Here is a 144,179-nt window from a genome sequence, read left to right as displayed (position 1 = left end):
TGTGGAGGGGATATATGATCTAAATATAACATCATTACAAGAATTCCACGCTTAGATTTGTTAAACTGGTAATCGAACTTAGCGGAAAGCAAGTTGGGAAGGTGCATTTGAGCAGAATCGAGTGGAAGAAGTAATAATAGAGTTAGTGTATAATTTGTATCTCCATAGCCTCCATTCATCAAGACCACACATGAAAAAAGAGTCAAGTGGAATTCGACCTGCGTATATAGGCTATAGAAACAAACATTCTTAACCTGTTACTTCCTTACGTGCGATGTAATGAGATAGCTGCAGGTCCGCTCCGGGGGCGGGTTGTGCTGGGCAGAAACGCACTCGCTCAGCGGACTGTTAAAATAGAGATAACCGTCAGAAAATGGTCAAGTCGCCAGCGACGAGTGTTTTTCTAACAAACAGAGTGCGCCGACTTACAGGGTGACGTTTGTGCGTTTGACACATTTTACGTGAGCATTAGGCTACTGTCGATGACGCCAAACGACTAGGAGAAACAAAGAGAGTTCCGGCTTCTTCAGTATTTAGATCTGGGGTCAATAAACTGAAATAAACTTTCTAAGAGAAATCTTCCTGAGTATAAATGACGTAATCCACAGTAATGAACAGTGGGTTTAACCTGGGTATGAATACAACCTGCAGTCTTCTCGCAAAGCACGACCTGTTCTACTCACTTCGGGACCGCCTACAGCAGCGCGTGCTGGAGTTCCATTCACACGGGGAGAAACAGCATTTCGCCGTGTTTATAAACGTTAATGCCTAATTTAAGTGTGGAGTATGTATTCTTTCGTTAGGAGAGAGTTTAACTGCGTGAGTACATTTAATATGCTGAAATTGTTTCTCGTGCAAAGTTTCGTAAAACTGGAATGAATTGTTAAATTCTTGAAAGACTGTACATATGATATCCATGGCAAATAAAGACTACATATGATATCTGAGATAAGTCCATATGATACCTGTGACAAATAAGGACTACATATGATATGTGAGATAAGTCCATATGATACCTGTGACAAATAAGGACTACATATGATATCTGAGAAAAGTTCATATGATACCTGTGACAAATAAGGACTACATATGATATGTGAGATAAGTCCATATGATACCTGTGACAAATAAGGGCTACATATGATATCTGAGATAAGTCCATATGATATCTGTGACAAATAAAGACTACATATGATATCTGAGATAAGTCCATATGATATCCATGGCAAATAAAGACTACATATGATATCTGAGATAAGTCCATATGATACCTGTGACAAATAAGGGCTACATATGATATGCGAGATAAGTCCATATGATACCTGTGACAAATAAAGACTACATATGATATCTGAGAAAAGTTTATATGATACCTGTGACAAATAAGGACTACATATGATATCTGAGATAAGTCCATATGATACCTGTGACAAATAAAGACTACATATGATATCTGAGATAAGTCCATATGATACCTGTGACAAATAAGGACTACATATGCTATGTGAGATAAGTTCATATGATACCTGTGACAAATAAGGGCTACATATGATATGTGAGATAAGTCCATATGATACCTATGACAAATAAAGACTACATATGATATCTGAGATAAGTCCATATGATACCTGTGACAAATAAAGACTACATATGATATCTGAGAAAAGTTCATATGATACCTGTGACAAATAAGGGCTACATATGATATGTGAGATAAGTCCATATGATACCTGTGACAAATAAGGGCTACATATGATATCTGAGATAAGTCCATATGATATCTGTGACAAATAAAGACTACATATGATATCTGAGATAAGTCCATATGATATCCGTGACAAATAAGGACTACATATGATATCTGAGATAAGTCCATATGATATCCGTGACAAATAAAGACTACATATGATATGTGAGAAAAGTTCATATGATACCTGTGACAAATAAGGGCTACATATGATATGTGAGATAAGTCCATATGATACCTGTGACAAATAAAGGCTACATATGATATGTGAGATAAGTCCATATGATACCTGTGACAAATAAGGACTACATATGACAGCCGAGATAAGTACACATGATATCCATGACAAATAAAGACTATAGACTACGCGTGATATTCATGACAACCACATATGATATCCGTGAAAACAATATGTATGATTACATATGATATCTGTGACAAATAAAGAAGACGTATGATATCCGTGACAACCACATATGATATCCGTGACCAATAACGACAACGTATGATTACATATGATATCTGTGACAAATAAAGACTGCGTATGATATCCGTGACTACCACATATGATATTCATGACAAATAAAGCTTACGTCTGACTACATCATATATTCGGATTCAGACTATTTATGATATCCGTGATCAAACTTTGACGTTAACTTTCAGTTAATTGTGGAACTGAAGGAAATCAAAGGAGAAATTAATAATATCGGATTCAACAGTTTGAACAGGCTTTTCTTTTGCAACAGGTTTTCTGATAATGTGTTTCTTGATTTTACATAAAAGATAAGAATCTTAATCGTCACACGACGATTAATTCAGTTCGATTTGTCGTCCCCGTGGTGAAAACATTCTCATGAAATTCGACGCGATCAGTAAATACTCTCACCGTCTAAAACCGGGAGATTCGGGAAACCGGCCCCAGTAGTTATATCTGTCAGTGTCCGGTATTTATATCTGTCAGTGTCCGGTATTTATATCTGTCAGTGTCCGGTATTTATATTTGTCAGTGTCCGGTATTTATATCTGTCAGTGTCCGGTATTTATATATGTCAGTGTCCGGTATTTATATCTGTCAGTGCCCGGCATTTATATCTGTCACTACTTTCTTTGGGCCCCACACGTGTAGGTCGTAGTGGCTGATTCGTTTAGGTGCATTTAGTGGGTTCTATACATATTTACACTAGATCCTATAAACATCAAATGCACCTTCTGCTGTAGCACTTCCTACAGATATGTAAATAAATACAATAATAACAATTGGCTGATATTATCGTAAGTAGATGAATCAGCGACCCATGTATAGTATTCAATACAACGGTTGTTGTTCGTCCAGATCTACCCATGGCTATAAAACCAAGCAGCCAAAAGTTAATAGTTCTTGAAGGGATCTGAAATTTTACTTAAGGACATAGAATCCCAAGAAATCGTTCAAATGTATAGACAATGTTAGAATTATTAAGTGTTGAGTATTTGGCTGATACGAGGGGCGCCATTGAGACGTGGACTGTGTCAGGCAAGAGAGACCGATCACCCGCATGCACAAATCACAGCGCCCTTAGCTTTTTGACGAAGTGCCTTAATAGCTTGTGACTGTATGCGGCGGTTTTATTTGATGCTGTGATTATATGCGCCTTAACTACAATTCACCAGGTAATTAGCCTCCACAGACAGAAAGTAAGGTAATTTAACAGGTAGGACTGTCACTGCCAGCCGTAGGATGCATTACCACTGGCTCCAGGCAACACCGACGCACTTTTTGCCTCGATTTCCACTTGAAATAAGCCCAATTTGTCGAGATAATTTCATGAGCATGTGAATCGGAGAGTCTGTGTAGCTTGTGCGGAGCGTCTCTGGCGCCAGTGGTGGGATGTAGGGGGCGCGCGCTCCCGCACCGATCGTCAAGTAACGGTCCGTGAATAACGGCTCCAGTTTAAGGCTAAAGCGATCACCTCATAGACTGTACGAAAGCAGCCCTCAACAACTTACCCATGGTGTTGAGAGATGGCACTGTGAAGTGATCCCTCAGCCGACACCTCATAAACACACCTCTACAAACACATACCACGCCTACTGACATTTATACGTCTGATTACTGTGTTTGCCGACTTAACCATACAACAGTCTGTAGGTATCACTACTTTCTTTGACCGAATAGGCTTTGGACGCCCTGAACAGATGTATTTCTTGTCGTAATGTACTCAATGTACCGTGTTCAAAATTGACGTGTTTTTAATATCGACGATAAAGATTCCAAAGCTAATATTTCACTGAGAATTTCTTATCATTGTGTCCATCCGAGTCAGCCTCTTGTATGCTACGGCAAATGACCCTCAGTAATACGATGACCCGTGCGTATCCTTAAACTGACTCTCTTATTTGTCTTACACCAACCTTCAGTAGTTTCGCAAACCTACACTAGCTCCACAAAGTCACATTCAGCAAACCAACCTACACTAGCTCCGCAAACTCACCTTGAGTAAAATAATCTAAACTAGCTCTACAAACTCACCTTGAACAAACCAACCTACACTAACTCCGCAAACTCATCTTGAGTAAACCAATCTACACTAGCTACACCAACTCACCGAGTAAACCAACCTACACCTGCTCCACAAACTCACCTTCAGCAAACCAACCTACACTAGCTACTTAAACTCACCTTGAGTAAAACAACCTAAACTAGCTCCACAAACTCACCTTCAGCAAACCAACCTACACTAACTCCGCAATCTCACCTTGAGTAAACCAACCCACATTAGCTCTACAAACTCACCTTGAGTAAATCAACTTACACTAGCTCCACAAAATCACCTTGAGCAAACCAACCTACACTTGCTCCACAAACTCACCTTGAGTAAACTCACCTACACTGGCTGCACAATCTCACCTTGAGCAAACCTACACTAGCTTCACAGACTTACCTTGAACAAACCAACGTACACTAGTTCCACAAACTCACCTTGAGCAAACCAACCTACACTAGCTCTGGAACTCACCTCGAGTAAACCAACCTACACTAGCTCCACAAACTCACTCTGAGTAAACCAACCTACACTAGCTCCACAAACTCACCTTAAGCAAACCAACCTACACTAGCTCTGGAACTCACCTCGAGTAAACCAACCTACACTAGCTCCACAAACTCACTCTGAGTAAACCAACCTACACTAGCTCCACAAACTCACTTTAAGCAAACCAACCTACACTAGCTACACCAACTCACCGAGTAAACCAACCTACACCTGCTCCACAAACTCACCTTCAGCAAACCAACCTACACTAGCTACTTAAACTCACCTTGAGTAAAACAACCTAAACTAGCTCCACAAACTCACCTTGAGCAAACCAACCTACACTAACCCCGCAATCTCACCTTGAGTAAATCAACTTACACTAGCTCCACAAAATCACCTTGAGGAAACCAACCTACACTTGCTCCACAAACTCACCTTGAGTAAACTCACCTACACTAGCTCCACAATCTCACCTTGAGCAAACCTACACTAGCTTCACAGACTTACCTTGAACAAACGAATCTACACTAGTTCCACAAACTCACCCTGAGTAAACCAACCTACACTAGCTCTGGAACCTCACCTTGAGTAAAACCAACCTACAATAGCTTCACAGACCTACCTTTAACAAACTAACCTACACTAGCTCTGGAAACTCACCTCGAGTAAACCAACTAGCTGCAAAAACTCACCCTGAGTAAACCAACCTACATTAACTCCACAAACTCACCTTGAACAAACCAATTAAGACTAGCTCCACAAACTCACCTTGAGCAAACCAACCTACACTAGCTCCACAAACTCACCCTGAGTAAACCAACCTACACTAGCTCCACAAACTCACCCTGAGTAAACCAACCTACACTAGCTCCACAAACTCACTTTGAGCAAACCAACCTACACATGCTCTACAAACTCACCTTGAACAAACCAACTTACACTTGTTCTACAAAGTAACCTTGAGTAATCCACAGCAGCTCCACAAATTGACCTCGAGTAAACCAACTTACACTAGCTCCACAAACTCACCTTGACTAAACCAACCTACACTAGCTCCACAAACTCACCTTGACTAAACCAACCTATACTAACTCCACAAACTCACCCTGAGTAAACCAACCTACACTAGCTCCACAAACTCACCTTGACTAAACCAACCTACACTAGCTCCACAAACTCACCTTGAATAAACCAACCTATACTAGCTCCACAAACTCACCTTGAATAAACCAACCTACAATAGCTTCCCAAACTCACCCTGACTAAACCAACCTACAATAGCTCCACAAACTGACCTTAAGCAAACCAACTTACACTAGTTCCACAAACTCACCCTGAGCAAACCAGCCTACACTAGCTCCACAATCTCACCTTGAACATACCAACCTACACTAGCTCCACAAATTGACTTCGAGTAAACCAACCTACACTATCTCTACAATCTTACCTTGAGTAATCTAAACAACACTAGCTCCACAAACTCATCTTGAACAAACCAACCTACACTAGTTCCACAAACTGACCTTGCGCAAACCAGCCTACACTAGCTCCACAAACTCACCTTGAGTAAAACAACCTACACTAGCTCCACAAACTCACCTTCAGCAAACCAACCTACACTAGCTCCACAAACTCACCTTGAACAAACCAAACTATAGCAGCTCCACAAACTCACTTTGAGTAAACCAACCTACACTTGCTCGACAAACTAACCCTGAGTAAACCAAACTATAGCAGCTCCACAAACTCACTTTGAGTAAACCAACTTATACTAGATCCACAAACTTCATCACCTTGTGTTATAAAGTGACTTCGGTGGCTCCTCAAGATGAGTTTAGTGTGTCCACAAATTTAATTCAATGTTTCCACAACACGAGTAAGATGTGATGTGTAACAGGATAGGTTGTCGTGTTAACAAATGTTTATTAACAAAGATGTACTCAAAAGACGCAAACCGGATCGTATCGTTACAGAACATTTATTTTATTTATTTATATGATTGGTGTTTAACGCCGTACTCAAGAATATTTCACTTATACGACGGCGGCCATCATTATGGTGGGAGAAAGCCGAGCATAGCCGGGGGGTAAACCCACGACCATCCGCAGGTTGCTGCAAACCTTCCCATTTACGGTCAGAGAGGAAGCCGGTCTTCAGCAACCTGCGGATGGTAGTGGGGTTCCCCCGGGCTCTGCCCGGTTTCCTCCCACCATAATGCTGGCCGCCGTCGTAAAAGTGAAATATATAAGTGAGTACGGTGTAAAACATCAATCAAAAAAATAAAATAATTAATAACAGAGAGGAAGCCAGCATGAACTGGACTTGAACTCACTGCGACCGCACAGGCTCCTGGGTCATTGCGCCGTGCCAGCGTGCTAACCCCTTCGGTCACGGAGGCCCCCAAAACATTATAGTCGTGCCTCAAATGAAGGTTCTTTTTAAATGATTATAAAGACTGACAGCAAAGACAGTAAACTAGAGCATCGCCGACAGTGTGACAACTAGTAAATGGTCGCACGTAACCGGTGAAATACGGCCGTCCAGAAAGCAATACAAGCCAGTGCAAACGACATCATCTTTACAGATATACTGTCGACGTTAATGTCTTTGGGCATGTACAAATTCCAGGGCTGTTTATTATAAACAGAGACGTTTGTTATAAACATATACTAATCACATAGCATACAAGCAGCTATATTATATCGTTTTATAAGTACTGTACGTTCAGAATCAAGTATATTTCTGTAGGGCCACATATTTCTTGGTTATGGGGACAGACAAATGTACGTTGCAAACACACATGAACCGAGTCCGAAAAGCGACAGGCGCATAATTTATTTCTCAAGATAAAAAGAATATTTGGTAATGTGCAGACAGAGATGGCGGGACAAGGGGTAAGAACATCAGCGTGGAATGCCTGTGTAAATCACCGATGACAACACTGGTGTCTACACAAGAGCCTATATACAGGGCTTTGAGCATTGGTTGGCTATTTGAGTTTATATTTAAAGGTGTATACGAAGTCGCCAGAGGGGCATCCTCGTCAGGCTGCATGACTGGGTCCGCTCTAATGCGAGTCGGCATTCCTGCTCTGTGGCTTCTCCATCTGTTCTCCCGCTGCCGTCTTACCTACATGTACCGCGCACTGGTCCCGTACTCGGCAGGGCCTTGTCAAACGGTGTCCACCTGAAGGTAATGGCTGCCTACCCTGCCGCCTCGACAGACCCAAAGCTCCATGGCTGCACCCATAGCCTCAGTCAACACAGCCAATGTTTTCCTTTTAATTTTCTTGTTTGTCTTATATATCTTCTCATCTTCTTCTCAAACACTGTGTCAAAGAGGGCAAATCCATGGGATTTTCGGAATTGACAAGGGCACGACGCTTGGCTTTCGAAACAGACAGAGGACTAAGGGACGGGTAAGACTTTAGCTCGTCAGCAGACAGCATCTCTGACGGGCAGGTCCAGCCAGTTAAACCGCCTGTGTTATACAGCCAGTTTATAGACACATGGTAAACGCATGTTCTCTAGCCAGTTTATAACCATACATTAAACGAGTGACATACAGCAAGTTCATACAGTAGTCACGTGTCGTACAGCCGGTTACATACAGTAAACGCGTGTCGTACAACCTATGTATAACAATACGGTAAGCGCGTGCAGCCAGTTTATAGACATACGGTAAACGCGTTTGGTATTGCCAGTTTATAGCTATACAGTAAATATAATAAAGGACTTACAGTATAGAGAGTAAGACCAGAGTTGCGACGACAATGTGATAGCTGGTAAATTGTCACAAGTAAGTGGTGAAATATGGCCTCTTGTCAGTTTAAGTCAGCCACGACTTTATTCTAATTGTTCATCTAAATGCTTAAATAGTAACAAAATACATACAGTCATTTTTTATTCACGCGGTAAACGGGCTAATAATAAAGGTCCTTATATCTATAGTCAAATGATGGCCAAGAACTTGAATCAACTCGATATGGCCTGGCTAGGTGATGAAATCTGTATGATGTTAGATAATGTTATGATACCTCTCCAATTAACAGAATAGGGCATTTGCTTGAACAATAGTCAAGGCATATGTTTCTGACTAATCAGCTCTCAGTTAAGTTCGGTTAATTGTCCAGGTCATGATATTTTTTCAACTAACTTTCATTTTCATTACATCTGCCCAAATAGCTGTCAAGATCGTGACATCTGAACTATCAATCGTGAAAGTCACTACCTACGCTCGGTAAATCAATTATCAAGGACAAAACATTTGTCCGATCGTCTAGCTGCCAAGGTTATGATACCTGGTCAATCAGTAATCCAGGTCATGATATCTTTTCTATCAGATGTCAAGGTCGTGACATCGGTAGCCAGGAGTCATGTTGAAGACAGCTGTCCTACTTGTAGTCAAGGTCGTGACATTTTTCTGATCAGTAATCAAGCTTACGGCATTTCACCAGTTTATAGCCAAGGCCATAACTTTTGACCAACCATTATGGCGTATATCCGGCGAACAAACAGATTACATCGGTTGACAGACTGTAATATTGGTTTCAGCAAAAACAACGCAGTACATTCTTTCCTTGAACAAATTCCTAACATTCGTTTAGAGGCTGTATGAACGTAGAGTGCTGATATTCCCTCGGACTGGAAAACAGCTAGGTATTTAATAAACGTGTAACATTAGTACATTTTACAAATTAGGATTCAGGGGTAGCTATGGTAGTAGGCCTACATTCTTCCCACATTCTGGGACTACGGTCCGCACTATGGAGTTCTTGAAAAGACATCTACTTAGATTGCACATTTGCATAATAAGGAAGACATGGTGGTCTGTATCATTAGTAATCCCATCCCCATGTGTCACGCGGTTGTAACTGTTGGGTGTGCCAAGACGTGCATGGGGAGTGTCTTAACATGTGGGTACAAATATTTAAAAATACTTTTTACGTTCTATTTAGCAAAGTATGATCTGCATGTCTTGCTGAAGTAACTCGACTGTATGCTCGGACAAATTAGCACGCTTTTTCAATATAAATACAGCTTTGGGTATTTATATATGACCTCTACAGATATTTAGTTGGTTATCAAGACAATTCTTTTTTAAACGTTGAAACTTGGGTTTATGCTGCTCCTTTCTTTTTACAGCGATACGGAAAGATGTGACTCGCGAAAGGCAATAAACATGATTTACCAAAATATGCTCATATGTATCTTTATTATGTTCACCTTTTCAATGACTATTAATTTTCCCGTAAATATTTGAACCGTGCGGTGGATATATTCGACTGTCCCAACTGAACTGATATCACACAAGGTGGATAAATTCGACTATCCCAACTGAACTGATGTCACACAAGATGGATATATTCGACTATCCCAACTGAACTGATGTCACACAAGGTGGATAAATTCGACTATCCCAAATGAACTGATGTCACACAAGATGGATATATTCGACTATCCCAACTGAACTGATGTCACACAAAATGGATATATTCGACTATCCCAACTGAACTGATTTCACACAAGATGGATAAATTCGACTATCCCAACTGAACTGATGTCACACAAGATGGATATATTCGACCATCCCAACTGAACTGATGTCACACAAGGTGGATAAATGCGACTATCCCAACTGAACTGATGTCACACAAGATGGATATATTCGACTATCCCAACTGAACTGATGTCACACAAGATGGATATATTCGACTATTCCAAGTGAACTGATGTCACACAAGATGGATATATTCGACTATTCCAAGTGAACTGATGTCACACAAGATGGATATATTCGACTATCCCAACTGAACTGATGTCACACAAGATGGATATATTTGACTATTCCAACTGAACTGATGTCACACAAGATGGATATATTCGACTATCCCAACTGAACTGATATCACACAAGATGGATATATTCGACTATTCCAACTGAACTGATGTCACACAAGATGGATATATTTGACTATCCCAACTGAGCTGATGTCACCCAAGATGGATATATTCGACTATCCCAACTGAACTGATGTCACACAAGATGGATATATTCGACCATCCCAACTGAACTGATGTCACACAAGATGGATAAATTCGACTATTCCAAGTGAACTGATATCACACAAGATGGATATATTCGACTATTCCAAGTGAACTGATGTCACACAAGATGGATATATTCGACTATCCCAACTGAACTGATGTCACACAAGATGGATATATTTGACTATTCCAACTGAACTGATGTCACACAAGATGGATATATTCGACTATCCCAACTGAACTGATATCACACAAGATGGATATATTCGACTATTCCAACTGAACTGATGTCACACAAGATGGATATATTCGACTATCCCAACTGAGCTGATGTCACACAAGATGGATATATTCGACTATCCCAACTGAACTGATGTCACACAAGATGGATATATTCGACCATCCCAACTGAACTGATGTCACACAAGATGGATATATTCGACTATCCCAACTGAACTGATGTCACACAAGATGGATATATTTGACTATTCCTACTGAACTGATGTCACACAAGATGGATATATTCGACTATCCCAACTGAACTGATGTCACACAAGATGGATATATTCGACTATCCCAACTGAACTGATATCACACAAGATGGATATATTCGACTATCCCAACTGAACTGATGTCACACAAGATGGATATATTCGACTATCCCAACTGAACTGATGTCACACAAGATGGATATATTCGACTATCCCAACTGAACTGATGTCACACAAGATGGATATATTCGACTATCCCAACTGAACTGATGTCACACAAGATGGATATATTCGACTATCCCAACTGAACTGATGTCACACAAGAGTTTTCCTCCTTTGACCAAGGAAAGTACACAATCTGAAATGGAAATTGTTATTTTGCTCTGTCCGATAACCATGACATGGCCAGCAAGCCCCGTTCCGATCTCCCTAGAGGAACCGATTCAAGAACAGAAAATGCAATAAAGAGTCTGTTGTATTAATTTTAACAAAATATAGGGGTGTTTTAACCAAGTAGTTCAATCATTTTTTTATGTTTGTTTTCTTTTGTTTATTTATTTGATTGTAGTTTAATGTTGTACTCAAGAATTTGTCACGTATACGATCGTGGTCAGCATTATGAGTGACAGAAAACCGGGATTACCTGAGCATACCACCTACTGGCGAACTTTATCTCTCAAGTTTGACATACAAATATGCACGCCATATCAGAAGTTAACCTTATCCACTCGAACAGGGTCCAGTGCAATTGATTTGATTGGTGCTTTACGCCCTACTCAAGAATATTTCACTTACACGACAGCGGCAGTGCAATTGAAACCCAATTAATAACAATACTATATGATATAAATGTTTTTGTTACCTATTTACGAGATGACATGGTCAAACACTAAAGTAGATTTTTCTGCTTATGTTCAAAGCCAATGCAGAAACAGGATAATTTGGACATGTGGGGTCAAAACAAGGTTTACATAAACATTTATGCAGATTATTGTTTTTTGAGACTAGTTAGTCGGATTGAATACTGTAGAGGTGTGCAAAATAAAGATGTACTTTAATCCAGGACATGTGCCGACACACGTGTCTGTGGCCCAGGGTGGAGTACATGCAGGTTGTCGGCGTTACAACACTGCCAGAAAAAAATAGTTCAGGTTTTATAACATCGTAAATAAAGTCATCATCTGTGTCTCACGGGTTGGCTGAAACGTAGTCTGACAGCAAAAAGTGGCAAAATAAACAAGAGCCCAGGACAGATCCCTTCCGAGCTCATTAAAGCATGTCTAACGACTTACTGTCGGCAGGCTAATCTGTATAACAGGTGGAGAAACTGGCCTCTTCGTCACGTCACTAATACCGGAGAGTACCAGCGGGGTAGGAACGGCTAGGGTAGGGCTGAGAGTTGAACGAGGGCACGGGGGCAGGGGGGCCACGCCTAACTACAAATAGGTCTTTGATGAATGGATTAAAAATGATAAATGAAATCCATAAATAAGTGGTTAAATGAGTACTTTTATCGGTAGCTGCTAAGAGAAATGTTAGGAAATGCCACCCAGACCGAAACGTGATGAATTACTGTAAAATTATAATCAGGTAAATTAGCCTTTTTATATCTGATAACACTCTGACACCAACTGGATTTGACTCACTAAGAAAACGGATAATAATGTTATCAGTGTCTTCACATCGATCAAAATCGGTCATATTTGTTTTTTATTTTCTTTTTTTGTAGTAATCACATAAAAACTGAGTGTAATATAAGATATACTGTAAAAGGAAAGAAAAAAGTGAAAAGCATTCTACCAATGTAGTTTCAGCTCTACAACTACATATTCCCACTCCTTGACGTATGAGTGGTACAACTGTACTACAACAGTGGACATAGAACTGAATGGCCTCACTGCTTGGTGTATGGATGGTGCAAATGTACTATCACCTTAGACATAGAACTGAATGACCCCACTGCTTATGGTACGGTGTATGGGTGGGGCAAATGTACTACAACAGCGGACATAAAACTGAATGGCCCCACTGCTTATAGTACGGTGCATGAGTGGGGCAAATGTACTACCACTGTGGACATAAAACTGAATGGCCCCACTGCTTATGGCACGGTGTATGGGTGGGGCAAATGTACTACAACAGTGGACATAAAACTGAATGGCCCCACTGCTTATGGTACGGTGTATGGGTGGGGCAAATGTACTACAACAGTGGACATAAAACTGAATGGCCCCACTGCTTATGGTACGGTGTATGGGTGGGGCAAATGTACTACCACTGTGGACATAAAACTGAATGGCCCCACTGCTTATGGTACGGTGTATGGGTGGGGCAAATGTACTACAACAGTGGACATAAAACTGAATGGCCCCACTGCTTATGGTACGGTGTATGGGTGGGGCAAATGTACTACAACAGTGGACATAAAACTGAATGGCCCCACTGCTTATGGTACGGTGTATGGGTGGGGCAAATGTACTACCACTGTGGACATAAAACTGAATTGCCCTACTGCTTATGGTACGGTGTATGGGTGGGGCAAATGTACTACCACTGTGGACATAAAACTGAATGGCCCCACTGCTTATGGTACGGTGTATGGGTGGGGCAAATGTACTACCACTGTGGACATAAAACTGAATAGCCCTACTGCTTATGGTACGGTGTATGGGTGGGGCAAATGTACTACCACTGTGGGCATAAAACTGAATGGCCCCACTGCTTATGGCACGGTGTATGGGTGGGGCAAATGTATTACCACTGTGGACATAAAACTGAATGGCCTCACTGCTTATGGTACGGTGTATGGATGGGGCAAATGTACTACCATTGTGAACATAAAACTGAATGGCCCCACTGTTTATGGTATGGTATATGAGTGGTACAAATTTACTACCACCACGAATGTAGACCTAATTGGCCTCACTTCTTATGGTACTGTGTATGCGTGGTACAAATGTACTACCACCGTGAATGTACAACTGTATGACCCAATTGTTGATGGTAAGACATACGTTTGTACCGTGAATGACACATTCTTTCTTAGTACCGTGGCTGGCACAGGTAAAGTACTACAGTGAATGTAGAACTTTATGACCCCCACCGCTCATAGTACCGTGAATGGTACAGGTAGAGTGTTACAGTGAATGTCATCTGTTACCGGTACGGTGTATACAGACAGAATACTGGTGTTAGAGTTGAGCAGTGTTAAGCGTAGTAACGGAGCCTGAGGGATGGTGTCGTCACGAGAAGCGACACGCTGTGACACATGTACAGCAATGAGGTACGGCAATGTCACGAACACGAACAGGGCGCCTGCCGCATAAAGCGTAATGTGAGTGAATCAGCTCTTAGGGTTTAAAGTCGTCCTTAACAATATTTTCAGCCATATGACGACGAAAGAGTTTCAGAGTGCACGTACGTGTAATGTGCCTCCTTGTGGTAGGACGGATTTCCACCGCTCTTTTATCTAGTGCTGCTTCACTGAGATGACTTACCGAAGGCAAGTATACTGATACGGGTCGACCAGTCGTTGCACTATGCCCCTAATGCTGAGCGCCAAGAAACTGCAACTTCCTCTTTTAAGGTCTTAAGTGTGATCCGACCCAGAATTGATCCTGGTTCTATCGCAGCGGAAGGGGACGCTCTAGCAACTGAGCCATCAGGGCGGGTGAAAGTGTATTGTAGTACGCACTGTCGGGTTATGAGATTGTCACGGGAGTAAGAGTGATGCTGTTTTCCGAAGAGAACATAGCAATGCTCACGCAATAGTCACGTGAGTAAAGTAATAGGCCCTACTGACAATATCAAGAGTAGAGAACATTGAGAAAGATATTGCACAGTAGAACAATGTGGCGTCACGAAGTCAGCAATGTAATGCTACGGCTGGAGTAAAGTAGGATCAGGGGCCCATGTGGTAATAACCAATGAGCGCACCGATGTTTCAGTTGTATGGAGTATAATGTGGTACTTGTGCGACTCGCGAGCAGATGCTAAGTTGCCTGGCAAAACATCTACCCGACCTAGAGGCTAGATGTGTACTGAATGAGTGTGAATAAAGAGGACCGAGAGGTCGAGGGCTGCAGATGCGTTTGTTTCAGTTATATCTTCATCTATCATTCACTTCATTCGCTAGGGAGAAAATAAATTGTCCATGTCGAAACGGAGGTAATACAGTCCCATCTGTCAAATGCCGTGTACTTCTGACACTAATTATTCCTCTGCTACACAATTTGTAAATTTGTCAGCAAACAATGAAGGCGAATGTGGGACAGAGGCGCCAGAACACATGCTTCAGTCACAAGCAGTTGCACTTGGTTCTTACTGGCCCTCGGACGCTGGGAACCTAAGTCCTCATCCCCCACTACCGCCGCTGTTAACGGTGAATTCCTGGAATCCAAGGGGGATCGAAGGGTTTAACAGTCAAGGCGGTGTTTGACCCCAAAAAGCGGATACACTGTCCGAAGACGGCCGGTTACATAAGCAAAGCATAACGCACGAGAGTTGGACACAGCGCCCATTGATTTATAGGCCCAGAAGTAAACAAGCTGAATAAAACGATATTTGTGTCATTAACTAAAAAGTAATTAAAAGCTTGAACTACCTACAGTTCCACGACTTCCAAGCAGGCAGCTTCTGCTTCAGCACAAAGCAATTTGCGACATGGAGACGTGTGTAAGAGTCATTCAGTAGTACATCCATGCTTGTGTAATAAGATACACAATCCGTTTTGGGAAACCATAGACTTATAACTAAGCAGTTTAAGAACACATAATTGCCCAGATACTCTCTATGTCTAGGTTAAATGAATTGGCTCAAATTTCTATTTCTGCAATAGGGTGAGGTCATTTAAACACTTTTAGCGAGAAAACTACATGTATTTATCGTATCGTTGAAATATGTTCAGATGGCACAGAAAGTATATGCATGCACTGTGCTCTAATTTGATACAGGTTACAAAATTTCGCTCTCATAGTTTTCTATTTACAGTCATTTTAAATAACATAACTTCAAAACCTCAAATTAGTTTTTTGATTTTATGTTAAAAGGTTACAGACAAGTGATTCACAATCATGGGTCCGTAACACGCCGGGGCATGTCAAAGTTATATCAAAATTCAAAACATTTACGATGTCATTTAATCCATCAATGGCGAGTTTATAAAGTTTTTAACGGTTTTTAATAGATTTATCAAACTTTATGTAACTAGAGCATTGATTTACATGCATATCAAATTTCTGATGGATTCATCCATTAACTGTTGAGAAGATGATGTTCAAAGAATTGGCTCGAGTCCAGTATGGCCGCCAAATTAAGTTACATATTGATGAACAGCTTTCAAAACACTTAAAGATATAATATCCGCGAGAACTTTGCTGTCAAATTTCAAGCAGCTGTGGTTTACAGTTTTCTAGGGAAAAAACGATAAAAGCACTATCTGAAAAGAATAATTTTAATATTTCGAGCCGCTTTACAACAAAAGACTTCCAGCTTTTAGCTCGGAAGCCTGACAACACCAAAATAAGGTATATGTCACATGCAAGACCATTAAACACTATCCAAGAAAATACTTCGACTTTTCAGCGGCGAATAATTTAAGCATGCATTTTAAAGATCGGATTCTCTCTCTTCTTCTTACCAAAATGTGACGTAATATCAGCATTTTCTTCACTTAACATATGTTAAATGCATCACAAAATTCAAAATGAATATGCACATAGAGCTATAAAGATGTTCGTTTGAACGAAAAATACAGAGGTGAGATAATAAGTAGCCACTGGATCCTCACCCAATAAAACACCGTATAGAATACCAGGTTTTAAAATCATTCACTCGGTTGTGAAATAAAAATTTATTTAAATATCGACATGTGTTCCATGACAGTATATTTAATGATATATATATATATATGCTTTGTTTTAGTCCGCTTTCTTCTGTGTCCTTAAGTACTCATATACGCACATGGCATGGGAAGTACAGCGAACATCTGTTGAGAGACCCAAACATGTGGCTATAGAAGTACTCGTAGTACTAATATACGCACGTGGCGTGAAAAGTACAGCGAACATCTGTGGTGAGACCCAAATATGTAGCTATACAACTACTCGTAGTACTCATATACGCGCATGGAGTGGAAAGTACAGCGAACATCTCTTGTGAGATCCAAGTATATAGCTATACAACTACTTGTAGTACTAATATACGCACATGGCGTGAAAAGTACAGCGAACATCTGTTGACTGTTGAGAGACCCAAGTATGTAGCTACAGAACTACACGTACTCGTAGTACTCATATACGCACATGGAGTGGGAAGTACAGCGAACATCTCTTGTGAGATCCAAGTATGTAGCTATAGAACTACACGTACTCGTAGTACTCATATACGCACATGGAGTGGAAAGTACAGCGAACATCTTTTGAGGGAACCAAGTATGTAGCTATAGAACTACACGTACTCGTAGAGGTCATATACGCACATGGCGTGGGAAGTACAGCGAACATCTGTTGAGAGACCCAAGTATGTAGCTATAGAACTACACGTACTCGTAGTTCTCATATACGCACATGGCGTGGGAAGTACAGCGAACATTTGTTGAGAGACCCAAATATGTATCTATAGAACTGCACGTACTCGTAGTTCTCATGTACGCACATGGCTTGGGAAGTACAGCGAACATCTGTTGAGAGACCCAAGTATGTAGCTATACAGCTACACGTACCCGTAGTACTCATATACGCACATGGCGTGGAAAGTACAGCGAACATCTGTTGAGAGACCCAAGTATGTAGCTATAGAACTACACGTACTCGTAGTTCTCATATACGCACATGGCGTGGGAAATACAGCGAACATCTGCTGAGAGACCCAAGTATGTAGCTACTCAATAAAGTTTTCTTGAAACTTTATTGATTCTGACAATAACATGAAAGTGTAGATTCACCTCTCCCCCCCCCCCACCTCCTCCCCCCACCCCCACCCCCCACCCCTAAAAAAAGCCGCACGACTTCCCGTTAATACATATGTCCATCATTCAATGGGTCTACCTATAGGACAATGACGATAAGAAGTAATAACACCTTTTTAGTTTAAACACTATCATAATAGTAAGTCATAATATAATTGTATAAGCCAGAAGAGCTGAAGAACAGTGTCATTAGTTTAATATAAATCCTGCCAAATATTTTTTTCTGGATAATTCCATCTGTCTGTTTGTTTAAGTTTGCACTGGACCTGTGGGGCTTTATGTGCTGGTTCATTTTTATGGCGATTATTTGAACGTGTGGTTGACAGGAAATAGCCTGCCCTTGGAGGGAATATCAGAGTAGCTGGGATATTATGATCTGCCCCGACCCCACGAGGCGCTAACCCCGTCATTGGGGCGAGAGAGAACTGACGCCAGCCTCTATACGAATCACATCAGTTCTGGACTAATACTTGTCAAAAAGCCATCTATTTATGACCTTAAGGGCATTTGGCCAGAAATTGCACGAGGTAGACAGCTTATGGACTATGCACAAATCACCTTATTTCAAATACCTAAGCTGTTTTTTTTTTCTTCAAGCGATAAAACCAGTGATGTCCCAGTTTTCAGAGATATATAAATTCTTCACACCTGGCCTAAAGCCAGGGTGCTAAACCTTGGCAATTACAGCAGAAATAAACCTTTGTCTGATGTAGTAAAAACATACAAAATACCAGAGCTGTCCATTTGAAAAAAATACAACGTGGCATTTATATAGTTTTATCTGAGACTGACATATCTCCTAACGCAACTTGTCATCCATTTGTAACAGATTGTCGTTTACTTGTAACAATATGTCATCCACATATTACACAGCGTCATTCACTTGTAACAATATAGCATCCATATATTACCGGATGTCATCCACATCTAAAGGAGTAGTCCACTTGTAGCAGAATGCCATCCACATAACATAGTGTTGTCCACATCCAACTGGTTGTCTGTAAGATATAATAGAAGGTTTATATATAAACTATATGCCATCCGTATGTGACATGCATTGTGTCAGCTGTATGCAAAAGGACGTCATGTACTTAACTATAAAAATGCAATGATTCACCCCATCGTCACCGGAAATTTAGCGTCAAAATTTGAAATACTCGACGACGATTACGGCACAATCGGACGACAACGGACTAGGGGACGTAAATGTTTTCAGAGTAAAACATCTCGGCCGTGCGACACGTTGTCTGTTCTGTTATTTCTGAATGATGGTAAGCCTACATTCTTACTCAACAATTTCTTGATTAATTGCCTAGTCATTAACGACCAATTAGCATTTTCCTCAATGAACTGTCTGAGGACCGTGTGAAACTGATCGTCATTTTAATTGACATTAATGGGAACTGTGGTGTGGTTGTATTAGTACAACAGCCGAGTAGCTGCAGGCAGATTTAAGGACAACACCTACTAACTGATATTCGTTCTAGGATCATTAACTATAATGAGTCTGACCGTGGGAGACAAGGTGGGGAAGCCCTGTGTCATCCACATGAGTACAGTCTTACCGTGTCACGGTTCTACCGACAGGGGAGAGGAGGAGAGGAAGCATTATTTAGCGGGTGTCACATGTCGAGCTTTTTTTCAAAGGAAACAAACTGTGAAATTTGTAATTTTCTTAAAATCGAAGCTTTGCCAGCACCTATAGAGATTATCTATGTTGTCCTAATAAAATGAAATGAACCATAACCTGATCGTTAATAATTAGGCCAACAGAAGATAAAATCTTGTCTCCTTTATCAGCCGACTGGACTTTGATGCCTATCTCTTAAGCCGTCTGTCAGTGTCTCCCCTGAAGCACCTTGACTTTGGCGAGGGACAAGATGTCTTTATCAATTTTTTTCATTTAGTGTATATAATGTCCAACAGACAAAACTCATTACCAGTTCTTTTAATAGCCAGACACGATGGTTATATAATATGAATGTGTGTTATTTAGTTGATTAGTTTTTTTAACGCCGGTAGGTCCGTTTCATGAGCCGAGGGAAGATCTTGTCTTGATTTGCTTATTCTTCAATAATTTACTGATGAAATATTAAATCCCAACTTTCTGAATCGTTGTACAATCTAAATTGTCTTTATAAGGAAAGCACTACATACGTGAAGTACCGTTATTCTGAAAAAGAAAATGGCGCAGTGCTGGTACATAAAATTCACACTATATGTGTACATGGACTTTTATATAAACTCATATGTTTACATTACATTGACACTACATTTACATTTACACTAATACATTGACTTCACTGAAATAATTTCATCATCAATTGTTTCGCGGGTGTTCGCTAAAACAGATCCCCGCTATATTATCGTCAAAGACAAATATAATCCTTCTTTAGTTCCACTACAATACAAAGAGTAGCCTATCATTCACGGGATGTCTTGTTGTTCAACGAGTTGTATGAATTTCTCATCATTTACATCTGAGAGAAATATGGGGAAATGATACATCAACACATTTGTTAAACTCTATCCTTATTACCCGACGGCATACTGACGATTTAGTTGCCTTAAAATAACGTGGAAAAAAGCAAAGGCTGTCAAATAAAATATCCACTTTCACTGGACTTAAAGGAGCATGTGTGTACATGTACATCTCGTCTTGTAATATATATTAGACCCTCTGTATTGTGGGATCTTCAGCGTCCCTTATGGTTGATAATTGGTATGTGAATGTCTGATACAAGACTAAGATTTATACAAACTCCATCAATGGAACACTTGGTCGTTAGATATGAAAGGAGTTTTGGTTGCTTGAAGTCTCTATCTTTGTTTAACACGGATCTGGAGGTTGGCAGCCAGGCTGATGTATATCAGTTGGGCATTTTGAATTTAATTTGTGTAGCAATTACAAGTAAGCGATAATAACTTCCAAAAAGAAATTTGATTCCATGTCTAAAATATGAACTTAATCTTCATGATATAATTCACAACTACTTCCTCCTTTGTATGCAACTAGCCTTCAATTCGCAGTTTATAGTGAACTGACGTATAGTTCTGTTCTTTTAGTTCTGAAGTAATTTTGTCTTGATGGGTGACGACGTGGCGCTAGGGGGCGCTAGGTTAAGTTGCTACCAAAATCACTCCCGAGATCTTCCTTTGCACTCTCTTAATGTATTTGTGTATAAAATGTGATGACAACACCCATCGTTTTGAGTAATTCTGGGCAACTGACGTCTACTATATTCTCCTACGATACCATATTCTGCTTCCATGTCATGCTGGCTACCTCTCCGGTCGTAGATGTGTAGGTCTTGCAGCAACCTGCTAATGGTCGAGGGTTTCTCCAGACAGAGGTTTCCTCTCACCATAATGCTGACTGCTGTCGAATCAGTGAAATATCTTTCGCTACGGCGTAGAATACCAACCAAATAAATAAATAAATACATAAATTCTGCTTGAGTAATGGTGCTATGAACGTCTAAGCTGCTATACTATTTAAGCATTTACATGGAGTGTTAAAATAAAATCTGAACTGAGATAATTTACAAGAAACCGGAATTCACCGACAATATGTGTGCACATTTGCCAGCTATCGCAGTCTTGTCACTTTTTTGGCTTCTCCCTCTTTGTTGTAGTCTTTTATATGATTGCGATGATGGAGTATTACATGGTTGACAAATGACGCATTAATATCATTTAAGGTCAAATGGTAATTGTCTCCCCATTTACCATACGCCTCTGCCCAAGTCGCATTTAACATTTTCCGAAAGACAGTTAGGTGAAAACTTGTATTTAAGAACTTTAAGTATTCGACTGTATTTCAGAATTAGCATGCTACACAGTTCCTTTTTCATATCAGTGTGTTATTCTTCTGGTGTAGTCATTTTTACACAGGATTTTACCTCGTAGAGTTCCCTCCCTTGAAAACTGAAGCCTATGGCATAAGTGCAACAAGCTGCTCTTAAAATCTATGCGTCGAAAAGGACATTCGTAATCCAGCCGTCAACCAGTAAGGACGTCCCGGGTTAACAATCACAAGGTCAATTCCCAAAATTACGTTTAACACAAACTACAAGGAACTAAGAAAGTACAAAAATGGGACGGGACGATACAAAGAGAAGCGGTCAACAGTTTTCAATGATGTAGGAAAGACGCAAGGTATGTTATAGGTGACCGAGTAAAATCAGTATTCAAATCGTGTTCCATACTAGAATGTAAGCTGCTGATAATAAAACATGTATCTCAGTTGCGCTTTGATTGCAACTGCTCATATATCGAACCTGGCAATCGTATCCAACATGATGAATATACATCCCCTAGCAACGGGGTACCTTTCCCTTGAAACTGCAAAAACTGGAGTTTGGAGGTTATTTCATCAAATATAATTGAACAGGTACAGTATAGAGAGTAAAACCAGAGCAGCCACGAGAGTGTGATTGACGTACCGTATAGAGAGTAAAACCAGAGCAGTCACGAGAGTGACATAGACGTACAGTATAGAGAGTAAAACCAGATCAGACACGAAAGTGTGATAGCTGGCAAATGGTCATAAGTAACCGGTGAAATACGGCTACAGCATAGAGTAAAACCGGAGCAGCCACGAGAGTGTGAAAGCTGGCAAATGGTCACATGTAACCGGTGAAATACGGCTACAGTATAGAGAGTAAAGCCAGGGCAGTCACGAGAGTGTGATTGACGTACCGTATAGAGGGTAAAACCAGAGTAGCCACGAGAGTGACATAGACGTACAATATAGAGAGTAAAACCAGATCAGACACGAGAGTGTGATAGCTGGCAAATGGTCATAAGTAACCGGCGAAATACGGCTACAGCATAGAGTAAAACCGGAGCAGCCACGAGAGTGTGAAAGCTGGCAAATGGTCACACGTAACCGGTGAAATACGGTTACACGACAGAGAGTAAAACCAGAGCAGCCACGAGAATGTGATAGCTTGCAAATGGTCACACGTAATCGGTGAAATACGGCTACAGTATAGAGAGTAAAACCAGAGCAGCCAAGAGAGCGTGATAGCTCGCAAATGGTCATAATTAACCGGTGAAATACGGCTACAGTATAGAGAGTAAAACCAGAGCCGCCACGAGAGTGTGATAGCTCGCAAATGGTCACACGTAACGGGTAAAATATGGCTTCTAGTCAGTATATACCTCAGTCATGGGTTTATTCTAACTGTTCATGTAATTACATAAATAGCAGCAAATTAAACGCCCTCTAGCACCATGGCTTGCCGAATAAGGTAAAAAAAAAAAAAGATGCAGTGATGTTAATTGCAATTTATTAGATGTCAGTGGCCTAGAGTTACTCAAAATGCTGTGTTGTCATCACATTTAACACATTAAAATCAATTCAAAGGGGCCAGGCCTCCATGATGCTTAGTCCACCACCAGAATCTTGATATATATAAATACAATATAATTAATACGTATACAGCATAGGGAGAAAAACCAGAGCAGCGACGACAGTGTGGTAGCTGGCAAGTGGTCACACGTAACCGGTGAAATACGGTCACTTGTCAATTTACCTCAGTTAGGGTTTTATTCTAACTGTTCATGTAAATGCATAAATATGAGCAAATTACGTGCCCACTAGCACCATGGCTTAAGGATAATTAGGTTTAATGTCAATGTTTACTGATTTTAATTGCAGTTAATTAGGCGTCACTGGTCTAGAATTACTCCCAAATGCTGTGCTGCAGATTTGCAGTGAAATATAATTCTGTAGTAAGTAAACATGGAGAGAGCGTCCAGAATCTCTGGCAATCTACTTCATAGTTGCTAATTCCGCTTAACCCGAGGGTATGAGCTGTATGTTCATCGTGTTATCGACAAGTTAGCATGGCACACAATTTGGATACTGATGTAACACAATCACCTAGAGCATTCCTTCAGTCTTTCTATCAACATTAAAAACTGTTGACTGCTTCTCTTTGCATGAATCCGTCCTAATTTCTGACTTTATCTATTTTATATTTCTTAGTTCTTTGGTGGTTTGTGTTGAACGTTGTTTTGGAAAATGATCTTGATACGACTGTTTTTTGGAAGCCTAAATTCAGAAATAATATCAGAAGAATTAAAAGGTTTTCTTTCATCATTTTCGGAAATGTTAATTGTTCTTGATGTAAGCTTTAAATCCTTTACTTCCGGTCGTAAGTGGGAGGTCTTCCAGCAACCAGCAGATGGTGGTGGGTTTTCCCCGGTCTCTGTCCAGTTTCCTCCAGCCATGATGCTCATCGCCGTCGTATGAGTGAAATGTTCTTGGGTACGGCGTAAAGATACAGTCAATGAAATAAATAAATCCATCAGTTAAGCTCTGTTTAGATCAGGAAGTCTTGATCAGGCAGAGATTCATACAAGAAGGCCTGGCGGAAAGCCACATGGTAGTGGAATCCGTCCTAATTTCTGACTTTTTTGTCTATCCGTTCCATTGTTATTTGATTGTTTTTGTGCCCACTTTGTGGTTGCGTAACTTAAATGTCTTACGCACCTCTTTTGGCAGACCGATACCTGTTTTCACATAAATTTGACAGAAATGACTAAAAAGTGATCTTTTCAGAGGTGTCGTTTATATTTGCCAGCTGGCAAATGGATTAACGTTCATGAGAGTTATATTGCCGAGGCGGTGAAAGAAATCCATGAACTTTCGTTAGATTTGGAGAAGACAGTAGTTCATCCTGATGGTACATCTTGTTTGGGCGTTTATCTGTAAAAGGATGACTAAGCCTTGATGACTTCAGGGATAATTTCAATAAAGTATGCTCATTAAGACGGTATTAGGACACTGTTTCTATAATTATTTTTTACATATTTCTTTTGGAACTGGCATTTCAGTTTATTTTGGAAATATGTCTCCCTTGCTCTATGCATCAATGCAGACTAAAGCCCCGTCCAGACTACCCATCACTCAACTTTTGTTGACTCAACAAGTTCAGCCGTGTTGAGTGGTCTGGACGGGTTCTTCATCTCCCATCAACAACACTCAACACCATCCAACTTTGTTGAATCGGAAATGTGAATTTTTGTCAACGATTTGAGTCAAGTTAAGTGAATACAGGCAATCAGCGGGCGTGTAGAAATCACGTGCCCGTCTTAAGGCGCGTGACCTGGGCAAAATGGCGGCGAGAAAGGCGAAAGAGAGAAACTGGTCTCACAATGAGACAGTTTCGTTGATACAGGAGCATGGCCATGGCAATAAGCGCAGCCGATAAACCCACTACACGATTCTTCTGGTTGCTCATCAATGTGTGTCATGCATTGGAGAGAAAGATGGAAATTTCCCTCCAATTTATCGAAAGTTTGGTAAAAAAAAAACATAGCTCAACACGGTTCAAGACGGTCCCTTTCTGACAATGTTTATTGTTTATTATTAGCAGTAGTACTTGTAGTAGTGATAGTATTATTAGTTATATTATTGTTGGTTAACGACATACACAAGAATTTGTCACCTATATGATGACGTTAAGTTTCTTACATTTTTGTCAAAACATATGAGTCATTGATTACTATTTAGATTTGGCCATGTGCTTTGCATATATGTATTTATTTCCGCTTAACCCAGGTATACAGGCATTATAAACATGCCGCAGATTTGATGATCAAAACCGACATTTTCTGTCAATCAACAACTGCAATATTTCTGCCGCTGTGTTATATCTGAGGGATGTCGGTTGATTCGTTAGAAGGGAGACTACTCTATTGCACGTCCACGAAGTTACCCGAGATGATCTAGACTATAACATACTTAATATGTGAATTTTCAACGATTATGCATTATTTAAGGTAGACCAATAACATATAAATTTCTTCCTTCCTTTATGTTTTTAAATTATTATCAGTTCCCAAAGTCGGGAGACGTAGTATCAAACCCAGGCCAGGTCATACCAAAGGCATTAAAGATTGCACTTGTTTATTGTCTCGCTTGGCGCTCAGCACTGAGAAGTTAGAGCAAGGAAGCAGGATGGATTGACCCGGTGTTAGTATAATGTGGCCACAGACCCCCCATTAGTTTTCCATAAGCGACAATGCTAACCTTTAGCCCTGTAGCTCAGTCCCAAACATTCCGTGGCGAATAAGCTTTGGTGCATTACCTGGCCCAGCCTGTGGAGAAAGAAGCCATAAAAATATTGACATAGACTGACCGTCAAAATCTGGACCTTTCTATGCTGGCAGCTGGGAGGGTTGCCGAGCAACGCCAAGGGGACGTCACTCGCAGCCTCATCACCACCTGTCTCCCTTGTGTTCTCCCGCCCAGAATTTCAAACTTTCATCATTAAAACTCATACCTGCCCAAAGCTTAGACAATTTCCATCATTTTGCTACCAAGCATACACCTGTACACCGAAAACAGCAGGCTGGCAGCAAAAAAAGCCTCGAAAATACACAGAATTACATTCGTCCCTACCGAAAAACGGAAGCTGAAATGGGGGTCTGTGTCCATATGACAAAGTGGAGTGTCATGTCGGCTCGCTTCTGCATAAAACTCTGAGGTGGCAGTACTTTGGCACTGACTGAAACATTGTTAAGTACGGCGTAAAAACCCAAGCATACATTATATACACACACCCATACTGTACACTTTATTTTAACTATAAAGAGTTATGCTACAGTTAATTTAAACATGAACGCCCATAATTGCTCACATTCAAAGCATGTACAGTCTGATGGCATGTTTCCGAGCTTATTTGCAATTATTGTCACGAATCGTCTTATTTTAATTCAGGATCTGGCGTATTTTTTATCCCACTGAGAGAAAGAATGTTTCAGATTTCAGATTCAATCTAAAGATTAATCAGACAATCTTTCAGCAAATCGTCAACCACTAAACACAAAAGTCTACAGCTTGGAGAGTAAAACCAGACCAGCAAACACAATGCGATAGTTAGTAAATGAGTCAATGCAAAGACAAGCAGTCCATGGTTTCCATTGATGATGGAATGACGCGAGGAATGTTTAAGCAAATGTCTGTTTTCAAGGTATAGATTAAATCAGTATTCAGATCGTCTAACATGCCAATTCATAAGTTGTCAATAATTAAAGTATGAATGCCAGCTTCACTTTGATTGCACCTGTTCATACATCTAACCCGGCGATCAAATTCAACACGATGTATATATTGCCCGGGATAAGTTTAATAAATACTAATATACAAAGTACTAAATAAAAAGTTCAGTTATTTTTATTACAAAATGACCATGGCACAACCTTCCCTTGACAAAGCCACTATGGCATGAACCTTACCGGACAACCGCCATGAACAAACCTTCCCAAGACAAACCCACCATGCCGCAAAACTTTCCGGGACAAATCACCATGCCACAAATCCTCCCGGGACAAACCACCATGGCACAAACCTTTCCGGGACAAACCACCTTACCACAAACCTTCCCGGACAAACCACCATGCACAACCGTCCCTGGACAAACCATAATTGCGCAGACCTTTCCGGGACAAATCACCAAGCCACAAAGCGTCCCTGGACAAAACCACCTTGCCACAAACCCTCCCAGGACAAAACGCCATGCACAACCTTCTCGGACGAATCACCACGCCACAAACCCTCCCAGGACAAAACAACCATGCCACAAAACTTCCGGGACAAACCACCATGCCACAAACCTTCCCGGACAAACCACCATGCCACAAACTTTCCCGGGACAAACAACCATGCACAAACCTTTCCAGGACATGCCACCATGCCACAAAACTTCCCGGGACAAACAATCATGGCACAAACCTTTCCGAGATTATCCCAATTTAGATATAAATTGGGAACGACAGCTAATTCGGCAAACGGCAGTGAATGCACACACTGGCTAATGTGAATTCCCCAGGCTTGCAGACGCGGGCAATCCAATGAGAACCATCAGTACATCGTTCGTCTTGCAAGTGTAAACCCTGAACAGAAGGGGTGACGGCTGCGTACACGAGTTAATGGATTCCCATTGAGACTGGAAGGATATGATTCTCCGCACGAGCTAACTGACCCTTACCGGCGTCTTCCTGTGCCTGGAACACGAGAAGATGATGTGTAAGAGACCTCGGGTCGTTTGAAGGTGCTCCCCACCTGCAGCTTGCGAGGCACAGCCAGCTAACGAGGTTTAGCAGCACATCAGGGCTAATGAACATTACACGAGTAACTCTCGTCCCATCTCTACCTTTACTCCATCCCCAGACTGGCTACGGGCCTACTCGTATAACTCGAGCTACAGTGCTACAGATACGGTTTGTGCTACAGATACGGTTTGTGATATAACACACCCCACACCTGGCACCCTTAGAAAACACTACAGCCTCTCTCGTTACCTACAGCGAGGAGACCTCACCCCAGGGTTAAGAACACTGAAATAACGAATGATACGAAACGTGATTCTAGTAACGCACACTGGCACGTGTTGCATTGCGTCGTACATTTCGGAAAGAAATCAGAAGTGCAGTGAACGAAAAATTAGCTGTGAGGGCAGCGCGGCGCGGGGTGGTTCAGTGCGATGGTTCATAGGGCATTATATGATCGATGCTATGGGCTCAATTCAAAACGCATCTGCCATGCAGGGGGTGGGGGGGGTCCGTTCTACGAAGCAGTCGCAAAATGCATCTTGATATGTCACCGTGGTAAATGCGCTTGACGCAGCGTTCTTAAAATGGGTCCCAGATGGCGTTTTACCGCCGGTAGAGACAATGAGATAAAAGCTCAAACCGCCGAGTTAGAGACTTAGGGGAGGGTTGGAATATTTTCTGGGATCACAACTGATTTAATTTAACACGTATAAACCCCGTGTCCTCACACGGAATTAGACACAGTTATGAAACAGCGCTTCCGGCATTCTGGGCACTCCATCCAGAACTGCTCAAAAACAAATATTCTACTCGTAGCAAAACTGAAGGATTGACTTAAAGAGAAGGCCCTTGATGAGTATTTTTAAGATAAATGTTTTTTTAGTAATAACTGTGATATTAACTACTTATTTATTTATTTATTTATTTATTTATCTGATTGGTGTTTCACGCCGTACTCAAGAACATTTCACTTATACAACGGCGGCCAGCATTATGGTGGGTGGAAACCGGCAGAGCCCGGGGGAAACCCTGACCATCCGCAGGTTGCTGACAGACCTTCCCACATACGGCCGGAGGGGAAGCCAGCATGAACTGGACTTGAACTCACAGCGACCGCATTGGTGAGAGACTCCTGGGTCATAACGTGCTATCCAACTGAGCCACGGAGGCCCCTGTGACATTAAACTAGAGGATGGCCTTGTTACCTTTGACGTTAATGTAGCCATGATCTGTACTGGTAAACGCTGAAACAATCAGGATGAAATTTCATTCACTTGATCTGTGTGAAGAATAGTAGTATAGAGAGTCGAGAAATCTCAAGTGCAGATGCCCTTATACGGCATGTGTACTTCCAGCCTTATAGTTGTTGTATATCGATGTGACGATGGAAGGTGCTATTAAACTTCTCCTTTAAAAAAATAGTTTTCTTTAAAATGTATATCAGGCGATGGAAATATATGTTAATCTTGTCGCAGTGGCTGTTATTGTGTCGAACTCCTCCGCAAAAATTTGAAGGTAGTTCGAATTGCTGTGATGTCAGGTTTGGCAAAACTGTGATCTTCAAGGGTTGGCTTATGTCGAACCAATGTTTTGCCAACCCCAACGTAGCAATCTGAAGATCAACAAGTATCTTTGCACGGCAGCGCCTGAGCTTGTTTAGCTGCTGGAAGAGCACTGGCATGTATATAAGGTGCAGTGCATGGACATCTTTTTTTCTCTACACAACCTCAACCCAAATGTCCAGAAAAGTGTACAAGTCCATGTGACCTCTGTGACTAAACACCGAGATACATATTTTGGACCGAAAAACGGCCTTCAATGAAGGAAATATTTATCTTTACTGGGCCTGCTTGCCAGGGAGGTCGTAGCTAAGGCAACAATGGATGGTAGACCTTGCAACTGAGTTCACAGTTGATTGTAAAAATAAGCTGCGCCGCTTTCACAGAAAGCAGTTGTATGGCGATAGAAAATTTTGAAATTACAATCGCGATCGTAAGCCAAATTCTACGTGATCCTACGAGATTACGGTACCGAGGCAAGGCTAGTATGTAGATGGGCGCAATTAGCGCAGTGATTTCCCCCAAATTCTACGTGATCCTAAGGTACCGAGACAAGGCTAGTGAGTAGACGGGGCGCAATCAGCACAGTGATTTCCCCCAAATTCTACGTGATCCTACGGTACCGAGACAATGCTAGTGAGTAGACGGGGCGCAATCAGCACAGTGATTTCCCCCAAATTCTACGTGATCCTACGGTACCGAGACAAGGCTAGTGAGTAGACGGGCGCAATCAGCGCAGTGATTTCCCCCAATTCTACGTGATCCTACGGTACCGAGACCAAGGCTAGTGAGTAGACGGGCGCAATCAGCGCAGTGATTTCCCCCAAATTTGGAGATAATTGTTGATAGACGAGTATCAGGGTATGGTAAAAGTCTTGCATATCAGCTAATGCTTTCAAGTGGGTCATCCAGCTCGCGAACACAGTGAAGAACACACGATAACTATTGTTGTATCCCCTGTGAATTCTTTTATACAAAATCAAGTGGAAAGTGTGTAAATATATTTAAACTGCCGTGGTTCAGCTTGAGCACGGATGGGAAATGTTAATAATACCCACGAAGCTTGTAAATAGCGCAATGCTCAACAGTTCGGTACGTTCGTCCATCGCGTGTGGTTGTTTAGGTAAGGCGAAAGTAGTCATCTCAAATCAGGTGACGTAATGCACGAGCCTTGCTTTCGACGTCGCTGTTTTAAGAAGTATGGCGCTCAAGTCTATTAGAGATTTAATCTCAGCGGAGGCAGTAGATACATCTGTATTTAAGAATGCATAAAGGTATAAATGAACAATATATCGGTCAACAACTTTTCTTGCCTTCATTTCCAAAAGAGGTCTACATCGTAATGACTCAGCAACTAACCTGTGAACATGTTTTTGAGACAATTTGCAAACCAAGGTAATAGCTAACAGTCTACCTAAGCCAAGTATTTGTACTTAGTGTTAATTTTGGGGCGATTGTAGATATTTACAACTGGCTTCAGGCGATTGTAATTTCTGAATGTAAGTTGCAACTGTCGGAGCTTATAATCCCTTTGTGCAAGAGGATGTCCATTGTAAGCTAAGGCTAGGATCGAGTTATAAGTAATTTACAATCAAATCAGGCTTACAATCCCTTTGAGCAAGTGGCCCTTGAAGTTTATGGTTTCACGGTCTTTTACTATAAGGGACGGTGGCTTTCTCCACTGACATAATACACCATATAACTGTGATTTCTAGCCACTTTAAGCCAAGTGCGATTTGACAAAAATTTTTACTGTAAGTACAGAGAATTACTGTTGTGTTTGGAATGGGCTGCTTACGTGGTTTCATTCATGTATTCCCTGCTAGAGAAATATACATGGTAATCTTTCGGCATGTTGATAGCATCGTGGCATCACCGACATCTTTTGACTGGACCTTGTCACATGATGGAACCCTGAGATAGCGCTGAGACAAGTCGGCTTTGATGTGATGCTCTCTGTCTAACACCTAGACGAGCTGGTAGATCGATATGCCTATACGCTAGTCACAAACAAGATTGAACACTTGGGTCGTTCTGTGAGATATCGCCTTGTCTACCGGCCGATGTGTTGGTTTGCCTGAGACTCGCGATACTTACTCTAGGAAGCTGGGATCAGAACGATGTCAAAACATTTGTGAAGAGAATGTAAACAACACGTAGCTCCATTCATCACTACTCTGATGGTGCAGTTACTCGTGTTTGGCTGTTGGCACCCAGGGGTTACACCTTTGTTTATGGGGTCGGGGTACTTGTAGCTGCAGTCAGAAGCCTAGAAGAGCCTGCTGAAAACTTGTAGATAAACCGCGGGGTCATAGTCCATATGTGGCCTGTGTGTTCCCCGATAATCCGATCCAAGATAACACCGTCGCTGCTCACGAGTCGGCTGAGGAACACACGGCACGAAGGCAGAAAACATGAGGAAATAGTCGCTGTGTTTGTCAACGCATGATGTCGTCTGGCAACCTGCAATCTGCAGATGCTACTTTATAACAGTCTGATTCCTGTATACTTTGAAAATTACAGTTAATCCCTGTGTAACATATTGCTCAATGTTGCAAACGATCTTAGACATCTGTGTGACATAGTCAGTAGTCGAAGTCCTTCTCTCTAGCCAAATCCTTCATTTCATCTCAAGCTTCTTTGCTTCCTCTTATCTGTTTCGTACAGTTTATGGTACAGTTACAGTATTTATTATTACTGCTAAATGCATGCGTGTGTTTATCTAATGATCGAAACCTCGCCTACATAGACAAGGATTACTTGCATCCAGATATAACTCCTGCTGCCAACAATGTTACCTACCGTATATACTGTCATGAGACTCTTCTGTGTGACACATATAGTAATAATTCCTGCAACAATCTATATTTTTCTGTACAGAGCATAGTTACGATGTATATGCGGTCTGCATACATTACATTACATACCCATTACATGGGTAATTAACTCAAGTGTAAAGTTCAGTTTCTAGGAAATTCCATAATCTGAATCTAGCATTGCTGACTGCAAATTTAAATGAAAGATGGGTTTATTGTACGACTTTAGTGGTAAAGTCGATTGACTTATTTCAGCTTATGATTGGTCAGAGTGGTTATGTCAGTTTCACTCAGCAGCTTACGTGGTTATATCATCGGGACTTTGCTTAAAAGGTGAACTCAGTATATTAAACTGAAGTGCACAATATTTTGTCGAGTTGGTTTGTATTTGTGTTACAGTTCATATTTGTCGCGACCCATCTGCCACCAGAGCTTCGTGATAGTGATCTGTTGAACCGTTTAGGTGTTTGGTGGCTTGATTTTATCTGCCTTTCTTCAGATGCCTGGCCAGAGTTTGTTGGTGGGAAATGTCGATGAGGCAATGCAATCGTTGGGATTAAACATAGTTCATGCATGCATGAAATCCTGCTTTATCACGCGTAGAGAGTGTACAAACTCACACTTGGGGCGTTCTCAGAAGACAATACTCAGTTAAGCTGAATTCATGGCTGTATAGTCACTCTAGGGGTGCTATCCCAATCACTTGACGTTCCAGTGAGAATGTTGGTCCCCTCTCCCCACGGACAGTTTGAAATTCTTTCTCTGGCCTATCATTCTCAGTATTTAAGGATTAAACGATATGCCTTGTTTGGTTGGTTTTATTTTACACATTGTTAGGAATAAATTACCCGGATTGTATAACAGCCCTAGTTGTTCATGAAAGTCATTAAGAAATTCCATATCCACTATTTTAAATGGAAAATTGGTCAGATTCTTGGTGATAGCGTATGTTTTGTGCAGATTAATTTTGAAACATGGGGTTAGAATTGTTAATTCCGCTATTGTCGAAGTGTTACAGAGATAAGCGACTAAAAGTTGGCTACATGCTGTCTGTCAAACGTAAGTTTATTCCGTTAAGGCCTTGGACATTTCGTCAGGCAAGCACGAGCATGACTTTTTTCCTGGGTTTGTTGTAGTTAATACACAAATTACTCACGCCAAGTCACCTATATACAGAACCATGATGCTGGCTTTTTTTAAGTACGAGCACATACGTGGCGTGATTTCCAGCGGAACTGGTGTTTGAAATTGTATAGTGCTGTATACCTTAAAGGAGAAAAAAAAACTAAAAACATGACACTATAGGCTGAAAAGAGCACATTTTTTTCTATCTGGTGGTGCCTGCCGCATAACTTTGCAATTTTTCCTCGCCATACACGTAAAGCATGAAAACGCAAAGCTGGCATAAATCGCTGAGTCCATCGCGTTCTCCATCTTTAACACCCTGTAATTTATGCTGGGAGTGTGTTGCCTCTCAGCCAATGAGAGTCGTTAAAACTGCCGGCTTGTTCGTGTAAACTCGGAACCTACGTCCAATATTCCGGTTTCCCGATCGTTAAGCGGAAAACGAACTGTACTGTTCGCTACCTTCTGAGAAGAAGAGTTCTAACGGAAATGTACGAACTGCAATTCGGCGGTTTCCGACAGCAATTCTTCTCCTAACACAGAAGGTATTTGATTGATATTTAAATTTTCTTCTCCTTTAAAGTAGCTCAGTCCAAGTTAGTAAACATTATATGCCGGTATGAAATTGATTGTTTTGCTGTGAAGTCGACATGTTCATGTGGGTGATGTTCCATCAGATTTGTATAGTGCACGTGATTTCCCAGACGACTGCTTGAATCCGCCAGTTTGTAGATGACGTCCACTGGACCATTGGACGGCAGCGTCTTGTGGAATTACAGTCCTGCCTAGGGGAAACGTAAGGCAATGTGCCCTGGACTGCTAACAACTTTCCGTCCTAAACGCACTAACCACAACGCTTGACCCCAGAGCTTGCTTTAATAGAAATGAGATAACAATATTAGGATCGGAGCGGGTTTTACCGAAGCATTCACTATCTTGAACAATCAAGTCATAATGGGTTTCAACGAGTTCGGCGCCACGAAGCGAGCTCTTAGTAAACGGTTGAGGGTTTGCTGAAAGTCAAGAAAGAACTGCCTCGCGGCTCGGGACATGGAATCGAGTTGTACTTATCAATCTAACATATAAAATATCAATTAAGCGGCCCCGCCACAAGCAGAGCTGTTGTTTTTCTTCTCACTAAGGCGTCACTGGGCTAAGGCGTTGCTCATACGTGGGATTCCTACCGCCAAAGATTGCATCTTTTCCAAAACAGTTCCACTTTGCGGGTCTATGCGAAGCCGCACGGTCTGCTAGAGGGCTACAGTCTGTCTTTGTCTTCTTTACAGCAGATATGCCTATCAGTCAGACTTTCCTATTATTCCTTGTGTAACCGTGAGATACGACACGAACTTGCACGTCCTTTTCCCAGGAGTCTCCCCAACGGCATCAGTACGGGGAATCTGTGTGGTCGGGGACGAGTCTGTCAGTGACGTCTCCAGATACAGAAACGTGAGTTGGAGCCCCACTCGTATTGGCTGTATAACCTCAGCACAGGCTGGCTACTGTGGGGCCGTTACTGTCTGGGCGGCCGTGACGGCAGCCGAATCTCGTCGTGTACGCTCGGATACCATCTCTACAATTAATGCCAAACCCGTAATCAGGAGTTCGCCCTTGGATCGTTATTCCCTGTCGACACCCATTGAACTCACGTTATAACGAGAACAAAACAGCTCCCCAAGAAACTGGAGGAAGTTTGTGCTTCATTAAAGCAAAGCGTAAATACAACACAGTAGGTAATCAACGGTCGCCTGTCCCCGGTCCCAATTAACAAATGCCCTAGTGTTGGACTACGTGCAACCCAAAACGTGCGTAATAAGAGGAGGCCTGTCGATGCGGAGATAGGCGAAACCTAGGTTAAATGAATTTGCGAATGTCAATAAAATTAGCCCAGGGATCAGAGTAACAGAGGGTAAGATGAGGCCAGACTGGCTACCGTCGGGACGAGAAGTTAACCCTCGTGACGTAAAGTTTAGAGGGTCAATCTGCCTGCTGTGTGATATTGGTTCTCTTTCTCCCATCACAAGGATATGCTACAAACTGCCATTTAACCGTTCAATAGTTTGAATGAACTTTTGGAGACAAACTAAAAATTGTGACGACCTTTTCCTTTGATGTAAGCTATAGGTCTATGATCTGTAACAATTTTTTTTTATTCATTATTCTTTATTTATTTTGTTGGTGTTTTACGCTGTACTCAAGACCATTTCACTTTTACTATGGCGGCCAGCATTGTGGTGGGAGGAAACCGTGCAGGCAGAGACCGCAGGAAGCAGACGACCAGCCGCAGGTTGCTGTCAAATTTTCCCATGCATGATCGGAGAGGAAGCCAAGATGGACGTGACAAATTTGAGTCTGATTTAATAGTGGAATTAATGACAATTAAGTTGTGATTTGTATACGGAAATATTAAATCATTTATATCATTCTGATCGAGACCCATTCTAATTAAAATCAGACTGCATATCGCTGGCGCTGACTATATATACCATCTGGTTTTAATTAAACTGGATTAAGACTATAAATCCATCCAGACTTGCTCAGTAATACGCCGTGTGTATATAACCGGATGACAAAGTTAAATCAATTTTTTTTTTCATTTCAAAAGCGTTTCAAGAAAAGATCACATCGCAGATAAATTCCCATTTAGACAAAACAGAAACCAGTCGTTGCCTCACAGGCTTGCTAACTTATTGTCACGCTATGTCTTATTCTCACAGGCTTGCTACCTTATTGCCTCACTATGTCGTTGCCTCACAGGCTTGCTACCTTATTGCCTCGCCACCTTGCACTGTGTTATAAATGTTGGGAAAGCTATGCAGCGATGTAGTAAGACGAGTCTCGCTACTTCGCTTTATCACCTAGTCACCCCGCTTCGCCACCTCTTTACCGCGTTCCACTGCCTCGCTACCTTTGCTGTCGCGTTACCTCAACCTTGGCAATACAGGGAGGGGGTAACGATGCAGCTAGGTAGTGAGACTCGCCTAGCTACCTCGCTGCCTCGCCTTGTATTAGACAGATCGCAGCAGCTGGGTAGCTTTAGGTTGCTTGCAATTGCAGTCAAAGTGCAACTGACGTATATTTTAACAACTTTTGAACTAGCATGGTACTCGATTTGGACACTGATTTAATCCAATTGCCCAAACATTCTTTGTATCTATAATTCGGTGATCGTGGACTGTTTCTCTTTGTATGAATCCGTTTATAATTTCTTTTCATTACATACAGTTTTAGTTCTTTGGTTGTTTTTGTTGAAGGTTGTTTTGAAAAATGACCTTGCGATTATCGTCCAGGAAAGTCCTTTACGATTGACAGTCGGTATGCGAATATCTGTTTCGATGCGTCTCCCAGTTCTCCCATGATCGACATATACACGGCTTTCACATCACTCTGGTGAGTACGGCGTAAAATATATGTTTGTAACAATTCGAAACAGTGCCAATTGCTTGTTTGCTTGCTTGCGATTTAACATGGCAGTCATATCCTCAATGTGTTTTCTTCTTATCAGACTGGCCTGAGTGTGCCGCTTGCCACATGAAGCCCCATCCGTCACAACTTACTGACACCTGTCCGTAGTCCTATATAATTCAACGCCAAGCGATCAGGTATCTAAAATCTACATGATATTGTAGAGAGAGACTTATGCACAGTTAGAAATAAATCTGAACTCCCATTTTCCGTCAAAGCGCTTTTCCAACTGAGAATTCAATATCTCGACTACAATCTTCATTCAACGTTCCACTGGAAGGCTTTTGAGTGATTTTTACCCATTTCAGGCATCAGGCTTTGGTGACCTTTTTACTTGAATATTTCGCTTTGAGAACTCTCCGCGATTTCTCTTCCCTATAGAAGCCTGTGGATTTGGCTTGGTCTGCTACTGATAACTGACAGTGTACAGTAGATACACGGTACACCTAATAATCTGCATCAGTCGTTTTTGACCTTAATTGTCCTCACTCATACCTCCCCCACCACCTCGCCCCACCCTCGCACACACTTAAACGTTGATGTGTCAGGCAGTGGCGCTATAGTGTCACAGGACTAGATTTCTTCTCAACTCTCTCTGGCCGTGCGGTATGATGAGATCTGCCAGAACACACCTAGATCTCTGTAACCAATGACTTTGGAATATGGTGGTTCAGTCCGGGAATCTTGCCTGTCCTCATATAAGCAAATTATTGTTTAGTACACTACCAAACACCAATCAAGTAAAGGAATAATTTTTCGGTTAGGGTTTTGTTCTGAGATCGCATGTCAGCACATATAGGCTTAGCCGAAGTTGAGTGCCAAAAAGATTGGCCCTACCCGTTAATACATGTGGAATACCAACGGCCACTGTCTGGAGACAAGCTGGATATAATGTACCTTTCCCTCCATATTCCCTTGATAATGACGGTAACATAAAGCCACCTTCAATCTTCACACTGTGTCTTACACGCCGGAGAATCAGATTTGTAGTACCGCAGGCTTCGATCGTCTCTCAGGTATCTGGCTCTTGTAGTCTGCCTTATGTAATGAGAGAATCTCAGCAGACAACGACATGCCGTATCCATGGGATGCTGTATGGATATCTCAGGGGGAACATAGAAAGAGTGGGTCTGGGTGCAGGCCTAGATAATCACAGGCTGGGAACTCGTCATTACAAGGCTGTTGCCGCAAGGGATACCGTGCTATTTGTCAGCTTGTCAGAAGCCAACGAAAATGAGGAAGAGATATACAAGGGCCTGAGAGGGAAGACGAGAGAGAGAAGATTCTACTACACGCTCATGGCATTTTACTTCCTTTTCTCTGAAACGGCCAATTGCCTATTTTATTTACTTGATTGGTGTTTACGCCGTAGTGCCTACTCAAGAATATTTCACTTAAAATATTGTCAACTGGTGCCACACACAGACACAGACACACGACCGCTAACGTCACGCACAGCAAACAGGCTCTGTCGTCTGCTTGATCTGGGAGCTCACAGACACACATGTTAGTTTTTGTGCATTATTTGAAAATTTTACTTTAAAAACATGAAAAAGAGTCAAATCAACAACTTACTAGATGATTACTCTGTCGATTAATAAGAATGCTATAAAATGTTTGTATTTGTCATAAGTTGGCATTGAACTCAAGGGCTAAAAAAGTCATAGTTCTGGGTCTGCGGCCTAGCCGGTCAACACCACTACACCAGGCCTCACAATAGGCCTATGTATTTCCCGTCTATATATGTTGTATACTCCCGCTGAACGGCTCTGGTTTCTTACACACTTTTTGCCATTTTCATACACCAGATCGACCGCCGCCATTTAAATGAAATATTCTTCAGTAGTGCCTACAGCATTAAACCAAATCCAGTAAATAAATAAATACTGACTCATTTTGCCCGATATTCACGTGTATACACGCTTCTTTCCCATTAGCCACCAGTTTAACTTAGGTCTATATGTGGCAATTTTACTACAGGGGTAGGCCTAATTTGTAGGGAATTAGTTTTAACGATTGCTTTATAAATGCACGTCTAACAAGGTACACAGTTGGGTACTTATTAATGTGCCATGCGTAAATTTACAAATAATGTCAAGGCCCTGTCAGTGGTACACATCTTGTGTATTTTTGTACACAACTGGTTTTAGAAACTATACAAATTTCACAACTGATGCTTTAACCAAAATATAATAACATTCAAAGTGCGTTAGGGGCCTCCGTGGCCGAGGTGGTTAGCACTTTAGCACGGCGCAATAATCCACGATCCTCACACTAATGCGGTCGCTGTGAGTTCAAGTAAATCTCCTGCTGGCTTCCTCTCCGGCCGTACTTGGAAAGGCCTTGCAGAAACCTGCGAATGGTCGTAGGTTTCCCCCGATCTCTGCCCAGTTTCCTTCCACCATAATGTGGGCCATCGTCGAATAAGTGAAATATTCTTGAGTAAAGCGTAATACAGCAATCAAATAAATAAGTGCAACACATCCTGTAACAGTTATAGGCTTCTGGTTAACATCACACATTTGTTTAGGATTAGCAACACTGCCGTACATGTATATAAGTATGTAATGAAATAAATCCATATATCACCAGCTCCTCGACATGGTATAACATTCATGTACCATTCGTATACCGTAAATGGGCGTTCCAAGTTGATAATCGCAAGACCCATTCCCAAAACGCAAAACACCAATTTCCATAGGAAATGACATAATACATAAATCATACATGTCATGTAAGGGAGAGACAGTCAACTGTGTTCAGCCATGCGGGAAGACATTTTAGGCATGACGTCGAATTCATTTATCAAAATCGTGGTCTGTGATTTCGCAAATAAATTAAATTTGTATGCTTTTTCAATGCTTTACGTTACATGTAGCTGTAGGCCTGTCTTTCGTTCTATAGTTATGCAAAATGTGTTGCTGCTATGTTAAAGATCGTCTTTGAGATTTGCGCTAAATTTTCTTTTTCTTTTAGCGGAGAAGGAAGAGTACTTACCAAATGACTTAGCCTAAGTTATAATGTATGGACGTATAGTCTTCGTATGTTTCTATAATTACTGTGAATTTGTGATTGTACTAGGCTATGAGGTCACTTGAAATCAACAACCAAACCTTCAGCCATATCTAATGACGTTCTTTAATAACCACAAATTAAGCATATATATATATATATAAACTTAATTACTTAGACGTCCAAAAAATATAATTGGAGCTTCCAATCTTCGTGCGTAAACTTGTCATGTTAAGATGCAAGAACAGGCCCCATGCATGCTACTGACCCGATTGTATACTGGCAGGAAGAAACCGTTGAGTAAATAAAAAGGCAATATACGGGCTTTTCAAATGTTTGTGGTCAAGTGATTTGTACAAATACTTATCTGTGGAAAAAGTGACCACAAAGACTATAATATCCACGAGTTTACAGTTTAGGGTATGCCAAAACAAACCATTAAGCACTTGCTGGGCACAGGCTTCACAATGCGTTACCGTTAATGTACCGGTAGGACGATCAAACCGTTAAGCACTGCTGGGCACATGCCTTACAATGCGCTACCGTTTAAGGTACCGGTATGATGATCAGACCATTAACCACTACTGGGCAAAAGTTTTACAATACGTTCCCGTTACCGCAGTGGCGACTCGGGTCCAAGCTGGGCTGATAATTGTGTCTTGTAATACATAAGAACTACGTTACCAGTTTGACCACAAATCGTCAGCGCCTTGATAGGAATGAGCAAAAGACTACAAAGATTTAGCCAGAATCACTTTGGGTTGGCGGAAAAGGTTCATTATCAATATTCACATAGCCGTGCTGTAATAAAAATAAATTCTATTGACAGTACTACCAGAGCATTATGAACATAGACGATACTTGTAGCTGTGCTAAAATCTCTTTCATCTATGTATTTACCTCCATTTACTGTTTGTTCCTGCGCTGACTCAGTCTAACATGGTAAGCAATAGGCTTCATGTGGCTAGGCTCATAGGTAATATACCGGTATACCACAGCGAATATATGGACTACTCATTGCACTATAAGCGCTGAAAAATGTCAGTTGATAGGCTTACTGGAGTTTTGGGTTGGTTCACAAATTTTAAGGATACGAATTCTCCCGGTCTCATTTCAGTGCTATCCTCCAAGCAGTAGTATCCCGGACCCAGTTTATTTGGGTCTCATTCCTGTCGAGTCAATGCGCGGAGTCAGTGGTGTTGTCAACAATCTCACAGAGTGGTGTAATATTTAACACGTCTTAAAACCAAATAAACAAAGTGTCAGCTTGAATTGTATTTTTACACTAAAGCTGTAATCTGATCGCTCACATTGTCGCTATCAATTATCCGTGTAGGTGATGATGTTCGTTTTGAAGCCTTTCCTCACAAGGTCTCTGCATGTATATACAAACTATAACAACAACCTGCATGTATCAGTCTTCCAAGTTAGTCGACCTGGACGTTCAAACCAGGCTGTGAAACGGTGTTGAATTTCAAAGTGTGCAAGGAGGGAAGCAGTGATTTTGTGAAGACACGTATAAGCAGTCATCATTTGAATCAGGGTAAGCAGTCGTCATGTGAATCAGTGTAAGCAGTCGTCATGTGAATCAGTGTAAGCAGTCGTCATGTGATTCAGTGTAAGCAGTCGTCATGTTAATCAGTGTAAGCAGTCGTCATGTGAATCAGTGTAAGCAGTCGTCATGGGAATCAGTGTAAGCACTCGTCATGTGAATCAGTGTAAGCAGTCGTCATGTGATTCAGTATAAGCAGTCGTCATGTGAATCAGTGTAAGCAGTCGTCATGTGAATCAGTGTAAGCAGTCGTCATGTGAATCAGTGTAAGCACTCGTCATGTGAACCAGTGTAAGCAGTCGTCATGTGATTCAGTGTAAGCAGTCATGTGAATCAGTGTAAGCAGTCGTCATGTGAATCAGTGTAAGCAGTCGTCATGTGAATCAGGGTAAGCAGTCGTCATGTGAATCAGGGTAAGCAGTCGTCATGTGAATCAGGGTAAGCAGTCGTCATGTGAATCAGGGTAAGCAGTCGTCATGTGAAAAACACACGAACAGTGATTGTGTGAGACTACCAAATATACTCATCATGTGAATTCACCATTGCTCGAAGCCAGATCAGCTGCCAATTAAACTTGTGTGACAATTTAAACAATCTTGAATGACAAACTGTCAGGAAATAATTAAATCTTTCAAGCTCGTCAAAAGTCTTGAAGACGTAAAGAAATAACAAGTAAAACTATGTAACAATAAATGACAAACAATGTCTCGGCAACTGTGAAATAGTCACAATTTGAAAACGGGCTCAACATTTTCGAACAATCAGTAGCACGAACGCAATGAAATGGCAGGCAGTTAACTGCAGTCTTGTGAGGCATGGGCCTTATGCAGTTCGTTCATCTGTCCCATCCACAGACCAGAAACTTTAGAAGGCAATTTAACATGTACAAAAACAGGCTGATGTCACTGGGTAAGGAACCCGGATCCATTTGCATTTCCTTTTAGTTTTTACGAAACTTTGGTCTCCTCGATTGCAAAAGTCTCACCAACTCGTCAGTTTGAGAGTTGCTGGGCTGTTCAGGTTCGAGTTTTGTCCTGTCTTTTTTCAGCTTCAGGTAATTTCTGGTGCCTACGGTTTGATCGTCTCCACCAAGTCTGAAACGTTTCTTCCATGCTTTCTTCGGGTACATCCGGGTTTTGCAGTGCCACCGGAGCAAGTGAATGACTGTATTCTCGGCCGGAACACAGTGCATGCCGGGAGGCCAGGAGCAGGGCGTGTCATCCACACAAACCCCAGTGCGCAGCCATCGCGGCCACCAGCGTTCTCCTTGATCCACCCAGACGTAATGGATGGGGCAGGAAGCTCGATGGATCAGCCAGCTCCTCACGGCTTCCATGAGGCCTGCATCGACAGACATCACACTCCCATTGGCATGGGTCAATGTCAGATTTACCTTGGACATCTCTCGTACCAGATTAGAGTCTGCGCTGAGATTTACGGAAGCGACCCGGTGGAGGGCGTCTTCCGGCTGGTTCACAGACATCCACTCTGGATCAAAGTATTCACCCAGCCGCTTAAGCAGTTTCTTTTTCTTCATCCTCTTCTTTGGTGGTAAGTCGTCGGCCATGTTGGCGATCTTACTGACCACGCGTATAGTAGATCCGTCATTGTCCGTCACGGTCATCTCTGGCCGAAGCTGACCCTGGAAGGAACTGGACTTTAACGGAAACGTGCCCAAGGTACCACTGAACAGATCTGACGAGATAATTATGCAGAAGATCCACGCTATGCCAGAATGGCGTAACCCAGTCATCTTGACGATAAGCTAGCAGGTTGATTATAAGTTCAAAGAATGTAATCTTTCCTGGGAAAACGCAGAGGAACGATTTGGCAACCAGAATCAGTGGCGAAATCCCTAAACTGACTCAATGACTCGTCAGAGGAAGGACATGCGATCCTGTTTAAATGCGTTTGGAAATTACACAGCAAAACCTTCAAAGTATGTCAAGCTGATCCTTTGAGCAATGGTATAAAACGAAATATTTTAGGAACAGATGAAGTGGTTGTCAGTCATTTGAAAAGTGCGGAGAAATCATCCAGATAATCATGTGGGAAAGTCTTAACGAACCACAGAGCCTATCCTTTGTGAAAACGTTCAATTCACGGTCTGGTCCACTGGCAGCTCCGACACGTGCTATCCTTCTGCAATGCGCGGAGGAATAACGGAGACAAAGCTGTGACGAGGCGTGGAGTGATCACACGGCCATTGAAAGGGAACCATGGCTCTCCTGTTTTGTTAGGACTCTGAACAAAAGAAAAGAGGAACATAAAAACGCAATTGCCACCACGACGGGAAACTGAGCACGAAATGCAAACAGCAGAACATGCTGACAGGCGGGAGACAGGACAAGAAGATGAATGAAATAGATTAAAAGGAAGATTTACAGACGTCTGTGCAGACACGACTCTATAGTCTACGTCAAATAGTAAACTCAGCTGCAAGCAAACAGAGAAACCCAATAACCGAATAAATACGTAAAATATCAAACCTGGTCCCCGATTGCTGTCAATATCACACGATATCCCCATCATACATTGCCATGAGCTATTTACAAACTAACATGGCAAATAAATTTACATCACATGCGTCGAAAACGTTAAAACAACATCGTGCAAGTGGAAGGTTCGGTGGAGAAGCATTGGAGTAGATGTATGCAAGACCATTAAGAACACTACTCAACCGACAACGTTGTATCGCAATTATATCCAATGTTTGGATCTAAATTAGGACATTTTCTCTAATATGAGGTTTAGAGGCGTGACGCCACAAGTACAGACACCTGCTGAAGACTTTCCGCTTAAAGTCACCTTTCAAAATTATTTTGACCATTTCACAACGAGAATGCCTCACTAAATCACCTTGTTAATGAGTGTTAAATCCCTATAGGGGCTGGTATACTTCTGAATACACAGGGGTGTGATCACTGATTGTTGAAGACTGTGATAATGTGACACTTCATGTGATGATGTCATGATTGCGACCCTTTGCACTATACAGGCTATGATGTTTGATACCGCTGGCTTCCTCTCCGGCCGTACGTGGGAGGGTCTTCCAGCAACCTGTGGATGGTCGTGGGTTTCCCAGGGCTCTGTCCGATTTCCTCCCACCATATGCTGGCCGCCGTCGTATTAGTGAAATATTCTTGAGTACGGCGTAAAACACCAATCAAATAAGATATCCAAATATCGTAACGATAGGCCTTCGGGTTCGTTTTATAGAACTGACACATTTCAGGACATTCACGAGATCATTCAATCAAACCAGCCCATCAACAGAATCGCAACGTCGCCTTCACCTCTGTGTAGCGTGCATACTTATGCAATAGCGTTGATGTTGTCAGATTACAAGCCGTACACATTCCTTGTGAACCTAAGTGTTCTGTGTCAGCTCTCAACTATATACGTCACACTGTATAGCATCTCAGCTCCTTTAACCAGACCGGGAACATATGTACATGGCCTAATAAATAAGCTATTTGGGTACTGGTATTACTGATCACCTCGACGGTGAACACCCCCAGTCTAAGCAACGGACCCAATTTCATCTGAAATAGTGGTCTTTGGCCTGAGCGGGTGAATAGTGTCTCCCTAAGAGGATATGAAACTGTGTACGGCTGTTAACTGCCTCGGTAATGACTGCGAGGATTATGGCCTGGCACATTGAAGTATAAGTATAAACAATGTGATATGTATATTAATGAATGTTTGTGACGACGCATACATCTGAGAGAGGCAATCGTTAACTAATTTGACTTACCTGTCCACATTTGTTTGGTGATGTCTGTAGTATCCTCTCACCCGTTTTGTGATTTTACGTTAATTCTGTCTGGTATCATCTCTCACGGAGACAGGCTGCTCTCCGTCCTCAGGGACGTGCCTTTTCGCAGAGTACCTTTTCAGAGTTACCTGACTGGGCTCGATTTGAGTGTTAACTGGTTGCTGGAATAGGTGACGCGTGTATAGCGTTCACCCCTCCGGCAACGGTAGTGAGGGTCTATTCAGGAGACTGGGGGGTTTCGGCTCCGCTATCCGTGCCTGCTAGGCCGCACGTAATGAGGGAAAGGCAAACAACCAATCACAACACGGATACCTACCGTTCCTCCTGACTCTCCAACTTTCTGTACTGTCTATGCCTGACCGATCTCGATTTCGCTCACAGAAAAAAACAAAAAACAGCGGTATTAAAGGGGCACTCGCTCGTAAAGAAGCAATTCTTGAAACTAGCCGAGGGACTCTCCCGTCTGAAAACAAAGGCTGGCGATACCTGTCATTAAACAGTCCAGTTAATGCTGCCAGAGTAACAAGACGCTAGACACTAGAGACACTACAAGCACTAGAGACGTCAGTGACGCTAAACGTTAGAGATGCTAGAGACGCTAAACGCTACACACGCCAGAAGCTAGACGCTTGGAGACGCTTGAGGCCCTTGAGACTAAACGCTAAACGCTGGAGACGCTACAGACACTAAACGCTAGAGGCGCTAGTCGCTGGAGACTAGAGACTAGAGACGTTAGAGACGCTAGATGCTAGATGCTAGAGACGTTAGAAAAGCTAGACGATGGAGGCCCTGGAGACGCTGGAGACGCTAGACACTAGACACGCTAGAGACGCTAGATACCCTAGACGTTAGAGACGCTAAACGCTAGATGCTAGAGACGTTAGAGGAACACAAGCATATGTGGCTTCCATTAAACCTGAACACCAACATATATTAAAGTGAAACATTCTTCACTACGAGGTGGTTTGCACGCCAGCGCGGCGCAATGATCCAGGAGCCTTTCACCAATGTGGTCGCTGTGAGTTCAGCTCATGCTGGCTTCCTCTCTGGCCGTACGCAGAAAGGCCTTGCAGCAACCTGCGAATGGTGAAATATGAACCATGTGTCGCCATACAGAGCACTAACATGCGTGGCTCTTCCAATAACCTGTATCGCCCAGCCACTGGTCTGCATGTGTGGTTCTACAGCTCACTAGCCTAACTCTTACATAAGGGTAATTCCCAATTATCCAGTTTAATGGATATATATGTCTGTTTGTAAAAGCTCCCAATTATCCAGTTTAATGGATATATATGTCTGTTGTAAAAGCTCACAATTATCCAGTTTAATGGATATATATGTCTGTTTGTAAAAGCTCCCAATTATCCAGTTTAATGGATATGTATGTCTGTTGTAAAAGCTCCCAGTTATCCAGTTTAATGGATATATATGTCTGTTTGTAAAAGCTCCCAGTCATTCCACTTACCGGAGGTATATTTCTGTTGTACAGGTACATGATGATTTTTTGAATTTCTCCGGAATTCTCCATAAAGGTATACGTTACACATTGACCAAAACAGGTGCTCTGATCGCATACACACCCACCCATCATACTCACCCCGCTTCAATGCTAAACAGTGTTAACCTAGCTACCACATAATCCACTATCTGCTTTATCAGCGCTCTGATGTTGTGAACTTGTCTGATGCTGTAGCGGTAAAGAGTGGGGCCAGCTGGTGATGGGAGTCCCTCCAGACAGGTAGCCTGTAGACGGTGGGAGGGTGGGAGATTCCTGGCTGTGGAGGGATCCCAGTGTAGGAATACAAGTCTTCTCGGTAATGTAAGGGTTGACTGGCGGAGCGATTCGAAATCTTGTACAGAGCGTCAGATCGGGGCGCGGGTCAAGTGAACCAGCTGTAACATAGCACTATAAATGTCACATGAAAAGATTCTGTAGTGGTTTGGCAGAGTCTCATGTAGCTTAAAGATGGCGTGTGTATAACGGGAGCTGAGACAGTACAGGAATTCGGAATGATGCATAGACCTATTCACGATCTACAGGAACAGCCGGGATTCATTTACACTCCTGATTAGATCCACCTGACTCGAGCAGAAAAGTAACAGCAATACACCTTCTACTGACTTTACGCCTACATATACCAGAGGTGAAATTTAATAAGTTTTAATGGCCGTTATTTGACTGGATGCATATCCACTCAGTAACGCTGCGTATTTAAATGCTTGCGCGGAGTGAGCGCACGGCCCGACTGTGTCATTCTGTCTCTTTCAATTAGAGTGAGAGCATACACTAGTTTACAATCTTCTCACATGAACATACTAAACAGCCACTTAAAATGATAGGCCTAACTCACCGTTGGTATATATGACAGAACCTATGGGCGATCATGAAGAAGGACTGACAAATGCTCAACAGCTGGTGGAGACTTAAAGGCAACACAGAAACTAACATGAATGATAGTGTATATAGTCAAACCAGGAAAATCTTTTCGTATATTCTAAACGCAACAAAGATTTTCTCGCATGGTAGCATATCGCTATTCGCCTACACGATACGAATGCTAAGCCTGGGTCAGACCTCATGTAACCAACCGCTTTAAAAGAGGAGACAACACCAAACTAAATGTATACATGCATCGATATAGCATCCCGCATGAAGTATACAAAGCAGAACTTTTGTATTTGTGATGTTGCACGACTGAAATATTGCAGAGATATAGTAAATTAAGCAAAATAACACAGATTGAAAAAAAAATCGAAAGAGTCACCAATTTTGTTGCCAATTTTGATAAAGCGAGAACGCAGATATTTCCTCTCACGACACCCAAACCCTGGTTTCCTTTTAACCACAAGATGGCATGCGTGAGGTATGAGTGACGCGACATCGTGCTTCGATCGGTTTAACATGGTACATGCCATGCCCCAGTAACAATTCCGGTTTAAACATTAATTTTATTGAGTTACAATCACATCAGAAGAAATGACTGTATCTCTTTAGATCTGTTTCCACTCCTAGTTCTTTTTTAAATAATTCAGTTTATATAATTAGTTGCCTTTTCTTTCAAATAACATGCTGCACATAGTTTCCTCACCTGACGTCCGTAATATACATTACTGAGCACAGGACAGACCTCTCGGTTCAGAGTCACCATGCTATGATTGCATGGTATGGTGCTATGTCTGGTGTCGTGCATGAACTTCAAGCAGCACATTACTGCACAATATAAAGGCCGCCTAGCTTGTGACAGAATTACTCCAATCACATATGGTAATAATTTGATTGGATTTCATTTGATTGATTGTTGTTTCACATAATAATCAAGTTTTTACTCAGGTATACGGTTGATGTCAGTATTGTGGGTTGTGGAAAGTGGAGTTCCCGAGGTAAGCAACTATTTTTTCATGACTACTGTAGAACTTTCTTAGAGTGATGTAGATATGCTCACCAAATCGACGAAAGATAAGTGGTTTTCAACGAATGTAAACTGCGTAAACGACCACACGAAAGTCATCGACGGCTTATTGTCACCAAGGCTGCACAAGCACTGAAAGCAGGTGGATCTACACATTCCTTCCCAAGGGCGGATTTGAACTCAAACTGCGCGTGCACTAGCGATAAAAATTAAGACAATCAGCCACGCGCACTCTCTTCAGGGTACTGAAGAAGAACAATAAAGAAGAACAATTTAATGGAATACTACGGTTGATGGGTAAAACAACTACCGCTGATGGGTAAAGCAACCGCCGCTCATGGGTAAAGCAACCGCCGCTCATGGGTGAAGTAACTGGTGCGCGGGATGTAATTGTTGGGTATATGGTAGGCCCTACGTTACTTCAATTACGTGTTCATTGTTTTCTTTTTTCCTCACCTAACGGATTTTATTTTCTTCCCGGTAATTTCTGACCATTACTGGGGTGAGGTGTTAATACCGTCCAAGTGCATGAATTGTTTCGTTTATGGGGTATTCTGGAGGTGTCCATCCATTAATACCGTCTAAGTGCATGAATTGTTTCGTTTTGTGGGGTATTCTGGAGGTATCCATCCATTAATACCGTCTAAGTGCATGAATTGTTTCGTTTTGTGGGGTATTCTGGAGGTACCCATCCATTAATACCGTCTAAGTGCATGAATTGTTTCGTTTTGTGGGGTATTCTGGAGGTATCCATCCATTAATACCGTCTAAGTGCATGAATTGTTTCGTTTTGTGGGGTATTCTGGAGGTTAGCCATGGCTGAAGGTGTTGTATGTCATGGCTGAGTGCGTTTTAAGCAATGACTGAGAGTGTTTAAGTCATGACTGAGAAGGCCTTAACTTAGTGATGGGAAGGGGGGTTTTAAATCAAGTTTGAGGAGCGTATGAGCCATGGTTAGGAGGGTTGTAAGCAGTGAATGACTGAAGAGGTCGCACGCCATGGCTCTACTGGTTAAAAGGCTATAGGTCTACGCCATGTCTGTGGAAGCCCTAAACCATGTGAGGAGGCTGTAAACCATGATTGTAAAGGGCGTAACTCATGTGAGGAGGCTATGATCCATGTCTGTGGAGGGCATAACGCATGTGAGGATTCTGTAAACCATGATTGTGGAGGGCGTAACCCATGTGAGGAGGCTATGATCCATGTCTGTGGAGGGCATAACGCACGTGAGGAGGCTGTAAACCATGATTGTGAAGGGCGTAACCCTTGTGAGGAGGCTATGATCCATGTCTGTGGGGGCATAACGCATGTGAGGAGGCTGTAAACCATGATTGTGGAGGGCGTAACCCATGTGAGGAGGCTATGATCCATGTCTGTGGAGGGCATAACACATGTGAGGAGGCTGTAAACCATGATTGTGAAGGGCGTAACCCATGTGAGGAGGCTATGATCCATGTCTGTGGAAGGCATAACGCATGTGAGGAGGCTGTAAACCATGACTGGGAAGGGCGTAACCCATGTGAGGAGGCTATGATCCATGTCTGTGGAGGGCATAAGGCATGTGAGGAGGCTGTAAACCATGATTATAAAGGGCGTAACCCTTGTGAGGAGGCTATGATCCATGTCTGTGGAGGGCATAAGGCATGTGAGGAGGCTGTAAACCATGATTGTGAAGGGCGTAACCCATGTGAGGAGGCTATGATCCATGTCTGTGGAGGGCATAACGCATGTGAGGGAGGCTGTAAACCATGATTGTGAAGGGCGTAACCCATGTGAGGAGGCTATGATCCATGTCTGTGGAGGGCATAACGCATGTGAGGAGGCTGTAAACCATGATTGTGAAGGGTGTAACCCATGTGAGAAGGCTATGATCCATGTCTGTGGAGGGCATAACGCATGTGAGGAGGCTGTAAACCATGCTTGTGGAGACCGTAACCCATGTGAGAAGGCTGTAAACCATGCCTGTGGAGACCGTAACCCATGTGAGGAGGCTGTAAACCATGCCTGTGGAGGCCGTTACCCTTGTGAAGAGGCTGTAAACCATGCCTGTGAAGACCGTAACGCATGTGAGGAGGCTGTAAACCATGCCTGTGGAGGTGGTTATCCATATGAGGTGAACGTAATACACGTGAGAGGCATCTAATCCATGCTTATGGAGGCCATAACTCATGTGAAATTGACTTAATCCATACCTGTGGAGGCTCGTAACCCTTGTGAGGAGGACGTAATCCATGCCTGAGGAGGACGTTACCGCTGTGAAGAGACCGTAGCCCTTGTGAGGAGGAAGTAACCTATGCCTGAGGAGGCCGTATACCCATGTGACATGGACGTAACCCATGCCGAGGAGGACGTTACCCTTGTAAGGAGGACGTAACCCATGCCTGAGGGGGGGGGGGGGGGGGCGTTACCGTAGTGAAGAGACCGTAGCCCTTGTGAGAAGGACGTAACCCATGCCCGAGGAGGCCGTAACCCATGTGAGGAGGTCATATACCCATGTGACATGGACGTAATAAATGCCCGAGGAGGACGTTACCCTTGTGAGGAGGCCGTAACGCATGTATGGAGCCATAACCCATGTGAGATGAGCGTACCCATGCCTGAGAAGGGAGTTAACCATATGAGGAGGACGTTATCCATGCCTGAGCAGACAGTTAATTTTGATGGGTAAAGTAACTAATAACCCAACAGTAGGCCAATCACGGGAATATACATATACATATGGGCATATGGTGTTCATGTACAAAAAAGCCCGGTCCCTCAATACTGCCGGATTATGCAGAAACTCAGTACAAATAAATACCTTACAAATAGTTTATATTTCCGATAGACATTTTTCATAAAATTTAGCTTTGGTTCAAAGAGAAAAAAATTATAATACAAAAAAGATGCAACATGTGAAAGTTCAACCTTCTAACAGGCGTACACATAAATTGGTATAAAGTCCACGCCAAACTTGTCCGAGGGGGATAACTGTCACACACGCCTCTCTGTGTTCTGTCAGTCTGTGACACGAGTATGTGTGGTACGCGTGGACATGACAGTAGACTTACATGTTTACATTCGTGTTGGTACAGGGTTATACCGGAGGTTTGTTTTGTCCGATAGCCTAATGCTAGGTTTGCAAAGGCAGTGTGAAGAGACGGGCAGAGTTATCTCCCATCGGATGAATGCAACGGCTTTCATGTATGTTGATCAGTATAAATATTTCTCAGCAAGCACTTTGACTCAATAAAATTCCATCATATATCAGATTTGTTAGTTGCATTTCACTTACGGTAGATAGAGATTAGGCCTACAAGTCATGTGATCACACGTAACCGTGGAAATACGGTCACTTGACAGTGTGATAACGAGTCATCTGGTCACACGTAACCGTGGAAATACGGTCACTTGACAGTGTGATAACGCGTCATCTAGTCAAATGTAAAGGGTGAAACACTGTGGGGCAGAGCTCTGAAAAATGCCTAGTGTAAACCAAATACACTAGACCCACAATAACAGGGAAACTAATGTATCCAGTTAAGCTGTCAGGTGCGGATCTACGTTTAAATAGGGAGCCATTTGATTGGCTTAAGACATCAACTGAGACTTGGTCTTGTGCATAAGACTCTGCGTATATGTTCAGTACATGAGTTCATAAGTTAGGCCTATGTTAAAAATGATTGATGCAACCTGTTTTTTTTTTTAAATTTGAATTGTCGCTCCCCAACCCAAACTTTATTTATTTATTTTATTTTATTTTATTTTTCATTATTTTTTTGTTTTGCTTTTTTACAAATATTTCAAAATTTAAAGGTGTTGCGGTATTTGATAGAATGGCTGATGGCATAATCATTGTATATTTTGCTCTCGTTTACCGGTAGAATTGATAACAAATAAATTTTATGTTACATACCGGTACTACATTTTTATTCATTTAAGATAAGTCTGTTCATTTAGTGACACTTCAATCTTTTTAAACAATATGTGGTCGCCAAGCTGCTATATGTAGAAGTGATTAATTTCCACATTATAACACGGGAATTGGATATATAAGTCGGTGAAATACATCATTAGTATACAGACTCGATTTGCTTGTAAAACAAAACAAAACAAAAAAAGAAGAAAAACCTGGGAGGCCTGGGAAGCTAATTTTCTTTTTTTTTTTTTTTTTTCACGCATTGCCCGCATCATGTACATTATTATCCTTTCCTATTCAGGTCTTTGCATGATCAAAACTTAAAATTTGAACTGAAAAGTTATAAGTCGTACTTTTATTTATTTATTTATTTTATTTATTATTATTTTTTTAATTTAATTTTTTTTTTTTTTGTATTATTTATTTTTGAGCTTACGAAGGCTCAAGGTTTTGTTTCACTGGTTGGTAATTTATCCATAAATATTTAAGATACCTTGCTGCTGTTATTTCCAGACACTCACGCTAGGCCAGGTTTTGTTTACTATGTCTGTGACTTGGCCTGCGATTCATTCAGTTCAGTAACGTGGTTTGTGTTGTACATGCCAATTTTCGGTTGTCGTAACTGGCATCGTGAACTGCATTTCTATTGGACAACAGCAGTGTGAACGTGCAAGGATTGACCAATCAATGAGATTTGTGTCTGTATTTGAGGCAGGCCGAGTAAAAATGGCTGGCAGTATAAATGCACGCCGCTGGCCGCGCAGGACAGGCGAGCAGGCAGGCTATGACCTCTATGAAATTAGTGAAAATACTTCAATTAAAAGCGTCTTTGTGTCTTTCTGTGACACGATCCTAAGTGAGAATCACCAGTGTAATCTAGTTCAGCACGGAGAGCGAATTGTTGGCCGAGGTTGTTCAGCTATAGAATGTAAAGTTAAGAAGACTGTCTGCTTCTGGATCACACTCAATGATTTTCGGACCGGATCCAAACTTGATGTGAGGAAGCAGGGATCAAGGGGACCTCTGCTCAGAACCCCTTATCCTCCCCCTCCCTGATTTGCAGTGGTGATCTGTGTGGGTGTGCGGCAGAGAACAAAAGATGTCTACCAGGTAACCAGACGTCACTGTAAACATGAGACAGAGAGACAGACCGTAGCCGCCATGTAGACAAATCTACTTCCTACTTGTCCCTTAGTCTATTTCTCCCACGGCGTTCTGAACACCAGGCGGTTTTGTCTGATGTGGTCAACCTTACCTTAACAGCTCATGTTGTTCTTCCATATAAATTATGATTAACATTGTGTTTCATCTACCATAGGCATATAGACATTTGCAGTGAAATTCAGGCCCACCGGATTAGATGTAAGTTCGATGCGTCATTGGTGTAGGCCCGTACAGTGATAGTGATACACATGAAGTCAGTCCCACTCTCAGGGTTAATGATGTCTAATGAGTAATATATTTACTGTATTAATAGCACTATTTAACTGCAGATTTAAAGAGGTACAGCTCTGTACTTTGGGTAGATATGAAAAACAGTACGCCCTACAATTATACTTACATGTATTTATGAAAGCTTTGGAAGTCTCTTAACTTACAGATGGTCATATGTTTCCCTCAGGATGTGTACGGTTTCCTTGAAACATAATGCTGGTAATGAAATATTGTTGAGTATTACATATGCTGAAACACTAATCATATAAATATGTGAACAATTATTTAAAAAAAGCAAATCAGTCAACAATGATGACCCGTTCATTTGAAGTGCATTTAAAGATGAATACGGATACCTGATATTACATGTGTCTGTATCGTCATATAGAGCAAAATTATCTCCCTGTGATATGCTCAGTTGTAGAGAGTTCATTAAATTATAAGGCACCTTATATCAGGACAAATGATCTGAAGCAAAACTGTGTTTTACAAATTATAATAGTCTGTGTCAAATAAATTCAGAGAAGTTCTCACAGTCTCAGACTCCTCAATATGTTACACATATTCTTTGTCATCAGCATTTTGCATTGTGTGTAGCTAACAGGCAGCTTATATTTATTTATTTGTTTATTTATTTGGATGTTGAGAAAGTACTTGAGCCCGATCAGCACGTTTTTACTCATGATGTGGCGGTTGGTTTTATGGGTGGAGGAAACCAGACTGAGAATGCTTGGGAACCATAAACCTTGACATTTGGAATGTTACTAACAAATTTCCCTAGAAGTGACATAAACATTTGCAAGCATTATATGTGGAAGGTTGAAAAACTTATAAGGTTCATCGAGCTTTAGGCCTCTTACTTGTTAGATCTGAGATCTGTTTCATTCTTCCCAGCTTATCTTTCGGGAGATACAGATTTGTACGCTTCCATTTGATAACCTGGAACTTTATTTTTTTCAATATGCTCAACATGTGAAAGCTGCACACTAAACAAACATGTTTCCTTTGATCCTACAGCATAGGTTAAGCTAGGAGGTGTCTCATTGTCTTTCAGGTGCTCTTTTCTGACGAAATTAACATGGGATAGATAGGGAAAATAGGAGAAAATTGACAATAAGACGGCCTGATTTTAAATTCTGGCTAAATCTGTGTCCTACAGTAATTCTTACTTTGTATCATCTACATGTAGTTATTTGTGAATAATTTGTTTCGCATCCACAGAAACCCATACATCTTTAACCCCTATTTTCATTTTAAGTCAGCTTATCTTGGCATCTTCTGAAAAAAGATAAACTCATGGAAAAGGTTAACTCGTGGAAAAGTTTAACTCATGGATTGTTTGGATTATGTACATCATTAACAATTGATTGACAACTTGTTTATATGTCTAAATTTTAAATTGTGTTTTGATAATGAACAGAAAGCACTACAAACAACTATTGTGAAAAAAGTAGATGGTGTTAATATTGGGAAGAATAGTTTCTTCTCTAGCAACAGAGTCAAGTGACTAAAATGGCAGTTTGCAAAGTTGGAAAGAGTCTGAGTGGATCGTTGGTTACTTGTGTGTTAATTGCACTGTTATGATCCTGGTTATTCTCACATAATGAGGTGATATGAATTCAGAAGTACTTTAGGAACAAGGAAAACGTAATTTTGTCACGTACAGCTCAGTACAGGAGTGAGGGACCTAGTTCCAGGCTCGTGAATGTAACTATTCAGAGCAGTTAATGTGGAAGTTTAGTTGGGAATATGGCCGGCCGATCTGCAGAGATTTGTAAGTTCAGTAAATAGGTATCAGGAAGAAAGTCTTTCATGCATAACATTTCACATTATTCTCCTCCAAATACATCACTAGGAGTAAATGAAATGAAAGTCAAAGCAAATGAAGATGGGAAATTGGTGTCCAGTCTAACCATGGCTGATATAAATTTGTTACAGACTTGACCGGCTATTTCTCTTGTTAGAGACGGGCTCTAGCCCCCTGATCCGTAAGTCTGCTGCAGCTCAGATAGGCCAGGTACAGAAACTCCACCCCCATGAGCTGAACAACCTCCTGGCCAAGGTACGTTCTCTCTGTCATGATCACCTACACAATTCAGGGTAAAGTAACCATATCTACATACACTTGAAGTAAAAACTGTTTCTAAACAACTGAAGTAATGATATCATATATTATGTGCATTAAAGTTTGTACACTGAACTATGGTACACTGCAGGTAATGTGACTGCCACCTGTCAGTGTGTGCATGGCATTAAAGTTTGTTCACTGAACTGTGGTACACTGTAGGTAATGTGACTGCCACCTGTTGTTGTGTGCATGGCAGTAAAGTTTGTACACTGAATTGTGGTACACTGCAGGTAATGTGACTGCCACCTGTTGTTGTGTGCATGGCATTAAAGTTTGTACACTGAACTATGGTACACTGCAGGCAATGTGACTGCCACCTGTCATTGTGTGCATGGCATTAAAGTTTGTACACTGAACTGTGGTACACTGCAGGTAATGTGACTGCCACCTGTCGTTGTGTGCATGGCAGTAAAGTTTGTACACTGAACTATGGTACACTGCAGGTAATGTGACTGCCACCCGTTGTTGTGTGCATGGCATTAAAGTTTATACACTGAACTGTGGTACACTGCAGGTAATGTGACTGCCACCTGTCGTGTGCAGGGCAGGAAAGTTTGTACACTGAACTGTGGTACACTGCAGGTAATTGGTGGTAATGCGACTGCCATCTGTCGTTGTTTGCATGGCAGGAAAGTTTGTACACTGAACTGTGGTACACTGTAGGTAATGTGACTGCCACCCGTTGTTGTGTGCATGGCAGTAAAGTTTGTACACTGAACTGTGTGCATGGCAGTAATGTTTGTACACTGAACTGTGGTACACTGTAGGTAATATGACTGCCACCCGTTGTTGTGTGCATGGCAGTAAAGTTTGTACACTGAACTATGGTACACTGCAGGTAATGTGACTGCCACCCGTTGTTGCGTGCATGGCATTAAAGTTTGTACACTGAACTGTGGTACACTGCAGGTAATGTGACTGCCACCCGTTGTTGTGTGCATGGCATTAAAGTTTGTACACTGAATTGTGGTACACTGCAGGTAATGTGACTGCCACCCGTCTTTGTATGCATGGCATTAAAGTTTGTACACTAAACTATGGTACACTGCAGGTAATATGACTGCCACCTGTTGTTGTGTGCATGGTATTAAAGTTTGTACACTGAACTGTGGCACACTGTAGGTAATATGACTGCCACTCGTTGTGTGCATGGCAGTAAAGTTTGTACACTGAACTGTGGTACACTGCAGGTAATGTGACTGCCACCTGTCGTTGTGTGCATGGCATTAAAGTTTGTACACTGAACTATGGTACACTGCAGGTAATGTGACTGCCACTCGTTGTTGCGTGCATGGCATTAAAGTTTATACACTGAACTGTGGTACACTGCAGGTAATGTGACTGCCACCTGTCGTTGTGTGCATGGCAGTAAAGTTTGTACACTGAACTGTGGTACACTGCAGGTAATGTGACTGCCACCTGTCGTTGTGTGCATGGCATTAAAGTTTGTACACTGAACTGTGGTACACTGCAGGTAATGTGACTGCCACCTGTCGTTGTGTGCATGGCAGTTAAGTTTGTACACTGAACTGTGGTACACTGTAGGTAATGTGACTGCCACCCGTTGTTGTGTGCATGGTATTAAAGTTTGTACACTGAACTGTGGTACACTGCAGGTAATGTGACTACCACCCGTTGTTGTGTGCATGGCATGAAAGTTTGTACACTGAATTGTGGTACACTGCAGGTAATGTGACTGCCACCTGTTGTTGTGTGCATGGCAGTAAAGTTTGTACACTGAACTGTGGTACACTGCAGGTAATGTGACTGCCACCCGTTGTTGTGTGCATGGCATTAAAGTTTGTACACTGAATTGTGGTACACTGCAGGTAATGTGACTGCCACCTGTCGTTGTGTGCATGGCAATAAAGTTTGTACACTGAACTATGGTACACTGCAGGTAATGTGACTGCCACCTGTCGTTGTGTGCATGGCAGTAAAGTTTGTACACTGAACTATGGTACACTGCAGGTAATGTGACTGCCACCCGTTGTTGTGTGCATGGCATTAAAGTTTATACACTGAACTGTGGTACACTGCAGGTAATGTGACTGCCACCTGTCGTTGTGTGCAGGGCAGGAAAGTTTGTACACTGAACTGTGGTACACTGCAGGTAATTGGTGGTAATGCGACTGCCATCTGTCGTTGTTTGCATGGCAGTAAAGTTTGTACACTGAACTGTGGTACACTGTAGGTAATGTGACTGCCACCCGTTGTTGTGTGCATGGCATTAAAGTTTGTACACTGAACTGTGTGCATGGCAGTAATGTTTGTACACTGAACTGTGGTACACTGTAGGTAATATGACTGCCACCCGTTGTTGTGTGCATGGCAGTAAAGTTTGTACACTGAACTATGGTACACTGCAGGTAATGTGACTGCCACCCGTTGTTGCGTGCATGGCATTAAAGTTTGTACACTGAACTGTGGTACACTGCAGGTAATGTGACTGCCACCCGTCTTTGTGTGCATGGCATTAAAGTTTGTACACTGAACTATGGTACACTGCAGGTAATATGACTGCCACCCGTTGTTGTGTGCATGGTATTAAAGTTTGTACACTGAACTGTGGCACACTGTAGGTAATATGACTGCCACTCGTTGTGTGCATGGCAGTAAAGTTTGTACACTGAACTGTGGTACACTGCAGGTAATGTGACTGCCACCTGTCGTTGTGTGCATGGCAGTAAAGTTTGTACACTGAACTATGGTACACTGCAGGTAATGTGACTGCCACTCGTTGTTGCGTGCATGGCATTAAAGTTTATACACTGAACTGTGGTACACTGCAGGTAATGTGACTGCCACCTGTCGTTGTGTGCATGGCAGTAATGTTTGTACACTGAACTGTGGTACACTGCAGGTAATGTGACTGCCACCTGTCGTTGTGTGCATGGCATTAAAGTTTGTACACTGAACTGTGGTACACTGCAGGTAATGTGACTGCCACCTGTCGTTGTGTGCATGGCAGTTAAGTTTGTACACTGAACTGTGGTACACTGTAGGTAATGTGACTGCCACCCGTTGTTGTGTGCATGGTATTAAATTTTGTACACTGAACTGTGGTACACTGCAGGTAATGTGACTGCCACCCGTTGTTGCGTGCATGGCATTAAAGTTTGTACACTGAATTGTGGTACACTGCAGGTAATGTGACTGGCACCTGTTGTTGTGTGCATGGCATTAAAGTTTGTACACTGAACTGTGGTACACTGCAGGTAATGTGACTGCCACCCGTTGTTGTGTGCATGGCATTAAAGTTTATACACTGAATTGTGGTACACTGCAGGTAATGTGACTGCCACCTGTCGTTGTGTGCATGGCAGTAAAGTTTGTACACTGAACTATGGTACACTGCAGGTAATGTGACTGCCACCTGTCGTTGTGTGCATGGCAGTAAAGTTTGTACACTGAACTATGGTACACTGCAGGTAATGTGACTGCCACCTGTCGTTGTGTGCATGGCATTAAAGTTTGTACACTGAACTGTGGTACACTGCAGGTAATGTGACTGCCACCTGTCGTTGTGTGCATGGCAGTTAAGTTTGTACACTGAACTGTGGTACACTGTAGGTAATATGACTGCCACCCATTGTTGTGTGCATGGTATTAAAGTTTGTACACTGAACTGTGGTACACTGCAGGTAATGTGACTGCCACCCGTTGTTGTGTGCATGGCATTAAAGTTTGTACACTGAACTGTGGTACACTGCAGGTAATGTGACTGCCACCTGTCGTTGTGTGCATGGCAGTTAAGTTTGTACACTGAACTGTGGTACACTGCAGGTAATGTGACTGCCACCTGTCGTTGTGTGCATGGCATTAAAGTTTGTACACTGAATTGTGGTACACTGCAGGTAATGTGACTGCCACCTGTCGTTGTGTGCATGGCAGTAAAGTTTGTACACTGAACTATGGTACACTGCAGGTAATGTGACTGCCACCCGTCGTTGTGTGCATGGCATTAAAGTTTGTACAATGAACTGTGGTACACTGCAGGTTATGTGACTGCCACCTGTCGTTGTGTGCATGGCATTAAAGTTTGTACACTGAACTGTGGTACACTGCAGGTAATGTGACTGCCACCTGTCGTTGTGTGCATGGCAGTAAAGTTTGTACAATGAACTGTGGTACACTGCAGGTAATGTGACTGCCACCTGTCGTTGTGTGCATGGCATTAAAGTTTGTACACTGAACTGTGGTACACTGCAGGTAATGTGACTGCCACCTGTCGTCGTGTGCATGGCATTAAAGTTTGTACAATGAACTGTGGTACACTGCAGGTAATGTGACTGCCACCTGTCGTTGTGTGCATGGCAGTTAAGTTTGTACACTGAACTGTGGTACACTGTAGGTAATATGACTGCCACCCGTTGTTGTGTGCATGGTATTAAAGTTTGTACACTGAACTGTGGTACACTGCAGGTAATGTGACTGCCACCCGTTGTTGTGTGCATGGCATTAAAGTTTGTACACTGAACTGTGGTACACTGCAGGTAATGTGACTGCCACCTGTCGTTGTGTGCATGGCAGTAAAGTTTGTACACTGAACTATGGTACACTGCAGGTAATGTGACTGCCACCCGTCGTTGTGTGCATGGCAGTAAAGTTTGTACACTGAACTGTGGTACACTGCAGGTAATGTGACTGCCACCTGTCGTTGTGTGCATGGCATTAAAGTTTGTACAATGAACTGTGGTACACTGCAGGTAATGTGACTGCCACCTGTCGTTGTGTGCATGGCATTAAAGTTTGTACAATGAACTGTGGTACACTGCAGGTAATGTGACTGCCACCTGTCGTTGTGTGCATGACATTAAAGTTTGTACACTGAACTGTGGTACACTGCAGGTAATGTGACTGCCACCTGTCGTCGTGTGCATGGCATTAAAGTTTGTACAATGAACTGTGGTACACTGCAGGTAATGTGACTGCCACCTGTCGTTGTGTGCATGGCATTAAAGTTTGTACACTGAACTGTGGTACACTGCAGGTAATGTGACTGCCACCTGTCGTTGTGTGCATGGCATTAAAGTTTGTACACTGAACTGTGGTACACTGCAAGTAATGTGACTGGCACCTGTGGTTGCTACATATATTGTATGTATATTATATGCTGCCTCTAGGAGTGCAATGTCTGATCTAACTACTAAATCATATGATTGGATTGAGGTACATTAACTTTTTGGTTCTGTTATTTTTGAACAGGTGCATGTTTACCTTCGTAGCACATCATGGGACACTCGCATTGCAGCTGCACAGGCTGTTGAAGCGATCACTCGCAATGTTCCGCAGTGGCAGCCTCGTGGTGGCCCCAAAAAAGGTCTGTGTTCTTTGACTCTATACTAACCATACCTATTTATATTGATGCATTTATACTAATAGACTGGCAAAAATTTTCCTGAAAGATCGAATTTGCTTACTATGCTAAGTTTCCTTTTAATACCTACATACTTATACACTATTGTCAGATTATCAGAAGTCTGTGCTTTTCTGAGTCTGTCAGATGGCATTGGATCTCAGTTTCGATCAATACCAGTAATATTCATAAATCCTAGGAAGGCGATGAAAACTATAAAGAGGACGCTTCCATGTGACTGCTGTTAAAGTAGCTGTGGATAGTCAGGAGGTACAGTACAGCCACATCCTAGCTGTGGACAGTCAGGAGGTACAGTACAGCCACATCCTAGCTGTGGATAGTCAGGAGGTACAGTACAGCCACATCCTAACTATCCGACTGTCGGCGGATCATGTCAACCTTACGCCGACCCAATGCCGATGGTAGGTGGAGGATGACGGCGTGTTTGATCAGGATTCGGCCAGGGTTGTTGTGTAGTGAGCATATGATACACAGACTATCCGATCACAATGGTGGTAGGATTTATGGTTAGGATCGAGCTGTACTGTACATGGACTGAGGCTTTTCAGTTTAGTTAATCTCTTACTAGGTTTGATATGGGTTGACAAACACAAAAAATAGATTTATAGCTAATTACAATGTATCAAAACACCAGTCGTGTATGAAGTACATGTTTTGTTGTGTTGTGTTCACAGAAGAGGGTGAAGCTGACGAAGGTGTATCAGCTGGCCGGCTAGCCTTCAAGCAGTTTGATGTGAACAAAGTTTTAACCCATGGGGCGTCCCTGCTGGGCTCTGAGGGCGGGGAGTATGACGTGGAGGAGACCACTGGAGGTGAGTACAGTGGATGGGTGTGATGACCAGATCTGTGATATGTTCTGAGGGTGGGGAGTATGATGTAGAGGAGAGCGATTAGATTGGAACACCAGTGCATTATATGTACTAAATGTTGGCAAGTGGTAAACTCTTGTGAAAACATGTGCACAATGAATTTAAGTCATGAATGCAGAACCTTGACACTTTGATCAGCACATAGGTGGTTATCTCTTAATAAGGCTTCACTCAGTCCTTGTTAAATTCTGTCTGTTGTAGGTTTGGGAAATAAGGAGATGTTAGCAAAACAGAGACAGATGTTGAACAAGCGCTTAGGTTTGGACATCACGGGTAACATGGGACTAGAGATGGAAACCTTCTTCACAGATGACGACTTAGTCTCAACCCAATGTCCGAAAGTTAACGATGTCTCTGTTAAGAAAGTGGTGAGATAATGAGAAAAATGTGACAGTTTACAGCCATTTTATGAGGATATCATGAAGGGCAACTTGGTTTGTTATGTGGGAAGATTTTTGATTATTTACTTGCAGCAGAATGTTTATTACCACTTGTAGGGTGCACACTGTAGGCATACGGTTGTTCATCTCCCTCACAAGGACACAAGTGTTATGTTGTTATACTACAATAGAAACAAGAGGTTTTCATAAACAGGAGCTAGGAGCATGTGTCTATATATTGACAGACCAAAGGACCAACCAGAAATGTTGGTGTTTACTGGCTACACATTCTTGTTTGGCACCTCATACACGCTGAACCAGTAGTGATTAGTGGCATATTTAAGTTAAGGTGCCACATATAATAACAAACACTGCTAGTATTTAACCTTTTAGGTGCCATTTCACTTTTGTACTTCTTTAGATTCCTGTTAAAGAGCTGGTCAAACAACAACTACAGGACACGTCTGGCCTGAGCGCTCGGGAGCGTAACAAAGCCAAGAGAAAAGCCAAGCTGTGGGCCAAACAGATTTCCCGAGATAGCCAAGGGCAAAGGTAGTTTGTACACATTTTGGTGAAAGTGACAGGCTAAATCCAAAGAAATAGGTTTCCAGGAATGCATCTACAGACCTTCAAGATTAGTATCTCTGCAAACAAACATCAGTATTATAAGGCTTGTACACACTACATAGCTAACTAAATGACTTGAACGCAGAACCCCAGGATATTTAGATTCTATTTCTGTTGCTGAACTACATTGTATCTAATTGTACTAATGAAGTTGTGACATCTGACAGGGCTTATCTGTTACAGTAAATAAACTGCGTTTATTTTCAGCACTGATTCAGCTGATACAGAGCCAGCAGCTAAGAAAATTAAACCATCAGTGACAGCCAGTCAGGGGGCCAATCAGAGCTGTGATACTGAGACAGAGAGCAAGCTTAGTGTGGACAGCAACTGTGATAATACCGTCAACATGGATGAGGTAACTCACACCTAGGTAGTTAGCTGTGTGTTAGCGTGGGCGGCAACTGTGGTAATGCTGTCAGCGTGGATGAGGTAACTCAAACCTGGTAGTTTGCTGTGTGTTAGTGTGGACGGCAACTATGGTAATGCTGTCAGCATGGATGAGGTAACTCACACCTGGTAGTTAGCTGTGTGTTAGTGTGGGCGGCAACTGTGGTAATGCTGTCAACATGGATGAGGTAACTCACACCTGGGTAGTTAGCTGTGTGTTAGTGTGGACGGCAACTGTGGTAATGCTGTCAACGTGGATGAGGTAACTCACACCTGGTAGTTTGCTGTGTGTTAGTGTGGGCGGCAACTGAGGTAATGCTGTCAACATGGATGAGGTAACTCACACCTTGGTAGTTAGCTGTGTGTTAGTGTGGGCGGCAACTGAGGTAATGCTGTCAACGTGGATGAGGTAACTCACACCTTGGTAGTTAGCTGTGTGTTAGTGTGGACGGCAACTGTGGTAATGCTGTCAGCGTGGATGAGGTAACTCACACCTTGGTAGTTAGCTGTGTGTTAGTGTGGACGGCAACTGTGGTAATGCTGTCAGCATGGATGAGGTAACTCACACCTGGTAGTTAGCTGTGTGTTAGTGTGGGCGGCAACTGAGGTAATGCTGTCAGCGTGGATGAGGTAACTCACACCTGGTAGTTAGCTGTGTGTTAGTGTGGGCGGCAACTGAGGTAATGCTGTCAACATGGATGAGGTAACTCACACCTTGGTAGTTAGCTGTGTATTAGTGTGGACGGCAACTGTGGTAATGCTGTCAGCGTGGATGAGGTAACTCACACATAGGTAGTTAGCTGTGTGTTAGTGTGGGCGGCAACTGAGGTAATGCTGTCAACATGGATGAGGTAACTCACACGTAGGTGGTTAGCTGTGTGTTAGTGTGGACAGCAACTGAGGTAATGCTGTCAACGTGGATGAGGTAAGTCACACCTTGATACATGTACATGTAGTTAGCTGTATGTTAAAGCTGTGTGTTAGCTCTGTAGCAGAGGAATGGCCGTTTGAGCCATTTTATGAGGTGTTACTCAGTGACTTGTGCTGTATTGTTTCAGACAGAGGAGTGGCCGTTTGAGTCATTCTTTGAGGTTTAACTCAATGACTTGTCCTGTGTTGTTTGAGGCAGAGGAGTGGACGCTTGAGTCATTCTGTGAGCTGTAACTCAGTGACTTGTGCTGTGTTGTTTCAAGTAGAGAAGTGGCCGTTTGAGTCATTCTGTGAGCTGTAACTCAGTGACTTGTGCTGTATTGTTTCAGGCAGAGAAGTGGCTGTTTGATTCATTCTGTGAGCTGTAACTCAGTGACATGTGCTGTGTTGTTTGAGGCAGAGGAGTGGCCATTTGAGTCATTCTGTGAGCTGTAACTCAGTGACTTGTGCTGTGTTGTTTCAGGCAGAGGAGTGGCCGTTTGAGTCATTCTGTGAGCTGTAACTCAGTGACTTGTGCTGTATTGTTTCAGGCAGAGAAGTGGCCGTTTGGGTCATTCCCTGAGCTGTAACTCAGTGGCTTGGCCTGTGTTGTTTCAAGCCGAGGAGTGGCCGTTTGAGTCATTCCCTGAGCTGTAACTCAGTGACTTGGCCTGTGTTGTTTCAGGCAAAGGAGTGGCCGTTTGAGTCATTCTGTGAGCTGTAACTCAGTGACTTGTGCTGTGTTGTTTCAGGCGGAGAAGTGGCCGTTTGAGTCATTCTGTGAGCTGTAACTCAGGGACTTGTGCTGTATTGTTTCAGGCAGAGGCAGAAAAGTGGCCTTTTGAGTCATTCTGTGAGCTGTAACTCAGTGACTTGTGCTGTATTGTTTCAGGCAGGGAGTGGCCGTTTGAGTCATTCTGTGAGCTGTAACTCAGTGACTTGTGCTGTGTTGTTTCAGGCAGAGGAGTGGCCGTTTGAGTCATTCCCTGAGCTGTAACTCAGTGACTTGTGCTGTATTGTTTCAGGCAGAGGAGTGGCCATTTGAGTCATTCTGTGAACTGTAACTCAGTGACTTGTGGTGTGTTGTTTCAGGCAGAGGAGTGGCCGTTTGAGTCATTCTGTGAGCTGTAACTCAGTGACTTGTGCTGTGTTGTTTCAGGCAGAGAAGTGGCCGTTTGAGTCATTCCCTGAGCTGTAACTCAGTGACTTGTGCTGTGTTGTTTCAGGCAGAGAAGTGGCCGTTTGAGTCATTCTGTGAGCTGTAACTCAGTGGCTTGTGCTGTATTGTTTCAGGCAGAGGCAGAGGAGTGGCCGTTTGAGTCATTCTGTGAGCTGTAACTCAGTGATTTGTGCTGTGTTGTTTCAGGCAGAGAAGTGGCCGTTTGAGTCATTCTGTGAGCTGTAACTCAGTGACTTGGCCTGTGTTGTTTCAGGCAGAGAAGTGGCTGTTTGAGTCATTCTGTGAGCTGTAACTCAGTGACTTGGCCTGTATTGTTTCAGGCAGAGGCAGAAAAGTGGCCGTTTGAGTCATTCTGTGAGCTGTAACTCAGGGACTTGTGCTGTGTTGTTTCAGGCAGAGGAGTGGCCTTTTGAGTCATTCCCTGAGCTGTAACTCAGTGACTTGTGGTGTGTTGTTTGAGGCAGAGGAGTGGCCGTTTGAGTCATTCTGTGAGCTGTAACTCAGTGACTTGTGCTGTATTGTTTCAGGCAGAGGCAGAAAAGTGGCCGTTTGAGTCATTCTGTGAGCTGTAACTCAGGGACTTGTGCTGTGTTGTTTCAGTCAGAGGAGTTGCCGTTTGAGTCATTCTGTGAGCTGTAACTCAGTGACTTGTGCTGTGTTGTTTCAGGCAGAGGAGTGGCCGTTTGAGTCATTCCCTGAGCTGTAACTCAATGACTTGTGCTGTGTTGTTTCAGGCAGAGAAGTGGCCGTTTGAGTCAATCTGTGAGCTGTAACTCAGTGACTTGTGCTGTGTTGTTTCAGGCAGAGGAGTGGCCATTTGAGTCATTCTGTGAGCTGTAACTCAGTGACTTGTGCTGTGTTGTTTCAGGCAGAGGAGTGGCCGTGTGAGTCATTCTGTGAGCTGTAACTCAGGGACTTGTGCTGTGTTGTTTCAGTCAGAGGAGTGGCTGTTTGAGTCATTCTGTGAGCTGTAACTCAGTGACTTGTGTTGTGTTGTTTCAGGCAGAGGAGTAGCCGTTTGAGTCATTCTGTGAGCTGTAACTCAGGGACTTGTGCTGTATTGTTTCAGGCAGAGAAGTGGCCGTTTGAGTCATTCTGTGAGCTGTAACTCAGTGACTTGGCCTGTGTTGTTTCAGGCAGAGGAGTGGCCTTTTGAGTCATTCCCTGAGCTGTAACTCAGTGACTTGTGGTGTGTTGTTTGAGGCAGAGGAGTGGCCGTTTGAGTCATTCTGTGAGCTGTAACTCAGTGACTTGTGCTGTATTGTTTCAGGCAGAGGCAGAAAAGTGGCCGTTTGAGTCATTCTGTGAGCTGTAACTCAGGGACTTGTGCTGTGTTGTTTCAGTCAGAGGAGTGGCCGTTTGAGTCATTCTGTGAGCTGTAACTCAGTGACTTGTGCTGTGTTGTTTCAGGCAGAGGAGTGGCCGTTTGAGTCATTCCCTGAGCTGTAACTCAATGACTTGTGCTGTGTTGTTTCAGGCAGAGAAGTGGCCGTTTGAGTCAATCTGTGAGCTGTAACTCAGTGACTTGTGCTGTGTTGTTTCAAGCAGAGGAGTGGCCATTTGAGTCATTCTGTGAGCTGTAACTCAGTGACTTGTGCTGTGTTGTTTCAGGCAGAGGAGTGGCCGTTTGAGTCATTCTGTGAGCTGTAACTCAGGGACTTGTGCTGTGTTGTTTCAGTCAGAGGAGTGGCTGTTTGAGTCATTCTGTGAGCTGTAACTCAGTGACTTGTGTTGTGTTGTTTCAGGCAGAGGAGTAGCCGTTTGAGTCATTCTGTGAGCTGTAACTCGGGACTTGTGCTGTATTGTTTCAGGCAGAGGAGTGGCCATTTGAGTCATTCTGTGAGCTGTAACTCAGGGACTTGTGGTGTGTTGTTTGAGGCAGAGGAGTGGCCGTTTGAGTCATTCTGTGAGCTGTAACTCAGTGACTTGTGCTGTGTTGTTTCAGGCAGAGAAGTGGCCGTTTGAGTCATTCTGTGAGCTGTAACTCAGTGGCTTGTGCTGTATTGTTTCAGGCAGAGGAGTGGCCGTTTGAGTCATTCTGTGAAGTGCTACTTAACGACCTGTTCCACAGCTCCTGGGAGACGAGGCATGGAGCCAGCACAGGACTGCGAGAGGTGATCAAGTTACATGGCAGAGGAGCAGGCAAAACCACAGACACACCCTGTAACCAGGTATATCATGCTGTAGAAAATTGTCTGTACATTGCCATGAGGTCGGGTTATTACTGACATGTTTGTAGCCACACTTAAATTTATTGGGGATCCAATTGCTTTCCACCAGTATGGTACAAACATTGAACTAACTCTTTAGGTTTAAATTTTGCATCGTATATGTAAGAGAATTTGTCAAAAGCCTGTGGTGTTATACTTTGAGCATTGTGGTTTCTCAGCCCATGGCATTTGGCTACTGTCATACAAGTGAAATATCCTTACTATGGTTTTGAACACTGATAAATGGATCAATAAACCAGTATCTGTGAGGTTGTATGTGACCTGAAATTTACATAATTATAATCAAAAATCTTTTATAGCAGGAAAGTCAATATCATCAGTAACTATGGACATCTGTTACATGACTAGTGTATCAGGAACGTCAATATCATCGGTAACTATGGGCATTTGTCACGTGATTAGTGTATCAGGAACGTCAATATCATCGGTAACTATGGGCATTTGTCACGTGACTAGTGTATCAGGAACGTCAATATCATCGGTAACTATGGGCATTTGTCACGTGACTAGTGTATCAGGAAAGTCAATATCATCGGTAACTATGGGCATTTGTCATGTGACTAGTGTATCAGGAAAGTCAATATCAGTGGTAACTATGGGCATTTGTCACGTGACTAGTGTATCAGGAAAGTCAATATCATCGGTAACTATGGACATCTGTTACATGATTAGTGTATCAGGAACGTCAATATCATCGGTAACTATGGGCATTTGTCACGTGACTAGTGTACCAGGAAAGTCAATATCATCGGTAACTATGGGTATTTGTCACGTGACTAGTGTACCAGGAAAGTCAATATCATCGGTAACTATGGACATCTGTTACATGATTAGTGTATCAGGAACGTCAATATCATCGGTAACTATGGGCATTTGTCACGTGACTAGTGTACCAGGAAAGTCAATATCATCGGTAACTATGGGTATTTGTCATGTGACTAGTGTATCAGGAACATCAATATCAGCGGTAACTATGGGCATTTGTCACGTGACTAGTGTATCAGGAAAGTCAATATCATCGGTAACTATGGGTATTTGTCATGTGACTAGTGTACCAGGAAAGTCAATATCAGTGGTAACCATGGGCATTTGTCATGTGACTAGTGTATCAGGAACGTCAATATCATCGGTAACTATGGGCATTTGTCACGTGACTAGTGTACCAGGAAAGTCAATATCATTGGTAACTATGGACATTTGTCATGTGACTAGTGTACCAGGAAATTCAATATCAGTGGTAACTATGGGCATTTGTCATGTGACTAGTGTATCAGGAACGTCAATATCATCGGTAACTATGGGCATTTGTCACGTGACTAGTGTACCAGGAAAGTCAATATCATTGGTAACTTTGGGCATTTGTCACGTGATTAGAGTATGAGGAAAGTCAATATCATCGGTAACTATGGGCATTTGTCACGAGACTAGTGTATCAGGAACATCAATATCAGTGGTAACTATGGGCATTTGTCACGTGACTAGTGTATCAGGAAAGTCAATATCATCGGTAACTATGGGCATTTGTCACGAGACTAGTGTATCAGGAAAGTCAATATCAGCGGTAACTATGGGCATTTGTCACGTGACTAGTGTACCAGGAAAGTCAATATCAGTGGTAACTATGGGCATTTGTCATGTGACTAGTGTATCAGGAACGTCAATATCATCGGTAACTATGGGCATTTGTCACGTGACTAGTGTACCAGGAAAGTCAATATCATTGGTAACTTTGGGCATTTGTCACGTGATTAGAGTATGAGGAAAGTCAATATCATCGGTAACTATGGGCATTTGTCACGAGACTAGTGTATCAGGAACATCAATATCAGCGGTAACTATGGGCATTTGTCACGTGACTAGTGTATCAGGAAAGTCAATATCATCGGTAACTATGGGCATTTGTCACGAGACTAGTGTATCAGGAAAGTCAATATCAGCGGTAACTATGGGCATTTGTCACGTGACTAGTGTATCAGGAAAGTCAATATCATCGATAACTATTCGCATTTGTCACGTGACTAGTGTATCAGGAAAGTCAATATCAGCGGTAACTATGGGCATTTGTCACGTGACTAGTGTATCAGGAAAGTCAATCTGAGCGGTAACTATTTGTCACGTGATTAGTGTATCAGGAACGTCAATATCATCGGTAACTATGGGCATTTGTCATGTGACTAGTGTATCAGGAAAGTCAATATCATCGGTAACCATGGGCATTTGTCATGAGACTAGTGCATCAGGAAAGTCAATATCACCGGTAACTATGGGCATTTGTCACGTGACTAGTGTATCAGGAACGTCATTCTCAGCGGTAACTATTTGTCACGTGACTAGTGTATCAAGAACGTCAATATCAGCAGTAACTATGGACATTTGTCACGTGACTAGTGTATCAGGAAAGTCAATATCAGCGGTAACTATGGACATTTGTCACGTGACTAGTGTATCAGGAACGTCAGTCTCAGCGGTAACTATTTGTCACGTGACTAGTGTATCAGGAACGTCAATCTCAGCGGTAACTATTTGTCACGTGATTAGTGTATCAGCTGTTAGCATCGTATGGGTATGTAATTTTATCTCATCAAGCATAAGTTTGGTTGTCTATCACATGGGACATTGTTTACCTTACAGTTAGAGGCAGCAAACCAGTCCTGGCTCTCCGATGTTGCGTTAAGATTGCTCTGTGTCTTGGCACTGGACAGATTCGGTGACTTCGTGGCTGATGAGGTGTGTGAAGCTGTTCTATAGTCTGCTGTTAAGTTACATCATCAAGTTGTCTTGCTTGACAGTTGTTCATGTAGCAGTCATATTTGTCCTTTAGTGACTGCATAATTGTTTACACATATTATTTTCTTTTTGTTTGTGAAAGCCTCTTGGATGAACAGTTTCGTACAAATTGACTTAGTTGCATTGTACCTTCAGTAAATAAAGATAATCGTGAAGTTATTATTAGTGTCAGTTGTGGATGTTGTAAAAAGCCAGTTTGGATTATATTCTTATACAAATAATGAGATTATTACTTTAATACCAGTGTGTAGAGTAGTATTAATGAAAACACTTGCATGTAAACATTTTATGTGGATACATCAAGTTCTACAGCTGTATGTATTTTAAAGATAGAAATTGATTTATGTACTTTCTATGTAGCAGAGCTAAAGGTGTTTTGTTTCTAGGTGGTGGCCCCTGTGCGGGAAACAACATCACAGAGCTTGGGGGTAGTGCTTCGGTTCCTGGATACCCCAGGGGTACAGGGGGTTCTGGGTGCCCTGCTGCAGCTGCTGGCACAGACCCAGTGGGAGGTACGCCATGGTGGCCTGCTGGGCCTCAAGTACATGCTTGCTGTGCGACAGGTAAGTGATCATAGATCAAGGGTATAATAAATGTAATGGAACCGAACATTGACCAACCCTCAAACTTAGGTGTTATTTACTGAGATTTGTGAATTTGTCTGTGACATTTTGTATCTGCTGTCATTGTTTTAGACTGATACACATTGTATTCAGAGAGACCTGCAGTGCAGAAATCTCACAGCTGTACAGATAAGTTGTTCACAATACTATTTCTTTGACCTCCCAGTTTTTGTAGTGGTCAGTGTATTTGTTTTAGATTATGAAGCAGATTTTCTATTCCTTCCCTTTGTCTTACACAGGATATGACCGAGATTCTTTTGCCAATGGTGCTGCCCCCTATATTCTATGGTCTCCAGGACATAGATGATGATGTGAGGGCTGTGGCTGCCTCTTCTCTTTTACCTGTGTCTACTTCACTCATAAAGCATCTTCCAGCCCAGGTAAGTACCTGAACATAATGTACCTGTCACCAGGTACCATGGCACGATTGGTCCATTCATTCGTGTGTTCATCATAATTCTAGAAATAAACACATAAATAAACATCAGGGATGAAAGTGGTGGAAATATATTTTATGTGTTCTATAATCCATGGAAAGTGATAAGGTTTGACAGTATATTTGTTGTGCTGTTGTTGTGGTATGGTTTAATATACGTGCTAACAAGTACAAATCATCAAATTATGGTTGAAACTTGTAAAGTGGTTTGTTTTTTTTATGTTAGTAAAATGTGCACATAACATTGCATTGTTGACCCAAATAATCCCAAAAACTTTATGTTTGAAGTTTATGTTTGATTTTTCTTAAGATACATATATTGCCTGTGTACATTACAAATGACAGATTTTATGTCTGGTATAGTTTGGATAAACTGTGAATATTACTGTTACTGGAACTTGTAATGGAGTGTGTGAATTGTGAGAAGCACAGCAGGTCCACATATACATCTCTCTCTCTCTCTCTCTCTCTCAGGTGCCCCAGATTGTGGCTTGCCTGTGGGAAACCCTCATGGACTTGGATGAGCTAACAGCTTCCACCAACAGCATCATGATGCTTCTCTCTACATTACTCTCCTATCCCCAGGGGAGCTCAGTGTCCAGGTGAGTGGGACAGCAAATCACTGAAGGTCTTCTGGGTACCTGAACATGAGCCAGCAATGTTTGAATTGAGTTCTTGGTTTTCAGATTAACTTCATCCAACTAATGTTATTATGCTACATCTTGATTAACATTCACTTTGGATGTGGCAGATAAACTAAAGAAATTTAAATATATATATAGTCTTACATTTCACGTGTATAAGACCTTTAAAAGTCCTCATGACTTTTAGTCCATATAAGTTAGAATATTTTGTGCTGTGGACTTCATGACTGAAAAATTGCTAAGTACCGTGTAAAACCCTAAGCATTCATTCATTCGTTATGAACCAGTGCATGGCCCTAAGGTAATAAGTAGTGTACAAATCAGGAGGTGTACTTTATGTTCCAGTCTTCATCAGCCTCTCTCAGAGCTTGTCCCACGACTGTGGCCATTTCTCAGGCATAACATCACCTCTGTGAGGGGAGCTGCTCTGGAAACTCTACACACTCTCCTGTCCTGTGCTAACAGCCAGGTAAGTCAGGTGTAAATCTGAGTGAGCTGGTCTGATTACTGTGATAACAGCCAGGTTAGTGAGGCGTGAATCTGAGTGAGCTGATCTGATTACTGTGCTAACAGCCAGGTAAGTCAGATGTAAATCTAATTGAGCTGGTCTGAATACTGTGATAACAGCCAGGTAAGTCAGGTGTGAATCTTTGTGACTGTTCTGGTTACTGTGCACACCCATGTGGCCGGTGATAACGGCCATACAAGTCGTTTGTGGATCTGTTTGAGCTGTTCTGGTTACTGTACACACACGTGTCCTGTGTTAACAGCCACGTGAACCAGGTGTGAATCTGTGTGGGCTGTTCTGGTTACTGTGCACACCCATGTGTCCTGTAATAACAACCATATGAGCTATGTGTGAATCTGTATGGGCTGTTCTGGTTACTGCACACACCCATGTGTCCTGTGATTGCAGCCAGGTGAGGCAGCTACATGTACATGTTATCTTTCACCTCCTTGACTGCTAGCTGCTAACACAGTGAAGTCAAGTACCAGCATGTGTGCGATCTTGAATACACAAAATAGTGGATATTCTCCCATTTTTATGCACAACACAAGCCTTATGGTTACAGATCCATTTTTATGCGCAACACAAGCCTTATGGTTACAGATCCATTTTTATGAACAACACAAGCTTTATGGTTACAGATCCATTTTTATGCGCAACACAAGCCTTATGGTTACAGATCCATTTTTATGCACAACGCAAGCCTTATGATTACAGATCCATTTTTGTGCACAACACAAGCCTTATGGTTACAGATCCATTTTTATGCGCAACACAAGCCTTATAGTTACAGATCCATTTTTATGCGCAACACAACCCTTACGGTTACAGATCCATTTTTATGCGCAACACAAGCCTTATGGTTACAGATCCATTTTTATGCGCAATGCAAGCCTTATGGTTACAGATCCATTTTTATGAACAACACAAGCCTTATGGTTACAGATCCATTTTTGTGCACAACACAAGCCTTATGGTTACAGATCCATTTTTGTGCACAACACAAGCCTTGTGGTTACAGATCCATTTTTGTGCACAACGCAAGCCTTATGGTTACAGATCCATTTTTGTGCACAACACAAGCCTTATGGTTACAGATCCATTTTTGTGCACAACACAAGCCTTATGGTTACAGATCCATTTTTGTGCACAACACAAGCCTTATGGTTACAGATCCATTTTTATGTGCAACACAAGCCTTATGGTTACAGATGTTTGATTATTAAAAATCATTAACCCTGATCAGTTGTTTTGTGTTTGTACTTCAGAACACAGTCACCACATGGCTGGCCCCTATTCTACCAGACTGTTTGAGGCATGTGTATCAGCGTAGTTTACTCGAGGACAATCCACATGTGTTAGCAGTTACAGAAAAGGTAAAGCTGGGCATTTGTATAAAACACACATACATACTTGGGTCTTTGTTTTGCACTGCTACAGGTTTCAAATTGAATGCATGTAAGTCTATGCTCTCATTCACCTTCATCCTTTGTACATCCCCTAGATTGTAGTTATAGGTTTTCCTTTTCATGTTCAGGGTTTTAATGAGACAGGTGTGTTTTTGTTTTGCAGGTGTGGGCTAAACTCCTGGAGGTTGTGCCCCTCTCCCACCTTGTTCCCGCGGCGTGTCTGTGGCTGGGCGTCTGGCTATGTCTGGTGATGCAGCCTGCCAGACTACCTTACGACCCTAGTTACCTGATAGAAGCCAAACACAGAGGCAGGGTGAGTCAGCTCAACATTAGAAACATACTGATGTGTGAGGAATTGAAGCTTAGAAATTAAACGGTTACAGATACAGGATTTGTGTTAGAAGCCAGTATTTGCGTAACTATTGGGTCAGGGGTTGATTCCACGAAGAATGAAGTTAAAATTTATAATGTGATTTGAATGTTTATTTTGTATTGTACAAGTTTAAAAAAAGTGTTATGTGAAGACAAATGTGTCTGAATTTAGACATCTGGAGCCATAGACTGTGTATTATATGAGATTGTTAAAAATTGCATTGTGGACTCCACCCATGACATGTTTTTCTAATCCTACATGTGTACTACTAGTGTTCAAATTGCCGATAGTTGTGACATAAGAAAGCAAAAAACAGAAGAGTTCAGAGTTGGACTGTTTTCGTAGAGGCAGGAAGCATTTTTACGAGTTCACCAATGTTTCTGAATAACAGTGTTGGTTAGCCATATTGCCAGATTCCAGTTGATACAGTATTGTACCTTATTCTCATGAAAATGAGAGCTGTGGAGAATTTTTTTGTAGTGAACACTGGAATGTGTTAGACCTGCAGTGTATACAGGCAGGTGATCATGATGATGATGGTGTTTTACCTCACCTCTAGTGTATAGATGGTAATGATGGTGTTTTACCTCACCTGTATTTTGTAGATGTTAATGATGGTGTTTTACCTCACCTGTAGTGTATAGATGTTAATGGTGTTTAACCTCACCTATAACGTATAGATGTTAATGATGGTGTTTTACCTCACCTGTAGCGTATAGATTGTAATAATGGTGTTTTACCTCACCTGTAGCGTATACACGTAGATGATAATGATGGTGTTTTACCTCACCTGTAGTTTATAGATGGTAATGATGCTGCCGTACCTCACCTATAGTGTATAGATGGTAATGATGCTGCCTTACCTCACCTGTAGTGTATAGATGGTAATGATAGTGATTTACCTCACCTGTAGCGTATACATATAGATGATCATGGTGCTATTTTACCTCACCTGTAGTGTGTACATGTAGATGATAATGATGATGTTTTATCTTGTTGTGGTTTTGGGGTTCAGGAGCAGACCCCAGGTAAAGCCCGCCTGTCCAACAGTGGCGACTCCGTGTTGAAGGAGACCAGGGACCACATCGGGGGAATTAGCACGCTCACCTCAGGGCCTCAGGAGCTGGATATCACCGTCACTAGGGCCAGGATCACCTCAGCCAGGTGGGTCAGAGGTCATGGGTTGAGGGGTCATAGGTCATGAGGTTATGGGATAAGAATCAGCCAGTCAGGATTTGTTCTCCTCTAGCTCAGTGTTCACCCTGGTCATACATGTATGTAAAATTATAAGAAACAGACTACATACTGATACTCTTAGGATGTGTGGTAAAGTGTTGAATACATGTAGCTCTCTAACCTCTCCCTCAGGCTATTGGGTAAGCTGTGTAGCAGAATGACAAAACCTGACAGCTCGCTGCCCCTCCCCCCAGATGCGGAGGCTCCTGCCGACACCCTGGGCAAGCTCTTCCTCTTTCACCTGCTATCCAAGTCAGCCATCCAGAGGTTTGCCATCATCCTGACTGTACAGGAGTGGGCGTCAGCCAGCAAGGTTACATATCACAATTTATTCCCTTAAAAACAATCTCAGACCTGGTATCAAGAGAATTGGTATGAACCCAACACCACCACCACATGTATATTACTATTATTCCTTGTTGATGAAGTCTGCGATCACTGCAATTTCTGGTTAGAAAAGGGCTTCAGACATGATTAATAACAACCTGAATCCGAGTTCAGCCTGGTTTATCTGATAAAGTCTGTTTGTACACAATGTAGTTATATGTAGTTGTACATGTTAAGCTTACAGTGATGAGGTATATGTATATGTGAGACTGTGACTACCTGTTTACTTACTGTAGGGTCAGGGAATAGGGGAAGAGCTCCTCAGTCGGATGTCTGAGTGTCTGAATGAGGCCATCTACTTTGACGAGATCGCCTTACCCTTCACACGCATGCAGACAGACTGTCGAGAGTTTATCTCTCTCTTGTCTCAGCAAGGTGTGGAACTAGAGTCAAAATTCCCACCAGGGTAAGTTTATACAGGGGTATTATAAATGTATATGTGCTCTGTGAACAGTGATACATTTGCAGTCTCCTCTCTGGCTGGGCTATATATACCTTATGGCTTTCTGCTTTGGCTGAGATTATAAGTGAAAACTATTTTCACAAACCTTGAGTGGGCTGTAGATTTCTCACGGCTCTTTTCTGGTTTCTCCCATCTACCAACCTGACCACTGTCAGACATGTGCCTTTAAGCATGACGTAAACACAAATCTTAACCAGATACAAAAGATTCACTTTTGTGTTTTTGTATTCACTTTTTGACATACATGTAAAAATATACATTAAGCCTAAATGTATTACATTTTCAGTGTGCTAGTTTTTTCAGATAAATGAACATATCCATTAAAATATTTGTCCCGTTCCCCTTAGGACAATTCTGTCACTGGAGCAAGCCATTGCATTGACATCCACTGTGTTTGATCAGCTGAAGACAGAGTTACCTCCCCTCAAGGTGAAAGAGTTTGAGGCTCGACGAGCTCAGCTACAGGCCAAGGTCATGGACACATTCAGGCAGCAACAGTCCCTTACATTCCGGTGCGTTCCTAGAATGGCCAAGCTTAGACAGTTTTCTCTTTCAGAAATATTCTCAGTTGTTATATGTCAGAAAAAAAGTAAGAAAAGTGACTGATAGTTTGCTTCAAGGAATCTTCGGGCCACAATGAAAATGCCAGCTAGAGGTATAACTGAAAACCTTATGGTGGAAAAGTTTGTTGTGAGGGTTTAGTATCCATTGTGTCGGGAAACTTAACGCCAGCCACTTGGAGCGAAGGCTTACACTTAATAGCGTAGAGACATAGTGTCATGTACATACATATACTGCCATCTTTTCTTCATGATCAGTCCAGGTTATACAAGCATTTAGTGAACACCAACGCTTGTGTGGGTTACCCAGTATATCCATGTGTGTCTAAATGCACCATGTATTTGATGCCTGTGGTTAAACCCCTCAGCTGTACTACATGTAGGGGCCTCCGTGGCTCAGTCGGTTAAAGCGCTAGCGCAGCGTAATGACCCAGGGGTCTCTCACCAATGCGGTCGCTATGAGTTCAAGTCCAGCTCATGCTGGTTTCCTCTCCGGCCATACGTGGGAAGGCCTCTCAGCAACCTGCGGATGGTTGTGGGTTTCCCCCAGGCTCTGCCCGGTTTCCACCCACCATAATGCTGGCCGTCGTCGTATAAGTGAAATATTGTTGAGTACGGCGTAAAACACCAATGAAATAAATAAATAAATACTACATGTATATGTTGATTGTTCAGAGTGCAGAGTGGCCTGGCAGGGGTAATGATCCTGATGGACAGACTGCCAGACAAGCTCAACCCCATCATTAGACCTCTCATGGAGTCTGTCAAGAAGGAGGAAAATCCAGACTTACAGGTAACATTGGTATTGTTATACCCACACTTACAAGTAACACTGGTGTTACCATACCCAGACCTACAGGTAACCCAAACATTGGTGTTGTTATACCCAGTCTTCCAGGTAAGACTGGCGTTGTTACCCAATCTTCCAGGTAACACTCTTGTTGTTATACCCAGTCTTCCAGGTACCACTGGTGTTGTCATACCCAGACTTTCAGGTAACACTGGTGTTACTATATTACCCAGACTTACAGGTTACACTAGTGTTGTTATACCCAGACTTAAAGGTAACACTGGTGCTATTGTACTCAGACTTGTGTGTGTGTGAGTGCATAGGGTTTAACATTGTACTTAACAATTTTTCAGTCCTGTGACAATGAAGGAGTCCTTAGAGTGCATGTAATGTGTTCCCTTGTTGCAGGACAGATTTCCACCGCTCTTTTAAATAGTGCTGCTTCACTGAGACGCGTTACTGAAGGCAAGTAAGCCGCCCCACCTGAGCCATTATACCGATATGGGTCAACCAGTCTTTGCTCTTCCCCTTAATGCTGAACGCCAAGAGACGAAGCTACAACTTCCTCTTTTAAAGTTTTTTAAAGATACCCGTCTCAGGATTGACCCTGGATCAACTGCTCTTGAAGCGGACACCAAGTGAGCCACCTGGGCTGGTCAAACTTACATGCGACACAGATGGTGTTATAATCCGAAGTACCTGTAACACTGTTGTTTTCAATATTTCCCATTAACAGGATTGGTATACGGCTGAGTTGGCAAACCTATCAATTTTAGCCATGGACGAAACATATTTTGTGCCAAGTGTCATTGCCTGCAGTTTTTGTCTCGATGTAGAAGTGCATACAAGTACATCGGGTAGTGCATTTCAGATAGGCAGTCTCCGTTTTGGTTTTAACAGGTGCCGTGATAAGAAAATGTGCTTTGATATTAAACCTGTGCTGTATTGTTAACAATACCTTGGTCTATTAAGTGCATGGAAGGGTATGTGAATGTATTTGCATCCATGCGACAGGTGGAGGCCTCTGTGGCTGAGGTGGTTAGCATGCCAGCTCAGCACAATGCCGAAGGAGCCTCTCACCAGTGCAGTCGCTGTGAGTTCAAGTCCTGCTCATGCTGGCTTCCTCTTTAGCAACCAGAGGATGGTTGTGAGTGTCTCAAGGGGTTTGCCCAGTTTCGTCCCACCATAATGATGGCTGCCATCGTATAAGTGAAATATTCTTGAGTACGCCATAAAACACCAGGCAAAAAAATAAATAAATGTGGTTGTCATGTGCAAGTGTGTTTGGTAAATAAAGATATTTTGTTGAAATCACGACATATTGAAGCCATTGTTAAGTTATTGTTCAGTTAACACTGAAGAGAAATCATGGAATTGTTATTTTCTTGCAGAATCGAGCGGGGAAGAGTTTATCTCTCTTGTTACAGAAATGTTCTCAAAGAAACCCAAGCCCAAATTCCAAAATTATAAAAAACCTGTGCAGTTTTCTTTGCTGTGATCCAAAAGTGACCCCACCTGTCCAGAGATCTCCAAGTATTTCAACAACAGGTGGGTTCTGGGTTTCAAAGAAAGAAAGACTATGAGTTGTGCTACCTGGGAAGTACACCTTTACTTTCCAGGGGCCTGTCCTACAAAACTCTCGCAACTCTATGTTGCCATTGATGATACGCCAGGCGCCTGATGAGACTGATTTGTAACACCTGATCCACTTGCTTCACACACTGAGGTTGATATCTTATGTATGAAAATGTATGCCTGTACCTTTTTCCATTCTGAAATCTTTTTCAGTAAAATATCAAGAGAGTATCATAAAGTGTGAGTTAGATAAATAAAAGAATAAGTAAATAAATAGACAAACTATGCTTTGGCACTGAAAATGCATTGCTATTTGCTGGCCATACAGAACATTTCTTGTCAATAATGGTTTCTCCTGTTTATGTTGTGTATGACTAGCTTGTCAGGTGAAACATACTGGATTGTTCTCCACAGATATACCTCCAGAAGTTGACTGCACAACTACCAGCGGGATACTCACTCTTCTTAACCTGCAAAAGGTAATGCAGTTACACTGAACACCTTTGTACACTTAGGTTATGTATATTAGATATGGTTGTGAAATTCTGAGGTATCCAAGCTCTCTAATGTAGAGACGTGGAGTCAACAGCATGCATTGTACACGCAGTCCTTTACAGGGTCCTCTGTGTTCATGGATACACCGATGAACTGCAAGTGTAACTGATGAACTGCAAGTGTAACTGATGAACTTCAAGTGTAACTGATGAACTATGCTTACATGTGTACTTGTAATGTGTGCAAGAACTGGCTTTTGAAGTATAGTATGCCCTATGACTTCATATGAGCAGATCATGTTATTTCAGATAGCAGATGTGTTTTTTCAGTCATGCCAAAAAGACCTATGATCAAGTATGAAGTGAACTTTGATCTTGTAGTGCTTCTCTGTGCTGTAGGGTAGCGAGGGAGGGCGGAGGAGGGGTTGGCTGAAGCGAGGCCTTAGTGCGCAAGCCCAGGCAGGAGTAGAAGTACCAACAAGTGTGGAGGAGACAGAGGTCAGTGTACAGCAGGTCATGTACAATACATTGGGGTCGGCCAGAAGGTGTGGCTGTGCTGAACAGCTTGCTGCTTGTACATTCATGGCAGACTCTTCATTATTTTCGGATACAGGCTGTCTGTCGTCAAAGTAGTGGTTGATATTTAGCATTGCATCATTTTAAATTTTAAAAAATACATTTTGTTCTCAGTATAGTCTGTATATAGACAATATGATTGTGTGCGTTATTGTGATGTTGACACTTTTATGTTGTCTCATGCTGGCTTCCCCTCCGGTCCTACGTGCCAGCAACCTGGCCCTTGGGTTTATCCCGGGATGCTCGTACCATAATAGTACGCCGGCGTATAAGTGAAATATTCCTGAGTACGGCGTAAAACACCAATCAAATGAATAATTTAATCTTTTGTGTTGTATAACATCAGTATTCTGTACATTACTAGTGGTAAAACATCAATGTGTTACAACATCAATGTGGTAAAACATTAGCCTGCCTGGTTTGTATGTAACTTCTGCTTGAGGCTATGCCCAGGGCCATATATATACAGCCTTTTTAGTGCTGGAAAACTTTTGGGCCCTCAAACTGTTCCGCCAATAAAAAGTTCGGTTTTCACACAAATTCTTTCATACACATACATGTAAAGCTCTCAAAAGTATCATTTTGAGTTGCATTTTATTGAAAAAATGTATTTTTGCAGGGTCATCAGTGTCCTTCATTTGTTTCTAGATATGGCCCTGGTGCCTAACATTTGTATTGAAATATGGCCCTGGAGCCTAAACTTGTATTGAGATATGGCCTGGTGACTAAAACTTGTATTGAGATATGGCCCTGATGACAAACACTTGTATTGAGATATGGCCTGGTGACTAACACTTGTATTGAGATATGGCCCGGTGACTAACACTTGTATTTAGATATGGCCCTGATGACGAACACTTGTATTGAGATATGGCCCTGGAGACTAACACTTGTATTATTGCCCTACAATGTTCATGGTTTCTTTTTTTGCAGAGCGCACAGCTTCTGGCCAATCAGAGGAGGGGAGCAGAGTTTGCTCTTATGACTATCACAAGCTGTTTTGCTGAGAGTCTTCCTCAGGATTTGCCAACATTGTGGCAAACTCTAACTGGCCCACTGACACAGATCCAGACAAAAGGTGAGTAGACCTGGACAACACAGTGGCAAACTGACTGGCCCACTGACACAGATCCGGACTAAAGGTGAGTAGACCTGGACAACACCGTGGCAAGCTCTGACTGGCCCACTGACACAGATCCAGGCTAAAGGTGAGTAGACCTGAACAACACCATGGCAAACTCTGACCGGACCACTGACACAGATCCAGGCTAAAGGTGAGTAGACCTGGACAACACCGTGGCAAACTGACTGGGCCACTGACACACATTCAGGCTTAAGTCAGTAGACCTGGACAACACCATGGCAAACTCTGACCGGACAACTGACGCAGATCTAGGCTAAAGGTGTGGAGACCTGGACGGCATTGTGGCATACTCTGACTGGACAACTGACGTAGATCTAGGCTAAAGGTGTGGAGACCTGGACGGCATTGTGGCATACTCTGACTGGACGACTGACCCAGATCCAGGCTAAAGGTGAGGAGACCTGGACGGCATTGTGGCATACTCTGACTGGACGACTGACGCAGATCCAGGCTAAAGGTGAGGAGACCTGGACGGCGTTGTGGCATACTCTGACTGGACGACTGACGCAGATCTAGGCTAAAGGTGAGGAGACCTGGACAGCATTGTGGCATACTTTGACTGGACGACTGACGCAGATCTAGGCTAAAGGTGTGGAGACCTGGACGGCATTGTGGCATACTCTGACTGGACGACTGACGCAGATCCAGGCTAAAGTTGAGGAGACCTGGACAGCATTGTGGCATACTCTGACTGGATGACTGACGCAGATCTAGGCTAAAGGTGTGGAGACCCGGACGGCATTGTGGCATACTCTGACTGGACGACTGACACAGATCTAGGCTAAAGGTGTGGAGACCCGGACGGCATTGTGGCATACTCTGACTGGACAACTGACGCAGATCTAGGCTAAAGTTGAGGAGACCTGGACAGCATTGTGGCATACTCTGACTGGACGACTGACGCAGATCTAGGCTAAAGGTGTGGAGACCTGGACGGCATTGTGGCATACTCTGACTGGACGACTGACACAGATCTAGGCTAAAGGTGTGGAGACCTGGACGGCATTGTGGCATACTCTGACTGGACAACTGACGCAGATCTAGGCTAAAGGTGTGGAGACCTGGACAGCATTGTGGCATACTCTGACTGGACAACTGACGCAGATCCAGGCTAAAGGTGAGGAGACCTGGACGGCATTGTGGCATACTCTGACTGGACGACTGACGCAGATCCAGGCTAAAGGTGAGGAGACCTGGACGGCATTGTGGCATACTCTGACTGGACGACTGACGCAGATCTAGGCTAAGGGTGTGGAGACCTGGACGGCATTGTGGTATACTCTGACTGGACGACTGACGCAGATCCAGGCTAAAGGTGAGGAGACCTGGACGGCATTGTGGCATACTCTGACTGGACGACTGATGCAGATCTAGGCTAAAGGTGAGGAGACCTGGACAACACTGTGACAGACTGGTGTAATGGTGATATGTTGCTAGTGTCATTGTGGTACAAACATTGACGCAATACTGTTGAGTGTTTAGGTATTCAGGTGTGAAGTGCTGACACAATACTGCTGAGTGTTCAGTTATAAACCAGTGGCACAATTTTATTGAGCGTTTTGGTACAGTGTATTCATGTATCAGCCACTGGCACACTTCTGATGAGTGTTTAGGTATTCAGGTGTGAAGTGCTGACACAACACTGATGAGTGTTTAGGTATTCAGGTGTAAGGCTCTGAAACAATACCGATAAGTGTTTAGGTATTCAGGTATAAGGCGCTGACACAATGCCGATGAGTTTTTAGGTATTCAGGTATAAGCCACTGACACAATAGTGATGAGTGTTTAGGTATTCAGGTGTGAAACAGTGACACAATAATGCTGAGTGGTTAGGTATTTAGGTGTGAAGCACTGACACAATAGTGATGAGTGTTTAGGTATTTAGGTGTGAAGCACTGGACACAATAGTGATGAGTGATTAGGTATTTAGGTATGAAGCACTGACACAGTAGTGATGAGTGTTTAGGTATGAAGCACTGACACAATAGTGCTGAGTGTTTAGGTATTTAGGTATGAAGCACTGGACACAGTATGGCTGAGTGTTTAGGTATTTAGGTATGAAGCACTGACAATGCTGATTGAGTATTTAGGTATGAAGCACTGGACAAACAAATAGTGATGAGTGTTTAGGTATTTAGGTATGAAGCACTGACACAGTATGGCTGAGTGTTTAGGTATTTAGGCGTGAAGCACTGACAATGCTGATGAGTGTTTAGGTATTAGGTATGAAGCACTGACACAATATGGCTGAGTGTTTAGGTATTTAGGTGTGAAGCACTGACACAATAGTGCTGAGTGTTTAGGTATTTAGGTATGAAGCACTGACACAATAGTGATGAGTGTTTAGATATTTAGGTATGAAGCACTGACACAGTAGTGATGAGTGTTTAGGTATGAAGCACTGACACAATAGTGCTGAGTGTTTAGGTATTTAGGTATGAAGCACTGACACAGTATGGCTGAGTGTTTAGGTATTTAGATATGAAGCACTGACACAATAGTGATGAGTATTTAGGTATTTAGATGTGAAGCACTGACACAGTATGGCTGAGTGTTTAGGTATTTAGGCGTGAAGCACTGACAATGCTGATGAGTGTTTAGGTATTAGGTATGAAGCACTGGCTGAGTGTTTAGGTATTTAGATGTGAAGCACTGATACAGTAGTGATGAGTGTTTAGGTATTTAGGTATGAAGCGCTGACACAGTATGGCTGAGTGTTTAGGTATTTAGGTGTGAAGCACTGACAATGCTGATGAGTGTTTAGGTATTTAGGTATGAAGCACTGACACAATAGTGCTGAGTGTTTAGGTATTTAGGTATGAAGCACTGACACAGTATGGCTGAGTGTTTAGGTATTTAGATATGAAGCACTGACACAATAGTGATGAGTATTTAGGTATGAAACACTGACACAATAGTGATGAGTGTTTAGGTATTTAGGTATGAGGCACTGACAATAGTGATGAGTGTTTAGGTATTTAGGTATGAAGCACTGACACAATATGGCTGAGTGTTTAGGTATTTAGATGTGAAGCACTGATACAATAGTGATGAGTGTTTAGGTATTTAGGTATGAAGCGCTGACACAGTATGGCTGAGTGTTTAGGTATTTAGGTGTGAAGCACTGACAATGCTGATGAGTGTTTAGGTATTTAGGTATGAAGCACTGACACAATAGTGCTGAGTGTTTAGGTATTTAGGTATGAAGCACTGACACAGTATGGCTGAGTGTTTAGGTATTTAGGTATGAAGCACTGACAATGCTGATGAGTGTTTAGGTATTTAGGTATGAAACACTGACACAATAGTGATGAGTATTTAGGTATGAAGCACTGACACAATAGTGATGAGTGTTTAGGTATTTAGGTGTGAAGCACTGACAATGCTGATGAGTTTTTTAGGTATTTAGGTATGAAGCACTGACACAATAGTGATGAGTGTTTAGGTATTTAGGTGTGAAGCACTGACACAGTAGTGATGAGTGTTTAGGTATTTATGTATGAAGCACTGACACAATAGTGATGAGTGTTTAGGTATTTAGGTATGAAGCACTGACACAGTAGTGATGAGTGTTTAGGTATGAAGCACTGATACAATAGTGCTGAGTGTTTAGGTATTTAGGTATGAAGCACTGACACAGTATGGCTGAGTGTTTAGGTATTTAGGTGTGGAGCACTGACAATGCTGATGAGTGTTTAGGTATTTAGGTATGAAACACTGACACAATAGTGATGAGTATTTAGGTATGAAGCACTGACACAATAGTGATGAGTGTTTAGGTATTTAGGTATGAAGCACTGACAATAGTGGTGAGTGTTTAGGTAATTAGGTATGAAGCACTGACACAATATGGCTGAGTGTTTAGGTATTTAGGTGTGAAGCACTGACACAATAGTGCTGAGTGTTTAGGTATTTAGGTATGAAGCACTGACACAGTATGGCTGATTGCTGCTTTGTTAGGGTTTGAAGAGGGACCAGAAGCAGAGAAACTGGCTCAGGAAATCCTGCAGAGTTTCCAGTTAATTGAGTCCATGAGCTCAGCCCTACACCAAGACGTTCTTACTCAGGTGAGTTCTCAATATGTGAGATGTGCTCTATTCTACTGATTGCCTTCAGGTGTACATGTATGAAAAGTTGCCTGTTCTCCTGTACTCTACTGATCCACTTCAGCTGTGTAAAATGTTGCCTATTCTCTTGTATTATAAGGTGTGTGAAATGTTACCAGTGCCCCTGTATTGTACTGAATGACAGGGGCGTATGAAATGTTACCCATCCTCCTATATTCTACTCTTTGATTTCAGGAGTAGGAAACATTAACTGTCCTCTATGCTGCTGATTCGGTTATTCTGTGTGATTCACTGTAGAATGTACATGTAGGGGTGACTGTTGGAAATGTTTACTGTGCATCTGTATTCTGCTGTGAGATCTGTCTGTGCCATTATTGTGATGATTGACTTTACAGGTGTGTGCTCTGTTACCTGTGATGGTACAGTGTCTACATAACCCGTACACGGCTGTGCGTCACATGGCTGCACGCGCTCTGGCGGCGCTGTCTCAGCTGCGCACCCTGGAGGTGATGCAAACAGTTGTAGAGCATGTCGTACCCTTGTTGGGTGCTTCAGATGCTGATGTGAAGAGACAGGGTGCTGTGGAGGCCATTGCCAGTATCCTTTTCCAAGTTGTTCAGTCCTGGTGTGAGGCACATGTAAAACGTAACCCATAAATAACAGTTATTAGGGGTTGAAGTCTCTGGCTAGAAGACCTATTGTAATTGTTCGGATTCTCATTATTATTATTATGGTTATTATTATCCCTCACGATTTTGTCACTGAGTTGTGGAAAAATTGGTAAGAGCTAGAAAGCTGAAATTTTACCACATGATAGGCCTAGGCCTAAACTTGTGCACCGTAACTTTTGGTGATGATGGGTCACGTAACATGATGGCCATATTGCATTTTATATGAAATTATTTAAACAGCTTCTTCTCAAGAAACACTGAACCAATTGGTCTGAATTTGAAATGTAGGTAGATCTTTGATAGTTACAATAAGTTTAAGAACATTGTGACTTCCGGTAAAAACTGTGGGAGTCCGGCATTAGTCAAAATTGTGACGTCACGAGTAGTTTTGAAATTTCAATTTTTTTTTAACATATTCTAGTGTATTTCAAGCCGCTGATTTCCTTTTATTTTTTGCCTATCTTTGTAACTTCTTGAGATATAGTCAGAAAACTAAAATTTAGTTATGTAATTTCAGTGACCTGTAAATGGAGAACTATGGGTGCTACGAATGTGAGATTTGCCCTAAATTGTAGTCCAAGACATGCTCTTTCTGTAGTATGCCATCCTATTTGAGCTACGATCAATAGTTTTCTCGCTAGAAATGTTTAATATGTTCAGAATAGAAATGTAAGCCTGTGCATTTAACATAGACTTTGGAAGTAACTGTTCATTACTATACAAGTACTGTATGTATGGTGAAAATCGTTGACCTGTGTCAAAAAACACAGAACATGCATGCTTTTAAATACTGTCCAAGGCAGATTTATGCTATATAGTGTGTAGATAGCTACGAAGAATATGCACCATGTGTATGTTCTCTTTATCTAGTTTGCACTGCAGATTGGCTCACCCAGTGTATGTTGTGCATGTATTTCTAAAAGTCAGCTTTGCTTTGCGCAAACCTTGTCTTCTATACTAGACGCCAACCAGGCCACGGTGATTGACAGATATGTACATGTGCTGTGGTCTGGGTTTTGCGTTATCTGACAACGGCCGAGCTATAAGCAGAGCAGTCAGTCTGTGCATGGCAAGTCGTGAATTCACATGTGGAAGTATGAACTTTCTGTTACATTGGCCATGTGTTTTTTTGCGTTATTTCTTACAAAAAGCATGTCTGAGAAGTGATCGCTGTTCTCATTGGGCATAGTGCGGCATCATCAAGCTTGCTGATCCATTCGTGGGAATGCAAATTCAAGTGTAAGGCTGCACAGAAAATATCAAAGCCGTGTATCTGGTTATGTATTGATTTTCGACCAATAACTTATGCTCTCATGTAAAAGATATAAGTGTAAAGAAACTGTGTATGGAAATTTCAAGTGAAAATTTCCACTGCCTTCCGGACTTAGTTAAACATATAATATAGTAGGTAGTAAGGGAGATGCTGGCCAAATTTTCCCCAACTTGGCCCAATTATAGAAGGATTTAAACGCTAACCATCTCCCGGTTGTCACTTGAACGGAGAAGATGATTGCCGTGGGGAAATTTACATTAGGCAGATTGCAGCGAGCTTTTATCGCTCACTCCAGTCAGTCATACCAAAGTTCAATCCCAGCTTACCGAATTTGCCTCGTGATTAAAAGTTTCTGAATTTAAATATTCTAACTACGTTGCTTGGCGTAGCTTTATGTTCTGATCACGAATCTGGTCTTTTTACTTTTCTCTGATGCACATTTTTTTCGTGAATTCCCACGAAAGTCCGAAAAAGTGCAATTTTCCCCCATACTTGGAGGTTGCGTGACACAAAACCGCTATAGCTATGAAGCTGAAAATGGCTGAGTGCAAAGGGCTACATGTATGCTGTATGTGTGCGGAAGTGTCTTAAAAAATGCGAGAGTTGAAGTGCTTGAGAAATTGTCCAAAGGCAGATTTACTAATGCATTTAAAGTTATATAATGCATTTAAATGCATATGTCCTGCATACTTTGTCTCACTCTTATTGCTCCACACCTGACATCACTATTATTGTCCTGAGCCTTTGTCAGACCTCCTGGAGCAACTTGGGCTGGAGCTGGTGCCCTACATGGTGCTGCTGGTGGTGCCAGTGCTGGGCAGGATGAGCGACCAGAACGATGCTGTCAGACTCATGGCCTCCAACTGCTTCGCTTCTCTTATTCGCCTTATGCCACTAGAGGTGAGTACCTTCATACATGTCATGCCACTAGAGGTGAGTACCTTCTTACATGTCATGCCACGTGAGATGACTTCCCTCATACATGTCATGCCACGTGAGATGACTTCCTTCATAAGTCATGCCACTAGAGGTGAGTACCTTCATACATGTCATGCCACTAGAGGTGAGTACCTTCATACATGTCATGCCACGTGAGATGACTTCCCTCATACATGTCATGCCACTAGAGGTGAGTACCCTCATACATGTCATGCCACTAGAGGTGAGTACCCTCATACATGTCATGCCACTAGAGGTGACTTCCCTCATACATGTCATGCCACTAGAGGTGAGTACCTTCATACATGTCAAGCCATTTGAGGTGACTTCCCTCATACATGTCATGCCACTAGAGGTGAGTACCTTCTTACATGTCTTGCCATTTGAGGTGACTTCCCTCTGACATTTCATGCCACTAGAGGTGAGTACCTTCATACATGTCATGCCACTTGAGGTGAGTACCTTCATACATGTCATGCCACTAGAGGTGAGTACCTTCATACATGTCATGCCACTAGAGGTGAGTACCTTCATACATGCCACGTGAGATGACTTCCCTCATACATGTCATGTCACTAGAGGTGAGTACCTTCATACATGTCATGCCACGTGAGATGACTTCCCTCATACATGTCATGCCATTGAGGTGAGTACCTTCATACATGTCATGCCACTAGAGGTGAGTACCTTCATACATGTCATGCCACGTGAGATGACTTCCCTCATATATGTCATGCCACTTGAGGTGACTTCCCTCATACATGTCATGCCACTTGAGGTGACTTCCCTCATATGTCGTGCCACTAGAGGTGACTTCCCTCATTCATGTCATGCCATTTGAGGTGACTTCCCTCATACATGTCATGCCACTTGAGGTGACTCCCTCATACATGTCATGCCACTTGAGGTGACTTCCCTCATACATGTCATGCCACTTGAGCTGAGATTTCTCTTCACTGTGAAGTGAAGAGGATTGTGTGCAGGCTGTGGAGAGTGGGCTAACCTGAGAAACGTGCAGCAGGTGGGTAGAAAAGGTATTTTTTCTTCATCCTAAGTAATGAAAAAGACAGATTTAAAAGGCACAAAATTTAACATCCGTCAAAAAGCCAGTAAAAATTTGTTGTCTACGTTTGTCCAGGTTATCTTAGAAAACATTGTTGGTGACGGCCTTGTAATAAGCGATGTATGATAATACATGGATTGTTTTCATTGACTCCCCCAGTGTGTGAGTGTAGGAGTGTGGTCATTGGAAATCACATGGTAGACTTGTATCTTGTAGGCTGGCATTCCTGACCCACCAGAAATGGACAACTCGCTGGTGAAGAGGAAGGATGAAGAGAGGAAATTCTTAGAACAGCTGCTGGACAGCTCCAAACTGGAAGACTACAAGATTGATGTCCCCATACAGGCTGAGCTCCGCAAATATCAACAGGTCAATCATTTAGCAGGGTTTTATAATTCCAGAAACATTTATTATAGACTGTGTTCCTTTAGGGACCGTCTGTACAGATTGTTTGCATTCGTTAATTGTTTTTTTGTTCTCCAAAAAACAGTTTGCTCATTGATTTTACATGATTTAATGGAATCTAGGGAATTCCTGTATCTGTCAGCCACTACATAGCGGTACGTTTAGGTATCATTGTATAAACCAGCAATTGGTAAAGAAGCTTTCAACGCGTTTCAACAATAAAAACAAAATCCACCAATGCCCAGTATGTAGGCCTAAACGTGTGGTTGGACATTTATACCAGAAAGTCATGCAGACCTACACCGTATGTAAAGTACATGTGTGCTGGGTAGGCAAACCTTCATTCACAAACACGAGTAGACCTACCAGCAGGTGTACAGATGATCACGGAAAGCTGCTTAAAAATCGCTGCAGATTTAATACAAGCTGTCAACTTTAGTTTTTGTCTGAATTCTCAAGTATTATTTTAATCATGCATTTTGTTTTGTGTTTGTTATCTGCTCATAATTTCTGTGAATATCTGTACCAGTTGTTGCTCAGTCTGATGTAATCCATATACACTGTATAGTTTGTGTCACTATCGTTCAACTGAAAAGTTTGTCAAGAAGATAGTTCACTTCAATCCAAGTTTGAATTGAGGCTTCCAAGGGATGGGAAAAGCGGTAAGGTATTTACTACAAATGGAATTTACACCACATCAAGTTGCATCATTCGTATCTTCGAGCATACCTTTACAATAATTAGTCCGTATATACATAAGCATTTGGATTATGCAATTCTTCGCAATTCTAAATTTACTGCGGACATTATTAGGACAGGCAGTCATGTTGTATCGGGAATTGAGCTATACCTTCCAGATCCTCACACCTAACAGGGATGCAGGTGCCACTTGAAATGTGCGTGATTGGTGTGTGATGGACGACAGGTAGGCCTATGCTCACACTTTCACTCTACAGGTTTCAAGCGAGTTCTGGTAAAGAATCATGGAATCAGGAAATGAGGCCTTTGTTCTTTTGGGGTATTTCAAATCGCTCAAACTGTTTATACTTTTTATCACACTGCTTATAGCCTTTCCTGGCATCACATACCCCGCCATCCTACCCAGAGACTGATAAATTCTCCCAACAATGGATGCCCTCCCGATGCCTCCTCACCCTCACCCTCACCCTCCCCATTCTCGAGATTGAGCTGTCAGTTTGATATAATTCTCCTGCCAAGGTAGACATGTGGCCAGTAAAGGGTTAGCTTCTCCTGTGGTGTTGTTCAAAAGCTTTATTCACATGTAATTGTTCATTGATGAAATGGCAACTCTCCAAGTTCCAACCACATACAGACCTCACGTCAGAGAGGCTATGGAGACAAGCGGTCGGGAAATTCGAGACATGCCAGATGGAGAGTTCCCTGTAAATCATGCTATATACATAACAATTGACTCACTGGATACATGACATTTTGTTCAACCAAGTAACTAAAAGATGAGAATGCTAAATTAAAAAGAAACGAAAACTGATTCTTATACTAATTTGGTATTTAATTTACTGCATTGTCAACAAAGTACAACTAGACGATATCCTGACAGTTGTGATCAGTGAAGCGTGTCGTCATTGTAGTCGACATTCCCTGCTGTGTTAGCGGGACTACTTTCGCCCGGCCTGCTACCTCTTCAGCTGTTTCCAATAGTCAGCTCCAAGGACAAAAACAAACAAACTCAACACCCATTGTTTGAGTATACGTTCATTTTTTTCGTTTTAACTGAACCCAAAGCAAACGATTTATGGGGACGGTCCCTTAGGCCAAGAATATCACTGAACCTACTCCTGTAGCCTTTGACCCAAAAGAGAATGAGGCATCCAGGGGAAAAACTAAGTGGTCGCCACTCGCCAATTCGCGGCCATATGAACCATTTTGGCAAGTAGATGGTTGTCAGCACTCTGGCGACAAGTCTCCACAATGTTTGTTATTTTTCATGCAATTCATGCTAGGCTATAAAACTTGTCCGACTGTGGATTTAAAGCTACAACAACAGCGCGACCCCGCATAAACCGTAGACGTCAAGTTGGACAAGTGGTGTCTGAGCTATCGAAAGCCAGACATTAATCCCTGTCACATTCCTCTTGTAGTCCATAGTGAAAGACATGCTGATATGACGTGCATTTGCCTCCTGGGCAGCAGAGAGACATTTTGTTAGCACAAGAATGGATGTGGTCCCGATGAATCCCGCTTACCTAATACCATATGAACCTCCGAAACAGAAGAGCGTCAAAAATAGTTTCATTTTGGCACGTGGCCTTCATTCAGTGTGAATGAAGTGAAAATTGATTCATATTCCTCTATATTCATTACAATATAAACAAAAACTAGAATCCTTGCTAGGTGATAGGATTGATTTTATAGCATGTTTACAGTCTCAGTTGTACTGGAATCAAGCCTGTAGATTCCTTCGCCGTCTGTGTTTGTTGGCATCCGTAGAGTCTCAGTCTCACTGGATTCAAACCTGGCCTTGGACAGTGAATTTGTAGATTTCCTCGCCGCCTATGCTTGTGGATATCTGTACAGTCTCAGTCTCACTGGATTCAAACCTGGCCTTGGACAGTTAATTTGTAGATTTCCCTCGCTGTCTATGTTTGTGTGTATCTGTAGAGTCTCAGTCTCACTGGATTCAAACCTGGCCTTGGACAGTGAATTTGTAGATTTCCATCGTTGTCTATGTTTGTGGGCATCTGTAGAGTCTCAGTCTCACTGGATTCAAACCTGGCCTTGGACAGTTAATTTGTAGATTTCCCTCGCTGTCTATGTTTGTGTGTATCTGTAGAGTCTCAGTCTCACTGGATTCAAACCTGGCCTTGGACAGTGAATTTGTAGATTTCCTCGCCGTCTATGTTTGTGGATATCTGTAGAGTCTCAGTCTCACTGGATTCAAACCTGGCCTTGGACAGTGAATTTGTAGATTTCCTTCGCCATCTATGTTTGTGGATATCTGTAGAGTCTCAGTCTCACTGGATTCAAACCTGGCCTTGGACAGTGAATTTGTAGATTTCCTTCGCCATCTATGTTTGTGGGTATCTGTAGGGTCTCAGTCTCACTGGATTCAAACCTGGCCTTGGACAGTTAATTTGTAGATTTCCTCGCCGTCTATGCTTGTGGATATCTGTAGGGTCTCAGTCTCACTGGATTCAAACCTGGCCTTGGACAGTTAATTTGTAGATTTCCTTCGCCATCTATGTTTGTGGATATCTGTAGAGTCTCAGTCTCACTGGATTCAAACCTGGCCTTGAACAGTTAATTTGTAGATTTCCTTCGCCATCTATGTTTGTGGATATCTGTAGAGTCTCAGTCTCACTGGATTCAAACCTGGCCTTGGACAGTTAATTTGTAGATTCCTTCACCATCTATGTTTGTGGATATCTGTACAGTCTCAGTCTCACTGGATTCAAACCTGCCCTTGGACAGTTAATTTGTAGATTTCCTTCGCCGTCTATGTTTGTGGGTATCTGTAGAGTCTCAGTCTCACTGGATTCAAACCTGGCCTTGGACAGTTAATTTGTAGATTTCCTCGCCGTCTATGTTTGTGGGTATCTGTACAGTCTCAGTCTCACTGGATTCAAACCTGGCCTTGGACAGTTAATTTGTAGATTTCCCTCGCCGTCTATGTTTGTGGGTATCTGTAGAGTCTCAGTCTCACTGGATTCAAACCTGGCCTTGGACAGTTAATTTGTAGATTTCCTCGCCGTCTATGTTTGTGAGTATCTGTACAGTCTCAGCCTCACTGGATTCAAACCTGGCCTTGGACAGTTAATTTGTAGATTTCCTTCGCCATCTATGTTTGTGGATATCTGTAGGGTGTCAGTCTCACTGGATTCAAACCTGCCCTTGGACAGTTAATTTGTAGATTTCCTCGCCGTCTATGTTTGTGAGTATCTGTACAGTCTCAGCCTCACTGGATTCAAACCTGGCCTTGGACAGTTAATTTGTAGATTTCCTTCGCCATCTATGTTTGTGGATATCTGTAGAGTCTCAGTCTCACTGGATTCAAACCTGGCCTTGAACAGTTAATTTGTAGATTTCCTCGCCGTCTATGTTTGTGGGTATCTGTACAGTCTCAGTCTCACTGGATTCAAACCTGGCCTTGGACAGTTAATATGTAGATTTCCTCGCCGTCTATGTTTGTGGGTATCTGTAGGGTCTCAGTCTCACTGGATTCAAACCTGGCCTTGGACAGTTAATTTGTAGATTCCTTCGCCGTCTATGTTTGTGGATATCTGTAGAGTCTCAGTCTCACTGGATTCAAACCTGGCCTTGGACAGTTAATTTGTAGATTTCCATCGTTGTCTATGTTTGTGGGCATCTGTAGAGTCTCAGTCTCACTGGATTCAAACCTGGCCTTGGACAGTTAATTTGTAGATTCCTTCACCATCTATGTTTGTGGGTATCTGTACAGTCTCAGTCTCACTGGATTCAAACCTGCCCTTGACAGTTAATTTGTAGATTTCCTCGCCGTCTATGTTTGTGGGTATCTGTAGGGTGTCAGTCTCACTGGATTCAAACCTGGCCTTGGACAGTTAATTTGTAGATTTCCCTCGCCGTCTATGTTTGTGGGCATCCGTAGAATCTCAGTCTCACTGGATTCAAACCTGACCTTGGACAGTTAATTTGTAGATTTCCATCGTTGTCTATGTTTGTGGGCATCTGTAGAGTCTCAGTCTCACTGGATTCAAACCTGGCCTTGGACAGTTAATTTGTAGATTCCTTCGCCGTCTACATTTGTTGGATGTTTAGTTTGTGACTGGAAATCAAGCCATGTACATGTAGAAAAGGATGTGCGGTTTGTGACTGGGAATCCAGTCATGTACACGTAGGCAAGGATGTACAGTTTGACTTGGAATCAAGTCATGTACACGTTGGCAAGGATGTGCATTATGTGACTGGGAATCAAGCTTTGTACATGTAGGCAAGGATGTGCAGTTTGTGACTGGGAATCAATTCATGTACACGTAGGCAAGGATGTGCAGTTTGTGACTGGGAATCAAGTCATGTACACGTAGGCAAGGATGTGCAGTTTGTGACTGGAATCAATTCATGTACATGTAGACAAGGATGTGCAGTTTGTGACTGGGATCAAGTCATGTACACGTAGGCAAGGATGTGCAGTTTGTGACTGGGAATCAAGTCATGTACACGTAGACAAGGATGTGCAGTTTGTGACTGGGAATCAAGTCATGTACACGTAGGCAAGGATGTGCAGTTTGTGACTGGAATCAAGTCATGTACACGTAGACAAGGATGTGCAGTTTGTGACTGGGATCAAGTCATGTACACGTAGGCAAGGATGTGCAGTTTGTGACTGGGATCAAGTCATGTACACGTAGACAAGGATGTGCAGTTTGTGACTGGGAATCAAGTCATGTACACGTAGGCAAGGATGTGCAGTTTGGGACTGGGATCAAGTCATGTACACGTAGGCAAGGATGTGCAGTTTGTGACTGGGATCAAGTCATGTACACGTAGGCAAGGATGTGCAGTTTGTGACTGGGAATCAAGTCATGTACACGTAGACAAGGATGTGCAGTTTGGGACTGGGAATCAAGTCATGTACACGTAGACAAGGATGTGCAGTTTGGGACTGGGAATCAAGTCATGTACACGTAGACAAGGATGTGCAGTTTGGGACTGGGAATCAAGTCATGTACATGTAGCAGCCTTAATTGTTATCTTACTGTATGCTGTGTGTTGTTCTATTCTCCAGGATGGGGTCAACTGGCTGGCCTTCCTGAACAAGTACAAGCTTCATGGGATCCTCTGTGATGACATGGGGCTGGGGAAAACTCTCCAGTCTATCTGTATCCTGGCTGGGGACCACCACAGGCGAGATGAGCTCTACAAGGTAGGTGTACTCCTCATTTCTCTCTCTCTGCCATTATGTGGCAAAGTTAGACCCACTACACAAGCTGGTAGGTACCTTAGTGATTTCTTTTCTGAGACAAGAGAGAATGAAGATTTGGCATTGCCCCTATCTGATTAGGGGATGATGCATACCATATTTCTTTCGTTTTAACGCGTCCTTTGTACATGTTTGTTTCACAGGTGAAGCAACACTTTTCCAATTCAATGTTCTGTATCTGTATGTGTACCCACATATATATAAACATTAACCCTAGTCCATCTACGATATTTTTTTAACATGACTTTTCTTTTATATCCCTGGTAGGATTGCAGAAGTTACTTGTATTGTTTTTTGTTCTATGGTTTTATGTAGTCCACCAAACAGGAGGATTGCTGCCCTCTGCCCTCGATTGTGGTCTGCCCACCTACCCTGACAGGCCATTGGCTGTATGAGATAGACAAGTTTGTCAGCAAAGACCAGCTCAACCCGCTGCAGTATACTGGGCCACCCTGTGAACGTGCCAGGTAACTGACCATCTTATGTCCATCATGGTTTGGTGATATACTGGAACACCCAGTGAACATGCCAGGTAACTGACCATCTTATGTCCATCATGGTTTGGTGATATACTGGAACACCCAGTGAACATGCCAGGTAACTGACCATCTTATGTCCATCATGGTTTGGTGATATACTGGGCCACCCTGTTAACATGCCAGGTAACTGAGAGTCTTATGTCCATCATGGTTTGGTGATATACTGGGACACCCAGTGAACGTGCCAGGTAACTGACCGTCTTATGTCCATCATGGTTTGGTGATATACTGGGCCACCCTGTTAACATGTCAGGTAACTGAGAGTTTTATGTCCATCATGGTTTGGTGATATACTGGGACACCCAGTGAACGTGCCAGGTAACTGACCGTCTTATGCCCATCATGGTTTGGTGATATACTGGGACACTCAGTGAACGTGCCAGGTAACTGACCGTCTTATGTCCATCATGGTTTGATGATAAACTGGAACCATGGAAATGTGCCAGGTAACTGAGGATTTTACTGAGTATGTCCATTATTGTTTGATGATAAACTGGGACACTCAGTGAACATGCCAGGTAACTGAGAGTCTTATGTCCATCATGGTTTGATGATAAACTGGAACCATGGAAATGTGCCAGGTAACTGAGGATTTTACTGAGTATGTCCATTATTGTTTGATGATATACTGGGACACTCAGTGAACATGCCAGGTAACTGAGAGTCTTATGTCCATCATGGTTTGATGATAAACTGGAACCATGGAAATGTGCCAGGTAACTGAGGATTTTACTGAGTATGTCCATTATTGTTTGATGATATACTGGGACACTCAGTGAACATGCCAGGTAACTGAGAGTCTTATGTCCATCATGGTTTGATGATAAACTGGAACCATGGAAATGTGCCAGGTAACTGAGGATTTTACTGAGTATGTCCATTATTGTTTGATGATAAACTGGGACACTCAGTGAACTTGCCAGGTAACTGAGAGTCTTATGTCCATCATGGTTTGATGATAAACTGGAACCATGGAAATGTGCCAGGTAACTGAGGATTTTACTGAGTATGTCCATTATTGTTTGATGATATACTGGGACACTCAGTGAACATGCCAGGTAACTGAGAGTCTTATGTCCATCATGGTTTGATGATAAACTGGAACCATGGAAATGTGCCAGGTAACTGAGGATTTTACTGAGTATGTCCATTATTGTTTGATGATATACTGGGACACTCAGTGAACATGCCAGGTAACTGAGTCTTATGTCCATCATGGTTTGATGATAAACTGGAACCATGGAAATGTGCCAGGTAACTGAGGATTTTACTGAGTATGTCCATTATTGTTTGATGATATACTGGGACACTCAGTGAACATGCCAGGTAACTGAGAGTCTTATGTCCATCATGGTTTGATGATAAACTGGAACCATGGAAATGTGCCAGGTAACTGAGGATTTTACTGAGTATGTCCATTATTGTTTGATGATAAACTAAAACCCTACATCAAAGAGCAGATTTTGTGTCCTTCATTTAGTGACCTGCTGAACACGACTTTCCTCTTCTCAGAAAATTAACTTCTTAGTGGTTTTCAGCCATCTCTTCACTTCCATGTATGCATGTAAGCACACAGATACATTCCAATCTCATTTGTGTGTGAGTAGTGTTTTTGAGTTCTGCTACAAGTTGTATTTGAGCAATATGATAACCCGTTTTTAAATTTTTAGACAGACATAGACTTACAGATGACACCACCTCAGTTTTTTTCTTTTTTTTCCAGGTTACAGAAGAGGGCCAAGAAGCACAATGTGATAATAGCTTCCTACGACATCGTCCGCAATGATATTGACTTCTTCAGGTAGATGCATATAGCTGGTCGTTTTGCCTAAAACAGGGGGAAACTGTAACAGTGCACAAGTAACTAGTACATCAGGCTTGAATGGGAGAGTTTACTTGAAACCCTAGTTTATAGGGCAGATGGGCACCAGACAATTGGAAACTGTGAACAGCCATGTTTGGTGTACCTCTGTCCTGTAATCATTGCATCAGCAGTGTGTATCGTTAGAGCGCTCAGGCTTCATAAGGCAAATCAAGTTTCTAGATTTTCTGTGTTTCTGCTTCAGTTCCATCAGATGGAATTACTGTATCTTGGATGAAGGACATATCATCAAGAATGGGAAAACAAAGGTAGGTATGAAATTCTAAACTATGATATATCTGTTTTGACTGATTTTGGTCTCATTTTGTACCCATGAGCCAAAGTTGGCCTGGTGGTATTTTTGTACATGTAGCAGTTGGCCTCAGTCTGCTCGTCCTTCAGTTTATTTGTAACCGCTCTATTTCTTGAATGAAGGGGGACTGGTTGACAAACCTTTACCACATGTATACTGTTTTTGGCATTGAGAAGAATCCCATTTTGTTTTCTGTTACCTTGGTAATTTTCTCAAGGTCAGTGAGGAGAAGAATCACCACATGTATACTGTTTTTGGCATTGAGAAGAATCCCATTTTTTTCTGTTACCTTGGTAATTTTCTCAAGGTCAATGAGGAGAAGAATCACCACATGTATACTGTTTTTGGCATTGAGAAGAATCCCATTTTTTTCTGTTACCTTGGTAATTTTCTCAAGGTCAATGAGGAGAAGAATCACCACATGTATACTGTTTTTGGCATTGAGAAGAATCCCATTTTTTTCTGTTACCTTGGTAATTTTCTCAAGGTCAATGAGGAGAAGAATCACCACATGTATACTGTTTTTGGCATTGAGAAGAATCCCATATTTTTTCTGTTACCTTGTTCATTTTCTCAAGGTCAATGAGGAGAAAGATCACCACATGTATACTGTTTTTGGCATTGAGAAGAATCCCATTTTTTTCTGTTACCTTGGTAATTTTCTCAAGGTCAGTGAGGAGAAGAATCATAGCGTTCACATATTTTTCAAGGTCCGACCTGTGCGTTCAGTAATTGTAAACACATTATCTCTTGCAACTGTATTTGAGTGAATTCTCTGGTGCGTGTTTGTTGTTTTGAAGATGACTAAAGCAGTCAAACAGCTGAGGTGTAACCACACCACAGACTGATCCTGTTGTAATTCTGATGTGTGTAGTTTTTGTTTTGAAGCTGACTAAAGCAGTCAAAGTAGTAAGGTGTAACCACACCACAGATTGATCCTGTCATAATTCTGAGGGGTGTAGTTTTTGTTTTAAAGCTGACTAAAGCAGTCAAACAGCTGAGGTGTAACCACAGACTGATCCTGTCAGGAACCCCTATTCAGAATAACGTCCTTGACCTCTGGTCCCTGTTTGACTTCCTGATGCCCGGCTTCCTCGGCACTGAGAAGCAGTTTCAGTGTCGCTATGGTCGTCCCATTCTGCAGAGTCGAGATGCCAAGAGTACCTCCAAGGAACAAGAAGCAGGTTAGGCCTAGAGTATCTGGCATTTAGGCTTCTCTGTTTCTGTGCATGTCCTAGGACAACTCAAGGTAGACCAGAGTTGGGACTTGGAAAATAGACACATAGTGAAAGCTTTCGTAGATTTAAGCAAATATTTATTCTAATCATTCCTGTAAAGGTATCCACATTAAAACCAAATGTATGACGTTATATGTTGGGGAGGAACCTGTATATCTGTGTTAAACAGGATATTATCTTATGCAGAAAGTTTAAATACATTTTTCATAGTCAGAGAGCACTCTGAGTGTTGCTACAGTTGGGAACAAGCAAGCTCGGTGACATGGCGGGACACAGGTGGTAGCTAGATTTAGCACTTCCTACTCCAAGCTGGTCACATTCCTGTCGTATCATCTCTCCTTCCCATCCCCACAATAACGATAATCCAATAAAGGATAAAGCCTCCAGGCCATTTGGTACCATCGTATTTTCCATTTGCTGACTTTTGTAGTTTTTCTTTTCTAACAGTGATAATCTCTCCTTAGTCTCCTGCATTATTTTTGCAACTCAGGTTTGAATTTTTTGGAATTGGAGTATTTTATATTGTCATAATTTTGCACTATCTTAAATATGAAGTCCACTATGGATTATGGAGTCCAGGAATTTGACTGTTGATTAGGATTTAAGTGTTCACGTGACCCGGTCAAATGGCAAGGCAAATAGTAGTAGTGTTTTAGCCACTGGCGATAGTAGGCTTTAGACTGGGGGCATTTTACACGTGCAATTTTACTTTGTTGGATTATCGTTTATAGTATTGTGTGTGGTGATTGGAAAGAGAGATGTTACAACAAGGATTTGCCCAGTCAGAGGTAAGTGGAGCGATTATTCAGGCTGCCACCTGTGTTCCACTGTTTAAACAAGGACGCTTGTCTCTCACTGCAGGTTGAACAGCCATGGATTTGGCCTATCCAAATATCGCTCAAGCAACAGTCGTGTACTCGACCTAATGTTTTCTGTAGCTTTCTTCATATACATGTACAGCCTGTTTTCATAGGTGTCACCAGGTCATCTACCTGCAGAAATAAGACTTTGATCAAACAGCACTTACATGCAACTGTTCACTTTTGCTGACAGGTGCCTTAGCTATGGAGTCATTACACAAACAAGTGCTTCCATTTGTTCTGCGAAGACTGAAGGAAGATGTACTTCAGGATCTACCTCCAAAGATTATCCAGGATTACTACTGTGATCTCAGTCCCTTACAGGTGAGTTAGCCTTACACCATTAAACCGTGTGATCTCAGTCCATTATAGTTGAGTTAGCCTTACACCGTTAAACTTTTTGATCTCAGTCCCTTACAGGTGAGTTAGCCTCACACCGTTAAACCTTGTGATCTCAGTCCCTTACAGGTGAGTTAGCCTTACACCGTTAAACTTTGTGATCTCAGTCCCTTACAGGTGAGTTAGCCTTACACCATTAAACTTTGTGATCTCAGTCCCTTACATGTGAGTTAGCCTTTCACCATTAAACCTTGTGATCTCAGTCCTTTATAGTTGAGTCAGCCTTACACCATTAAACTTTGTGATCTCAGTCCCTTACAGGTGAGTTAGCCTCACACCATTAAACCTTGTGATCTCAGTCCTTTATAGTTGAGTTAGCCTCACGCCGTTAAACTTTGTGATCTCAGTCCCTTACAGGTGAGTTAGCCTTACACCGTTAAACTTTGTGATCTCAGTCCCTTACAGGTGAGTTATCCTTACACCATTAAACCTTGTAATCTCAGTCCCTTACAGGTGAGTTAGCCTCACACCATTAAACCTTGTGATCTCAGTCCCTTATAGTTGAGTTAGCCTTACACCGTTAAACTTTGTGATCTCAGTCCCTTACAGGTGAGTTAGCCTCACACCATTAAACCTTGTGATCTCAGTCCTTTATAGTTGAGTTAGCCTCACGCCGTTAAACTTTGTGATCTCAGTCCCTTACAGTTGAGTTAGCCTCACACCATTAAACCTTGTGATCTCAGTCCCTTACAGGTGAGTTAGCCTTACACCGTTAAACTTTGTGATCTCAGTCCCTTACAGGTGAGTTAGCCTTACACCATTAAACTTTGTGATCTCAGTCCCTTACATGTGAGTTAGCCTTTCACCATTAAACCTTGTGATCTCAGTCCTTTATAGTTGAGTCAGCCTTACACCATTAAACTTTGTGATCTCAGTCCCTTACAGGTGAGTTAGCCTCACACCATTAAACCTTGTGATCTCAGTCCTTTATAGTTGAGTTAGCCTCACGCCGTTAAACTTTGTGATCTCAGTCCCTTACAGGTGAGTTAGCCTTACACCGTTAAACTTTGTGATCTCAGTCCCTTACAGGTGAGTTATCCTTACACCATTAAACCTTGTAATCTCAGTCCCTTACAGGTGAGTTAGCCTCACACCATTAAACCTTGTGATCTCAGTCCCTTATAGTTGAGTTAGCCTTACACCGTTAAACTTTGTGATCTCAGTCCCTTACAGGTGAGTTAGCCTCACACCATTAAACCTTGTGATCTCAGTCCTTTATAGTTGAGTTAGCCTCACGCCGTTAAACTTTGTGATCTCAGTCCCTTACAGTTGAGTTAGCCTCACACCATTAAACCTTGTGATCTCAGTCGTTTATAGTTGAGTTAGCCTTACACCATTAACTTTGTGATCTCAGTCCCTTACAGTGAGTTAGCCTCACACTATTAAACCTTGTGATCTCAGTCCGTTACCTTACCAGTGAGTTAGCCTTACACTGTTAAACTTTGTGATCTCAGCCCCTTACAGGTGAGTTAGCCTTACACCGTTAAACTTTGTGGTCTCAGCCCCTTACAGGTGAGTTAGCCTTACACCATTAAACTTTGTGATCTCAGTCCCTTACAGGTGAGTTAGCCTTACACCGTTAAACCTTGTGACCTCAGTCCCTTATAGTTGAGTTAGCCTTACACCGTTAAACTTTGTGATCTCAGTTCCTTACAGTTGAGTTAGCCTTACACTGTTAAACTTTGTGATCTCAGTCCCTTACAGGTGAGTTAGCCTTGCACCGTTAAACTTTGTGATCTCAGTCCCTTACAGGTGAGTTAGCCTTACTCTAACTTGATTGCAAACAACACAGCTAGCCCTGGGATCATAAACAACACAGCTGGCCCCGGGATCACAAACAACACAGCTGGCTCCGGGATCACAAACAACACAGCTGACCCCAAGATCACAAACAACACAGCTGACCCCAAAATCACAAACAACACAGTTGGCCCAAGATCACAAACAACACAACTGGCCCCAGTATCACAAACGACACAGCTGGTCCTGGGATCACAAACAACACAGCTGGCCCTAGTCACAAAGCTATCTTAGATTTAACTTAGAATTTCAGATCATTTTATAATTGTTATTTCTGATGTAACAAGGTCACAATATTTCTTTGTGATCCTGTGACCAGCTGTGTTGTTTTCCAGGTTCATCTGTACAAGTATATGAGGGCTTGTCATAATAATTTTCTCTCATCTGTGTATAAGTGTGGGTTGATTTCACCTAATGCTAAGACGTTCTGGGCTGTAATACCCTAATAATTCTCACATTTCTTTTTCCTTATGTCTGTGGATAGCGTTAGTCTATAAAGTCTTAGGCCAGCTGTATGTATGTTGTTTAGCTACATGAAGACTTCATAATGACTTGAGCTGTGGTGTTATGTTGTGTGCGGATGACTTGAGCTGTGGTGTTTTGTCATGTCCTGATGACTTGAGCTGTGGTGTTATGTCATGTCCTGTTGAGTTGAGCTGTGGTGTTATGTTGTGTCCTGATGACTTGTGGTGTGGTGTTATGTCGTGTCCTGATGACTTGAGCTGTGGTGTTATGTCGTGTCCTGTTGACTTGAGCTGTGGTGTTATGTTGTGTCCTGATGACCTGAGCTGTGGTGTTTTGTCATGTCCTGATGACTTGTGGTGTGGTGTTATGTCGTGTCCTGATGACTTGAGCTGTGTTTTGTTGTGTCCTGATGACTTGAGCTGTGGTGTTTTGTCATGTCTTGATTATTTGAACTGTGGTGTTTTGTCGTGTCCCAATGACTTGAGCTGTGTTGTTTTGTTGCGTTTTGATGACTTGAGCTGTGGTGTTTTGTCGTGTCCTGAGTACTGTAGCTGTGTTGTTATGTTGTGTCCTGAGTACTGTAGCTGTGTTGTTATGTCGTGTCGTGATGACTTGAGCTGTGTTTTGTCCTGTCCTGATAACTTGAGCTGTGGTGTTTTGTCGTGTCTTGATTACTTGAGCTGTGGTGTTTTGTCGAGTCCCGATGACTTGAGCTGTGTTGTTTTGTTTCGTTTTGATGACTTGAGATGTGGTGTTTTGTCATGTCCTGAGTACTGTAGCTGTGTTGTTATGTCGTGTCCTGAGTACTGTAGCTGTGTTGTTATGTCGTGTCCTGATGAGTTGAGCTGTGTTGTTATGTCATGTCCTGAGTACTTTAGCTGTGTTGTTATGTCATGTCCTGAGTACTTTAGCTGTGTTGTTATGTCGTGTCCTGATGACTTGAGCTGTGGTGTTATGTCGTGTCCTGAGTACTGTAGCTGTGGTGTTTTGTCGTGTCCTGATGACTTGAGCTGTGGTGTTTTGTTGTGTCCTGAGTACTGTAGCTGTGGTGTTTTGTCGTGTCCTGAGTACTATAGCTGTGGTGTTATGTCGTGTCCTGAGTACTGTGGCTGTGGTGTTTTGTCGTGTCCTGAGTACTATAGCTGTGTTGTTATGTTGTGTCCTGATGACTTGAGCTGTGGTGTTATGTCGTGTCCTGATGACCTGAGCTGTGGTGTTATGTCGTGTCCTGAGTACTGTAGCTGTATTGTTATGTCATGCCCTGAGTATTGTAGCTATGTTGTTATATCGTGTCCTGATGACTTGAGCTGTGGTGTTATGTCGTGTCCTGAGTACTGTAGCTGTGGTGTTATGTCGTGTCCTGAGTACTGTAACTATGTTGTTATGTCGTGTCCTGTTGACTTGAGCTGTGGTGTTATGTCATGTCCTGTTGACTTGAGCTCTGGTGTTATATCGTGTCCTGAGTACTGTAGCTGTGTTGTTATGTCGTGTCCTGATGACTTGAGCTGTGTTGTTATGTACTTTAGCTGTGTTGTTATGTCGTGTCCTGATGACTTGAGCTGTGGTGTTATGTCGTGTCCTGAGTACTTTAGCTGTGTTGTTATGTTGTGTCCTGATGACTTGAGCTGTGGTGTTATGTCGTGTCCTGATTACTTGAGCTGTGGTGTTTTGTCGTGTCTTGATTACTTGAGCTGTGTTGTTTTGTTGCGTTCTGATGACTTGAGCTGTGGTGTTATGTCGTGTCCTGATGACTAGAGCTGCGTTGTTATGTCGTGTCCTGATGACTTGAGCTGTGGTGTTATGTCGTGTCCTGATTACTTGAGCTGTGGTGTTTTGTCATGTCTTGATGACTTGAGCTGTGGTGTTATGTACTGTAGTTATGTGGTTATGTCGTGTCCTGATGACTTGAGCTGTGGTGTTTTGTCATGTCTTGATTACTTGAGCTGTGTTGTTTTGTTGCGTTCTGATGACTTGAGCTGTGGTGTTATGTCGTGTCCTGATGACTTGAGCTGCGTTGTTATGTCGTGTCCTGATGACTTGAGCTGTGGTGTTCTGTCGTGTCCTGGTGACTTGAGCTGTGTTGTTATGTCGTGCCCTGATGACTTGAGCTGTGGTGTTATGTCGTGTCCTGATGACTTGAGCTGTGGTGTTATGTACTGTAGCTGTGTGGTTATGTCGTGTCCTGAGTACTGTAGCTGTGTTGTTATGTCATGTAATGTGTACTGTAGTTGTTTTGTTATGTTGTGTCGTGATGACTTGAGCTGTGGTGTTTTGTCGTGTCCTGAGTACTGTAGCTGTGTTGTTATGTCATGTCCTGAGTACTGTAACTGTGTTGTTATGTCGTGTCCGGATGACTTGAGCTGTGGTGTCGTACTGTAGCTGTGTGGTTATGTCGTGTCCTGATGACTTGAGCTGTGGTGTTATGTCATGTCCTGAGTACTGTAGCTGTGTTGTTATGTCGTGTCCTGATGACTTGAGCTGTGGTGTTATGTCATGTCCTGAGTACTGTAGCTGTGTTGTTATGTCGTGTCCTGATGACTTGAGCTGTGTTTTGTCCTGTCCTGATAACTTGAGCTGTGGTGTTTTGTCGTGTCTTGATTACTTGAGCTGTGGTGTTTTGTCGCGTCCCGATGACTTGAGCTGTGTTGTTTTGTTTCGTTTTGATGACTTGAGATGTGGTGTTTTGTCATGTCCTGAGTACTGTAGCTGTGTTGTTATGTCGTGTCCTGAGTACTGTAGCTGTGTTGTTATGTCGTGTCCTGATGAGTTGAGCTGTGTTGTTATGTCGTGTCCTGAGTACTTTACCTGTGTTGTTATGTCGTGTCCTGATGACTTGAGCTGTGGTGTTATGTCGTGTCCTGAGTACTGTAGCTGTGGTGTTTTGTCGTGTCCTGAGTACTATAGCTGTGGTGTTTTGTCGTGTCCTGAGTACTATAGCTGTGGTGTTATGTCGTGTCCTGAGTATTGTGGCTGTGGTGTTTTGTCGTGTCCTGAGTACTATAGCTGTGTTGTTATGTTGTGTCCTGATGACTTGAGCTGTGGTGTTATATCGTGTCCTGATGACCTGAGCTGTGGTGTTATGTCGTGTCCTGAGTACTGTAGCTGTATTGTTATGTCATGCCCTGAGTATTGTAGCTGTGTTGTTATATCGTGTCCTGATGACTTGAGCTGTGGTGTTATGTCGTGTCCTGAGTACTGTAGCTGTGGTGTTATGTCGTGTCCTGAGTACTGTAACTGTGTTGTTATGTCGTGTCCTGTTGACTTGAGCTGTGGTGTTATGTACTGTAGTTATGTGGTTATGTCGTGTCCTGATGACTTGAGCTGTGGTGTTTTGTCATGTCTTGATTACTTGAGCTGTGTTGTTTTGTTGCGTTCTGATGACTTGAGCTGTGGTGTTATGTCGTGTCCTGATGACTTGAGCTGCGTTGTTATGTCGTGTCCTGATGACTTGAGCTGTGGTGTTCTGTCGTGTCCTGATGACTTGAGCTGCGTTGTTAAGTCGTGTCCTGATGACTTGAGCTGTGGTGTTTTGTCGTATCCTGGTGACTTGAGCTGTGTTGTTATGTCGTGCCCTGATGACTTGAGCTGTGGTGTTATGTCGTGTCCTGATGACTTGAGCTGTGGTGTTATGTACTATAGCTGTGTGGTTATGTCGTGTCCTGAGTACTGTAGCTGTGTTGTTATGTCATGTAATGTGTACTGTAGTTGTTTTGTTATGTTGTGTCGTGATGACTTGAGCTGTGGTGTTTTGTCGTGTCCTGAGTACTGTAGCTGTGTTGTTATGTCATGTCCTGAGTACTGTAACTGTGTTGTTATGTCGTGTCCGGATGACTTGAGCTGTGGTGTCGTACTGTAGCTGTGTGGTTATGTCGTGTCCTGATGACTTGAGCTGTGGTGTTATGTCATGTCCTGAGTACTGTAGCTGTGTTGTTATGTCGTGTCCTGATGACTTGAGCTGTGTTTTGTCCTGTCCTGATAACTTGAGCTGTGGTGTTTTGTCGTGTCTTGATTACTTGAGCTGTGGTGTTTTGTCGCGTCCCGATGACTTGAGCTGTGTTGTTTTGTTTCGTTTTGATGACTTGAGATGTGGTGTTTTGTCATGTCCTGAGTACTGTAGCTGTGTTGTTATGTCGTGTCCTGAGTACTGTAGCTGTGTTGTTATGTCGTGTCCTGATGAGTTGAGCTGTGTTGTTATGTCGTGTCCTGAGTACTTTACCTGTGTTGTTATGTCGTGTCCTGATGACTTGAGCTGTGGTGTTATGTCGTGTCCTGAGTACTGTAGCTGTGTTGTTATGTTGTGTCCTGATGACTTGAGCTGTGGTGTTATGTCGTGTCCTGAGTACTGTAGCTGTGGTGTTTTGTCATGTCCTGATGACTTGAGCTGTGGTGTTTTGTCGTGTCCTGAGTACTGTAGCTGTGGTGTTTTGTCGTGTCCTGAGTACTATAGCTGTGGTGTTTTGTCGTGTCCTGAGTACTATAGCTGTGGTGTTATGTCGTGTCCTGAGTACTGTGGCTGTGGTGTTTTGTCGTGTCCTGAGTACTATAGCTGTGTTGTTATGTTGTGTCCTGATGACTTGAGCTGTGGTGTTATATCGTGTCCTGATGACCTGAGCTGTGGTGTTATGTCGTGTCCTGAGTACTGTAGCTGTATTGTTATGTCATGCCCTGAGTATTGTAGCTGTGTTGTTATATCGTGTCCTGATGACTTGAGCTGTGGTGTTATGTCGTGTCCTGAGTACTGTAGCTGTGGTGTTATGTCGTGTCCTGAGTACTGTAACTGTGTTGTTATGTCGTGTCCTGTTGACTTGAGCTGTGGTGTTATGTTGTGTCCTGTTGACTTGAGCTCTGGTGTTATGTCATGTCCTGTTGACTTGAGCTCTGGTGTTATGTCGTGTCCTGAGTACTGTAGCTGTGTTGTTATGTCGTGTCCTGATGACTTGAGCTGTGGTGTTATGTACTTTAGCTGTGTTGTTATGTCATGTCCTGATGACTTGAGCTGTGGTGTTATGTCGTGTCCTGAGTACTTTAGCTGTGTTGTTATGTTGTGTCCTGATGACTTGAGCTGTGGTGTTATGTCGTGTCCTGATTATTTGAGCTGTGGTGTTTTGTCATGTCTTGATGACTTGAGCTGTGGTGTTATGTACTGTAGTTATGTGGTTATGTCGTGTCCTGATGACTTGAGCTGTGGTGTTTTGTCATGTCTTGATTACTTGAGCTGTGTTGTTTTGTTGCGTTCTGATGACTTGAGCTGTGGTGTTGTGTCGTGTCCTGATGACTTGAGCTACGTTGTTATGTCGTGTCCTGATGACTTGAGCTGTGGTGTTCTGTCGTGTCCTGATGACTTGAGCTGCATTGTTATGTCGTGTCCTGATCACTTGAGCTGTGGTGTTTTGTCGTATCATGGTGACTTGAGCTGTGTTGTTATGTCGTGCCCTGATGACTTGAGCTGTGGTGTTATGTCGTGTCCTGATGACTTGAGCTGTGGTGTTATGTACTGTAGCTGTGTGGTTATGTCGTGTCCTGAGTACTGTAGCTGTGTTGTTATGTCATGTCCTGAGTACTGTAGTTGTTTTGTTATGTTGTGTCGTGATGACTTGAGCTGTGGTGTTTTGTCGTGTCCTGAGTACTGTAGCTGTGTTGTTATGTCATGTCCTGAGTACTGTGACTGTGTTGTTATGTCGTGTCCGGATGACTTGAGCTGTGGTGTCGTACTGTAGCTGTGTGGTTATGTCGTGTCCTGATGACTTGAGCTGTGGTGTTATGTCATGTCCTGAGTACTGTAGCTGTGTTGTTATGTCGTGTCCTGATGACTTGAGCTGTGGTGTCGTACTGTAGCTGTGTTGTTATGTTGTGTCCTGATGACTTGAGCTGTGGTGTTATGTCGTGTCCTGAGTACTTTAGCTGTGGTGTTATGTCGTGTCCTGATGACTTGAGCTGTGGTGTTATGTCATGTCCTGAGTACTTGAGCTGTGGTGTTTTGTCATGTCTTGATTACTTGAGCTGTGTTGTTTTGTTGCGTCCTGATAACTTGAGGTTCATTGTTTTCCAGATTCAGCTGTATGAGGACTTTGCCCGATCTCGAGCTAGGAAGGGTTTGGAGGACTCCATGCTCTCTCTCCATGCAGAGGAGTCCAAAGCAAAGGTGCAGGGCAGCCATATCTTCCAGGTGAGTTTTTAGGGTTGGTGTCAAGCGAACAAATTTGCGATAGAATTCATTTCATCTTCTCACTGTGTATATTTTGGTGGGCAATGACTTCTTCCACTATAGACTGTAATATTGCTATGAGATCATCTGTAACCAAACATAAATACATTACCTTATGTTATCACATATAAAAGACTAATTTATAAAATAATGTGAAACTACCTCATGTACCTGGTACTATATACATAGGTACAATGTATACACCATTTGTTTGAGGTAAAGTTGTTGTTGTTGTTCTAGGCACTACAGTACCTACGTAAGGTGTGTAACCACCCAGCTTTGGTGCTGACCAGTCAGCACCCCAAGTACGAGGAGGTGATGTCTCAGCTCCAGAGAGACGGGACGCCACTCCATGACCTCCATAACGCTCCCAAACTCACAGCTCTCAGGTACGACATGAACCTAGCTATTGGTGCACATCACTTCATGACCTCCATAACGCTCCCTGTCCCAAAGCTCTCAGGTACGACATGAACCTAGCTATTGGTGCACATCCACTTCATGACCTCCATAACGCTCCCTGTCCCAAAGCTCTCAGGTACGACATGAACCTAGCTATTGGTGCACATCACTTCATGACCTCCATAACGCTCCCAAACTCACAGCTCTCAGGTACGACATGAACCTAGCTATTGGTGCACATCACTTCATGACCTCCATAACGCTCCCTGTCCCAAAGCTCTCAGGTACGACATGAACCTAGCTATTGGTGCACATCACTTCATGACCTCCATAATGCTCCCAAACTCACAGCTCTCAGGTACGACATGAACCTAGCTATTGGTGCACATCACTTCATGACCTCCATAATGCTTCCAAACTCACAGCTCTCAGGAACGACATGAACCTAGCTATTGGTGCACATCACTTCATGACCTCCATAATGCTCCCAAACTCACAGCTCTCAGGTACGACATGAACCTAGCTATTGGTGCACATCACTTCATGACCTCCATAATGCTCCCAAACTCACAGCTCTCAGGAACGACATGAACCTAGCTATTGGTGCACATCCACTTCATGACCTCCATAACGCTCCCAGACTCACAGTTTTCAGGTATGACATGAACCTAGCTATTGGTGCACATCACTTCATGACCTCCATAATGCTCCCAAACTCACAGCTCTCAGGTACGACAGGAACCTAGCTATTGGTGCACATCACTTCATGACCTCTGTTACGCTCCCGAGCTCAAAGCTCTCAGGTAGGACATGAACCTAGCTATTGGTGCACATCACTTCATGACCTCCACAATGCTCCCAAACTCACAGCTCTCAGGTACGACAGGAACCTAGCTATTGGTGCACATCACTTCATGACCTCCATAACGCTCCCAGACTCACAGTTTTCAGGTATGACATGAACCCAGCTATTGGTGCACATCACTTCATGACCTCTGTAACGCTCCCAAACTGACAGCTCTCAGATATGACATGAACCTAGCTATTGGTGCACATCACTTCATGACCTCCGTAACGCTCTCAGACTCACAGCTTTCAGGTATGACATGAACCTAGCTATTGGTGCACATCACTTCATGACCTCTGTAATGCTCTCAGACTCACAGCTCTCAGATATGACATGAACCTAGCTATTGGTGCACACAACTTCATGACCTCTGTAACACTCTCAGACTCAAAGCTCTCAGGTATGACATGAACCTAGCTATTGGTGCACATGAACCTAGCTATTGGTGCACATCACTTCATGACTTCCATAACGCTCCCAAACTCACAGCTTTTAGGTATGACATGAACCTAGCTATTGGTGCACATCACTTCATGACCTCTGTAATGCTCCCAAACTCACAGCTTTCAGGTATGACATGAACCTAGCTATTGGTGCACATCACTTCATGACCTCTGTAATGCTCCCAGACTCACAGCTTTCAGGTATGACATGAACCTAGCTATTGGTGCACATCACTTCATGACCTCTGTAACGCTCTCACACTCACAGCTCTCAGATATGACATGAACCTAGCTATTGGTGCACACAACTTCATGACCTCTGTAACGCTCTCAGACTCACAGCTTTCAGGTATGACATGAACCTAGCTATTGGTGCACATCACTTCATGACCTCTGTAATGCTCTCAGACTCACAGCTCTCAGATATGACATGAACCTAGCTATTGGTGCACACAACTTCATGACCTCTGTAACGCTCTCAGACTCACAGCTTTCAGGTATGACATGAACCTAGCTATTGGTGCACATCACTTCATGACCTCTGTAATGCTCCCAAACTCACAGCTTTCAGGTATGACATGCTCCCAAACTCACAGCTTTCAGGTATGACATGAACCTAGCTATTGGTGCACATCACTTCATGACCTCTGTAACGCTCTCAGACTGACAGCTTTCAGGTATGACATGAACCTAGCTATTGGTGCTCATTACTCCATAACACCTCACTTGCACTTGTTTGCAATTTCAGAGAGCAACCTGTGCAAGTATGTGTACCTGCAACCTCACCTACAGCTCTTTACAATTTCAAAACAGCCGCTACCCGTTAAATGAATCATAGTCTGTACGTGTACTTGTGTTTATGTTTTCACACCTGTACCTGTGTTTATGTTTTCACATAGTATCTAAATCTGCACCTGTACATGTACCTGTGTGTATGTTTTCACACACCTATGCATGTACCTGTGTGTTTGTTTTCACATAGCAGCTAAATCTGCACCTGTACATGTACCTGTGTGTATGTTTTCACACACCTATGCATGTACCTGTGTGTATGTTTTCACATATCAGCTAAATCTGCACCTGTACATGTACCTGTGTGTATGTTTTCACACCTGTACCTGTGTGTATATTTTCACATAGTATCTAAATCTGCACCTGTACATGTACCTGTGTGTATGTTTTCACACCTGTGCCTGTGTTTATGTTTTCACATAGTATCTAAATCTGCACCTGTACATGTACCTGTGTGTATGTTTTCACACCTGTACCTGTGTGTATGTTTTCACATATCAGCTAAATCTGCACCTGTACATGTACCTGTGTGTATGTTTTCACACCTGTACCTGTGTTTATGTTTTCACATAGCAGCTTAATCTGCACCTTTACATGTACCTGTGTGTATGTTTTCACACACCTGTACATGTACCTGTGTGTATGTTTTCACATAGCAGCTAAATCTACACCTGTACATGTACCTGTGTGTATGTTTTCACACACCTGTACATGTACCTGTGTGTATGTTTTCACACCTGTACCTGTGTTTATGTTTTCACATAGTATCTAAATCTGCACCTGTACATGTACCTGTGTGTATGTTTTCACACACCTGTGTATGTACCTGTGTGTATGTTTTCACATAGCAGCTAAATCGGCACCTGCACCTGTACCTGTGTGTATGTTTTCACATAACAGCTAAATCTGCACCTGTACATGTACCTGTGTGTATGTTTTCACATAGCAGCTTAATCTGCACCTGCACCTGTACATGTACCTGTGTGGTATGTTTTCACATAGCAGCTAAATCTTTCCCTGCACCTGTACATGTACCTGTGTGTATGTTTTCACATAGCAGCTAATCTGCACCTGTACATGTACCTGTGTGTATGTTTCACATAGCAGCTAAATCTGTCCATGCACCTGTACATGTACCTGTGTGTATGTTTTCACATAGCAGCTAAATCTGCACCTGTATCTGTACCTGTGTGTATGTTTTCACATGACAACTAAATCTGTCCCTGCACCTGTACATGTACCTGTGTGTATGTTTTCACATAGCAGCTTAATCTGCACCTGTACATGTACATGTACCTGTGTGTATGTTTTCACATAGTAGTTAAATCTGCACCTGTACATGTACCTGTGTGTATGTTTTCACATAGCAGCTAAATCTGTCCATGCACCTGTACATGTACCTGTGTGTATGTTTTCACATAGCAGCTAAATCTGCACCTGTATCTGTACCTGTGTGTATGTTTTCACATGACAGCTAAATCTGTCCCTGCACCTGTACATGTACCTGTGTGTATGTTTTCACACACCTGTATTTGTACCTGTGTGTATGTTTTCACATAGCAGCTAAATCTGTACATGTACATGTGTTTATGTTTTCAGGCAACTGCTCCAGGACTGTGGTATAGGTGTGGTCAGTCTGCCTGCCACTGGTCAGCTTGACACGGACACACCAGTGGTTGGTCAACACCGCGTCCTGCTCTTCTGTCAGTTGAAGAGCATGCTGGACCTGGTGGAAAATGATCTGCTCAAGTAAGCCTGACCACTCAACTTTTGATATAGCCTGTGGGAACTTTATACTTTTATTTTATTTTTATGGTAAGATATTGAGTACCCTATAGACTGTAATCGGACTTGTTTACTGAACAGTGTCATTACTGAACAATGTTACTTTATACAGGAAATGCCTAATTCCAGCCTGGGAAAGTATTAATAAGGGATCACATCTGTCTTTATATTTGTAAACGGTACCAAATAATTTGTTTCTTGATATTTTTTTGCTGGTAGTGTGAACTGGTAGGTCTGAATTTGTACATCAACTCTCATAACTCTACGAGCAATCTCTACCACATTTCAGGTGTCACATGCCGAGTGTGACCTACCTGAGATTGGATGGTAGTGTCCCTGCTGGCTCAAGACACACCATCGTTAACAGGTGAGTTACATGATCTTATTATATATAGTTCAGTCTTATGTCTCAGTTAGACATCTGATCACATTGGAGTTCATGTGTGGCTTCAAACAGTTGTGTTATACACGTAGATCACATGTACTCTGTACATGTATAGCTTCAAACAGTTGTGTTATACACGTAGATCACATGTACTCTGTACATGTATAGCTTCAAACAGTTGTGTTATACACGTAGATCACATGTACTCTGTACATGTATACCTTCAAACAATTGCAATGAATTTCCATGTACTTAATACGCATAAACATTTTGTGCAAATGAGCGCTGAATCCAAAGTGCTGAGTTCCAAAAACCTTTCATGCAGTTGTTGACTAAGCTGTGAAAATCACGGGTCAAAATGGAATATGATGCTCAAAATATTGCTTCTCAGACACAGCGGTACTAGTAGTCTGGAGCTTACAGCTTGACAGCTGTGATGCAGACTTCACATCCTCTTTCCAAGAGTGTGCATTTACCCAAGTTTCAGCAAAACTCACCCTGAAAAAAGCCTTGTAGCCTCATCTACAAAATGTCTCCAACCAAAGGGCAGAATACGTGTATGTTAATAAAATCAGGTTAAAATAGGCCCAAAACACATTATTACTCATACATGTCGTTTGGGACTGTATTTGTGATAATTGGCGCTTGTATTCCGTGTATTTGCCGTGATAACCAGAGGATAGATGTTCGTGCAGGCACTTGTATTTAGTGTATTTGCCTTGGTAACCTGAGGATATATGTTCATGTGGGTACTGTATTTAGTGTATTTGCCATGATAACCAGAGGATAGATGTTCATGTTGGCACTTGTATTAAGTGTATTTGCCATTGTAACCTGAGGATAGATGTTCATGTGGGTATTTGTATTTAGTGTATTTACCATGATAACCAGAGGATAGATGTTCATGTGGGTGCTTGTATTTAGTGTATTTGCCAGGATAACCTGAGGATATATGTTCATATTGGCACTTGTATTTAGTGTATTTGCTATGGTAACCGGAGGATATATGTTCGTGTGGGTTCTTGTATTTAGCGTATTTGCCGTAGTAACCAGAGGATAGATGTTCATTTGGGTAGTTGTATTTAGTGTATTTGCCGTGATAACCTGAGGATATATGTTCATGTGGATACTTGTATTTAGTGTATTTGCCATGATAACCAGAGGACAGATGTTCTTGTTGGTACTTGTATTTAGTGTATTTGCTATGGTAACCTGAGGATATATGTTCATGTTGGCACTTGTATTTAGTGTATTTGCCATAATAACCAGAGGACAGATGTTCATGTTGGTACTTGTATTTAGTGTATTTGCCATGATAACCAGAGGACAGATGTTCATGCGGGCACTTGTATTTAGTGTATTTTCCATGGTAACCAGAGGATACATGTTCATGAGGGCACTTGTATTTAGTGTATTTGCCGTGATAACCAGAGGACAGATGTTTGTGCAGGCACTTGTATTTAGTGTATTTGCCATGATAACCAGAGGACAGATGTTCATGTTGGTACTTGTATTTAATGTATTTGCCATTGTAACCAGAGGATAGATGTTCATGTGGATACTTGTATTTAGTGTTTTTGCCATGGTAACCGGAGGATATATGTTCATGTATGTAGTGTTCACGTCTCTTTCCGCTGTCTGTCACAGGTTTAACAATGACCCCTCCATTGACCTTCTCCTGTTAACTACTCATGTGGGAGGCTTAGGTCTGAACTTGACAGGGGCTGACACAGTTATTTTTGTGGAGCATGACTGGAATCCCATGAAGGACTTGCAGGTAAGCATTTATGATACTATGTGTACATACAGGCAAATACTCGAATCTTCCAGTCAAAACAAAGATTCAAATCATGCTATTATCAGACGTGTTCAATCTTTCATTTCTCTTTGTAAATGTCTAGGCTTGAAATGTCATCACTGACTTTAGCGACTGAACAAAAGAGGGCAACTGTAACAACAACTTTGCACTCAACTCAACAACTCTGCACCCTTAAGCAGGTTTCTGCCATCCTAGTACTTCTCGTCTTCTGAGGATTTAATTACTGCATTGATACATGTATGTGGATAGGATGACCCACCATATTATAAAGATAATTCAACAAGTCAGCTGCTGTTCCACAGGCTCACCTATGGTCAGGCTACCAGCTGGCCACTGGTATACTATAGACAGGCCGCAGGCTAGCTACTTTCAAGCCACTTTCAGACCACTGGTAGACTACTGGGTCACCTCAGCAAATTTAACATTGTTTGTTCTATACATATACGTAGATAGATGAGTATAGGATTACCAATGCATGTAGCACCCATGTATTCCAGTGACACATCCATGATGTATGTTTGCTGTGTGTGTACAGGCCATGGATCGTGCTCACCGTATTGGTCAGAAGAGGGTGGTGAATGTGTACAGACTGATCACCCGGGGCACGTTGGAGGAGAAGATCATGGGGTAAGATGACAGATTAATATAGTCATGTTCATGTACAGGGCCCCCCATCTGTTCATATACTGCTCTGTCCTTGTCTTATCTGTATCTGTTGCTATCACATATCTACAGTATTCTGCAAGCTTTCTCACACATAATGTCAAGACGAAGTCACATTGATCTAGCTGAATAGTTTTGAAACTGTTTTGGTGCACAAATCCATTTGACGTGCTCAGGAATGCCCTAGATTAGGCCCTGTACATGATATTCCATATTTATATATTGAACCATTTTTGTATTATCTTGTTTACACCCTTATGGTGCTGGTATCATCAAGGCAGATCTTTGGCAGAGTCGTGAAAATGACATTAAAGGTTTTAAGAGCAGTGTATTTGCCTAACATTATTGTTAACCACATTCCCTATGAATTAACCTTGTGGCCTAGTAGTGAGGGTGCTAGTGCAGCACAATGACCCAGGAACCTCTGATTAGTGTGGTTACTGTGAGTTCAAGTCCAGCTCGTACTGGCTTCCTCTCCGATCGTATGTCCGAAGGTCTGCCAACCACCTCTGTATGTTTCAGAGCGCACTTTTCTCCCACCACAATGCTGGCCGCTGTCGTGTAATTGAAATATTTTTCACCACGGCATAAAACACCAGTCTGTCTTCGGCATGATACTTCAGGGGTAGCAGCGTCATCATACGACTGAAAAATGAAGGCAAATCATACTTTAGCATTAGTGCTATAAACATGCCATCACACAGATCAAGCTGCAGTGTTCATTAACTTTGGTAGAACATAATGATTCCATCCCCAATGATATCAGCTACATGTACATGTGTCAAGGTTTGTTTTGTCAGGCTGCAGAAGTTCAAGCTGACCATAGCTAACACAGTGATCTCTCAAGAGAACTCGAGTCTGAAAACAATGGGGACTGACCAGTTATTGGAGCTCTTCACTCTGGATGAGAAAAACAAGGGAAGTAAGCCAGTTCAGCAGGGGGAGGTGGACTCACAAAAAGAGACCATGAAGTCTGTGTTGGAAAACCTAGATGAGCTGTGGGATGAGAAGCAATATGAGACAGAGTACAACCTGGACTCTTTCATCCAGTCTTTACAGTAGTGTACAACGTATGTCAGGCTGTGAATTTAGAATGAGTATGCAGAATAGTGCAGTCATCCATATCTCTCTTCTTTTCTGAGATCTACATCATATGTGTGTATTACAGTAACAAAGGGTTGTAAGATTGATATCCATGAAAAGTGGAATATACATTGTTGTATGATAGATCATTATTTATGTAAAGTACAACAATATTGGGCTTTATCAGCTGAGCTGTCAACTCATCATCATTATTGTCAGACATGGTCAGCTATGATTTGGCAACCTTTATTATTAGACTTGTTTGTGTGGAAACCTTGCAGGCTTAATCAGATATATGTATTATCTAGCAACCTTTATTATTGGGCTTTATTACCTGTCAGCAGTTGGCATCACTCTTCATCACCTGTCATCTGGCAACCTTTATTATTAGGCTTTATCATCTGTCAGCAGTTGGCATCACTCTTCATTGGCCGTCATCTGGCAACCTTTATTAGTAGGCTTTATCATCTGTCAACAGTTGGCATCACTCTTCATCACCTGTCATCTGACAACCTTTATTATTAGGCTTTATCATCTGTCAACAGTTGGCATCACTCTTCATCACCTGTCATCTGGCAACCTTTATTATTAGGCTTTATCATCTGTCAACAGTTGGCATTACTCTTCATCACCTGTCATCTGGCAACCTTTATTATTAGGCTTTATCATCTGTCAGCAGTTGGCATCACTCTTCACCAGCTGTCATCTGGCAACCTTTATTATTAGGCTTTATCATCTGTCAGCAGTTGGCATTTATCATCATCTGGTAACCGTTATTACCCAGCTTAGCGCTTGTGCTGGACCTTGCCATCTAGTTGTAAATGTATTTGTCTATGGTTTTGTGTAGCTATGGTGTGAAAACAGTTTCTTATTAGATAGTTGAGAAACTCTGGTTATTTTGCATGTATTATTTGTTGATTTGTTGTTGTTTCAATTCATGATTGTTGAATTTAGACACTTATAAACTATTGTTGGATGCTATTATCACTGATACCTGCCCATTTGTTAAGCTTTTAAACACACACCTGTTGGTGTATAGGCCAGTAAATGAGGGAGTTAAACATACATACAAATTAAATGCTTCCCACAGTGATCATACATTGAGTCGTGGAGTCCAGTGTCTGCCCATGTTATAACCCAGGCTATCTACAGGCTCATTATCCAAACGTTACACACTATGGCTGCACAAAGTTATTTTGTTGAGAGAGAAGTTAATATGTACCATATTTGTTTTGATTTCCTGAACCTCAAGAGTCCAGAACGAATTTAAACGTTCAGGATCATTCAAAATGTTTAGTCGACTTAAAAATTTAAAGTGTGCTGCTGTTTTAATGGTTTGAAGACAAACTTCCTTCCACAAGGTGCCTTGCAGAAAAGTTGTGTGAGGATTTTTCATGATTTATTATGTACAGAGTTAGCCGCGTGACTTCTGCAGGCACCCTTTATTGGTCTTCATAAGCTGTCTGGCAACATTTATTATTAGACTTTGTTTTTGTGCTACAGCTTGTCATTTACATATACATGTCAGTGGCTATGAGTTGTATTCGTTAGCCATGTGACTTGTACAGGGTTAGCCATGTGACTTGTACAGGGCTAGCCATGTGATTTGTACAGGGCAAGCCATGTGACTTGTACAGGGCAAGCCATGTGACTTGCACAGGGTCAGCCATATGACTTGTGCAAGGCAAGCTGTGTGATGTGTATTCTGTAATGTTGATAGATTCAGATATCTTGTAGCTGATGGACTAGAGGACGATGTAGCAGGTTATTGAAATGGGAGATACTCGAAGTATGATCTACATTTGTTAATATCGAATATTCAGCTCAGAATTAAAACTGTACACTCTGAGATGGGTTACCGTTGTATTTTGTTTTGCGTTTGACTTTGTTCCATCGATACTTCCATCGATGCAAATGTGGAAGTTGACCTAACAGTTGTGTCGATCGGTTCGCTGCCCTATATGCAGGTGAAACTTAGCATCAAATCATCAGACCAGGCAGCATTGCTGGACAGTGTTCTTACAGTGAAAGGGATGTATTTGTGAGATGAAATTCGTTGTGAAATGTAAAGCGAAGAGTGTTATCAGGTACATTAGTGTTCACTTGTCAGTCTTGCCATTGTGAAGAAAGTTACCGGTTCAAACGCTGTGCATGCAGTATAACTTGCCAATGTTCTACTACAGTGCTCCTGTCCCCTCTTAGTTCGACGTTAAATAAGGATAAAAAAAGCAGACAAAACTGTTCACATTGCACAGGCAGAGGGTACAGAATCTACAGATACAACTCCGAGCGCTTGTGATAGGGAATGGTCGTTACGAAAACTTATAACGGCTGTTATGGAGAACAGGGAACGAAACCCGAACTTCAGAGCCCAGACGATGTTTTATTCACAGGTGGTGAATCACCTTTATGTGTTGTGGCAAGAAACACTGTTTTCTTAGTCTGTTTATGAGCACAGCGTTTTTTATCCAGATGGAATAGGGATTAACTCTCTGATCTTAGATGATGCGTGCGGGGAGGAGGGGGGTGCTTCGGGGTTGTCCGGTTTCCTCCCACCATAATGCTGGCCGCCGCCGTATAAGTGACATATTCAGGCGACATTTATACAGTTTCAGGTGGGTTGTCATTATTCCGACCTGGTTATTTTTGGCATCCCTCCATTTACAGCATTTAAACCTTTGAGCGAACAGGTTTGATACAGGGACAATTTCCCCGTCCTAACACTCGTTCTCCTTGTCTGCTCAAACCACTCGTAGAACTCAAGTACATGTTGCGAGGTCAATTGGAGGCAGTTTCACCTAATCGATTCTTGAGTGCGGCGTAAAGCACGAGTCAAATAAATAAATCGAATGATGCGGTCAGCGACACCCATCAGGTGACAGGTTCTTGTTTGTGATAGAGGAAGATGGCAAAATGGATTAAGGATCAGATCTGTTGGGTATATGAGAATGTGACTACAGTTTTGACTTTATATTTCGTATAGTTGTTACTGCTGAAAGTTTGTGTCAGGGTCTTGGTAACTATGAAGGGTCTTGGTTCATATCCTGGCTAGTGAACACGTACCGTTGTATGTGACGGATATTGAAGTTACACGAGCTTTATGGCAGTGCTATAACTAGATATAGTGAGTTGCAAAGTGAAAGCTAACGATATTGGGCGAGTAACTTAGTTGTTCAACCATGGATCGTCGCTTAAACATCATGGGAAAAAGACCTTTTCAACACCACTTCGTAATTCGCTGTCTTTCAAGCTATAGTTAACTACACAGCATACATATGCTGCTAATACACCACGCGAGGTAGGCGTTGGAGAGAGCTGGCAGGTCCCTGGTCTCAGATTGGGGAGAGCTAATAGGTCCCAGGTCTCAGATTGGGGAGAGATATTAGGTCCCTGATCTCAGACTGGGGAGAGCTAATAGGACCCTGGTCTCAGATTCAGGAGAGCTAACAGGCCTCTGGTCTCAGATTGGGGAGAGCTAACAGGTCCTTGCTCTCAGGTGGGGTAGAGCTAACAGATCCCTGATCTCAGATTGGAAAGACCTAACAGATCCCTGATCTCAGATTGGGGAGAGTTAACAGGCCCCCAGGTCTCAGATTGGGGAGAGCTAATAGGTCCCTGGTCTCAGATTGGGGAGAGTTAACAGACCTCTGGTCTCAGATTGAGGAGTGCTGACAGACCTCTGGTCTCAGATTGAGGAGTGCTAACAGGTCCTTGCTCTCAGGTGGGGGAGAGCTAACAGGTCCCTGATCTCAGATTGGAAAGACCTAACAGATCCGTGATCTCAGATTGGGAAGAGCTAACAGGTCCTTGATCTCAGATTGGGAAGACCTAACAGGTCCTTTCTGTCAGACTGGGGAGAGCTAACAGACCCCTGATCTCAAATTGGGAAGGGCTGACAGATCCCTGGCCTCAGATTGGGAAGAGATAACAGATCCCTGATCTCAGACTGGGGAGAGCTAACAGACCCCTGATCTCAGATTGAGGAGAGTTAACAGGCCCCTGGTCTCAGAATGGGGAGAGCTAATATGTCCCTGGTGTCAGACTGGGGAGAGCTAACAGGCCTCTGGTCTCAGATTGGGGAGAGCTAACATGCCCCTGATCTCAGATTGAGGAGAGTTAACAGGCCCCTGGTCTCAGAATGGGGAGAGCTAATATGTCCTTGGTGTCGGACTGGGGAGAGCTAACAGGCCTCTGGTCTCAGATTGGGGAGAGCTAACATGCCTCTGGTCTCAGATTGGGGAGCTAACAGGTCCTTGCTCTCAGATTGGGGAGCCAACAGGTCCTTGCTCTCAGATTGGAAAGACCTAACAGATCCGTGATCTCAGATTGGGGAGAGCTAACAGGTCCTTGCTCTCAGGTGGGGGAGAGCTAACAGATCCCTGATGTCAGACTGAGGAGAGCTAACAGGCCTCTGGTCTCAGATTGGGGAGAGCTAACAGGCCTCTGGTCACAGATTGGGGAGAGCTAACAGGTCCTTGCTCTCAGATTGGGAAGACCTAACAGATCCGTGATCTCAGATTGGGAGGAGCTAACAGGACCCTACCCTCAGGATGGGGAGAATTAACAGATCCCTGGTCTCAGATTGGGGAGAGCTGACAGGTCCTTGGTCTCAGATAGGGGAGATCTAACAGGTCCTTGGTCTCATATCGGGAAGAGCTAACCGTCTCCTGCCCTCAGACTGGGGAGAGTTAACAGGCCCCTGGTCTCAGGCTGAAGAGAGCTAACGGGTCGCTGGTCTGGGATTGGGGAGAGCTAACAGATCCCTGGTCTCAGATTGGGGAGAGCTAACAGGCCCCTGCCCTTACACTGGAGAGAGCTAACAGGTTTTTGCGCTTATATTTGAATCTCTCCAGCCGTACGTGGGAAGGCCTGACAGCAACCTGCGGATGGTCGTGGGTTTCTCTGCCCGGTTTCCACCCACCGAAATGCTAGCCGCCGTGGTATAAGTGAAATATTCTTGGGTACGGAGTAAAACAGCAATGAAATAAATAAATAAATAAATTATATTTGAAGACGAATGTGTCTGTGCTTATATATCAACGGTATGGGACTTTACCAACTTTCACTGCACTTTGATCGTAAATTTGCTTTGTCGGACTGCCTTTTCCGCGATAATTCGATAAAGAGGCGTATTTTTTAGTAAACTTGTGAAGAACTGCTGTTCGACTTTTCATGAAAGTGTACCGTGACGCCTATAGACCTTCTTCAGAGGTTGAGCTTTGGGTAAGTCCGTTACAACAAAAAAGAATAGCTCTTATATCTAGGCATATATATATAGGCCGAAAACGGAGACCGTACATGGTCAAATCCTCATTGTTCCTCGTTCTTAGTGTTGTTTCCATATTCGTAAATCTACAGTTTCCTTTATTCCTGGCCCTAAGGCGACATTTGTAGATGTTCAGGTGAGTTGTCATTACCCCGGCCTGGTTAATTTTAGCGGACATGATCTCTCCGTTTATAACATTTAAACCTTAACACTGCAAGGTTTGATACAGTAGCAATTTCCCCTACTACCCGGCCTTCTGCTCAAACCACTGGCAGAATTCATGCACATGTCACGAGGTTAATTGGAAATGTCCATTCCTTCTAATCGATCGGACGAGGAGCTGGGAGTCGGGGCTGTCGGCGCGATACGCCGTGCCGTGACATGTCATGTTTGGTTATTGCTTCCCTTTGCGGAATCGCTCCTCGTGTGATCTCTACAGGAAAACCCTCACGTACTTGATTCTAAACAGAAAACCATGGCAATACTCACTTTCCGCTGGCTCCACATTAACTGGGACACCCTCACATTCATATGTGTGAGGGCTTACATTTCGACAAAAAAAACATTCGCTCTAGGCACAGAAACTAGAGCATTGGAACTGCACGTCAGGCTGTACTGGTGCTGTAGGCTACAATCTGCGAGAAACTGTCATCACGACAGTATCACAGTTACAGCGTAATCATGCCGGCATACACGTGTATACTGTCAGCAGTAAAAGTAAAAACTGGTGATCACAACCGCATCACAGTTACAGCCTGCCATTCATACGCGTGCATAATGTCGGCATTAAACATAGAAACTGGTGATCACAACCGCACCACAGTTGCAGCCTACCATGTATACACGTGTATAGTATCAGCAATAAACATACAAACTGGTGATCACAACAGTACCACAGTTACAACCTACCACGGATACACGTGTATAGTGCCAGCAGTGAATGTACAAACTGGTGATCACAACAGTACCACAGTTACAACCTACCACGCATACACGTCTACAGTGTCAGCAGTGAACGTAGAAACTGGTGATCACAACTGCACCGCAGTTACAGCCTACCATGCATACACGTGTATAGTATCAGCAGTGAATATAGAAACTGGTGATCACAACTGCACCACAGTTACAGCCTGCCATTCATACGCGTGCATAATGTCGGCATTAAACATAGAAACTGGTGATCACAACCGCACCACAGTTGCAGCCTACCATGCATACACGTGTATAGTATCAGCAATAAACATACAAACTGGTGATCACAACAGTACCACAGTTACATCCTACCACGGATACACGTGTATAGTGCCAGCAGTGAATGTACAAACTGGTGATCACAACAGTACCACAGTTACAACCTACCACGCATACACGTCTACAGTGTCAGCAGTGAACGTAGAAACTGGTGATCACAACCGCACCACAGTTACAGCCTACCATGCATACACGTGTATAGTATCAGCAATAAACATACAAACTGGTGATCACAACAGTACCACAGTTACAGCTTACCACGCATACACGTGTATACTGTCAGCAGTGAACGTAGAAACGGGTGATCACAACAGTACCACAGTTACAGCCTACCATGCATACACGTCTACAGTGTCAGCAGTGAACGTAGAAACTGGTGATCACAACTGCACCGCAGTTACAGCCTACCATGCATACACGTGTATAGTATCAGCAGTGAATATAGAAACTGGTGATCACAACTGCACCACAGTTACAGTCTACCATGCATACACGTGTATTGTGTCAGCAGTGAACATAGAAACGGGTGATCACAACCGCACCACAGTTACAGCCTACCATGCATACACGTGTATAGTATCGGCAGTGAACGTAGAAACTGGTGATCACAACCGCACCACAGTTACAGTCTACCACGCATACACGTGTATAGTGTCAGCAGTGAACGTAGAAACTAGTAATCACAACCGCACCACAGTTACAGCCTTCCATTCATACGCATATATAGTATCGGCAGTGAACATAGAAACTGGTTATCACAACCGCATCACAGTTACAACCTACCATGCAAACACCTGTGGAGATGGTAGTGAACCAATACTGTACAGCAGTTACAGTAGAACAGACATGGAATCGAGGTTAAGCTGAGACCACGAGATGGATAGTAACACTGAATATAGATGTTATGCTGGGAAATTAGAAGATCGAAGCAGATGAGAGGAGTTGTATGGCGAAGACTACACCGGGAAACTAAGCAGAAAGCTACAAGTAAATAATATAAATGTAGGAAAGTTAAAACTTGCGTTTGAGAATTGTTCATTCAGCAGAAGAATGATTCATTTGACTTTACATTAGCTTCAATTTCTGTGCACATCTCACTTAGCAGGCATTTTGTCATAAAAAAGCAAAATGGTTGCCGTTAATGATTAAGTCGTAATTGTGAAAATGCAGAACGAGGTGAAAGCCTAATTAATCCCATTCAGATGCGAAAGTAAATTATTTAATGACTGTTATCGATATTTTTATTAAGATAATATCTGATGTAACTTCGGTAAAATGAGGTTTTGCGTCATGGAATAAATTTTGCCGTATTGATAGATTAATTTTACTCTACTGTATCTGCTGCCATTGTGAGTTGAGACTTACACAGCTCACGCCATGAGAGCCTTAAATCAGCATAGACCATCAGACCAGGACGTATCTGCATTGTCCGGGAGGAAACAAGCCCATAAACAAGGTACTACAGCTGCTTGTACATTACCATTAAACTGGTCGTAGTTTTGTCGTATTTCATCAGCGGCTGGACACGCCCTTTGTTGTTTCACTTCGTAGGTATCAGGGCCCTAATACACATTGTCGTCACCTATGAAACTGAAGGCCATTATTAAACATGAGTGTTTTTGTGTGCACCACAAGGCACCATCCAAGTCAAAAACATACTCATGTGTTCCATCCCTCTCACTGTCCGGAGTGGCCTAGATAACAACTTATGATAAGTGGTCAGCGAAGCCCTTCGTGGCCGTTTTCGCCGTCAGATGTTCATTGAAGACAGTTTGTCTTCCACCAATGCGGTGTACAGTTCTGTAGATGACACGTTGGAAAGTTCGTCAGTAACTTGCCAAAAGGTCGGTAGTTTAACCCTGGCATCCATGAAATTGACCGCCATCGTAGATGTGAAAAATTCTTGAGTATGGGCTTAAACAGCAGTCAATAAATCTGTACATAAGACCGCATTAACTATATCCTGTACCTCCACGCCTCCCGCGCCAATATCACGACAATCAGGCTCCGAGTCTTGTAGCGGATTCCCGTCCTGTGGGAGTACTGATGACGGATCGCAATGTCTTGTTAACATCTCACGGGGCATGAAAACAGCGGAAGCACCTCGGCAATATGACAAATCTGTCACACCTGCTTCTGATCTGTGAAAGACTGACCGGATGGGATGTGCCGCCCCGGGCTGTGGTCATCGCCTGGTTTGTCAACCCAACCAAGTGTTAATATTTAACCTCAGGTTTTGTGTCCGCGTTTGACCTGCAGGCCTGGGGTACGACCTTAAACACGTCTCCTGGCCACATAAGCTTGGCAACAAGTCATCATTCAGTCATAAGGCCCCTGTCCCCAATTTGCAAGAACAGTTTGTTTTCCGTCACTGAAAGATTAATAGATTTTCCGGTCCGACAAATAACTTCTAAACACCCCTAAAGCCTCCTTTTGTGTAAAGCAATAATACGTCATTCCCTTCACGAATGATTAATCAGTAATTAGACGCTTCACGAGTCCAATAGCCTCGTGCCATACTGTTCCCTCCAACTCAAGTAACTTTTTAGCTGTATCCTCTAAATTCCAAACAGTTTGGAAATCGCATGCTATAGATGCAATTAAATGCGGCAATGTCATACTTCTTCATTAAAGATAGCAGTGTTCCACGACTTTATCAGAGGTAGCAATGTTACACGGCTTTATTAAAGGTTGCAATGTTACACGTATTTATCATGGTAGCAATGTTACAGGCCTTCATCAAAGGTAGCAATGTTACAAATCTTTATCAAAGGTAGCAATGTTACACGTCTTTATCAAAGGTGGTAATGTTACACATCTTCATCAAAGGTGGTAATGTTACACGTCTTCATCAAAGGTGGCAATGTTACGCGTCTTTATCAAAGATAGCAATGTTACACATCTTCATCAAAGGTGGTAATGTTACCCGTCTTCATCAAAGGTGGCAATGTTACACGTCTGCATCAAAGGTGGCAATGTTACACGTCTCTATCAAAGATGACAATGTTACACGTCTTTATCAAAGGTGGTAATGTTACATGTCTTTATCAAAGATAGCAATGTTACACATCTTCATCAAAGGTGGTAATGTTACACGTCTTCATCAAAGGTGGCAATGTTACACGTCTCTATCAAAGGTGGCAATGTTACACGTCTTTATCAAAGGTAGCAATGTTACACGTCTTTATCAAAGATGACAATGTTACACGTCTTCATCAAAGGTGGCAATGCTACTTGTCTTTATTAAAGGTGGCAATGTTACGTGTCTTTATCAAAGGTAGCATATTACAAATCTTCATCAAAGGTAGCCATGTTACATGAATAATTTGCGTTTATTCACCTGGAAATATGCTGCCATAACCAGCTAGCAGTCCAGTGCATGCCAGCTGGGTTCAAAGAGGCGTATTCGTCAGTCAGTAATCGGGGGTTCTTGGAAACCATTAACAATAAAACCAATATACAACGTGCGTTTCAGAATTTCATTTGACGTGAATCAATTCGCAGTCGTCTGCTCACAATTGTTGTCGTTATTTTTAACTATAAACCAACAATTGTCGTTGTGAGTTCAAGTCTAGCTGATGCTAACTTCATGAAAGTCTATAGAGAGATAATTACCTCAGGAACTTATCTACCACATATTGCTGAATAACAGTTGGTGTTGCACTAGACATAGGTTCTCCACCTCAGCACTGAGGGGACTGGGCTGTTGTCTGACCTAAGGAACGTCTATCTCACACACACACATACCACCCACAATCACACTCCCACATATTGCTGAATAACAGTGGGTGTTGCACTAGACATAGGTTCTCCACCTCAGCACTGAGGGGACTGGGCTGTTATCTGACCTGAGGAACGTCTTTCCCACACAAAAATACCACCCACAGCCACATTTCCACATAATGCTGAATAACAGTGGGTATTGCACTAGACATAGATTTTCCACCTCAGCACTGAGGGGACTGAGCTGTTGTCTGACCTGAGGAACGTCTATATCACACACATACCACCCACAGCCACATTCCCACATATTGCTGAATAACAGTGGGTATGGCACTAGACATAGGTTCTCCACGTGAGCACTGAGGGCTGGGCTGTTAGTCAGACCTGAGGAACGTCTATCTCACACACACATACCACCCACAGCCACATTCCCACATATTGCTGAATAACAGTGGGTATGGCACTAGACATAGGTTCTCCACGTGAGCACTGAGGGCTGGGCTGTTAGTCAGACCTGAGGAACGTCTATCTCACACACATATACCACCCACAGTCACATTCCCACATATTGCTGAATAACAGTGGGTATGGCACTAGACATAGGTTCTCCACGTGAGCACTGAGGGCTGGGCTGTTAGTCAGACCTGAGGAACGTCTATATCACACACATACCACCCACAGTCACATTCCCACATATTGCTGAATAACAGTGGGTATTGCACCAGAAATAGGTTCTCACACCTCTACACCGTGGAGTCTGAAGTGTGAAGCGTCTGTTGTATGTGGCGTTAAGTCACAATCATTCATGTGGAGGGGGGGCTGTTTATTGATTTGTTCTTTAATTATTTGACTTTTATTTCTTTTTTTGTAATTATTCCTTTGACAAACCAGAGAAAGGGTCAATTTTTGTGGTAAACAGACTTCTAATCAGCTCGGCAGTTGACTGATTTCGTACCTACAATTTCCAGGACTTCTTGTTACATTTTCTTCATTTCTTATTTACCTCTGACCACGAGTGGAATTGTGAAAGAACAATTTCACATGTTTACAATTTCTTGTCATCGACAGTGGTCCAATTTCAGCTAAGACAGTTCTGTGTCAGTATAGCAATGTGACTGTCAAAATGATGTCCATAGTGGCGATTGTTACTTGTCGGATGGCACACGGCTTAGCCTAAACACCGGATGCAAGCCAATCCGTTATCAGCCCTTGAGTTCACGAGTCTCCCTCAGTTCTGTTAAATCTATTCAATACCATTCTGAATGGCGATCCATCATCCGTATTTATCTGGAACACTCGGATAATATTAACAGTTTTTCAGCATGAATGATTTACATGCTGACATAAATCCATTAAATTCGTCAAGTGAGAGTTAGTGTATGAATTCCAGCATTTATGTACAAATCCTAAAGCTCTGAGTCCCGATAATACTTGATTCTTTGTGTGCTTAAACCACAATGCCTGGAAAGCCGAATTCTTGACTTTGAAACATTTATCATCTGTGTTGTTTTCAAATCAGCCATTATGTTTGACTAGGATAACAATGTATCCTTCCTTAGAATGGTGTATCTTTACATACCCATGGAAAAGTGGCATCGATATTTCCTCACGGAGACGAAGCGGATCGAATAAACTAACTGCAGACCAACTCTTACCACGCATTCCAATACATGGTTGTTGTTTCTACTGACGAGTTGATGTTTGTCATTGCCTCTTGGAATGAATGCAAAGCAATAATTGCCGATAATCAATGCAATAAAAGAGCTATTGTCCAGTAAAGGATGAATGACGATTGTCGTAAGAATGGCTGCTGAACAATAGCCTCATCAACACAACAACTTCTCTGCATGAAATTCAATATCAACTCTTAATCCAAAAGAAATGGCTGTTCTCCTCACCACTATCTTCTGCCAGACCTAGTGTTATGTTGATAATGTACAGGTGTTAATACATGGTTATTTTGTTGAAGCAAAAATGCAAACAAATGCACATGACAAGTAGGTAATGTGTACTCTACAGAGGAAAATTTCTGACGCCGTATTGTTGGATTTAACTGTGCAACAAGGACGCCTGGAACAACATCTGTAACATCCTCCCATCACGCCATTACAACATCTGTTACAACCTCCCATCACGCCATTACAGCATCTGTTACATCCTTCCATCATGCCATTACTGCATCTGTTACATCCTCCCATCACGCCATTTTAGCATCCGTTACAACCTGCTGTCATGCCATTACAGCATCTGTTACAACCTATCTTCACCCCATTACAGCACCTGATACATCCTCCCATCATGCCATTACAGCATCTGTTACATCCTCCCATCACGCCATTTTAGCATCTGTTACATCCTCCCATCACGCCATTTTAGCATCTGTTACAGCCTCCCATCACGCCATTACAGCATCTGTTACATCCTCCCATCACGCCATTACAACATCTGTTACAACCTCCCATCACGCCATTACAGCATCTGTTACATCCTCCCATCACGCCATTACAGCATCTGTTACATCCTCCCATCACGCCATTTTAGCATCTGTTACAGCCTGCTGTCATCCCATTACAGCATCTGTTACAACCTCTCTTCACCCCATTACAGCACCTGATACATCCTCCCATCATGCCATTACAGCATCTGTTACATCTTCCTATCATGCTATTACAGCGTCAGTTACATCCTCCCATCATGCCAGGGGCCTCTGTGACCTGTTGGTTGGCGTGCTAGCGCAGCACAATAACCCTAGAGCCTCTCACCAATGCGATCGCTGTGAGTTCAAGTCCAACTCATACTGGCCTCCTCACGGGTCATACCTGGGAAGGTCTGTCAGGAAAAAGCGGATGGTCGTGGGTTTTTCCCGGGCTCTATGAGTGAAATATTCTTCAGTACAGTGTAAAACACCTATCAAATAAATAAATAAATCCCATCATATCTGTACAACATCGGTTACGTCTTGATACATGACTGTACAGCATCGATTACCGGTTCACATCATGCCTGCACATGGCCTCCATGGCCGAGGTGGTTAACACGCCAGCGCGGTGCAATGACCCAGGAGCCTATCAATGCGGTCGCTATGAGTTCAAGTCCAGCACATGCTGATTTCCTCCTTAGCCATACCTGCGGATGGTCCTGTGTTTCCGCTCTGTCCGGTTTCCTCCCACCATAATGCTGCCAGCTGTCGTATGAATGAAATATTCTTGAGTACGGCGAAACACCAATCATTTGTCTTCACATCAAGCCTGCGCAGCATCGGTTACATCTTCACATCAAGCCTGCACGGTATTGATTACATCTTCATATCAACCCTGCACAGTATCGGTTATGCCTTCACATCAAGCCTGCACAGCGTCGGTTACGCCTTCACGTCAAGCCTGCACAGTATCGGTTACATCTTCGCATAAAGCTTGCACAACATCGGTTACATCTTCCCCTTAATCCTGCACAACATCGGTTACATTTTCCTATCAAGCCTGCACAGTATCGGTTACATCTTTACATTTTAGGCTCACTAGATTATGTCCCATCGAGAAAGTCTAAAATTACCGAATGTTTTCTGTCTTCACAGATCACACTTAAACGCCCCAGGCTTTCATATACTTCATCTAACGTGTGAACTTTTCTTCGATCTCTTTATAACTTGGTTAATTGACAGATTTATCTATTAGGAACTTTGAAACTATCTGCAATGTTCTTAGCCTTCGGCTCAAAAACATTTTTTGGTAGTCTTCAGTTGACCATCCTTCAAAAATTCATTCATCCTGAATCCCTAAGCCATCTTTACACTCACCATATAATCACTGGCTCACGAAGCCGACGGTGTGCTAAACACGATTATGTCCGGAAAAAGCCGCCGTTGTGAAGCTTCTTAAAATTACCACTCAGAAGCCTGTTTACAGAGGCAAGACATTGTATAGCAGAACAAAATACTAAACTACAAGACTCTGTTTCGAAGAAAGCTAGAGCAGTCGGTCAGGACTGAGGTAAGGGATCATGGCATCTTGCCAAACATGATAAACTAACCGTTAGACATGCATACACCAACTGTCAGACATGCGTATATCAACCCTCAGACATGTGTATACTAACCTTCAGACATGCGCATACCAGACATATACGTCAGACATGAGCACAACGATCGTTTTGCCGCCTTGAACCAATAGAGCCACCTTTACACAGATCGACATCGGTACCACATTGCACCAATAAGGCACCGTTGTACAGAACAACAATGCGACCACCTTATAGCTGGAGACGCCGTTGCACAGATCTCATCGGTACCACCTTGTAGCTGGAGACACCGTTGCACAAACCGACAAAAGTACTGCATTACACCAATAAGACATTGTTGAACAGACTGACACCTTGCACCAAGAAAACACCAACATCGCGACCGCCTCGTAGCTGGAGACGCCGTTGCAAAGACCAGAACAACATGGGAGCCGCCTTGTACCAAGAAAATATCGCTGAGAAATAAACAGACGTCATATTGACGTTGTAACCAAGGAGACAACGCAATACTCTCTGACATCTGTACCACCTTGCACCAAGTGGACACCGTTGTACAACCTGACATCGGTACCGCCTTACACATCGGTACGACCTTGAACCAAGGAGACTTTGTACAAGGCTGTCTCATTAGTGCAAGGGGTATCAATGTCAATTTGTACAATGCTGTCATCGGTACCGCATTGTACTAAGGAGGCGTTGTACAGGTTGACAGGTTAGAGACTGACAAGGTACCACGTTGGAGCTGGAGACACCGTTGTGCATACCAACATCGGTGGCTACTTCTAGCTAGGAAACATACATCGTTTTGAAATTATTTCATGCTGACGTTGTACCATATCAACCATGGACACTCCATACACTCTGACTTCGGTACCGTCATGCACCAATAAGACACCGTTGCACATACCTTCACCATGCACCAAGGAGTCACCGTTGTGCAGCCTGACACCGGTACCGCCTCGCACCAATAAGACACCCTTGAGCAGACTGACATTGACAACGCCTTGCACCAAGGAGACAACTATGAGGGGATTCACATGGGCACAGTTTTGCACCAAGGAGACATCCTTGTACAGACTGACATCTGTATCGCCTTGCACACCCTTGACACCCTTGATCAGACTGACATTGACAACGCCTTGCACAAAGGAGACAACGTTGAGTGGACTCACATGGGCACAGCTTTGCACCAAGGAGACACCCTTGTACAGATTGACATCGGTACCGCCTTGCACCATGGAGCCACCGTTGAACAGACCGACATCGGTACTGCCTTATACCATGGAGTCAACGTTGTACCCGACGCAGGCACAACATTGGTACCGCCTTGTACCATGGAGTCACCGTTGTACAGACCGACATCGGTATCGCCTTGTACCATGGAGTGACCGTTGTGCAGATTGTCACCGGTACCGCCTTGTACCAAGGAGGATTTGCCCGTGCTCACTACTTGTAGGGATTGGTGACAACAAGCAGTCGACAACGCTCGTGTGTGACTATTTGCTCAGTCTAAGGATCACCTGTTTTCCACCAATATATGGTGTGAGTCTCTGTCGGCCACATTTGGGAAACTTCGTTAATAGCTTGGCAACGTTCCAAAGGTCCGTTACTTTATTGACCGTTTTCCTCTACTCGTAGAACTAACGGTAATCGTGTAAGTGAAAAATCCTTGAGTAAAGTCTTAACAACAAAGAAATAAATAAACAAACAAATAAATAAATAAATAAACATAAGTGTCATCTAGAATGAACATGGATTACTAGTATTTGCGATGGTTAGCAGAAATATCAGTGGTTGGGGGGCAAGCCTTGCAAACCTCTTATTGCTTCAGGCACAAATCAGCGTGTAGAATCATGCACTTGTTACTGTATCAACTGTAATAAACAAACATGAGAGCAAACCACTACCGCCATGACAAAACACTGGTCGTCTTTTGATTGGCTGTTATAGACATCGGTGTACCTGCCAGTTTGGTTTGATCAGTAGCTGAAGCTATGCGTTGCCCCCATATAAACTCTACAGAGCTCTCTAACTTGCTCCAGTCTAATGAAAGAACAGACAAGAGCAGCAGAAGAGCGACAGGCCTTTGTCCAATACAGTACTAGTATCAGCGGCATGTCCTGTGGAACAGTCTCAGGTGTTTTCCGTCTGCCTCGTGAATTGCTTTCAAACACCGGGGATTCCGACAGCTCGTCTAATTGACCGTGCCTAACATAACAGCAACCCGTATGTACCTCTTATTATATTTCTTATTATATATGGTGGATATTTTATTTAGTTTTAAAAAATATTTGTTGCACGTTTGTTTGCCTTGAGTGGTGACGTCGTGAATTCTCGACGTTCGAAGCTTAGACTTCAACCCGCACGGCCAAATCAGCGTAACTATGTTTTACCATCATTCATTGATTCTTCTAAACGACAATCCGTCTCTAAGTATCTTTATCGCTCACTCTCAAGATGTGCCGTGATATCAATGCCAATCTGTCAACACAGAAATATTCTCCGTCTGTCTCTCTAGTTCATTCTAAAATTCACTTTCTGACAATTGAATGTCTGCATGACTCAACCCACGGCTGGAAATGACACACGAGGATCTCTTTCTTGGCGCTGTCCATGGCAAATCGTGCTCAAAGGCCCAAGCACTTACATTTCCTAATATGTTATAACCGATAATAGAACGTATTCCTCACTTTTATAACCTATTCCCATATGCATCACTTGTGTTTTGTGTTTGCCTTTGACTTTTTTTTTCTAAAAATCGTATGTGCCTGAGGTATTCAATTAGCAATTGTCAGCCCCGTTACCATTCGACTTTCATTTTTCCTTCTGTGAGTTATTAATTTTCAACGTCACAGCCAAAATTATGAAGGCCATCCTCGTTCCCTACCGAATGAAGACAAAAACCTTACTTTGTTGTGTCGTTTCATACGTTCCAACAAACAGACCTTGCTTTTACCCACAGGCTGACTCACTGCAAAAATGTTTATGCTAAATGAAACTCTTGTGTACCGGATGTCGCAATTGGGTAACCTATCCCCGGGCTGACGGTGAGTGATCTCTTCGGCGAAATAGTCACGACATGGTTCGACCATCGAGAGTTGGAGAATATCTCGCATGTTGAACAAGGCTATGCTTTAATGTAATCGATGAAATTTATCTAGCAGATGGTATCCACTGATAAAATCGCGAGACGAAAGTTGAATAAGTGAGAAAAAAACCTTATGCCACAAACAGCTTCAATTTGATATCGATGTTGTCATACATTATTACGTTAATGTCTGAGATATGAGAATTGCAGGACGTGCCGCCTAAATCACCAGCACGTAGTGAAATGTCTGTTGCCCGATCTGACACAAAACTTCAACTCTAGTTCTATCCGTGAAAGTCTCTGAAACTCAGCCTACTACACGTAACAGGAGATCTCATGATTGGCTACAAACAGCATACTGTAATCTCATCGAAACCGTCGTGCCCAGGTGACACACAAGAAAGTGGCTCATGACGGGTATAAGAAACATATCTGAGATCTTTGGGTGTTGGTAATAAGAAAAAAAGAAACTTGCTACGAGAATCTATGGATTTTATCCATGTCCGTCATGTATCATGGAGTTTAGCAGATACGATATAATGTCCTATACGATAGATTTCCGTCTGCCTACGTGATCATCCTTGTTGTGAGACGTTTTCCATCCAGCAGCGAATTGTTAGCTCCGAAAGCCGCAAGTTCGATGCCCGGTTAAGATGAAACACAACTTGTCTACGTTAATGGATTTTGACTATGTGTCCTTGGAGTTAAATTTATTCTATCCTTATCTACGGGAATAGACTAGAGACTTAATTAACGTATTAAATAAATTTGCTCTGCGCTCTGTTCTACTGAAAATATTTTCACCTGTTTGTCTCGATAAGAGCCAGGTTTATTGACGTGTACACAGAATCTTGCGCTCCTCGGCAACGAAACAAAAGCACGAATACAGATATGTAAGACAGATCGGTTTGCAGGCTACAACCCAACCACCACCATCTCTCTTCCACCTGATTTCCCCTGATAGTTAGAAATTATTTACAATCACAGTGTTTTCTATATGCCTTTGTTTGAACAAATACCTGTGTGAATTGTTGTGTTTATGATCCCCAGGCAGTATCAGTGCGAACCGACAACACCGATGCTTGTATACAGTGGGTATAAATGTGGCAACTAATTATGTTTTTTTTTTGTTTCGTGTGTAAAGGTTAATTCATCAAAGCAGTTCGACCCTGCAAACGTCCGGAATGCACGAGTCATCGGTTATATACCTTCCACGTCCTACGACAGCAATCAACGCGTTTCGCTGTCGAACATTTGGCAAGTTACATACCCTAACTCAGTGCCTCATTCATTTTAACCTGGTCGTTTGAAATACGCTTTTATACCCACTAAGCACAGTGCACTTTTGGATAGGTCGTCCAACTTGTAAAACGTTGTAAAATCAAGACTATGGAAACCTGCCATCCCTCTTTACAGTGTATTTAAAATATCCAACACTCTTGCGAAGACACATCAGTGTACGTCCACAGAGATTAGATGAAGCTTGTGGAAGCTTTCCCAGATAAATACTACAGGTCTATAAGGTTAATGGACATAGCCTCTCTTTGGTAGCCGGATCTTTTAAGCTGATGCTCATAAAGTATACTGTACATAGGTAGGCACGTTAACAAGGTAGCCAGATCTCAGGCTTCCGCTACATAATTACAAAAAATATTTCTGGTTGGTTGAATAAGGAACAGTGGGAAGCCATATCCTTCTTAACCTTCCCTTTTTAGTTCACCTGTCTCCTCCTTGACCATATATCACGCCCACGTGTGAGTGTGGAAATGTGACTATGGTAGGTATATACGGGAGATTCTCGATCAATTTCACTCTGGTGTTCATATGAAACTTTCATCGCTTGGTGATATTCGGAATTTAATCGCCCAAGGATAAACTTTCCATGCTTAGTGTTGCATGGAAGTGTGACAGCCACAAACAGCAGCATCCTTCCCACTGTAGTTCAGGTGACATAAATAGTTTTGGATTAGTGAGCGATACAAATCCTGTAAGCCCTTGACTCGTGTTTTTCTGAAAATAACGAAGTCATGGAAATGTCAATAGGAACTCGACAGGTGAAATTGTCACAGGAAGATCCTTGCGGCATTTGTTAGATCTTGTGTACAATGTGATGGTTTTAATCTGCGTCAAAAATTTTTAATTTAAACAACAGTGTTTCAAGGAAACTCAGCGAAACGCCTTCAGTCTAAGTTTCTAAAATTCTATAATGGACATAACACTCTGGTCGACAAATTTGGACAGAGCGTTCAGAATCTTTGGCGATTTCCTTCATACCGTTGGTTGTCATAATTGTGTCTAATTCCGCTTAACCCCGGGGCTTGGGGCACCATAATCCTACATGTTTATAATATCAACATCATGCCTTTCATGAACAATTGCATTAAAGGTGTAACTGAGATAACCATATTTGTATTACAGCTGGAATTTTTTCACTGACAACGACTTTAAAATTTGAATTAGATATCATGCCTAGAAATCTTCCCTGTATCCCTTAAAACTGTTGACAACTTCTCTCTTACATGTTACCAGAGACATTTACTATATATCTATATTATATCTTACATGGTCCTTTATGAACTGATGTTTTGGGTTGTTTTAGAAACGGGTTCTGCTGTTAACGACTTGGCATTGTTTGTTTACGAGCAGTATACGATTGTCAGACTTGGAGTTTGGATTTAGTGATTACTTGGCAAAACACTGAGACACTACGTGTAGTTAGATTTGGTTGTAAAAACTACACCGACGTGACACAGCAGACCATGTATGCAGTATGAGTCTCTGTTACAAGTGACCGTATTGGGTAGTTTTTCATCTGGAAACTACGAGGAACTTAAAGCAAGACAATGGAACTATGGCTTTGAGAAGGCTTAAGTTTGAAGAGGCTTTTCTCTCCATTAATACTGAATGGGAATAAAACGTAGGACAGTAAGACTGTAATTAGGAAAAGACATGGTGTCGAAGCAGGTTGTTCAGTTGTAAGTCATGATTGCGACGTTCTTGTTAAATGTTATGTTATAAGAAACACTCACAACCATTTCCACACGGTCACATATGATTTGATTTGCCTCATCACTGGAGTTTGTAAAATCCCAGCGATACCAAACGTCGAGTTTAGGCGTTAGTATAACATCTCTAACGTGCCCTTACAGAGGGTCAGTAGTGTTAGAGATAATATGTGGCAAACCAGCGGGGACTCGGTGAACAAACACAAAACCCCCCAAACTCAGCAACGTCTCCAAATTCGATTGCACATCTCCGCAACTAAGACTGAGAATTGGATTCTTTTTTGTTACTTGGGTTACTTCGATCAGTGCTTAACCCATTTGATCAGGAAAGACTGGTCTTGTCGGCGATGTACAAGCTCCCATCGGGGGACTTAGGCCAGCTGAGAGGGAGCCGAGTCATGGAGTGCTCCCGACATTCTAAAAAGCGGTTGGATCCGTTACACAAAACACTATTGATGTCACCCATTTGACAAGAGCTCCTAACTCTCTGATAACTTAACTGTTCATAAACAGCCTTAGGCGCTTAATTTTCCTGAGAATATATTTCCATAAATCTAATTAATACTGACAATACAGAATTTTTTTTAAGAAATCATGAACGACCTTTGTACACTGTAAGGGAATTAATTGATCGCAAAATCTTAACATGAATGCTTTCTGTCTTTCCCAGCTGTCATTGTCTACATTTTATTGATAATTTGATCCATTTTCTCCACTGGTCATCTGAAAACGGACAAGTATTTCTTCCGCATTTTATGCATCACATCAATATATTTAGAAATACATTCACCTACAAATTCCAAACGCTTTTGGTCACATAATCTCATCACAGGAGTGTGATTAGCATTCTGTTTGTTGTCAGTAACACAATGTGGAGGAGAAAAGAGGTTTTCCTTCATGTGGAATATTCCTTGTTTTACACTAAAGTCATCCAAACGTCTGCTTGAAGTATCACGGCCCTTGCCATCAGATTCCATGTCTGTTCGAGATAGTGAAAATGTGACATTGTCTGCTTGTAGTATAACGTTCACAATGCCTTGCTCTCAGATTCCATATCCATACCACATTGTCTGCTTGTAGTATTACGGTCCCAATGCCGTGCTCTCAGATTCCATGTCTGTTCGAGATAGTGAAAATGTGACATTGTCTGCTTGTAGTATAACGTTCACAATGCCTTGCTCTCAGATTCCATATCCATACCACATTGTCTGCTTGTAGTATTACGGTCCCAATGCCGTGCTCTCAGATTCCATGTCTGTGCGACATAGTGAAAATGTGACATTGTCTGCTTGTAGTATAACGTTCACAATGCCTTGCTCTCAGATTCCATATCCATACCACATTGTCTGCTTGTAGTATTACGGTCCCAATGCCGTGCTCTCAGATTCCATGTCTGTGCGACATAGTGAAAATGTGACATTGTCTGCTTGTAGTATAACGTTCACAATGCCTTGCTCTCAGATTCCTTATCCATACCACATTGTCTGCTTGTAGTATTACGGTCCCAATGCCGTGCTCTCAGATTCCATGTCTGTGCGACATAGTGAAAATGTGACATTGTCTGCTTGTAGTATAACGTTCACAATGCCTTGCTCAGATTCCATATCCATACCACATTGTCTGCTTGTAGTATTACGGTCTCAATGCCTTGCTGTCAGTCTGCTTGTGTTGTATTGCAGTCCCAATCGAGTATTTCGGTCTCGGTGTAGTATAATGGTGCCAATACCTTTAAAAGTCACGATGCATTGAAACAGCAAGCCGAAAATTCCCGATATGCACGAGCCAATCAAGCAGCCATCGGGCTTTCTTCAGTGCTACATGAACGCTGAGCGAAAAAAAACAGGTATCATTTTCAACGTCACGCTGTCTATCATCAAATTCTGACTGAATGCATGACTACCCTCTTGATCTTAATTACATTATAGACTGGGGTTTAGAAATATGCAGAACGACCGATAGTTGCTACCTGATGGATTTATTTTTCTACTTTTGACAGGTGGAGGTTTACATTTTCTGTTTTGATAAATTGATGCTGTCCAATGGCATAACTTGTTCTTCAAAAGTAAATGCTTTTTATTGTTCTTTACAGATACATGAATCAGACTAGATGACGCAAGATGTTCTTATTACCCTGCAACCTCTGGATGACTATCCACCACAGCATAGCGACACACACCACCTAACAAAACAGCTGTACATTACTCTGTGGGATACAAAGACAAAATAGTCAGTACATTTTGAGCCTTGCAGAATGTGAAAGTTCACAGATGGTTAGCTATTTTAGTCAATGTTTTCCTTGTGAATCTCTAATCGACGTCATCTCCCAGGCATACGAGGAAGATGGCCATGTCCACAGAGTGTCCGTGTCCAGCTGAACTGAACATCACAACCAATGGTACCCTGTCCACTACCCAGGGCGATGTCTGGGGATCCAAGAACAATCTAGATTTGGGAAAAGATGAAATCCTCAAAGGATTTATTGAATTCCAGGTGGCCATAGCCATTGACAATTATTACGTTCCGGTGTGCTCGAGCCTGGGGATTCTGGGTAATATGTGGTCGTTCGTCACGCTGTTGTCCCCGGCCCTCAGGCGCTCCACCACCTGTCAGTACATGGCCGCTATAGCCATTGCCGATTCAATGATCCTCGTCTACAACATTCTATTCCTCATCAGAAAGTTTCCAGGCTACGAAATCTTTAATCCCTGGTCCTGTCGTCTTTTATTTTTCTTGTTTTATTTTACCATCCATTTTGACGTGGCCGTCATGATAGCTATGACATTTGAGAAGTACATGGCTGTACGTTTTCCGCTGCACGCGGCGTCATGGAAACCGAGGACAAAACTGATCATGTGCATCATTGCCATTTGTACATGCGCATTAGATGCCCATAACTTTTTCACTCGTGGCATGGTATATGACCCAAAAACCCAAACGGAAACGTGTTACCCAACCGGACCAGAAAACAAGTACTTTCTGTTCCAAATCTGGCCTTGGATAGACGCGTGTGTTTACTGTTTCATTCCCATGACTAGCCTTTTCGTGATGAACATTTTGATCATTGTTTGGTTGAACAAATCGGAAAAGATCCGTCAAGGGATGGGGAATGCGCAGATGACGGTCCGCTTTGCACCGACGAAACCCGTGTCATCCTCGGCGTCAACAAGTTCTACTTCGTCTGGTGAGATCGGCAAGAGCCAGGAAGTGGATCTAGTCAAGCGGAATAGGAACAGGGAAGGGCAGATCACCCGGATGTTACTCTTGGTTTCCTTCACCTTCCTGTTGCTCGTTGGTCCCATGGCCGTCCTGATCATCGTGGAGCGCCAGTTCGACCTGGCTTCCACACCTCACCAGGCAGCTATCTACCACCTCGTCCGCACCGTTATCAACAATCTCATGTACACGAACCACAGCCTTAACTTCCTCCTCTACTGTTTCAGTGCTAAGCGCTTCAGGCAGGCCTCGTTGGCAACTCTGTGCTTCTGCCGACGGGGCATGCGCCATGCCCGGCGCGGTACTACTCTGCCTCTCAAGTCCACAGCCACGCGGTCAGTGTCAGTGTCCAGTATAACAACCTGAGAGGCGCGTTCAATGTAGCAAAGGACGTGTCCAGTGTAACAAACTGATGGACTTGGGCGTGTCTAGTAAGACAAACCGAAGGGCGTGTCCAGTATAACAAACTGATGAACGTGTCCAGTGTAACAAACTGATGGACTTGGGCGTGTCTAGTAAGACAAACCGAAGGGCGTATCCAGTATAACAAACTGATGGACGTGTCCAGTGTAACAAACTGATGGACTTCTACAGTGTAGAAAACCAATGGGCGTGTCTAGTAAGACAAACCGAAGGGCGTGTCCAGTATAACAAACTGATCAACGTGTCAAGTGTAACAAACTGATTTACGTGCCCAGTAGAGCAAACTGAAGGACGTGCCCAGAATGACAAACTCAAGGACGTGCCAACTATAACAAATTGAAGGACGTACCCAGTATGACAAATGAAGGGTGTGTTTTAACTTCTTACCTACAATATAAATCATAACGATTGGTACAGTGCTTGCACTGTTATAGTTTCTACATGAAATATCCGTCACCCATGCTGTGTTCCCACACGCTCTACATCACACGTATCAGTCACCCTTGCTGTATTTCCACACGCTCTACATCACACGTATCCGTCACCCTTGCTCTGTTCCCACACGCTCTACATCACACGTATCAGTCACCCTTGCTGTATTTCCACACGCTCTACATCACACGTATCAGTCACCTTTGCTGTATTTCCACACGTTCTACATCACACGTATCAGTCACCTTTGCTGTATTTCCACACGCTCTACATCACAGGTATCCGTCAGGCTTTCTGTATTCCCACACTCTCCACATCATAGGCATCCTCAGCCTTGCTGTATTCCCACACTTTCTACATCACAGGCATCCTCACCCTTGCTGTATTCATACAGTCTCTACATCACAGGCATCCTCACCCTTGCTGTATTCATACAGTCTCTACATCACAGGTATCCTTCGCTCTTGCTGTGTTCCCACACGCACTACATCACAAGTATCCATCACTCTACATCACAGGCCTCGATATAGGCTACACTTAACATTTGAAGCAAAATTTGAATATTTCCTCCTCAAGTGAAGGACATATCTCACCATGTATTCATTCCAAGGTAGACTTTGATTGTTACTGGATGAGCAGCTTGTTACTTTGGACACTCGATATTCACTGCATCCACTCCAATCATACACTGTATATTGATATCTGTTCACATATTCGGATCACTGTCAAATACGAAGGTCATATCCGCCTCTGTTAAGGTTTAAAATGACGCGAAACTGTGACTCCGAATGAACAGGTTGGTCAGCCATTAAAAACTCTACTTGGCATAAACCAAAATGTCATGGATCCGTGCCCTATAAATGTCGTGACAACTGTTGTCAGATCAGATTTATTGCAAAACAAAGTTTGTGTGACTGGTGTTTTAATTGGACAATAGCTGTCACCAGACAGTTTTGACAAAAATGTGTGGCATTGTTTGACGCGTGTCGGTGTGATGTGTACCCAGGCTATAAAGTTATAGCCTC

At 42.6% G+C, this 144,179-nt stretch overlaps 3 protein-coding genes across 3 annotated transcripts; 2 read left to right on the top strand and 1 right to left on the bottom strand.

Annotated features, from left to right (window-relative positions):
- Window positions 1-40,423: 40,423 nt before the first annotated feature.
- Window positions 40,424-45,788, bottom strand: LOC135479164 (noggin-2-like). Its single transcript, XM_064758931.1, has 2 exons — window positions 45,623-45,788; window positions 40,424-44,109 (listed from the first exon to the last, which is right to left on the bottom strand). Exon 2 carries the CDS (start codon window positions 43,616-43,618, stop codon window positions 42,806-42,808), a length of 813 nt encoding a protein of 270 aa, XP_064615001.1. The 5' UTR covers window positions 43,619-44,109; window positions 45,623-45,788; the 3' UTR covers window positions 40,424-42,805.
- Window positions 45,789-53,680: 7,892 nt separating this feature from the next.
- Window positions 53,681-120,571, top strand: LOC135477545 (TATA-binding protein-associated factor 172-like). The gene is made up of 41 exons (XM_064757693.1): window positions 53,681-54,061; window positions 56,324-56,447; window positions 61,722-61,836; window positions 62,568-62,705; window positions 62,964-63,130; window positions 63,564-63,694; window positions 63,977-64,124; window positions 68,258-68,416; window positions 71,108-71,203; window positions 71,650-71,826; window positions 72,126-72,266; window positions 72,797-72,924; window positions 73,312-73,435; window positions 74,743-74,850; window positions 75,047-75,196; window positions 76,272-76,420; window positions 76,625-76,805; window positions 77,116-77,285; window positions 77,690-77,854; window positions 78,578-78,695; window positions 80,084-80,240; window positions 80,682-80,746; window positions 81,161-81,259; window positions 82,271-82,415; window positions 86,442-86,548; window positions 86,944-87,145; window positions 89,244-89,392; window positions 90,711-90,863; window positions 96,643-96,780; window positions 97,153-97,304; window positions 99,100-99,177; window positions 99,443-99,506; window positions 100,527-100,734; window positions 101,842-101,972; window positions 110,362-110,478; window positions 110,758-110,906; window positions 114,601-114,750; window positions 115,076-115,153; window positions 116,819-116,948; window positions 117,526-117,617; window positions 118,454-120,571. Exons 1-41 carry the CDS (start codon window positions 54,051-54,053, stop codon window positions 118,713-118,715), a joined length of 5,526 nt encoding a protein of 1,841 aa, XP_064613763.1. The 5' UTR covers window positions 53,681-54,050; the 3' UTR covers window positions 118,716-120,571.
- Window positions 120,572-141,426: 20,855 nt separating this feature from the next.
- On the top strand, window positions 141,427-142,665 carry LOC135461834 (probable G-protein coupled receptor 139). Its single transcript, XM_064739082.1, has one exon. The coding sequence runs from the start codon at window positions 141,427-141,429 to the stop codon at window positions 142,663-142,665; it is 1,239 nt and encodes a 412-aa protein (XP_064595152.1).
- Window positions 142,666-144,179: the final 1,514 nt, after the last annotated feature.

Source organism: Liolophura sinensis, chromosome 1 (genome assembly GCF_032854445.1).
Source record: "Liolophura sinensis isolate JHLJ2023 chromosome 1, CUHK_Ljap_v2, whole genome shotgun sequence".
Lineage (NCBI taxonomy): Eukaryota > Metazoa > Mollusca > Polyplacophora > Chitonida > Chitonidae > Liolophura > Liolophura sinensis.
The sequence above is the reverse complement of the archived record's forward strand: the minus strand, read 5'-3'. Positions and strand labels throughout refer to the sequence as shown.

Excerpts from the sequence above, each read along its gene's own strand:
- LOC135461834 (XM_064739082.1), top strand. The coding sequence starts at position 141,427 with ATGGCCATGTCCACAGAGTGTCCGTGTCCAGCTGAACTGAACATCACA.
- LOC135477545 (XM_064757693.1), top strand. Across the intron at positions 114,751-115,075 it reads GTGGAAAATGATCTGCTCAA|GTGTCACATGCCGAGTGTGA; the intron begins GTAAGCCTGACC and ends ACCACATTTCAG. Across the intron at positions 117,618-118,453 it reads TTGGAGGAGAAGATCATGGG|GCTGCAGAAGTTCAAGCTGA; the intron begins GTAAGATGACAG and ends TTGTTTTGTCAG.
- LOC135479164 (XM_064758931.1), bottom strand. The coding sequence starts at position 43,618 with ATGACTGGGTTACGCCATTCTGGCATAGCGTGGATCTTCTGCATAATT.